The sequence below is a fragment of the Desmodus rotundus genome, chromosome 1 (genome assembly GCF_022682495.2).
Source record: "Desmodus rotundus isolate HL8 chromosome 1, HLdesRot8A.1, whole genome shotgun sequence".
NCBI classification, from domain to species: Eukaryota; Metazoa; Chordata; class Mammalia; order Chiroptera; family Phyllostomidae; genus Desmodus; species Desmodus rotundus.
This window is the reverse complement of record NC_071387.1, coordinates 195,012,066-195,156,244: the sequence shown is the minus strand read 5'-3', so window position 1 is coordinate 195,156,244 and position 144,179 is coordinate 195,012,066.

The window sequence follows — 144,179 nt, the reverse complement described above, 5'->3', positions numbered from 1 at the left end:
GGACAATGTGATGTCTTTCCATCTCCTCACTCTCTCCACAACCAGTTTACCCTGCAGTCATATAATACTTTGTTTCAGTCACAAAAAGTGTTCTTCCTTCACTTTCCACATTCCCTCTTTGCTTGGACATTTAAAGCTATCCACTTAGATCATAACTTCTTCTGGAAAGCTGTCTCTGCTCCGTATCTTGTACTTATTATAAGATAGTGTTAATCATACTTCATTACAATTGCCTGCAGACTCCTCCAATTTATACTAAGCTCCATATATGTTGAGCAGTGTCCATGCCTAACTTTTTTAAAATTTAAATTATATTTTATTGTTTATGTTATTATAGTTGTCCCAAGTTTTCCCTTTTGCCTCCATCCACAGCACCACCACCAACACCCTCAGGCCATCCCTGCATGGTTGCCCATATGTATGGGCCATGCATGTATGTTCTTTGGCTACTCCATTCCTTATGCTGTACTTTGATTCCCTATAACTCTGTAAATACCAATTTGTATTTCTTCATCCCTACAACTTTATTACTCACTCCCTTGATACCTCCTCCATTTGGGAAACATCAAAACATTCTCTGTATCTGAAGTTCTGTTTCTGTGTGGCTTATTCATTTATTATTGTTTTTTTTAGATTCAGTTATTGGTAGGTATGTATTTATTACCATTTTACTGTTCATATTTTTGATCTTTTTCTTAAAGAAGACCCTTTATCATTTCATATAATAATGGTTTGGTGATGAGTGTCCTTCAATTCTAAATGATAGGTTTACTTAATAGAATCATCTTGGTTATAGGTCCTTGCTTTTCATCACTGAATATTTCTTTCCAATCCCATCTAGCCTGCCAAGTTTATTTTGAGAAATCAGCTGGAGGTCTAATGGGAAATAACTCTCTTATAGGTAAATAAGAGAGTTATTTCTTTTCTTTCAATGCTTTTAAAATTTTCTCTTTGTTTTTAACCTTTGACATTTTAACAATGATGTGCCTTGGCATAGGCCTCCTTGGATCCATCTTACTTTGGACACTCTGTGCTTCCAGGACTTGTGTATCCATTTCCTTTACCAATTTAGGAAAGCTTTTTGTCATTATTTTTTGAAATACTTTCCAATTTCTTGCTCTCTGTCTTTCCCTTCTGTTACTGCCATGATGTGAATGTTGGAAGTAGTCCCTTAAACTATCCTAATTTTTTGGATTATTTTTTCTTCATGTTGGTCTGATTGGGTGTTTTTTGCTTCCTTACATTCTAAATTTCTGATTTGATTCTTGGCTCCATCCTCTGTACTGTAAATTTGTTCTTCATTTCAGTTAGTGTATTCTTCATTTATGATTGGATCTATCTAATAGTTTCCACGACCTTTTTTATGCTTTTGAGGTCCTTACTAAGTTCATTGAGCAAGCTTATAAACAGTGTTTTGAATTCTGCATCTAGCAAACTGCTTGTCTCCATTTTGTTCAGTTATCCCTCTGGAGTTTTGTTTTCTTCTTTCATTTGGGCCATGTTTCTTTGTTTCCTCACTTTGGCAGGCTCCTTGTATTAGTTTTCACATATTAGGTTGAGCTGCTACAATGTTTTGGCTTGGTAAAGTGGTCTAATGTAGTAAGTGTCCCACAGGGTCCAGTGGCATAATCTCCCTTATCACCCAAGCTGGGCACTCAAGGTGCACTGATCATGTGGGCTGTGTACATCCCCCTCCTGTAGCCGAGCCTTGGATTGCTGTTGGCTGTTCAATGGGAGGGATTTCCACAGGCCGATCAGCTACAAGGACTGACTGTGACCACTGACTATCAACCTCTGACCATGGAAGTGAATCAGCTGTGGGGGGGCTCACTCTGTAGAGAAAAACTTACTTCAGTAAGGCTCTGGTGCCCACTGAGCCTGCCCCTTGAGTGAGTCCTTTGTGGAGGTCATTGGGTGTGCTGTTCCAATATGATCTGTAGTTGTCCACTGGGTGCACAGGCTTGGGTGCCTCCTGGGAGGTGCAGGCCATGGTCAGTCACCCCTTGTGTTCTGTCCAGGACAACCCAAATAAGCTACAAGGCAATCTGCAGGTGGCTGCTACTTATACCGGCTTGGAGGTACCCAAGGGAGTCCAAGCTATAAATCAAGGCCAGCTGCTGTTATTGCCAAGCCTAGGATCAGTTAACAATAGTCACAGGGCAAGCTGAGGCCAGATGTTGTTTGTTTGAGAGAATTTAGGAAGATTTGAAGCGCAAGCCAGGACAAGCCATTTGCACAGGAAAGTCACTGGAAACAACCTGGTTGGGCCCAAAGTTTGGGTGGGGCAGAGCCTCAGAGAATCACCAGGACTGGGCAAACTGTGAGTCAGATTGATGGACACTCAGATATGGTGCCCACCTGCCTGCTCTTTGATCTGTAGGGGGAGCACTCAGAAAAGGAACAATGGCTTCTGTCAGCACTTTTGTCTGGGAGAAAGCTGCCTCCCAGTTCTTGCCCTAATGACAGATAATTCAGTTCCTCCCAATATGTTTCTGATGCCTTTAAAACTGCTGCTCCTGTGCTGGAGCTCAGAAGGACTGAGTCCAAGTAAGTCTGTGCATGGACCCTCACAGATAAGATGAATTAACATCAACAAAATGTCCACACTACCTAGAGCAATCTAAAGCATACTACCTAAAGATTCAATGCAATTCCTATCAAGATTCCAATGGTGTATTTCACAGAACCAGAAAAAATATTTCAAAAATTTATATGGAACCACAAAAGGGCCTGCATAGCAACAGCAATCCTGAACAAGAAGAACAAAGTTGGAGGAATCACACTACCTAATATCAAACTGTACTACAAGGCCAGAGTAAATAAAACAGCCTGGTATTGACCAAAAAAACAAAATAAAATAAAATGAAAACAGACACATAGATCAATGGAATAGAATAGAGAGGCAAGAAATAAACCTATACCTTTATAGTCAATTAATATTCAAAAGAGGAAGCAAGCACATATCATGGGCTAAAGATAGTTTATTCAATAAATGGTGTTGGGAAAACTGGACAGTTATGTGCAGAAAAAATAAAACTAGACCACCTTTCTATACCACACAAAAAATAAAATTCAAAATGGATCAAAGACTTAAATGTTAGACCCCCAAACATAAAAATCCTAGAAGAGAACATAGTAGGCAAAATCTCAGACATTCCTTGTAGAAATTTTTATCGGATATATTTCCTCAGGCAAGGGAAACAAAAGAAAAAAAGAAATAAATGGGACTTCATCAAAGTAAAAATATTTGGCATAGCAAAGGAAATCACCAAAAATAAAAAGACACCCCACAGAATGGGAGAGCATATTCACCAATGCATCTGATAAAGGGTTAATATCCAAAATTTATAAAGTACTAACAAAACTCACACCATAAAATCAAACAACCGAATAAAAAAATCAGCAAAGGGCCCGAATAGACACTTCTCCAACGAGAAATCCAATAGGTATATGATAAGATGCTCAATATTACCATAATAAAAACCATACTGAGATACCATCTCACACCAGTCAGAGTGGCTATCATCAATAGATCAACAAACAAGGGCTATCGAGGATGTGGAGAAAGGGGAACTCCTTTGGTGAGAACACAGACTGGTGCAGCCACTGTGGAAAGCAGTATGGAGATACCTCAGAAATTTAAAATGGATCTGCCTTTTGACTCAGAGATCCCACTTCTGGGGATATATCCAAAGGAACACAAAACACTAATTCAAAAACATATAAACACCCCTATATTCGTTGTACCATTATTTACAATTGCCAGGATATGTAAGCAGCCCAAGTGTTCATCAATAGATGAGTGAATAAACAGCAATGGGCATTTGCACAGTGGAATTGTGCTTGGCCATGAAAAAAAAAAAGAAATTTTTATGGACCTGGAGAATATTATGTTAAGCGAAATAAGCCAGTCAGAGGATGACAAATACCATATGATCTCACTCATATGTGGAATCTAACCAACAAACTGAATTAACAAGCAAAATAGAGACAGACACATAGATGGGGAACAGATGACAGCTAGTGGGGGGAGTGGAAGTAAGAGGTGGAGGGATTGAGCAAAAAGAAAAAAACATGAGATCATGGACAACAGTGAGGGGATTGCTTGGGGGAGGCAGGTATAAGGGGACTAAATGGTAATGGAAACATAAAATAAAGATAATATTAATTTTTTTTTCCAATAGACAAATCTGCCCTCCCCCCAGAAAAAGGAATGGTCTGAGACTCTAGTAGTTTGTCTTCCACTGCCTCAACCCCCACTTTTTTTTATAAGACCAAAAGTTATCACTTATCTTCCTAGCACTGGAACCCTGAGCTTGCTCCCACAATATCCCTCCCAATTTTTATCCATCACACATGGATGTGGGTCTAGCCCATTCTACATCTCCACCCCTCCTACCAGTCTGCATGTAGTTTCTTCTTTACTTCCATAGTTAAAGGACTTCCATTCAGCTTGATTTCTGATGTTCTGAATGATGATCGTTCTGTAGTTTAATTGTAATTTTGATGTGGTTTTGTGGGAAGGTGAGCTGTGTTTACCTATGCCTCCATCTTGAACCTCTCACAACAGATATTTTAATTATGAAAGCTTACTTCAGTTTGACTCCAGAAGTCAGTAAAAATAATTTATACCAAAGGTTAATTACATGCAATTATTTGCCTTTAAAAATAAGTATTTTAAATGAATCAATCAAGTAATAAGTTCCCATAATGTATGAAAAACTGCACTATTTATAAGTAAATAAAAGATAAGTACTGAGCAGACTGTAGTAATTATCAACCTGGTGAAAATTATGTAATCACAAGAATACATATAAAGATGGAAGCTTCTTCTTCTTCTGCTTCTTCTTCTTCTTCCCCTTCTTCTTCTTCTCCTCCTCCTTCTTCTTTTTCTTCTTTCTAAAATTTTTACTTTCCTATCTTCCTGCTTTAACATTATTAGCATTATACAAGCATTAAAAACCAATTAATCTCTTTAATCCAGGCTCGTGATAGAAACCATTACAAAGTGGTGACAGATCTATGCTTACTTTTCAATTCTCTGGTCTCTGGCTGTCACTTCTCTGTTCTCAGCTATCCCATAAAAGGACATTTTGTAACCCCTGTAAAATAAGGATGGACTGAAAGTCCAACCTCTTTGTTCTGAGGTTTAAGAGAATATCCAGCACTAAGCCAGGCTTCAGGAGTATTCCGACTCCAACAGTTCCTCCCTGCCCAATGTTATGGCTCCTTCTCATCTGTCATGGGCAGAGGAGCCAGTAAACCTGTAAGCCAAGAATGTTGGTACCATATCCATGGGCTACAGGACGGCATAGATAGTAAAGTGCTCAGGCATTGTGAGCACTACTTCCAACTTCCAGCCTGAGGAAGGACTGACTGAGTGAGCAGTTCAGAAATCCCTGAGCTCACGATTCCCTATGGGTTTTCCCATCCACCTCCACTGTGACTAGGGCTCGAGGAAGGGCCACTCGATTTCCTCTGCCACACAGGAAGTAGTATGAGGGATGTAGCAGAGGCCAAAGACTGAGTGACAGCTGCAGGGAATCAATGTGGGGCATTAATAAACCATTCTTTTCTAAAAATATTTTATTTATTTTTCTAGAGAGAAGGAAAGAAAGGGAGAAAGAGAGGGACAGAAACATCAATGTGTGATTGTCTCTTATGTGTCCCCTACTAGGGACCTGGCCTGCAACCCAGGCATGTGCCCTGACTGGGAATCTAACCAGTGATCCTTTGCTTCACAGGCCCATGCTCACTCAATCCACTGAATTACTCCAGCTAGTAATAAACCATTCTTAAAGTTGGTGCCATTTGCTCTTGGGAAGAAGAGGTGGGACCTGGGCAAGGACAGCAGCTGGAAGATAACAAGGGCAGGACTGGCTCTCATTTCATAGTGGACAGAAAAGGCTTTGTATAAGTTTGTCTTGACCATGGCATCCAAGATGGGAACAGAAAAAGAACAGGAGGTGTGGGAGAGGTAAACTGTGACTTAGAGACAAAAAACATAATTAAAGTAGTGTGATGTCTGAAGTGTAGTTTAAAAGTAGTATTGGCTAGAGTTAAATAGATGCTTTGAGATGAATCAAATATTTTTCGAGGCACCAGACTGACATTAAATTCCATCAGCGACTTTTATATATATTTTTTCTACTGGAGGATGGTTAAATACCATTTACACTAGGAAAGAAACAATACATACCCATTCTGGGTCATAAAATAGAGAAATAATAACAATACATTTTATGATAGAAGTATACAAAACATTTAATCAAATTTAATGTATTTAAGTACATAAATTAAAACTATATTTTGCTCCTACATCAAGGCTTCAGAAATTTGGCATTTTTTTTTTTAGTTATCTTGGGAGGAGAAACAAATATACATTATAGGTTTAGAAGTGATAATCAGATGAACAAAAAAAGTAACATTTATTTATTTGTCTGTTTGTTTGTTTGTTTGTTTTTATTATTTTTCAAGTACAGTTGTCTCATTTTCCCACCGCCACTTTCCCCCTCCCCACCCACCACAACCTCCCACCCTCCATCCTACCCCACTTTGGCTTTGTCTATAGTTCCTTTATACATGTTAAATATATGATATTTTTATTATTTCTTGATCATCCTTTTATTTCCGTGCATGGTTATTGGTCTATTTTCTGTGTTACCATTGAGATACCTTATTTTTTCCAATGTTCATGTAATTTATATTTTAATTATATATGCTTATCAGGAAGTTAATATGGTGGTAGGTAGGATATGGCTATAAGGATGTGATATAAAAGAGAATAAGAACAAGTGGCGATCTTTCATGGTAATGGATGTTTGGCTGAGGACGTGTTTTTTGAGTGGACACTTCATGGATGAAAAGGGGCCAGCCACACAGAGATATGAGTAAACTTTAACAGTTAGTAGTCTGAAATAGTTCTCTAACTTGCACTTATAGTATGACTGATTAGCTTATATCAGAACAACCCTCCAAACTGATTATACAGTGTAAATAAAATGCATGGAACAGCTGTTTAAAATCAAAAAAGAGCAATCAAGGAAGCAGGTTTAGAATCTGATCTAAGGGAGACAGGGAGAAAGATTATACTTTTCCTTCTGTTGTCTTAGCTGATTCATAATGTGTGAGGCTCAGAAGCGGAGAAACGAGCAGCAGTTCAGATCCGTCTCCATCTCATGGGTAAAGGAAGAGAAAAGTTGGCCTTCAGTTCTCTGATGACAGCCAACAGAATAATCAAATCTGAAAGACGGCATATTGGCAGAAACATGAGCCAGACATCCCTTGCTGCTTTTGTACTCAAAGCATTCTTCAGGTCTTCTGCTGGGTAGGACAAAAGGCAAACAATCCAAGCAGAAAATAGAACACAGAGTCAAAAATGAACGCAGATCTTAAGCAGTCTCATTTGAGCAGGAGATAAAATTTGGAATTCAAGAATTACCAATGAAGAGGGGCCATGGTGTACACTCAGATTTGTGGTCTGCAAAGCAAAACAAAAACCAGTAAAATGAACTAGAAACAAACTCATAGGTACAGAGAACAAACTCATGGTTGTCAAATGGGAGGGTGGTGGGGGATTGAACAGAGAGCTGGGGCAGGGCATAGAAAGAAGTACACACTTTGAGTTATCAAGTAAGCAATGGGGATGAAATGTACAACATGGGGAACTGAGTGAGTAACATTATAACAACTATGCGTGGTGACAGATGGTGACTAGACATATTGTAGTGATCACTTTGTATGGTATAAAAATGTTAAATTACTATGTTGTATATTTGAAACTAATATATTGTTGGTCAACTATAATTAGAAATAAATTTAAAAAAAACTAAAATACAATTGTGTATTTTTACTTTAGTGTATTTCCAAAACCTGAAGAATTAGCATTCACTTCTTTAGAAGTTACATTTAAAAAAATAAATAAAAATAATCAGTTATTTTAAAGTAACTAATTTTCTCTTTATAATGTGTCCTAAATTAATACATTTTATTACAAAAAGTGATATATATTTCACTAAGCTATTGTGATATTGCCATTAAATTCTCATATTCATCATGTGTCTATGTATGTGCATGTTTGACCAATATGACACTTATGTATGGGAACTAATCTATGTGCATTACCAAATGTTTAGGTACCTAATCAAATTTATAGTTATGGAACAATGACATGAGTGAAATAAACTGTAGATGAGTATAAGTGCAATGAGCTTGGAAACACAAAGTGGTAGGAGACAATAGCATATTTTTGCATTAAAATATAGACTTTTCCTCCTTTGTCTTATTCCATTATAGCACTACATGTACAGTAGTACAACAGAGACATATCCCATCCATTATACCATGACAATAATGATAAAAACAAATATAGACAACTTAGCCCTGGGTGGTGTGACTCAGTGGATTGAATGCCAGCCTGTGAAGCAAAGATTCAGTTCAATTCCCAGTCAGGGTACATGCCTGGGTTGTGGGCCAGGTCCAAGGCAACGGGCATGTGAGAGGTAACCACACATTGATGTTTCTCTCCCTCTCTTTCTCCCTCCTTTCCCCTCTGTCTAAAAATAAATAAATAAACTATTTTTAAAAAGATAACTTAATAGAAACAGTGCTCCATAATTTTAAAAAAGGCTTCAACAAAATTTATCTCAAAAAATTTCATTTAATCAACTTATAGAATCTTTAAAAAGCATGTATTAGTGAATTTACAGAAAACAAAAATTCTATTCTCTATATTAATCATCAATATACCAGTTATTATTGTTTTTGTTGTTACCATTATATCTATTGAAATTAAATGATCTCAATTAAAGACACAGCTTCTTTATGTATGCAATTTTTAAAGCAAAACAAATTCATTAAACCAGAGCCTTAAAGTTCTGAAATAACGTTTTCCTATCTAATTATTACTTAGAAACATACCATTGTTTGAATTTTGTCTTCTCATGTATTTCTCAGACAAGCAATTGCATAAAAAAATTAATTTCAGTATTCCTGAAATTATTTTTAACCAAATGCAAAATTCCCTCATTTAGGGCCCATTACCATTTCATCTAAGCTCTGAACCGTCTCTCTTGTTAGACTTTACTTCAGCCTAATAAGTAAGTGGCTTACGGGAACCCCAGTGCATTTTCTACCACTTATTTTTTGCACAAGCCATTCCCTTTGCCTACTGAGCAATTAAATATCATTTACATGCATTCATAATATGAATTTACATAGGTCAAATTTCTTACTGGAACTGTAATTATGATTCTATTTCTTCTTAAATCTTTATGTATGATTGCAACAAAATCTACTAACATTTCTAATTCTGTCTCATATCTAGACAGAAATCCTACCCCTAATCCTGGGGATCCAATCCCTAATTTCAAAGTAGTCTTTCTGAAAACTGGATCAAGATTTCAGCATTATTTTATAGTGCTGAATATTTTGGATTGTAAACAACATATACATTTAATTTATTTGAAATTCTTTTTTGAAATATTTTATTTATTTACTTTTAGAGAGAAAGGAAGGAAGGGAGAATGATAGGGAGAGAAACTTCAATGTGTGGTTGCCTCTCTCAGGCCCTCTATCAGGGACCAGGCCTACAACCCAGACAGTTGCCCTGACTGGGAATCAAACCAGTGACCCGTTAGTTCTTGGGCTGGCACTCAATCCACTGACCCACACCAGCCAGGACTAAATTATTAATAAAATTTGTTCTAAAATGAATTACAGAAGAGTGTTTGCAGATATACCATTAATGTTTTGAATATTTAAAACAATTTTAGATATTTCTGCCTTATCTACAAAGCAGATACATCACATACATTCTTCTGCCCAAAAAAGATATATTAGGATTGAGAAAAGACTATGTGAAATTTTCTAAGATATACTTTTTATCTGACTACTTTATATAACTAAGGCAATATTATCTGTAGTTACAACTTTTCAAATATGGTCCACAGCACAATATTATTCTTGTGGAATCTTGTAGCACAAGGCTCAAGCTTAAAATGTGAATAAAAGAATTGGGCAAATTTATCTTTACTAGAGAGATTAAAGGAAATTTAATGAGTAGCTAGGGAGAGTCAGAACTGGTTCTATTTTTATTATATTATATACCAGATTTTTTTTTGCATTGAATATTATACACTGGTTTTATCCAGATTTTCTACCCTATGTTTATTTTAGCTCCCATCATATATTTATAATTAATAATAAGCCAAAGTTTCTTTTTTCTATTGTTGTTCAATTACAGTTGTCCCCATTTTCCCCCATTACTCTCTTCTTCCCCATCCTCCTCCACCTCCCACATTCAAATCTACTCCCCCCACGTTGTTGTCTTTGTCTCTGGATCCTTTCTTTATTCATGTTCCTTGAGGACACTTCCCCTTCTCTCCCCCATTATGCCCCACCTCCCTCCTCTCTGGTAACTGTCAGTTTGTTCTTTATTTGTATTTCTCTGGTTCTGTTTTCACTTGCTTGTTTGTTTTGTTGATTAGGTTCCACTTATAGGTGAGATCATATCGTATTTCTCTTTCACTGTCTGGCTTATTTCACTTAGCATAATGCTCTCCAGTTCTATCCATGCTGTCAGGAAGGGTAGGAGCTTATTCTTTCTCTCTGCTCCATAGTATCCCACCTGTAAATATACCAAAATTTTTTGATCCACTCATTTACTGATGGGCACTTAGGCTGTTTCCAGCACTTGGCTATTGTAAATTGCACTGCTATGAACATTGGGGTGCATAGGTAGTTTTGAATTGGTGTTCCAGGATTCTTAGGGTGTAATCCCTGTAGTAGAACTGCTGGGTCAAAAGTCAGCTGCCTTTTAAGTTTTTTGAGGAATCCCATACTCTTTTCCACAGTGGCTGCACCAGTCTGCATTCCCACCAGTGGTGCACTAGGGTTCCCATTTCTCCACAACCTCAACAGCACTTGTTCTTTGTTGATTCATTTATGATACCACACTTACCAGTGTGAAGTGGTATTTCACTGTGGTTTTAATTTGCATCTCTCTGATTGCTAGTGATGTTGAGCATCCTTTCATATGCCTCTGGGCCCTCTGTATGTCCTCTTTGGAGAAGTGTCTGTTCAGGTCCTCTGCCTAATAATAAGCAAATGTTTAAATGAAACAAAAAGAATAAGCAAACAATAATATCAAAAAAAATCTAAACTTCAGAAAAGCGCAAATGAACGGTACAGTTACTTCAGGGGCAAGATGGGAGGCAAGAAACTAGGTGAGTAGCATGTTTTATACCTATTGTCAAGGATGAAAGTTATCCCCTGATGCCCTCTTCCCTTCCTTCCCTGTGCAATTCCATCCTTCCCTCTCTCCGTCCTTCCCTTCTTCTTTCCATTCTTTCTTTCAGTCTTCCACAAGCAGATCAACTCCTGCTAAATGTAGACTTTGAAGAACAGCTGAATGATAAGATATGATAAGAACAAATAAGCAAGCAGAATTATGCAGCAAGATGGTCTCACTGGAGGGGTCAAACCACAGGTGCTACCAGTAGAGGCTGTTCAAGTCAATGGGAAATTCATGAGAAAAATACCTCCTAGCTGTTTGTTTGTGAGTAAGACACTTTTAGTTTCAAATGGAAATGTAAACAAAGAATCTAAGATGTGAAGACAGAATATATAATTAAAAAGGTTTTTTTTTTACTTCCTAAAGCACTGTTTAATTTCATGGATGATTGAAATTTTCCATTTCAAAATATATTCAATACTCTAAAAAATTTACTTGTCTATAAAATGTCTACTACTGTTAATGTGAACAATAGTCTCACAAAAATTGGTTATATATACAATAATTAAAACAAAAGTAATTTCAGTTTGCTTAAAGATGGATGATTTCATTTATGAGAATGTGAGTATACCTGCAGTTGAAAATAAAGCAATATGTATTTTTGGCAATTCAAAGGGCATTTTAATAAGAATTGTTTCACTTCATTAATTAGCTCTTTTATTTAAAGCTGAAATTGAATAAATGAGTTAATAGTTTTCTTTTTATATACACTCAATATACATGTCTAACTTTACTTAATTTATATTCTAACATTTCATTTTTATTATGTGATGAGTAAATCATAAATTAAGAATAATTAAAGTTGTTATTCTATAATTAAATTATAATTTTTGTGAAATTTCCCACTATTTTAGATCCTAAAGAGAAAATGCAAGTAGGACTCCAGGGATGTATAGCAAGAGTGTGACTTACAGGGAAACTTTTGTTTGAACTAATATATGCATTAGTAAGTGTATATATGTCATATATACAGACTGATGAATTTTCATAAAATGAAAATGCCTGTGTTACTATTACCTAGACAAAGTATTAGAATATTACCAGGACCAAAATATTAGGATATTATCACAGAAACACTTGAAGGTTTCTCTAACATCACTCAGAGTCCCAATAACAACGTTTTTAATTTCCATCAACACAGATTACTTTTGCCATGTGTACTTTACATATATTCCTACAGTGTATACTTTCATGTGTGTAGCTGATTTTATGCAATTTTATGTTACATTGTTTTTTATTAGCTCATTTTTGTTACTGGATATCAATTGTTTGGCTACACAACAATATATCTATAAACCTAAAAATAGGCATTTAGATGTTTCTAGGTTTTGTTTTTTTAAAATGAAGGTGCCAAGGTCACTAAAGTACATATACAAGTATATATATCTTACATTATTTGTTAGGTATATTTCTAAGAGTGAAACTGCTAGGTCTTAGAATGTATATGTGCTCAACTTTAATATTTATTTCCAAAGAGCTTTCTAAATTGTTTTTAACCAATATATAGGTTGTCATCTCCTGTTTATAATAACGCTTACTGTTATCTACTCCTTCAAAGATTGCGGCTTCCCATTTTTTTAGGTATTAGTCAATCTGATAGGAGCATTTCACTTTGGCTTTCATTTGCCCCACCCAGTATGTAAATTAAGATGAGTAGCATGCTATTTCCTTATCCATTACTTAAATACCATTTTCAAGTATTCATTAATTTTTTCCTTTTTCTCTCACACCTTATTATTGGCTTGTCTTTTTGTTGTGATTTGCAGTCTTGTCTATACTCAGGATATTACAACTTTATTGATTGCATGTATATCAAATATCTTCTCCAATAGCAATATGTACATTTTAGTCTCCTGATGATTCCTTTAGATTGAGAAATATTCTTAATTTAGTGTCATCCAATCTATCAGCCTTTTATATTATGACTAAAGACATTTTGTGTCCAGTTTTCCAGGTGTTGACTCATCGGAAAGTCTTAGCAATATTTTTCAACATTAATATCAGGAAGCTTTAGTGTTTCACTTTTCACGTTGAGAAATAATGTATATATAGAATTAACTTTTATTTAGGGGTTGAGGTAGGGGACAAGTTTCACTTTTTTCCATTTATGTATTCAGTTGTTCTCGCATCTTTTATTGCAAAAGCTGACCTTCCCTGATTATATTGTTTTGTTACTTGTTGTAAATGAAATGAGCATACATGAAGGAGATATTTCTGAACTGTCTGCTCTGTTTCATTAATTATATTTTTGTCTATATTATGCCAAATCTATATTAGTATCATAACAATTCTTGGTATCAGGCCATGTTATTCTTCTAATTTGTTCTTCCTCAAGTAGTTGTCTTATACTTTTTAGATAAGATACTTTAAAATCAGAGCACTGATACATAGGTATGCACACCCCTGCTGTGATGATGGTTACATCCTAGTGCTTCAGGTTTGCATGGTCCTGGGACTGATGACATTGAGCATCTTTCTGCGTGTGTGGTAACCATTTGCATTTCTTTTTCAGATATTTGTCTAATCCTTCACCAATTTTTATAATTTGATGCTTTGTCTTTTTGATATGTAAGAGTTTGCTGAGATTTTTGCATGTATAGATTTATATTGTAATCTGATTTATGTGTTTTTACTTTCTTGCATTATTCTGTTGAAGTTTATTATTTTATTAATATTTTCACAGACTAAATTTGGCTTTGTTGAGCCTTTATATGTTTTGCACATAATATGTCTTGTATTTTTTTACTATTACTTTGTTACTACATTTTAAAAATATTCTTGAGATTTTTTTTCTTTGACCCCATGGTAGTTTAAAAATGTAGTGATTGTTTGTACAGCATTGGTTTTAGAGCTTCATTCTATTTTAATTAAAGGAGATATTTTATAAGATTTTAAATATTTTAAATATTTTTAGTTTTATTTATATTAAAGCATATTTTCAGTTTTGATAAATCTTCAATGTGATCTTCAACACCACCTATTTTTACAGTTTCTGAATGCACTATAAATACATGTATTTAAGACATACTGTTTAAATATTGCTATAAAATGAATGTTTATATGTTCCCAAATCCATTACTTGAAACTCTGATCCCCGATGTTACTGTCTTCAGGGGTGGGCCTCTGGGAGGTAATTAGGTTTAGATGAAGTCCCGAGGGTGGTACCCTCATGATGGGATTAATGCTCTTACAAAGGGAAGCCAGAGAGTTCTCCCCTCACCCTTCTTTCCTCCAGGAAGAAGGGAGGCATCACAAATTGAAAGAGTTCTCACCAGAAACCAAATCAACTTTATTTAATGCTTCCTTTCAGTAGATGAGGTTTTCTTATTACTCATTTTTTTCCAGAGATTTTATTCTTTTTAACTTTAGAAGGAATATTTCTAGATACACCCAAATTAATATTTTGAATTGAACTGTTATGTTGGCTAAGATTTGCTCCCTCTCTCTTGTTGTATCATTATTGATTGATTCTTAGTCATAGTGTTCATACTGTAGGAAAAGATTGATCCAAGAATGGACACATTCTATGTGGTATAAGAAGGATAACCTCTAATCTCAGCTTTAAAGAAAGATATCCTAAGTGATCTGATACCATTATTTTAAATACATACAGTCTCCAAGTATTAAAGCTATAAAGAAAACATAAATATCTGATATTTCATTTGAAATATTTTAATGACTCAAGAAATACATTTAACAAGCACCTGTTATATGTTTTATCACATTCAGTAAGACAGCCAATAAATTGCTGTAAATCTGAAGTTCTTAGTAACTTTTTCAGACAACTACCAATGTTTAACTATTTCCATATAATGGTTCTCTATGGCAATTAGATGTACATATATTTCTTGATATAACATGTGCAATGTTTTATATTACATAAATAAAGTTGTATTATAAGATTTTTCAACACTAAATGGTGTGTGGATTTTTATTTTATTTTATTTATTTTAATTTTTATTGTTATTCAATTACAGTTGTATGCCTTTTCTCCCCATAATTATTTTATTTTATTAGTGGGTGGAGTAGCTTCATGATTACACTTGACTTAAAACATCTCTTGTTGAAAGAGTTGTGAGTATGCTATCTGTGAAAGAATTTTGAATCCTCAGTACCCCACTCTGCCGTACAATGAAGAGGATTAGAAGCGATGTTCAGGAGATCTCACCCTGTCTACACTCATTCAAGAACCGCCTGCACCACTGTTAGATGGCCCTTCACTCAGGTACGCATCCAAGATAGACTATTCATTTTCCACAAGAGAAGGTCAACTCTATTTCGCATTGACTGTGTTAGCCCATACAGGTCAATATTTATCTGGCAGCAAAGAATTGCTTTATTTCAATTACTTGCCAGGGAATACGATCTCAAATTCCCTCCTGCCCAATATCTATCTATCAAAAGCCCTTCTGAGAAAACTGTATTTGTAGAGTATTTCTTCAAGGCTATTCTGTTTGTCAGTTCTTCCACGTATTCTGAAATGTTTTCAATAGTTCAGACATTCACAAAAGTAATTGCATTTGCCATATTTATCTGATTTCTCCTCTAACAATCACAGTGATTGAATTATGCATTTGTGTAAATTGTTTGTCATTAAAAAAAGCACTCATATATTTAGAGCTAGGATGCAATAGGGGATATTTCCTTTGAATACCTTGTTGTTTTGGTTGTTGTTTTTATTTTTTAATTAAAATTGCTTTGATTTCTCCTGAGCAAGTAGGTTTGCTTTGATCTTATGGAATATGTATATTATTACACAGACCAGGTTTCTTACTCCTGTTTTGCTGCTAGAAAGCTAAGGACTGCATTGAAGCTTATCCTTGGCAACTGTATAACCCTTATGCATATGCATTTTGTAATGCTATTTTATTCTTCAAACCATTTAATATGCTGCCTTGTTTACTTTTTATTTATTCAAGTAATTCTAATTTATGTTTTGTATCACTAACATTATATTAAATTATTTCTTGAAGAAAAGTGGAACATAAACAACTATAAATAAGTAGAAAAAGTAAATATTATAACATTATATTTCATAGTTTTAGCTCAAAACTTGATTCAGATTTTATCTCCTCAATACAATCAATTGTGCAAGTAATATTTATATAAAATTTTGTAATTTTGAGTTTTGAGAGCCACAAGAGAAGAGTGATCCATAATACTGCAAAGTCCTTGTTCCAAAACACATTTAGATTTTCCTCTCGTGAATCAGTAATTTGAGATACATTATCTGAGAAAGATAGGCAACTTAACCAAATGTTTTTTCAGATTCCATTAAGGGCGACAACATGACTGGAAGAATTTTCTTTTGTAAATCCAACATGCGATTATATCTGAACACATCCTGAGTGGGGAACACTGATAATAATTGTATTTTGAAGTTGTTGTTGCATAATTCATTACATGTGGACCTTAAATGCCCTTATTATTTAAATTATTAAATAATAAATTTTATATAAACTATTGTGTCCTGAATGTGTCATTTTAGTATTTATAATCATTATTTTTTGTAAAAAATGGGTAATGATATTTACATAAAATTGTTTAAGCACCTATAAAATGAAGAATTTTATCTAAGAATTTTACCAACTTCTATAACTGCTTCATATATTATCTTCATCCTTGTTAATTATATTTGTATGTCACTTTAAATATATTTTATTTAAATACATGTTAAATATATATATATACATACACATACATATTCATAGCAACATGTATATAACTTTAATTAAGTCACAGATAATATATAGATAAACAAGTAAATGAATTAATTGAACATAATACAAATAAGCTTACAGAGCTCATGGTATGTACATTATAAATAGTTGCATTAGGGTTACTAAGACTTAAAAGTAAAGCTATATATATAAAATTGTCGTCTACATGTGCTCTTTTCGTATGGGTTGAATTTTGTTACAAATTACATTGTATTTTATACTCTACAAAATTCACTTTCAGTAAATTAGTTATTAATTGCTAATACACTTTTAAACATTGTCCTTTTTCCATATTGATGATATAACTAAATACAATATAATATAAAGTTAGGTGCAAAAAGACTAGGAATCATGAAAATGGAGTCAAATATTAAATAACAAATAGAATTGCCTTACCTTTACAGTTCTTTTCAATAGTGAGATTGACTTTACTATAATTTTATATATATGCATGTATGCTTATGATGTATGCATACATATTATATATAGTAGATTTATGTGTATATACATATATACAAATACATAATTCTAAAGCATTTTAAAGGAATGTGTACTCTATTAAATTTAACACACCATATTTCCTCTTTATTTGTATAACAAAGTCTTTTACTACATGACCTTTCATTTCAATTTTAATGTTTAAATCAATAAGATTTGTCTGCTAGGCATAACATAGTGTTTTAATCCTCTGTAGAAGAAAACTGACAACTAAATCATTTAATAATTTAGACATTTGGTAATGACTTTTCTAATTTCTTTTATATATTGTACTTGTAATATAATTTATACTTGATTATTTAAGTAATAGTTATACATTGAGTATTTTCAAACATGGTTTTAGAATTATGGGAAATATGACATAATCTGTCTAAATTTGTTGCATTTTTTTATTCACAAATAACTCTTGGAGGAAAAAAGAAACAACTAATATTCTTTTCCAAGAAAAACCATTAAGTCTTTCACTAATCTCAATTACTGGGGCTTTTTGATGGGCACAAGATTCCATTTACAGATGAAGTATTATTGAGCTATACGTTTGAAACCTTCATGGTCTTGCAAACCAATATCACCCCAATAAATTCAGTTAAAAATCTTGATCTCAACACCTGGCAAGGCTCTGTGGAATCAGGTAAAAATGCACAATTCTAAAATAGCTCATTAAAACAGAAGGGAAAGAAGTGAAACTCTCTCCAACACTGGGTCATTCAGGGGTCTAGGTTAGGGATGGTGTGGTGCTCAGCTCTGGAACGAGGCCATCAATTCCTAGTTGTTCTATGTTGGTCTTTTCAGATTATGGAGTTAAAAAATAAACAGGTGACTCAAACTGTCATTATGAAAATTATTGATAAAGCAATATTCTAAATTTATACAATCTCAGGATGATAAAAATGTATCTTGTCATTTATTAATTTATTGATGAATTTATAATGAGAAGATGATAAAGGTATAATTAGATAAACTGATAATATGATGACCCGTAACATAAATAGATTTATAACAATTCTTGTTTTTGAGTTTAAGAATCAAATAATTACTGAAAATTGCATGATTGAAAAGTGAAATTGATTTATGGAACATCACTTCAGTTAGCAATACATTTAAAGTCTTTCTTCTTAATGGAGACCAAGACATTCCTCAGAATAACTTTGTGATCCTGCTGACTTATAAATTTACTTATTCTATAGAGGAGTAGGGAAGTTTACAAAAATATGCACACAACAAGAAGAACACTTCTCCTTAACATTTGAGGAGACTAGTACAAAAGGAATAAATATTCACTAATATTTAAAAGTTGTGAACCAAACAAAGAACCCATTCAAATAGCACACTTAGTCTGCTCAACATTCCACTTCTAAATATTATGACATGCAGAGAACTACACAGCTGACCCTTGGCCAATATATTCCTCTTCTTTTTCTACTGCTGGCAGTATTCTGCACCAAAGGAGATCTCACACATATACTGGTGGACACCCTAAATCTCATGACCAGGCTCTGCCCAGCCCTCTGCAAGAATCTTCTCTTCTTCAGCTTCTTGGGTCTAATGATACACACATTTATTGCAGACTGTGCATTGCATGAGGTGGACTCAAGGAAAAGGTCTGCACAGGCCATAGAAATGGACTTGAGATCATTGGGAAGGAAATTCCCTAGTTCCAGGTAAGTGGGATGGGGATTAAAAGGAGAATGTGAAGCATGGCTATTCACATCTCCTCCATTCTATGATCCTTCCTCCTGAGCATGATTTAGTCAGGGGTGTTTAGGGGTGTCATTCTTAACAGAGCCCTGTAGAGTCAGGACCTAAGACACATGCCCCTCTTGTGTGGGTCTAAGGCAAAGAAAAAATGTGTCTGAGCAAATCAATGTAAATAGCATAAACAAAAATTAAGAGTCAAAAGTGGTGAAATCAGAGGTAATATTATTAAAAAACATAAGTATTTGGAGTTAGAGTTCTAGGCAGGAAAGAAAATACAAGATATTCATTATCCATTGTTCAATAGATATGATTTTTTAATAATGAGACAAGGAGATAATGGGACTACAGGATTTTCCCCCTTGATTCCTCACAAATGAGGTACAATGACATACAGTGAGCAATATCTGTACAGTATTCTTATAGTAAATACCATTATATTCATATTTTTTTCTAATTGATATCTATCAGGGTTATCTCATTGATCATAAAAGATCAAAACAATGCAATACAGATGCAAAGAGCTGTAGTTATATTATTTTCTCCAATTCTCCTTTAGCAAGTCGCCAACAGCAGCTGAATGCAGAGCAGCAGAACTTTACAGGAATTCAGTGAAACCAAAGGTCCCAGGGGACTTGTGATAGCGAAGCTCAGATTCAAGCCCAGAAGTGTCATTCATATTTGCCTTTTCCCTGACCACAACAGCTCCTCCACACATATGTCATAGACACTGCTTGCTACCGGCATCCATAAGAGTTTTGGGGAACTAAGGAAAATTCTTTAGACAGATTGCTAGATTGCTTATAGGAAAATAAATGGTATTTGAACATCTTAATTATACCTAATACCTTTTTTCTCCAGAAGGACAGAAAGAAATATTTTAAACGTACTTAATGCATTGTTTGTTCTCCTAGACCACACAACCCAGGTAAAACAGTAAGATTCATGCTGCTGAAGCACTGAGCACGAAGTGTCCCTGATACAGCACAGAGATTACTCTCAGATGGGGTCAGACCAAGAACTAAATCCTGGTGCACAGTGAGCAACTGTCTAATCTTGGACAAGTAATTGTCCCTCTCTGTTCTTTAACACCAATGTCTGTCACAAAGGCATTTAAAAATATTCAATAGGATCTACTTTATATGTTTATATCACTTAGCATAGTTACAGGCATGCATTAAGCACAATACAATAATAATTGCATATTATAGCATTGTTTAATGACAAAGCAGTGATGAACAATGGAAAAAACAACAGTATTAACAATATTATTAAATAAACCTTATTAAATTCTGGAGATGAATTCAGGATCATAAAGAACCAAAAAGAAAACTGCTTTGACAGAGCTGTAAAACTATGCAGGCATTTCCCTGAGTATAGGCATTTAGATATAAACATTCAGTCTTGTGAGCCCATCCTGACAATTTACTTGCTATTATAAAGTCTGATGTTTCCCTGTGTGCTGCTTTAGTGAATTGAATAGTGGCCCCAACATGATATTTCCCAGTTTTAATCTGTATATGTGACCTTATTTGTGAATAGAGTATCTGCAGGTGGAATTAAGTTAATTATCTCTAGATCCTAAATCCAATGATAGTGTCCTCAGAAAAGACAGAAAAAAAGACAGGGAGAAGCACAGAGAGAAAGGCCACGTGAAGACAGAGGCAGATGCTGTCACAGGAAACAAGGAGTGAGGCACGGAGCAGAGTCTCAGAGCCTCGGGAAAGAAGTGGTCCGACCCATGCCTTCAGACTTCTGGCCCCCAGGACTGTGAAAAAATACACTTCTGTTGTTTTTTAGCCCTGAGTTTGTGACAATGTGTTATGGTAGCACTAGGGAACTGACCGCTCTCTCCCTATATTTGATATTGCGATGCATCATTTTATGTTAAAATTTGAGTCCTGCATAGAATAAATAATATGTATTATATATGATGTTAATGCAGATGCTATTCCATGATATTATTTTATATAATTAACAGAAATCTTTGCACAACTTTTAAAGAGTGAGGACAGTGTATCTTCCACACTTGGATCACATTATAGTACACAAGATGGACGGAAACTTTGTACTCTACAAAACGACCACCTTTCCCCTGAATTGTTCCTTAAAAAGCATTTCTGAAGTGGTTTTTATCATTAATAATGACCCTTGCCAGTAACGAGTGAGATGCTCCCGGACCTTTATTTGTGGACTCGTGGAGGAAGTAGACATTAGTTCTTAGTCAGAGTCAGAATACCCTAAAGAGGAGTGATGCTGGCATTATCTTCTCATCTTCCTACAGGCTGTCTCTGACTCCAATTAGGTGAAAGCACGCACAATGACCCTCTTTAATTGGTTTCATGGGGAAAGAGAAATTACAAAACAAATTCAAATTCCACTAATTTTCATCAAGTCATTCTTCAGGATGAGTTCTAAAAGACCAGACATTGCAGTGATTTTTTTTTTTTTTTGCTCTTAGAATATAGCTGTTTCAGATTTATGTTGGAATTTTTTAAATATTTTATTTATTTTTAGAGAAGGGACAAGAGAGAGAAAGAGACGAAGAGAACCATTAATATGTGGTTGCCTTTCGTGCACCCCCTACTGAGGTCCTGGCCTGCAACCCAGGCATGTACCCTAGACTGGGAATCGAACATGCGACCCTTTGGTCCTCAGGCCAGCACTCAATCCACTGAGCCACACCAGCCAGGGCAGATTGCAATGATTTTTAAAAAGGAAAAATAAACTGCTTTTTAAAAAAAGTTTGCTTCAGTCTCATCTTTAACTATGACACTATTACAATAAATGGTATGCTATAGCTTTCCCAAAGGAACATGTAATAAATTAACTTTATGGTAACTATAGTATTATTTGATTGTGTTTTCTTTTTTGACAGGGAATTAGATATAAGAACATCACCAGAGTATCATTTTCCAAAAAAATAAATTACATGATTCAAACGCTAAAGCTATCACTAGAAACAACTTGATTATGAAGATTATCATAATCAAATATGTGTATTAATTTTTTCCTTTTTTGCCAAGTTTTCATAGGCCAAATTATGCCTATCTTTATTTCTCAGTGTTCCATTTGCCACTAAGAAACGTGCATTTATAAATGATAGCTGGATACAACCATTTGCCAGCATATTGGGATGCCACACATAAAATATGCATTACTGGAATTACCCTTCTGCGATTCAGTGTCAGTCTTTCCTTATAATGAGTGAAATAATGATAATGTAGACATAGAAATATGTACAATCTGGATACAGTATATGTACATTAGGACATATATTAATACTCTATTAGGTAAGTGAGGCTATCAAAGTTTAATAGTTTCTCAATGTACTAGCCTGCTTCCTCCTTTTCATTTTGCTGTTATTTACCTCTGTTGAGCATGAGTAGTGGAGAAGATATTTAGGAATTTCAAGTAAGTAGATCATGAAATGAAATTCTGTCAATAACCCCAAATATGTTATCTTCTATGCTAAAATTGATTCTGCATTCATATGGAAAACAATGTTTAAATATGACTCATATTGAAAATGCAACTCACCTTAAGCATTAACAGTGTGGTGTGGACAGAATAAAATATCTTTGGTTAATTTGCCCCTTTTGAAAGCTGGAAGAAATCTGACCCAAATTTAGGAGAGGCAAGTTTCTAGACATCAGTTCAGGTAGAAGTTTTCAGCTCATTGTAGTCCTGTATTCACACTTTTAAAAGGTTTCGAGGATAACAGCAAGCCACAGGACGCACGCTTCCACACGGCTGGCAAGGACAGGCCTGAAAGAACACACGCTGTCCCCACGTCGGCCCAGTAGATTGCTGCTGCCAGCTTGGTGTAAGCTTTCTGGTCATTCGGCATTGATTTCACTCCCAGTTCTGTCACAAAGGAGCCAATCAGGAATGATTGTGAAATTGTCTCACCTCTAAAACACACACTGAGCTTGAAATAAATTCAATGTCCACTAAGTCTTTTTATCTTGTAAAGGTGGAAAGATTGTAAGAAATAACAGTGTTTTGGGGTTTTTTTTTAGTCAATTAGAGCTAATAACCACAATTGAAATATCTGAAACCTTTGAGATTACTTTACCAAGAAAAAAAAAAGATCAGCTTAGCATATTTTTCATTAGATGGGTCTCAGCTTCACCATTATTATGTTTCATCTTTCTCATACTATGCAGTGGGTAAATCATAAATATGAAAATGTCATGTAATAATGTAAGGCTATGGCTGTCAAAAACTTGCATATGTGCTAATTATTGATCTTATATTCTGAGATAACAGTCAACTTTAACTTAATCAGTTCAGTGATATCATAGCAAGATATTTTCAGATTGTGCTAAAGGTTTATTTACTAAGCATTTTTATAAGATAGTTATTATGCTGATTTTTTAATAAGGCCAGACAAGTATGAACAGTTCTTGTTGATATTTCAGATTGAATCTGGACCCTAGAAATATAAATGAAAAACTGATTCCCTTCACACATGGAATTAGAAGTTATTTGGGAAGTCGTGGCTATTTCAATAAATTGTTTCAATTGTTTCTTAAGCAGCCTTTGTCAACATTGTGAAAGATGCCCGTATTCTCTACCTACGGACAACTTGCTCACATCTTTTACAGACAGAATATCCCCAGAAACCTAAGATACCTGTTCTATAGACTGAATGTTAATGTGCCACTCCCATTCACATACTCAGTGAGAACACCCCATGTGATGGTACTTAGAGGTGGGGCCCTTGAAAGTTGATTAGGTCACGAGGATGGAGGCCTCAGGAAAGAGATTAGCGCTCCTATAAAGAGATCCCAGAGAGTTCCCTTGCTTGAGGATACAGTGAAAAGCTCATCATCTATGAACCAGGAAGTAGACACTCCTTAGTTACCAACTTCTTGGGCTTCAGAACTTTGAGAGGTAAAGTTATATTGTTTAGAAGTGACTCTAGAATATCAGTCAATGGTGTTCTGTTTACTAGCCTGAATTGATTAAGGCAAATAGTTCACAATTCGTTTCTCTCAGTCTGGGGCTTTAAAAAAAAAATGTTTCTATTAGTGTCTTTTGAAAGAACCAAGTTTTTAATTTTGATCAAGTCCAGTTTATTATTTATTTTCCATTACAAATTGTACTTTTGGTGTTGTATCTAAAAACTTTTCTTAATTCAAAGTAAGGAATATCTGTCTTAATTTTCCTCTAAAAGTTTTATATTTTTATTTTTATGAACCATTTTTGAGTTAATACTTGTTATGATATGAGATGTGGATCTAAATTAATATTTTTAATACATGGATATCTAAATGTCTCAGTATCATTTGTTGAAGCTGCTTCCCATTCCTCATTGAATTGCTTCAGTCAACTGGTCATAGTTAATTCTCCATGAGGCTAGAGGTGTCCAATCGCATATATTCCACTTGCATTTGACGATGGTATGCTGCAGAAGGTACCCAGATTTATGGTTTGGTGGGTCAAATATCACACATTTTATGAGGCAAACTCTAGTCACATGGTAACTTCTTGGCACACATTCACACATTCAGAATCTACTACAGAAACTTGGGTCTCAAAATGTAATTACTTCAAAATCCTAAACGTTTTACAGTGATTCTTCAATAGGAGTCTGCCAAGGTATCCATAAAACACTCCTATTTTCCACAACACTTCAAGCACTAATCTGACCTGCTGAGACATACAGCCAAGTAGAATAGCTGGGACCTGTGGATACTTTGCTCTACAATGTATTAAGAAAGTACAGACATTTCAACTTCATTTAACTTAAGTTACCTTTTGGGTCCAAGTTTCAATCAACAGCAATAAAATTTCCAAAGCTGCTCCCAGCCATTCAAGCTAACTCAATGTACCATATTCTGATGAATCCATAGAAACAAAGTCGATCTGAAACAGTATCATATTACTTACATCATGATTCAACACCTTTAGACTCTATCCTACTATATGTTCTCCAAATTTTGGTCAATATAAATGGACAAATCTTGCAATTTGTTTTCTGTGTGTGTAGCAATTCTTCGTGTGGTATACTTTGTAATTTACCTTGCACGTCTTACTGAGGGTTACGTCCGATTATAGGTCCAGGAACTAAGAGAGGTGGTAGGATTAAGTACTTGGAAGTATCAGCACTCCTTTGCAAGTCAGCTATTTCAAAGGAGACTATTAGATGTTCTTCAGGAAAGATAAAATCAATGTTCTCAGATAGGAGGAAGGACTGCATGATTGACAAAGAAGTCCTTGAGGGAGCTAAGGTACAAAGGTTGAAGATTCATTAGAATCATTCCATGTATTTCTATCCATATGTGTATCAGAACAGGAAGAAATAAAGTGAAAGAGGATAAATTTCAGAAAGACATTGGCATCGCTAGGATAGTATGACAAATCAGGACAACAATGGGATTGAAGAAAGAGAGTGTTAGACACAAATCTGTGCTGCTTGTTAGAGGCAAGTGAATGAAGAGTTCCCTGCCCAGGTTCTTCTGTTCTCCGCTTCACAGCTCACCAGTGCTTTCACTTCCCAGACGACTCAAATCCCTCTCCTCCGAATGCCTCCAGTTTCCTGTGCCCCTCCCGAATCATGGAGCACAGAATGTACTGCAACTTTGTGTCATTGTATGTGGCACCCATTGTAGAAGGATGAAAGATCATTCGCAGTGTCATCAAGAGCAAGACACCTAAACTTACTGAGACGCAGTTCCCTCCTCTTTAAAAGGGAGTTAATGATTTAAAGCAGCAATGTTTTGAAAATGTTATTTTAAAACATATACTTAAAATGTAGTCTTTTGAAAATATAAACATTAAAATATGAACTGTTACTGTTATTGAAATGCATTTTAACTAATAAAAAATACATTTGTGTAGCCACAGCACACTGATGATTCATATTTAGCGTAGTTTACACTAAAACCTTTCAGTCTTTCTTAGCCTATTTCTAATCAGAGCTAATCTCCACTGTACTTACGATATTTTTTTAGAAAACTTAAAATACTACCATCTATTTAACATTCCTGGCAATAAGTTTGGTATCATAATCATGTTATACAGATTACCTGTGCAAAGGTATCATTTGTGTTATCAGAACCTTTGCAGAACATCCAATGCACCCCTAAACTGGGTGGGCCACATTTAATACAAAGACCAATTACAAACTTTAGAAACCCCTCCCCTCAACTAATATCAATAATTCGTAACTACTCAGTGTAAAATCCATCAGTTATGACTATATACTTGACTTTCCTCTCCTTGAAGTATTTTTTTTCCATTTATTTAAGTGAAAGAATTTTCAAAATGTACTTAGGGAAACACATTACATATGCAACTAATTTTGAACTACTCATTTTGGAATATTTTTTTCATATTGGAGAATAATAGTAAGGTTATAGTGTTTATTTGACTGTAAAATATATTTGGTAGTGAAATTAAGGATCCTTTGCAAAAAAGTCCTCTATGCTTTGATAATGGATTTCTTGTTGAAAGCAAAGTATAAGAAAAAGACAAGAAATTGCTCTAAGTACTCAGGTCACTTGTAAGTTATGTGACACGATGACAAAAGATAGAAGAAAGCAGCTGTAGTACGTGAATATGAGGTCTCTCCAGTGGGTATCCAGCCATGTATTATGAAAACTAGAGACATTTGTTGAAGACAAAACAAGATATAAGAAATATTGTACATAGGACCATGAGGCCTCAGTTCCTTCAAAGTAGGCAGCTTGGGACCTCACACAGTTCTCCCAGTCATCATCAGCTGCCCCATCATGTTTTTCTGAATCTCATTAATAGTCTGAAATCTCTTCCCTTTCAAAGGTGATTTAGTTTGGGGAAAAGCCAAAATTTGTAGGGTGCCAAATCTGGACTGTAGGGGGGGCCGAGTCACCTGGGTGATTTGATATTTCGCCAAAAACATCTGCACCAGATGTGATGCCTGAGTGGGTGCATTGTCATGGTGAAGCTGCCAGTCACTGGTTGCCCAGACCTGCAGCCTTCTGAATCATCTGTGCAGTTTCCACAGAGGAATGTTCAAGCTTAACAGAAAATGTGATACAGGTTTGTTGCTCTATTCGTTCGGTCATTTTGAATGTGATGGCCACACAGTACACATGCCACTCAAATGCATCTACTGTCCCCGCTGACTAGTACAGGGAAGTCATCACTCACACATGAGCATTCCAGTCCACTCTCCTGGCTTCCAGGTTACATCGAAGTCACATACACTATTCTTGTTATAGTAACAATGGTTGGACCTTTTTCCAGACAGATCTCTTATACTTTATAGGAAGCAATGCTTGCATCCTATTTATTTTCAAGTTATACCCATGTAGCAAACAGAGAATATTTTGAAAAAAATAATTGTATGTAGTTGTGTCTATTATGTATATATGTGTGTATTTGCTCTAATTTTTATAATAAAGCTGTTGCCTTAAATAATAAAGGTTTCTTTCTGCTGCTTGTAAATAATTCCTTTCCATGTAAGCTTTTGTTCTTTTAAATTTATCAACACATCAATCCTCGCTTTATCCCTTCCTTGTCAATCTTAATTTATCATAATTGATTGATACTGACTACCTGAGGAAGAAATTATTTAACTGTGATTGAATGGGGGCATTTAACTTTATTGAAAAGAAACAGCAGGGGGAAAATGAAGGAAATGTAAATGTGCTCGTTTGTAAGAAAAAAATTTTTCAGACACAATTTGGCTCCTTAAGCTGAATAAAGTCTTATTGAGATTAAGTTGCCATAATTAATTGAATAGAAATTTTACATCATTTCTAGTAAAGTGGAATTGGAGATGAAGATATTCTTTGAAATTTAATGTCGTGAATATGTTCAGAGGCTCCATAATGAAATACATACAAATGGAATAAAAATCAGCAAGATAATTTTATGTTAAAGTCATGTCAAAAATATTTATTTCTGAGACATGTTACCTTTGAAAGATTTAATCAATTAAGTAGATATTATATATTATGTATTTGATTATATATTTGATAATTATATGCATATAATCAAATACATAATATACATATTATGCAATATATATTATATAGCATATATAATATATAGAATATAGTCAGAGAATGTATATTGGATTGTATATTATATATTATATATTTATATATATATATATAGTGTCAGAGAATATCTTATAACCATGTACATTTTACTGATAAGAAACTTTAGGTTCAAAGAGATAAAACCACCACATTAACAAGTGGCTTGCTTGGAATCAATCTATACTTTTGTTTTCTTCAGAATAGAAGATGATTTACTAATGCTGCTGATAAAAATACCAATAAACTATTTATTGGAAATATAGGGAAGAAAAATGAATTTCCCCCTTAACCTTCCCGGTTCCTGACTGAGTCCCCACTGCCCCCCTGGCCACCACAGTAAGAAACAAATTAGCAGGAGAAAAATAAACAGAAAATATATGCATCCTGTACACACAGGAGACGCCCAGGAGAACTGGGAACACCTGAAATGTCCCAGGCCACCGTCTCATAAATTATCTCCAGGTCAAGACTCCCTTAGATGTTGGCAGGGGCAGGGAGGTTAGCAGGATGAACAATAGGGTAATGTTATGCCGATTTAAGTCCAAGCACTCTACATTGATAAGAATTTCTAGAGATTTACCTTCATCCTCCTAAGTACAGAAAAAGGAGACACCCTGACAAATGAAGAAGACTTATCTTAGGAATGTAAATGTCTCTTACAAAAGAGAAACTTATATTTGGTTTTCAAAGTTTCTCCTGTGTCTGCTATTTCTTAAAAAAATACTGACTTAAGATAATCTTTATGTGAAAGATATATTTTGGCATATCGAATTCTGCTCCTCTTCAAAAGTCATAGCCAATAGCTAAATACCTTCTGAAAAATATTTGCACAAAAATTAAAATAAAACTATCTTATCAAAATCTAGTTGGTAGATAAACAAAATTTGAGTACAAACCAAAGTAGGTTGAATGTATTTATATTTTATGTATGTTTGAATGTCTAATATAAACAAAGTTGGAGGTATTTCCACTCAAAATTTACCTTTTTATAGTAACTTCTATCTAACCTAATAAAATAATTTCTATTTAACTTCTTAAAATATCTGAGTCTTAGGTAAAATTAATGTATAAATGTGGTTATAGAGGAGTTTATTCATTTAATTATATATGTTTGTGAGATTTTTAAAATATAAGTTTACATTACTTCTGATCCAGATCATAAGTTACTACATCATGATTATAGTGAGAAGCATGTAGACAGAAACAAGAAAACCTACAATAGGCAGAGGAGAAAGGGTCAAAATGAAAATTGTCCTCACACATAATTTAATGACACCCCAATCTTCAAATGTTATATTTATACTCTCACCAAAAATATACCCTCTTTGTTTTTTCATGTTTTAAACTTTTAAATCTCTTCCTATAATTTGAAGAATGTAGAGTTTGTCACCCTGTGAATGGAGATTGACAAGATGGAGTCATTTATGTCAAGAGAACTAAAATGAAGCCAAGAGGCCATGAATAAATTTATCATACCCACGTAACACCCAACACATTTGTCTATGAACTTCTGAACACTGAAGCTGTGCCTGAACTCTATCTTCTTATTACCATGACAACCAGATTATTTGCACTTTTACTTTGAAAGGAGCCAACCGGTTTGCCAGCCAGCATACTCCCTTTGTATATCAGGCTTGACCGATCACTCTAATTTAGCCAGCATCTTTCCTTTTCATCAAGCCAACTGAACTAAGAACAGCATAAGCAAACCCAGACTTTGTAAATCCTGCCTTTTTTGTTACCTCTGGAGAATCATTAAGGTTGCTACTTGAAAATGTGCTCTGGGTTGCAACCCATTCTTTTGTTCAAATAAATGCATTTTATTCTTTAATGAGTCCTAATTTGGGGGGAGGATTAACAACCCTTATAGTTTTTCTTTAATTACTGTTTTTTCCAACCTGCTAAATTATTCCAGGATTTCTGTGAAGAATACCATGTTAATCTCCTATAAGTAGGAAAAATACCAACATGTGGAGAGTTGTAGGGATGCCAGTAAACCATTGAGTTCATAAGGCACTTAATGTGGTTACATAAAAGTTATGAACACAATCATGCACCACCATGGGAGAGTTATGTATTGGTGTACATAATAAAAAGAATTACAACACCACCAATGCTAGTGTTAAATAAGAAAATAAATTAAGAGTAGAAGGTATTAGGATTGCAAATACTGACAGTTTTGCATTCCTGAGCAATCTTAGTTTGCTTTTCCAGTATCATCACTCACCGAGTCTGCAAATGTGGCATTTTGATGAAGGTTGTGTTTATGTGATTGGTAGCATTCATTCTTTTAGATGTTAGAAACAGTCCAGGAAACAAAATAATATATCAAACAGTACAAGAGAAAATGAATTCAGGAACTTTATGCACGGTATTTTGAATGATGAAGGCAAACTTGCTAGCAAACAAAATTATGCTAGCTAATATATAGTCAGCTAATAAAAAATAATTCCCCAAATTAGTGATATTTATAAACATAAAATAATGTTAATATATGCATCTCTTTGGTCAATGAATATTATTTTTTTATTACCTTGTCTCCTAAAATGGAATTTCATTCACCAAGGTACTTATCTTTCTCTCTATGCCGTACATACTCAGCAAAATATTTTGTAAACACAAAACAATGTTAACTGATACTTTTGGAGCTTTTCTTATGTCTGCAATTTCTTTAAAATAATCAGTCTAAAATAATCCTTATGACACAAAAACAGATTATGGGGGGCAAATTCTGTTCCTGTTTAATGTTGTATACTTGAAACTATACGAGAGACTAGGCCTTAAGAATTCTCACAATAAATACATAAAGGGCAACTATGTGAAGAGATGAATGTGCTAATTGACTTGATTGTGGTTATGATTCTATAAGTCTGTATATTAACTCATTGCATCCTACACCCCTTGAAATCAATCATGTCGTGCAAACTAAATATCTCTCTCTATATTTATATATAATTGTGTGTGTGTGTATATATATAAGAATGATCATATATAATACATATATGATCATTCTTATATGGCAGTCATACTTCAGCACAGCTGGGGGGGGAGTAACAAGGGCATGTTATATATTTCGAATTGAAGTTACTTAAGACGCTGACAGTGCAATGACCTCTCTCTCCCTGTCCTCGTGAGAGCAAGGGATAAATCCCCCATTGGAAAGTTGCCTTCTATGTATCTGGAAACTAAGGAGAAAGGCATTCTTTTCCTCAGAGTTAAGGAATTCAACAAACTTGCTTGTAATTGAAACTGTGGGTCCTTATAACTTTGGTTAAGTTTAGTTTTGAATCTCCCTCTAGAAATCATACCTCTTTCTCTCTACTCCTCTCATAGACCTAGCCTGACCCCTGGATAATTAGCAACCCGCAAGGCAGCCAAAGACCATAGCTTGGACCTGACAGTCACACGGTCTGGACCCCTGGCAGGCTAAAGATCATATTTTGAACTAAGTTATGCTTCAGCTCCTGAACCCTAAATTGAAACAACACCATGGTTACGTTTCCTTGAGACCAGACAGAAGGACGCTAAAGCAGAGAACAAAACTGTCCTCAAGAACTGAAGAAATAATTGTTATTGTCTATGACCAATCAGCTTCTAGCACAACCCCAAATCCCTAAGGTGTTTTGTGATTTTTTTCCCCTATGTAATCTGTAACCTACGTGCCAGCTGGATATCCAGTTCTTACAGCATTAGCTCCCTGAACTCCGGGTTGTCCAATTCGATATTAAACTATTTTTCTTTCTACACTGCACCCCTGCACAATCATTTGTTCTGGCCAGTGCTCACAGGCAGATGGACTTCAATATCGGAGTCCTGGAAGAATAGTTTTTTTTTTTTTAAACCAATTTACAACACAAACCCAAAATTTTATTAGATTCCTCCCTGATAATCACACAAATAGAAGTTTCTTTGTCCTGTCAATTCTTCAAAAATGTGTTGTTTCTTTGTCATAAAAGTATCAAAAGCTACCTACTTTGATTGTTTCTTGAATCATTGTAATGATCTCCCATGTGAACATATTAAACTGGTTTTGATTTTTGTCTTATAAACCTGGTCTTGTGTCAATTTCATTGCTAGTCTAACCATAGAGATTTCAAGAGGAGTCTGGGGGTAAATTTCACCACACGCATCTCAACAAAGAAAACTTCTCTGAGAAAATCAGGGATAATAAAATATGTAAAGAGTTGCTGTAGCATGAAAACATCTGCTATGTTAGCCAAGAAAATCAGCATAATTTAACCATATCATTTGCAAACCTCACATATGGCCTTATTTCACTGAGCTCTCTTTAATACGAGGCGTAGTTATTGTGTATAATGAATCAAGAAGGTAAAGATGACAGTTGCACCAGCCCCAGTTCTTTTATCTCTGAACCCTAGAACCAATGCTGAACATTTTAAAGCTGTATGACTTTCCCCCAGGAAGTGCCTGGCCTACAGCAAAGAAATGTGTGTTACAACCTGGAGCACAACGTGCACCGGGGTGGTCCAACCCCCAAGTACAGCTTCTTGTGTGTTTGTTTGGTTTGGTTTTTAGTGCTTGGTCCCATTTAAAGGGAAATCTGCTCATTACTGGTTGACACTTTAAAAAAGAGTCCCTGTATTTTTATAAGACTTTCCCTAAGAACTTTAGAATATGGTTATTACTGGCACAAATAATTTTCTTCATTAAAAATAAAATGGTAGGGTTATACATCATAGCATTTCTTTTTTGCCATATGTTGGTATCTGGCAAAAAAAAGATCAAATAATAACAACAAACAGATATAAAACTTCTGTTTTTGTTATCATTTTAAATTGAAATAAATTCAATGTGAATTGAATTTTTCTTTTGTCAAAATGAAATATATAAATATGGACTGTAACATATTTTGCATAATTTGTATATGTATATTTATTTAAATATATTTATATTTTATATATAACCTCACACATACAAAAACAAACACATGTGTGCATTACTTGTAATTTACATTTTATCAAAATTCATTAGATTTTTTTTTTAAAGATTTTCCTAGTTTACTTAAGCATGGCTTGTAAATCATCTTTCCAGTCAATATGCTTACTTATATACTTATTGGTAAAAATTACACCAAGTAAAATCTAAATAAACTAAACTAAGCATTAGATAGAAAGAGAGTGAGAGGGGGTAGGGGTGAGAAAGAGACAAAGATGTATATTAGTGAATTATTTCCACAGTAAGAGCTGTGGCATATTCAGTGGCTTAAAGCAAGTGGGACAATATCAATCACTTTATGGTCTGCAGATTTGCTTCAAGTTAATTGTGTTAGGCTAGTAACACAGCCTCCAATCTCTGGCCTTCAGTTTCTAGGTTCCAGTCCGCAGAATGGGCTCCAGTCTACTTAGGCCAGTAGAGGTAGCAGGTGTCAGCATAATCATCTCCACATGCCTTATTCTGTGGCCCAGGCTGAGATATGTCCTCATGGCAGACAACTGGGAAATAACACGACAAGTTCCCACAGTGCATATGTATTTCGTATTTATAAGGATATATATGCCAATTAACTTTCTGGACATTTCCAATGTATTACTTTTTTTTGTTGTTTCTTATACATTCCTAATATTTTTGAAAATAACTTGTCAAGATTTAATATGAGGAGGGAAGATGCAACAATTTTTCCCCCTATAAATGCAGGATAATCTTTACGAGAGAAACTTTGCCTACACTATGCTCTTTTCATTGAATTTTTTGAAGCTGAACTAAAATATCAAGTAATCACATAAATGACAGTTTATTATTTACTCATAGATTTAAAACAAGCTTCACAACATCGGGAGAATTCTACTTAAAATGTAATTAATTTTATTTTCTAGAATTAGAGAAGTATTCAATTCTAAGTTTCTGTGAGTTGTGTAGAAACTTAGAATTTTTATGTTTCTATATATTTCTGCACAAACTTACATATTTCTTCCAGCCATATTTCCATTTTTACTGGAGGATACAATACATGCATTTAACAGTCTGTAACACTTACTTGAATCCTCGAGAATATTTTGTCCTTGTAATAGATTCTTTCCAGGAATGCTCCGTTCTCTCTTCTCTTACCTCCACATCGTGCTCTTGCTAACTGATCTTCATTACTGACACATCCCTTCAGATCAAATTGTAAGAGGACAGTTATACATCAACTACAATGTTTAGCAATTTTAATGCATTTTTACTACTGCCATAATAAGGATATTTGTGTAATAGCTGTAGTAAGTTCTCTTTGGTTTGAAATAAGAAAATATTTTACTCCTCAACAAGGACCAATTAGAGGTGGAAAAAGTAAAGTAACATAAGTCTCAGTGAAGTACATGTCTTGGGAAAGGTCTACAAGAATATATTATACTTGAATGGCTTATAAACTTGGTTGCAAATGAGAATCACCTGGGAGACTTGTTAATAATACTGATCCCCAAGACACACCCTAGAATTAATGAAGCAGATCTCCAGAGGAGGGGCATGAGAATTCCGTTTTTAATAAATGTCTCAAGTGATTTGTTCAATCTGATTATATTTGAAACTTAAGTTCAAGGCTAGATGTGCTGCATGACTGACAATTATAAGTTCTCACAATTATATAGTTTTCACAGTAGATGATGAATCATTGAAATGTTTAAATTATGAATAAGAGAGCAAATATGCATCATAGAAAGATAACTCTGAGAGTAATGTCATAAATGGTGGTTGAGGCTGGGAGCATGAAAGCCAACAAATGACAAGTGTGACCCAGATGTCCAGTGAAATAAAGGCAGAATACAATAGTGATCGTGGCAACTAGCAAAGAAAGGGTAGCTTTAAAAGAGGAGGAAGTTGTCTTAACCTGACTTGGTGATTAAATATAAGAGTAATCTATTGGACTAGCTTGCTTGGGCTGTCGTAACAAATATGCCCCAGCCTGCGTGAATTAAACAACACAAATTCATTTTCTCATAGCCTTGGAGATTAGAAGCCCAAGGCCAAGGTATTGGTAAGCTCGGACTCCTAAGGCCTCTCTCCTTGGCTTGCAGATGGCTGTCTGCTTGCAGTGTCCTTGCATGGTCTTTCCTCTGTGCACACACAGCCCTGGGGTCTCTGTGTGCCTACATCTCCTCATCTCATAAAGGTAGTAGTTGGATTGCACTAGGGCCTCCAGAAGGGCCTCACTTTAACATAATCACTTTTTCAAGGAAAGGCCTTATCTCCAAACACATTCACATTCCGGAATCCTGGGAGATAGGCCTTCAACACATAAGTTCTTGGGGGGACACAATCGAACTCATGTATAAAGCTCAGAAGACTCCAATTATGATGATTTTGTCACATGATTAAGTTTTGATACCTTTCTCCAAGATAAGAAATGCATACAAAGATAAGCAACACGGACAATAAATTCCTTTGGATCCTGACATGTTTGAATTGTTTATGGGAAGTTACAAAGCAGAGATGCGGCGGGTAGACAGCAGATATCTGTGTGCGTGTGGGAATGCACATGCATGAGTGTACATGTATGCACATTTCTTGGCTGTATATAATATCATTACTTAATTTGAAGCTATATTATAAATTAAAGGAAATGTTGGATAATGAGTATTTGTAGGTATCATAACCACACTTCAGAATGTCCAGAAATGCTACCACTGATTATCTTAAAACTACTTCTTCTTTTCCCTAACACACCCATATCAGTTGTGCAAGCAACAACTTTAACTTACCCTAGTGCGCTTACCTGCTTGGTTAATGTAAAGTTTAGTTATTGCTTAGTCTTTCCATTCCCTGCTTTGTGCTGTTCCTTATATGTAGCTTGAAAAGCAGAGTGATTAGTTAGGTATTTCTGAACCGAAACAATCTCTATTACTTGGATTGTCTTTTCTGGAGAGAAACTGGTATCTCAGCTATTTGAAATACTTTAAGGTTTCTACTTTTTTTTTGTAATTAATCTTCCTTTAAATGATTTAGTGAGAATTAGTTATTTCATTCAATGAGAACATAGGAGCTGATGTATTGCAAAGAGCTTTTTAATCCTTTTAATATGATTCAGCATTACTAATGCATGGTTATATGAGAGAAAATTTCAATAAAAATTAAATAATTCAAAAAAGTTTTTAGACTTCAGTCTATGGCAGAAAGTAAAATTAAACAGAAAATGTTCAGAAAAATCATTGAAGCTAAATCAAGTCCAGTGATATTTTTCCTCTGAGAAGTATGAGGCAGACATCATCAACTTACAAGGAATTTAGTAATGCAGATCTAGGCACTAAGGCAATACTATTTCAAGAGATATCTCTTATACGTAAGTACTAATTTATTTTTACAAGAAACCTATTACCTTTAACTTAACATATATTTTAGGTGAAAACTAACACCATAATATCTGTATTATGTAACTTTAGAAGAAAAATGTGGTAAAAGCTAGACCATGAAACACCTTACTTGTCTTGGGATTTTTACATTATTTCCAATTATTTTCTTTTTTCATAAAATTCTAATAATAGGATACACATCATTAACTTCACACCCCAAAGAGCTAATACTTCTTCTCAGTTAATGTAAAGTTAGATGGAAAATCATATATGTGTGTGTGTGTGTAATATGTATGTATTTACTATTATTTGTGTTTACTATTGAGTGAACCTGTATTATACTTTTTTGGAAAAATACTCTTTCTATAATAGATAAAATTTTATTTATTAAGAGTACTTTATTTTATTGATATCAAATTTCAAACAAGGCCAACTCAAATAAATATTAAAATATTATTAGGATTTATAATGCTTTGTTGATAATATCATTTGAATATTTGTATTTATTTCTTTTCCATGAGGGAGATGAACAGTAATCAAAGTGAGAAAAAATTTCTAAGATTTCAAGTGTATGCTACAAAGTTCTGTCATGACTCACCCTAGACCATCTGTATGACGGCAGTAAACCAGCACAAAATATGACCATGTGTTTTTTAATTCAAGTCACCTCCTCCTCCAAACTGTTTTCCACTTCCCACTGATGGTGATAGTATTTGCTTACACAAACATGATCAAAAACATCATTGAGTCTTTCAGCTGCAGTTACCTGAGTTGTATGTGTAAGATTTTTACAATATTTCACTTTATAAATCTAAAGTAATTGACCCAAAATACTGAATTTGTTAAACTTTTAGTTTCTATCTAACATCTATATACACTAATAATTCCCAAATAAATTCCTCCAACTCCGACATTGTCTGATTTCCTGACTCACATAATAAACTACCTAATTGATACTCCCACCCATACGCCTACAATACACTTTCATGTTCACATGTGTCAATCCTGCTTTTGCTGTGCTCTCCTCACCACCATACATGCTCTTCCCCCTCTCTTCCATAAGTCGGGAATGGGCAGCGTTACTCACTCACATGTTCCAGTCAAAACATGGCTTTCAACTTTATTTTTCTCACACATCTCAACTTCCACAACATGAATGAATCCTATTTTCTTTACATTAAAATAAATTAAAAAATAACCAATTGTGTTCTGTCCTAGACACAACAATATTTTATACTATGCTAATGAGACCTTTTTTCCCCCTTATATTTCTCTCCATGAACACAAGTCCCAGCTGGCCTACTGGAGTTCCAGAGGCTATCCACTGTAGCCAAGACTTACTCCAGCAGCACCAGCCAAGACGAGCCGCCCTATCCGCTAACTGCAGATGTCCGGCTGGGATAAGCAAGCCTATACTAATGAAGAAGAACCACTCAGACAACCCACAGACCTACAGGCAAAACGATTTTGTTGATTTTTGCCATTGACACATCATGTGGGTTTTTTATTTTTGTACAAAGATCTAAGGAACTTTAATAAAAACATAGATATTCTACAATTCTTATCGGGCACTTAAAATAGCACTTTATTACAGTAAAGCATAGTAATTGATTAATATATTATTTATACATTTTGGACATTTTAATTTTTTTACTTATTAACTTGAGAGAGAGAGAGAGAGAGAGAGAGAAAGAGAGAGATTGGTTAGATTGGTTTGTTCTTCCACTCTATTTATGCATCCATTGGTTGCTTCTTGTATGTGCCCTGACCAGGGATGGAACCCCCAACTTGGTATATTGGGAAAATGTTCTAACCAACTGAACTACCCAACCAGGGCCACATTTTTTATATTTTAAAACTAAGGTTAATTATAACATCTTTGTGTAGGATTGTAATTAGTTTCTCTTTTCTCCAATTTTCAAGAAGTTTTCATGAAACTTCAATAACCCACATTAGGATGTTTACATAATAACATGGTGTTAAAAACTACTGCTTTGAAAAAAAAAGCACTGTTAGTTTCAGAAGTAATGTTCCCAGAACTGAATTAATATACTTGTATAACCAGTTGATGGCTACTGAAGTAAAATGCATTTAATGTGTTTCAAATTTAAATCTTTCTTGGTAAGCAGATTATGCGTCTCATCACTTAGCGCCCGGCCATCTACTCTGCTTTCATCTTTGAACAGTAATGTCATCTATGACATATAAGCAAGCTTGCATTTGGTTAGTAAGTTAGATGAGAGTCATCTATATTCACTGTCAAGAGCAGCAGCGGAACTCCTGCATCTTTGGAAATAAATTCACTTTCAGTATGAAACTGTAACTCTCTTCGTAATGGGCTTTTACAGTAAGAATGAAAAAGCAGCCCAGTATCACATTGCTATATTAATTATGAAAGTAGTAAAAATCAGTCCAACTCCACATGGTAAGGGGCCATCTAGAAATAGTCCGTGTGAATTTTGATATAGATTTTAGGGGAACAAAATTTGTCACCACACAATGTGTCTGTCTGGTTTTAGACTGATTATTTTTAAGACACAGAAGATGCAAAATTGTTTTCTTTTCTCCTCCCCCTTATATGCCTCAAAATAATTTAGATAGGAGGCCTTTTCCACAAAGGGAACTATCGGCAGAGATAACTACCAAGAATATGAGCTAAGTATAGTGGACTGGAGAGAACTTAGCAAGGCCTGATGTTCAGAAGCTTCCGAGTTCCTTTATCTCTGCTATTTTCTCAATAATTAATAAATTAAATGTAAAGAAAATAGTGGAATCTAAAGAACTTGGATAATATTATGTAACACCTTTACCTTAAAGATGTAGAACATTCTATTCAAAACATTCTTTTCCAGTACACTTGAGCACACAGATGGGCCATGTTCAAAGCCATAATAAGAAGCATAAATTGCTGAGTAATAACGAGATACTCTTTGAATAATTGCCAATATAAGTAAATCAGACAAAACGTATATGTGCAAAGATTTATTCCCTTTATTTAATTAAAAAGGACGCTGGCTTTCCTAATATCACCAGTGACATTATGGTGAAGAGAACAAATTTAGACATATTTGCTATCATTTTTAATAATGACATGACATAACAACACATGAATTCTGATATCTAAAAACCGTCCTTTAAAAATATGATGTAGAGAGTATGCCATAAAACAGAAAATCCCCTGTACCCATCTGATTCAAAAATCATTCACAGCTTCCAGTTCAATTACTGTTCATAGATGGTTTGGTAAAACATTTTAATATATATGCCAAATTCCCTTTAAAAAGATTACAAAACAAAACACCCACATATCTGCACCACTATTTTTTTTTTCATAACACGTGTAAATGCCTGAGAATTGAGTCAACCCTGGAAGTCATTAGCTTGGAATATGATATTACGGAAAGTCTCATGGACAGACCGAGTGTTCAGGGCTGTGAAAAAGTCACACGTTCGATCTTACTTGCGTCACTACTGCTAAATATAATAATGATTTTTACAAGAGAAAAAAAGCTTGAAGATAAAGCAATAGAATGTATCAATTTATTCACTGTTGAGTCATTCATTCTGTTAATGCTAAATTCTATTTTTTTAGTCCATGTAAGTCTTTTCCACATTTTCAGTGGTAGAGTAAATGATGTCTAGATGGCCCAAGCATGTAAATAAACATTCATCCAATGATGTTGCTGTTGACATGCGGGACATAAATGATCACTACTCATGTATATGATTTAGTAAGAAACCTTGGCTTACCTATTGAAATGATTCTTTGGAGTAATAGAAAGTTAATTCATGCATAATACTGTAGTGTATAGGGTCTGGTGAAATATCACTTACCTTTTGTGAAACAGAGTAACTGAAAGGCTGAGTACTGTGCTGGTGCCCAAATAAGGCCCCTCTGCTCACCCTTCAGAACGCATCCTGAAGTCTTGATCTACACGGACTCTGCGACTGGCATCATTCCATAATGTCACGTAAATATCAGTGCGCTGAATCTAGTTTGCCTTTGAGCAGTGGAGGGTGGTAGAGAAATTATGTGCAACCTCTCATTTTTCAACAGTTGAAAATGCCGTTTAGATTTACTAAAAAATATGTTTTTAAAAACCTCTAAGTTACATAATGATTTTGAGAACAAAATGTTATTAGAAATATTAAAAGTATTGCTATGTCTTATTATTCAAAGAAAAAACAATTAAGTGAGAAAATGGAAACGACTCAACATACATTTTTCAAAGATGTTTTGAAAAGTTGATGTCTCTGGGCCTCTAGAATTTGTATGACTCTCTTCACCTGGTATGTTTCAGGATACAAATGATAACCACATGATGAAGGCATTTAGGGTAAATAGCAGGTGAAGGTATTTTAAAGTATTCTCTTGAGATCCTCAGCCAACTGTGGCACTTCTGCCCCTGATCACTCAAGGACTTGGCTGTAACCACCTGCCCAACAACATCCAGTCATTTCTAGGTTTTTAGGATCACAATTTGGGTGAAATCAATATAAATGTTTCTCAAAAATATTTCAAAAAATGAATAGAATAATATATTTGGTTATAAGAAATGTAATTCTTACTGCATGAGTTTCATTATAGCCACATGCTTAGTGAAAAGAAAAAAAGAATGACAATTTCAGTAAATCATCTGATACTTGTCCTGTATATATGAGAAAAACAATAAAAACCTATATTGCCCTGATTGTGATTCTGAAGACGATAGGGGATAAAAGTAACCTCTTTCAATTCTGGAAGCATTTGCAAGGAAAAATTAATGAAAACAGTTTGAAACATGTTAATCCCCAACAAAAGCTTTATATATTCAGAGCACAGCCTTACTTCAATGCAGAAATTGTTTAGTGTATTGCACTGAAGAGACACAATAATTTCACTTTTGTTTTTTATACAGTTCTTTCTTGCGGGCGTATACTGAAATCTATGATTACATCATCATCTTTCTTATGAACGTTCTTATTTGTTATCACAGTCTTACAAATGAGATTCAAAGTGATCGAGGGCCCCTGATTTTAGTACACTTTTTATGTGTGTGTGTTCTAGTGTTTTTATTTCACCAACTGTCTTTGAACACAATAACACGTATTCATGAGTCTGGCTCCTTTGTGTGATGGGAGAGTTTTCTAGTGTGGATTGGTACGGTGCTGTGCTGTTTATATCATCACTGAAGCAGGTGGACAATAGTTCACGTAGTACACAGGAGGGTGAGAGGACACCCAGAGCTAAATTGTTTGTTGGAAATCTGTTTCTGTTGTTTATAGCAGATGGAAGCAATGTCTGCTCTAAAATTCCCCCAATCAACTTGAACACACGGCATAAAATTCTAATATATGTGAGATTTACTAGATTTTAAACAGCAATTTGTTTTTATTCATTTTACTAGTCATGGCCAAAGAAACCTGAAGTTTAACGAATATAATATGTGAAATATACATTTTATTTTACATGAATGCTAAAATATTCACAACCTAAGTTTAGTTTTTCTTTTTTCATGTGTGTTTTTTTTTTTCCTGAAGCATATGTTCCAAAATTTGCAATGGGCCTACTTGGGTGAAATAAACTAGAAAGCACAATGAGATGCTTTTCTATCAGCAGCGTTTCGCCATCAGGTGCCATGCTAGCCTATAGAAATGTCTCCAGCTCAAACAAACTAAACAAAACAAAACGAAAGTCAAGTGGAACCCAAAGTCCAAAACCTGGGCAGATGCTCCTTCAAATCTCATATCCCATCCTGGTATGATTTACATTTGAATTAAATTTTCCATTTTACTGAGTGACATAAAATCTAATTAGATCCCTCCATACCAAGGACTTGTCAGTGCATTAATACTATGACTTTATCAAATTATAACATAAAAATTAAAAAAAGAGTACATAATTGTGATTAACATAAATGTTTCATTTAATAACAATTATTTTTTACTTTTGAAAATATGAATGAGAACATCTTAGAGTAATATTGATAAAAATATAGTATATTATTTTATCAAATTGCAAAAATGCTTTTAGTGATGAGCAAGAAAATGAGGCATGGTTATGAAAACAAAGTCAATCTGGTCTTTAAAGTCACAAGAATAATTGTCCATGACCTTTGATAAAGAGCAGTTACATAATATGACAGATTTAGAAACCATTTTAAATAAAATGTAGTTAACATTTATTTAAAACATAAGTATGTTTGAAGGAAAAATTAAAAGACTACAAGTGATTCTGGAAGGACAGTTACAGCAGGGCACAGATCTGCACACAAAAACAGACAAAAGGCCCCGCAACTACAAAACCTCTATTAAAAAATTTGTAGTTTTAGCAAAATAATTGATTTTATTTAAAATAAATCAGGATTTTCTTTATTTTCTATCTGTATTTCTCCATTCCTCATTTTCTTCATTTCTCCTTTCTTTTTTTTAATAAAGTTTTTCATTTAGAAAAAAATTTCAACTTATAGAAAATTTGTGAAGATGGTACTCGGAGTTAACACATCTCCATACTTGGTTTTTCCCTATTGACATATTAGTATGGTGCATTTGGGACAATCATAATGAAACAATTTCAATATGTTATTGACACAAAACCATAGTCTTTTCAGAGTTCCTTAGTTTTTAACCTAATTTATTTTTCTGTTTTGGGCCACTACATCACATTTATTCATGATATTTACTTAGAGTCCTCTTGGCTGTGAGTTTTTCAGACTTTTCTTGTTTTTGATGTCCTTGGCCCTTGTATTTTGTTGGATGTCCCTAGATTGGAATTTAAGTGTGCGTGTGTGTTTTCACAACTAGACTGTAAATACACATGCAATAACAATGCCGTGTGTGTGTGACATATATATGTATATGTGTGTGTGTGTATGACTACAGAGGTAAAATACCGTTATATCCCATCATGTCAGGGGTACAAGTGTCAATGTTACATCACTGTTGATGTTAATCTTAGTACCCTGGTCACCTGAGGTAGTGTTTGTCAGCTTACTCCCCTTTCCATGCTTCAGCCTTCGGAGGGAAGTTACTAAGCACAGCCAGAGTTTAAGGAGTGGGCAGCTATGTGCTACCCCATTACTGTTAAGGCATTTATTCAGTATAATCAGAATCCATATGTATGAAAGAGTTGTCCAGTTTATTTATTCTGTTGTTCAAATCCGTCCCACTGGGTGTTTTTTCCGTTGGCTCCAACATGTTCTAGTTTAATCTCGCACATTTCCTGCTGCAGTTGTAGAATCAGCCATTTCTCCAAAAACCCTGATCCCTTTTCCTGGAGAATAAAACTAGAAATTAAGCCCTGGGTGCTCGTTATGTTCCTTGTTATTGAGATGTCCTTGCTTCTAGGTCCTCTGAGCTGACAGAACAGAGAAATATATGTATTATTGAAAAATAAACTGAGGCCCATTAAACTTTTTACAAGTTTATTTGAGCAAAAATTGATTCCAGTCAGCCAGTGCCGAATCTGAGGGGTTAGGAGTGCTCCACAGGCAGGAGCTCCTGAGAGACACCTTACAGAGGTGGTGAGGAGCCAAGTAAGGAAACTACCGATTGACTACAGCTTGAAGCCTGGTTGGCCGTTTGTGATTATTTGTCCTTGGTGTTTCAACTTCTTAACCTTTAGGCATTTACAAGCTTACATTTTGCTTTGCTTACAGAGGCTACCATGGCCTTGGAGCCACCACTGTCTGATGGCCTCCTTGTGTAATTAATTTAATGGAGTGAATGCTACCTATGCTTACATATCTAACTATCTATCTATCTATGTATCTATCATCTATCTATATACATGTCTGCATGTAATCACCTGTGTCTATATTAAACTAAATGTGAGTTCGTATGAATGTCTCCAACTGTAATTCATTATCATCAGGATCATTCTTGCCTTCCCACCTTGTTTATCTATAAAACCCCCCTGAATAGTGAAAAGTTGGATGCCACCATCCTCCAGTCACTTACTTAATTGTTTAGTCTCACTGTGTGTGTACAGCCGTACCAGAATGGTTGGCCTGTGCCCCAGCGGAAACTGCTTTATCAACAAATGCATAGCTCATGCGCAGTTTGTTTTACCTTCAGTCTTACAGAACTCTCCCTGTTTTCCGAAGTTATTTAAGTCAGCATCTCCCTGCCCTTCCCCCTCACTTCTCAGCAATTGTCCTATAAATCATAATACAGTCAGATTGTTTTGTCACATTCTCCATTCATTCTGGGTTTCTCCAGCTTCCTAATTGATGTTTTACAAATTTTATATACCAAGGTTCATTCTTTCTGCTTTAAGTTTCTGTAGGTTTTTATACATAGTGCATTTCTATTTTTTTCTTTTTTTCTCCCTCTCTTCATTCTTCCCTGCCTTCCTTTCTTCTTTCCTTCCATTTCTCTCTCTCTTTTTTGTTGTAGTGATAATTTTCTAATTTATATGCTGATAGCTTGTCAATTTATTGAGTAAATGCTATTGTTATTAATATGAAAGTCACACGGTAAATATTTTGCATAAATTAGCTTGAGCCTCTTATTATTGTGAACAATTTCTTTGTTATCTTTAGCTTCCCCTTCCTTATTTTTTCAGATAAAATTGTTGCTACACAAATATATATATATAATACACACATATATACATATATTCATATAAGAACACACCATATTTTAAGTGTTTAGGTTAAAAATTTCATTTTAAAAATTATAGAGGAGGATTTGGTGGAAGTTTACATTTGAGCAGTTGTTTTGATTTTATGTGCTACCCATCTCCCCATCTTACCAAACAAAAATGGTATTGGGCCACTTGCCCGCTCCCCCCACCTAAACACAAGCATAAAACAAAGGTTGGCAGGGAAGGAATAAAGGTCTTCATTAAAACGTTGTATGATTTGGGATAGCAAAGGACTCCATGATTTCAGGCTCCTTTCCACAAAGCACAGAAAAAGTCCCTTTGTTCCCCAAAAGACTGAAACCCAAAACCAGGTCAGAGAGTCCTCTCCATTCTTTTCTGACCTACTGGAGCAGGTGGCTGCTAAGCAGACTGCTTTCTGGCTGCAGCCTCCCTCCCTGGAGTGCGCATGTGTGGGGCCGTTGCTGCCATCCCCATGCCTGCAACTTCCCACTCTGGGAGTCAGGGCCGCTGCGAACTGCTGCAGCCAGTAGTGCAGGGACTTCCTCTAAAGGGCAGGCGATGGAGGCTGCCGCAGACCCCGGCTTGGGAGCACTCAGCCTGTGTGTCTGTGCGTGGATACCAAAGGAAAAGAAGGGGCATGTTAGGGATCGTCGAAGCCATGATGTTCTGCAGGAACTGCCTGGGCACACATCCCAGCGTGCGGCCCAGCGAGTGAGGTGGGGCCCAGCAAGCCGGACTTGCCACAAGCTGGTTCAGATCAGGCTAGCGAAAGGAGAGAGATGGGGAAATCTCTGCCCTCCCTCTGTTTAAATCTCCAGGGCCCAAATTCCATGAGCTAAGGAAGCCTCCCACTTTCTTAGCCAATCCATCCCTTTGCCAGTCTAAACCGGCAGGTCTGCACCTCTCCCTGCTGCCAGGGCATTGCCAGAGCAACCCAAGCTGCCCTGCTGGCTCGTTTACCCTGTACTCCAGGGAAAGGAAATCAATCAAGGTCACCGCTAGCAGGCTTTGCTTCAGTCATGCCTCCAGTTTCCTGCCTCCAGTTTCCTGCAACCCCTCCCTCACTCTGAGGCCTGGGAAGGCACTGGTATCACCCAATCCCATATTAGATAAGATCCTTGAAGCTGTCAAACAAAGGGGATAATATGACATGGAAGCATTCATTTGTGATGAAAGTGACCTTCTGAAAATGCCAACATGCCCTGGAATTGTATATCTACCACAAAACAACTTGGTAAGGGAGGGGACAAGATTATGGAATCCAAAGAAAAATGTGGATTCCGGCATTGAAGGGGCTTTCTGCTCAGTTGCTTTGCGAGGCAGCCAATCTCTGGCATCTGAAGAACAGGAGACAGTGGCACTGGCTGAGTTGGAATAAGGTTTGGGTGCTACCTAGGATATAGTATCTGAGTTCCCTGATAGGGTTTGTGAAATAGTACCTTCACAGGTTACTATTACCAGACACATATGCCACCAAACCCTGCAGGGGGTACATATAACAGATTAGGTAGGGCAGGACCTGAAAGGCTGGGCACAGGGCAACCAAGTAGGACAGAACTCAGCGGCTGATGATGTTAAGAGAAAGAATCACATGTGTGAGGCCACACAGAATTGCAAACCTCAGTAAAATGAGCGTAGGACCAAATGTTCTGGGAGATCACACTGCTGGGAGATCACAACTCAAGCTGAGTTAATTAGGTGTTCAAGAACAATGATCACTGAGGAATAATAGGAGACACGGTGAAAGGGCAACTTGCTCAAATGCACTGTGTTTAATACTTTCCAATGGCTGAATTTGATAGAGGCTACATGTGAATGATTAAATTAAGATTTCTATTATCTCGTAGAAACGAGGGCTTGTGGTACAAATTAAGTCAATTATATAAAATAATGTTACATGCTTGCAGTCTGAATTTGAGGTTTGTGAAAGTCGTACTTCTGCCCTGCACTCTTCCTTTGACGAGGAAATTGTTGAATGTTTTCTTTAAATCAGGGTGAGCTGGCTTTTCTTCAGTATGATTTGCCAAATGCTGAATGGATATTTTTTCCATTTAACCTTAGAAAAGCTTATGTCTCCAACTTAAGTGTTCACTGTGTGTCTATGCGTTACGCAGTGATATCTCTCTGTCACACTGAGGCCAAGAGAAGGGCTAAATCACATTATCTCTGACAGCGAGAATCAGTTCCTTATTGAGGTTAGATCCGAAAATGGATCTCATATGGTGCAGCTAAGGTTCTTCCCCAAATTGTTCTTTAACCATTTTGTATCCATTCTTGTAGCCATCAGCACTGTGACTTAGCAGATAATTGAATAAGTTTCTATTGGTCTGAATGACTAACATGATTCATTTCCATCTTGCAAGTAGACTAGAAATTTATGTTTTAAGAGACAGGGTCCTTTCAAATAAGTTGTGGAATGTGTCATGTTTGCATAACATTTAGCCGAGTTGTGAAAACAAGAAATGATGGACAGGAGCGGGCAGGATCTGCGTATTTTAAACTTACACACATGACTTTAATTTGCTGAAATTAAACAAATGTTTATTGATGATTGAAACATTGAATTTATCAATGAAAATTATACAAGAAAATTTATACAGAGCATATCATTTTAATAAACCTAAAGGGTTAATATAGATTAAGCCCATTAAAATGCTAATGAGAAATATTAAATCCTAGAAAATAATTTAAAGGGATTTTGTCAGCCTGCCATATTATCTCACAATAATAATTATATTAACTCTAGAGTTCAGTGAAGCTTGTCCTATCATATCAAGAATTTTTAAATAATATTAAACAAAATATATATAGTATGTGATTGTAACTCACTTTAAAAGAATGAGTTTTGACTGGCTTTATTGCTATTTGGATCTACTCATCCTTATCTATTTCTTTAGAATTAATGAGAACATATCCTGTATGTTTCTTATAATATTTCAGAGCCTTTTATTCATGCCACTACCCTGCGGCTTCCTTTGTCACTAAAGTAACCCCTTTACATCATCTTTTGAGATGGCTGTGGAAAAGGGAAAACTGGTCTTAGCCAATGTGTCATAAAGCATGGGGTACATCTTTCCTATGCAACATAATGGAAGCCAGGCTTGTGTTTTCAATAAAGCCTCAGTAATGATAGAAATGAAGCAAAATAAAAAAAATAATAATTTTGATTACAGAAATTTATAGAATTCTAATATAGAATTCTTATATTCTAATATAAGAATTCCTTTTTAAAGGCATCTTATTTTTACAATCTCACTCTGCATTTCAAAGAGTGGAGGCAGCTTGGCTACCCTTCATGTTACCACAATTAGAAGTAATCTATGTAAACATATGCTTTCTTTCCCCCCAGGTTTATTAAGATAGAATTGACATGTAACACTGTGTAAATTTCAAGTGTACAATGTGAACATGTGATGCAGGTACATGTTGCAAAATAATTAGCACCTTAAGATTAGTTAATGCATTCATCGCTGCATGTAGTGGTATTTTTGTATGTGTGTCTGTGTGTGGTAAGAATAAACATAGGGTCCACCAGCAGCACGGCCTGCTCATGGTTGGTAGGGCAATATTATGGGTGTAATCATTTATAGTTTTAATTTCAACATGTCACCTAAAATGTCATGGGGTGTGCTTGAGTGTGATATTGTTATGTTACAGAATAACATGCTGGCGATTTTGTAGTAAAAAAGGTGTTATTTGTGCTGGGCCCTGTATATGCTTTGTACTAGTCCAAGATGATCTTCTTCTTATGGGTAAGAAACAGACCTTTGTCACCCTTCTCAGGAAGGTTCCCCAGGATTGTCCATGCCCCTACAGCTGACAATGGGGTTATCTGTACCTTCAAGGAGAAGCTTACACATGCCTAAATAAGCTGAATGTGCTCATATTGTACCAGCAAGATGGTTTTACTATTGCTTGAGATCTGAAATTTTCAAAACCCGGAATAACGAATCCTAAACAAGTCTGTAATCAGATATTCAGATTAATTGGTTTCACACAAAGCTCAGTCTAGCTTTTTTGGTTCCTTCTCAAAGAAGGCTCAAAAAATTTTGGTATCAAGCTTGCCCTACGGTCAATTTCTTATACTATGGGAATATAGCTGATGTTTATTTTGAGGCAAGATTAAAAAAGCAGAAGTTAATATGCAAAATTAAACTAATAAATATTACTGACAGATGAACTACACTCTTTTGATATACTCCATAACCCTGAAAAGTCCCCCAAATAGTGGGGTATATTTTTAACATCGTGACTACTAGCCTACATAGAGAACTTGACAGCTTGATAAAAGAATGCATTGGAAACCAAACTCTGTGTCAAACAATTTAATAATTTATAGTCTTGGTCTTTGGATATGGTAAATGATGGCCCAGTTGCATTCCCTGTGGGTGATTTTTAAGAGAAATGTGGATGGAAGGGATCATTGCTCTGCCTGTGATTTTACTGTAACTCTTTATTAATTTCCTCAGGCAAATGTAGCTTAGTTGGGGAATGTGGGTTTTATTTTATTTTATACTTTTACCTCTCCAGGATCACGCTTTGGAAGGATGTACTGAATTGCTCTGTGCCATGATAACATCCATGGATCCTTTGAAAAAGTACGGTAAACTTGCCCCGCAGAGTGTCATGCTGGTAATAAAAATGTTGCCCAATCACTTAATATTGGCACATGACTTATCAACCTGTCACTTTTTTTATGTCACCTTTTCCATTGTTTACAGTATTGGGTTTTCTCAAACTTTCTTTTCCAGCTTTGGAAAAGACCTTAATTTAACAGTATGTTTTTAAAAGTCAGGCCTGGTCTTGGCCAGGTGGTTCCCTTGGTTGGAACGCAGTCCCATACAGCAAAAGGTTGCAGGTTTTCTCCCGGGTTGGGGCGCATACGGAAAGCAACCAATCCATCTCTCTCTCTCCCCACTCCCTCCTTCTTTCTCTAAGAATCAATAAAAATGTATCCTCAAGTGAGGATTAAAACAAACAAACAAAAAAAGTCAGGCCTGAATTAAATTTCCTGGACTGACAAGTAGAATTAGAATAGAAATAATACTAATGTTTTTGGCTTTGTAGTTGTTTAAATATTATGTTATTTGTTTTTTAATTATATTTTATTGATTATACTACCAAACAGCCCTAATTTTCACTTGTATTTAAATATTAAAGCAACTTCTGGTACAAAATCTATTTTTTAAATATACGATATTTCGAGAGATAAGTTTTTCCATGTGTCATCTCACAAAATGTAATTTCCATTTTTATTGCTCTGACATAAAAATAAACTCTTACCTTCCTTCTTCAAAATGTAAGCAATTATACCTCTACTCAGCACACACTCACAAAACAAAGATCAGTGACACTCCCTTTTGCATAGTGGGCTTGATAAATTATTTTTTAAAAATTATTGAATTATATTTATACCTCAGGAAGCCTATTTTGCCAAATGATTTTAAATAGACTTTATTTTATTCTCAAATTAAAATTAGAAATATTTTGATTTCATCATCTGATTCTCAGCTCCTTTCTTAATTTTTTTCCAAAAATTTGACAAGTAAACTTATCCTTCTCATTCTCAATTTCTTAGGTAAGTTGAACAAAACAAGTTTGAAATCCCCTTGAGCAAAATGGCTTTAATTATCTTTTTAAAAAGTGTTTGATAAGAAGAGACATTCAGTTACAACTTTTCTTCTTGAATGAATGCTGAGATATAAGTGTCCTCTATTCTAATATTAGAAATATTATAATTTGTTACATTATAATATTTGACATGTCAAATTTCTAGTTTTTTCTTTAAAAACCTTAGCTTTCTTATTCACTTTTAGGAGTTATGTGAAATTTCTGTAATGGATGACATAGCCCAAACTATGTGGTATTTTGCTCTCCTACCATTGACATATATTCAGTCTGTTACTAAAAAATGCGGGTTATCACATGGCAATTGATCAGGAATCTAGAATGTTTCTAGAGGTTTTTGGAGCAGAGATATTGTAGTCAGAATTTTGCCTTCCATGATTTTCAAAGCATGTTATTATGCTTGTAAATATATCATCCAACTTGGCAAAAAATAATATTATTATAATTACAATTAAGGTTAGAACTCTATTTATAATAAAATAGAAAAATTATCCTGAGTTATGCAGGTTAACCCAATATAATTACTTGAGCTATTAGCTCAAGGGAACTTTTTCTGGCTGGTGATAAGAGAAGTCCAAGAAATTCCAAGTGAAAGAGGGACTAAATCTGACACTGCTGGAGGTCCTGCCAAGGAAAGCCCAAGGAAGCATAAGGTCAGCATCTCCCGCAAAGACGGACCCCCTAAATGACAGAAGGAAACAGGTACTTCCGTTTTGCATGCATAAGGCACTGAATTTTATCAACAACCCGAATGAGCTTGTAAAGAGATTTTTCCCACAATCTCCAGTAAGGAAGAAAAGCATGTTGGTACTTTCACTCTAGCTTTTGAGACCCTACAGATCACTCAAGGCCAACCAGGCTTCTTACCTATTGGAAGCTGCTATGGAATGACAAAATTTTGTTGTTTTATGCTGCTAAGTACATGGTAATGTGTCAAGGCAATAACAGAAAACTAATACAGGAAGTCCTCACTTAATGCCATCGATAGGATTTGGAAACTGCCACTTTAAGTGAAAAGGACAAACAATAAAGCCAAATTTCCCCTTAAGTTAATTGATATAAACAGCATATTTCTGGTCACAAAAACATCATCAAACTACTAACTAAAAACTCAAAACACTTCCAATATTATACATTAAAACAAATGTGAGTGATACATACATTAAAAAATGATTGATAACAACAACTAAGATAATGATTTTCCAACCCATTTTTTCCAGTTCAAGGCTGAGGGTGTCTGGACCCACCCTGGACAGAGTGCCCTTCCATCTCAGTGCCAACCACATCCACATTAACAGTCAGTCAGCCTGGGACAATTAGACACACCGATTAATTTTCCCTACACGTTTTTGTGGTGTGGGAGGAAACGACTCCCCAGGGAAAATCCACACAGTTATGAGGACACTCAAACTCTACACAGACAGTGATCCCAGCTGAATTTTTGTTAACGTTATAGTGAAACGACATGGGACAAAACGACATTCTTCAAAGACCTGTTGTACAATACACCCTCTAACTTCTTCCATTTTTCTTTATCACTATATCTGCCCACCAATACTCTTCATTTCTTTACAGTCTAACTCAACTGTCGTATAGTTGATCTTCCCATTCTGATGATCTGCTGATCCTATATGAATATTTATGTGTATTTGCATAACAAGTATGTGCATACTTATATTTTTTACTAAATTTTGAGTTTAGAGATTGTCCCATAATTATCCATTTATTTCATATATGTGTCCCCTTTGGTACCTAGTACAGTGTCTAATGCATCATAGACATTCCAAAAATATCAAATACTGAATTGAAATGAGTTTATATGCTTATTCATTCGATCTTTCCTTGTCTTCCAGATTTTCTAGATATGTTCTATTTTATTCACAGAAGAGAAAACTTCTTAGTAGTATGCAAGCCTTATGCCAACCTTTCTCAATACACTGTAAAGGGAGTAATTGTCTCTGCTTTATTTCTGTGTCAACAAAGTCTGACCGAGCTTGGGGCATGGATATATGCTATCTATATCTATTTTTATCTGTACATCCACATCTATAGTTATAACCATCGATGCATTTGAAACCTTTTCAGATTATTTTTGAACTACACATTTGAAATACTCTAATTAGACTCTAAGTCAAACCAGTATAAAAAAGCCAAAATAGCATATTACATCTGTTTGATTCATTCATGGACCCATCAATAAGTTTTGTGATATACACATAGAGCCCACATGATATATATTTTTACAAATTGGTTCTGTTGCTTTTATTTCTCAGTTATAAAAAATATCAGTAAATCCTAATCAATACATTATCTTAAAATCAAATTTTTCTTAAGAAACTGTGTCTTTATACATAATAAAAACACACTTGAGTGTTACATTAGGACAATTAAACTGATATATTCTAGGCATGTACTATAATGGGGAATGAATGTCCTATACTACCTATATTAGTCTGCCTATCCATCAAATAGAACTAAGATAAGAATATACTAACAGATTAAGCTTATAAAAGAATTTATATAAAACTACCTCTGTTAATCTTAGTAAATGTTAAACCCAGTTTGATACTCTAACCTGTTTGGATTTTTCTCTCCAAACTAGAGGTTGCTTGTTAAAAGTGTGTGTGTGTGTGTGTTTTATTTTTATTTTTAAAGTATACTTACAGTTTAAGAGCTTCCATTCCCCTGTGAGCCTAGGAAGCAGCCTGGCCTCAAGGTCCAGCTGATACCACTCCATCAACAGAAATTCAGCTATCAAAATGCCCAGACGGCTAAATGAAGAATGGTAAACATAAATATCCATATTAAGGTCTATGGGAAGATGTCCTGGAAAGCTTATATACAACCTTCATATTCTACACTAAATCTTATGCTAACCAGCACAATAACCTTCTTGATTAAATAACATACAGTCAATAACTCTTTTCCTGGGTCAAAAAACAGGATGTATGCCTTAAAACAAAGGCCAGGTTAGTCAAGCCTACCATAAATGGCTAACAGCTTTTTATTGAGCCTATTGCAGAAACCAGCTGTCCTGGGTCCTGCCTGGGCCTGGGGCAGCTTGAACACAAGACATGGGCTGACATTAAAGATCCATAGTGGGAGCAGCAAGAACACTGCCTGTGCATCTACAGCCCCCTCGCCCTGCCTCCTTTGTTCTGCCTTCTCTCTTGCTCCTGATAAAAACCCTTGCCTGCACTGATGAGAACATGGGCTTTGGGACAACAGTACCCCTTTCGTCTCAGGTGGCTGGCACTTGAATAAACCTCTTTCCTTCTCGACAGCTCCTTTCTCGCGAGGTTGGCTCTTGTCGCAGAAGACAGCTGGATCTGTGTTCAAGGAGGCTTCTATTTTATTCCATCTACAAATCACAGGAACTGTGTGTGGGGGGGGGCTTTAACGCAGCCCCCCCCCCCCCCAGTCCGCCATGGATGAAGAATAAGTCTACTAAGACATGATCTGCTTGGGGAGGTGGCCGATCTCTCAAAGGAGAAGGGCCTAGAGCCTTTCCCTCCTTGGGTTTTTATTAGGTTCATTCCCATAGGAATGCAGATAAAGCTCATCAATCATTGTCAGCCAGTAAGGGTTAAACAATACAGGATTTACAGAGAACCTTGAGGGCTTATTCTGAGTTACAGCCAATTAGTTAGAGGGCCATAAAACTTTAGGCTCCAGACTCATCTCAGGTCTGGACCCTTATCTCTTAAACTGAGGGTACAAATTAAGTAGGTTTCACAGGAATGTATGTATTTTTCTTAGGCCTGATTCCCCAGGGAATCCTCCCCTCCCAGCACAGGACTGCACTGCCCTCTGTTATTGCTTCAGGCTTAAGTCAGGCAAGGGAAGTAAGGCAGCCAAGAGATTAGGAGACTTCTTGCAGACAGAATGAGGACTCAGGCTATTTCAAAGCCGAGGGGCGAGGGTCCATCACCCCCTTTTTCCACAGCCCCCCGAGTCCTTCCCTGTCAGTTTATCCCTGGTGACTAGAGCATGTCTTAGGTCGATCCTCCCTTGAGGATTCTTACCCGTCATTGGCTGACTGGCCAAGCTCAGGGCCAAGCAGAGAGAAGTGGGCAGAGGTGGTACACCTGCCAGGGAGACAAGCTTTGTCTCCTTAGTGGCTTATGGTCCCAACTCTGACTCAGCCTTAACCATGGGGGGTTACAGCCTCTGAAACCAGGCAGGGCGGTTCCCAACAGAACTGAATAAATGTCTCTCTGATCTTCCCTCAACTCCACAAATGCACAGTTGTTTAACTGCATTGTAGCAATGTTGTATTTTAACCATATACATATATATATATATATGCATGATAACATGAAATTAATACATTCTTCAGAACCTTTTATTAAAAAGAGTTACTTACCTTGGAATATTTAAAAGGAAATTGAGAATCCCAGATTTCAATCATTTATCACCAGTGAGAATTTTAACCTTATCAAGTTGTCTGTACATTCACTCAAAGCTCTAATTCTATAATGCTTGACAAAACAGATAATTTGAGAAACTTTCTAGTAGCTAATGTTCGACTATTCAAAATTACAGTTGTTTCATCAAAAATATATTCATATTATGCTGCCTTAAAATTTACTTTTACTGTGAAATATAAGACCTTTGGCCTCAGTGGCATAAGTCTCCAGGGAACAGGAAGAAAATATTTCAAAAAGTTAAACTGAGGAGATAATTTCTTACTTATTTCCCCAATTTTGTGGCTGTCACATTTTCCTCTTAGAGATAGCCTATGTAACTTTTTACAAAATGACTTTTTCTGGATTCTTAACTCTCCTCCGTCATCACTTGCTCCTCTCATTTGAAATTCTTGGAATAGTTAAAAGGGTGAAAACACCCACAGTCCAATCTTACTGCAATTCTGCCACTGTGACAACTTTTGTCGAAGTTTCAAACTTCACCTCCTCAGTTTCCAGTGGGTTGATGTAGAACAGTGTATGCACCACATGCCAAAACCCAAGGCTTCACTTGGCATATGTGCTAACTGGAGACATATGGGTTTCACCCCTTCCTGGACTCACAGTTTCTATCTCATTACTCACGCTTTTTGCCTAAGAATTAAAAAATCTCTTCAAATCAATTATATTCCCAATGCTCAACAGCAGTCCACCCCTTTTGTCTTTTTTTCCTTTTCTTTTTTCTTTAATCACCTTTTTTTCTCTTTTTCTTTCTCTTAGTTTTTTGTTTTGTTGTGTTTTGTTTTTGTGTTTTTTTTTTTTTTTAGCTAAGTAGAAAGGCCCCACATTTTAACCTTAGTTTTTCTTGACAGTGTCTACTATTTACTTTCCAAATTCCTCTCAGAAAAGTTATTGCCATCATTTTATTCTTAGTTTGAGAAGAAAGGTTTGTAGAGTATTTTATTTTCAAAATTGCCTTAAAGCATTCACAAATGGATTCTGTCTGTTAATATGTGACTGTTAAACAACAGTTTTCAGCTCCCAGAAAGTATGCTAACTAGTTGTGCCCAGTGAAAAGCAAGAACCCTGGAACCAGACCTTAGGTTTGAAATTCCAGCTTCAGAACCTAAAGGTACAATAAACCAGTCAGGGGAAGACAAAAACTATCTGATTTCACTCATATGTAAAATCTAATGAACAAACTGAACTAACAAGCAAAATAGAGACGGACTCATAGAGAGCAGGCTGACAGCTCTGGGGGTATATTGGGGATGGGTGGATTGAGCAAAAAAAGAAAGAACTCATCACAGTGTGCTAATTGGGGGTGCAAAGTGGAGCATGGAGGTAGAAAAGGGTATAAGAAGGATAAATGGTCATGGAAAAATACAAAACTGGTAAACTTTTAAAAATAAAATAAAATAAAGGTGTATACTATTGCATAATTAAGTAAACTCCTTGTCTTAATTTGTGTTTCTGATAAATGGTGACAATTTTATATATATATATATATATATATATATATATATATATATATATGGTGATCTCTGTGTGTGTGTGTGTGAGCGCGTGTGTGTCACTGAACAGAGGAGTCAATGGAGGTTTCTTCACATATTCACTGACTGGAGGAGAGGAATCTTGTTCCTCCTTTTTTGAGGAACAAGGCCCCTCAGGAATTGTTTTGGTAATAGAGTGGACAAACGGGGTCTGTGGGGGCCAGGCTTTGTAATAACAAAAGTGTGAGGTGGGCTTGGTTCCTACTGGATTAATTTGTTTGACTAAATCTGTGGTCTGGCTGGGAAGGGAAACCTATTAGATTCAAGACGAAGATAAATGCAGTTTGTCCAACTGACAGGCAAACACCTGAGTGAGAAGTGTATGCCAAGGGTTTTGGTGTGCACTGCATTGCTAGAGATGCACATGTATGGACAAGGAGGGAATGAGTGAGATAAGGCAGCAAGAGAAGTCAAATCGTGCTGTGAGCCCAGCCAACCCTTGCCCTAGCCCACCCAGTCTTCTATAGCACACAATGTCCATCAGATGTGTTCCATGGAGGGCCAGCATTAACAGGTGATTTGCACTTCTACTGCAATCAGTTTTTGTACATCATTCCAGGAAGAAAGTGTCCTTGGCCAAGTTCACTCTCTTGTAGCTCAGGCAAATCCTTAAGTTGAGAGCAGCTGCTGACAGCTCTCACGGCACCTGGGCAATAGGTCTTTCCTTATAGGGTGACGTGGATCATGTAACTGTTCAATACAGTCCATTTCTTATACCACTTGGATCACTTCACACTTTTGGGATCTGCTCTTTGAAGATTCTGCTAGGTCTGCTTTCCTTGGGAAACGTAGGAAGCTAGAAGAAGTTAGCAGTAACTTCTACTGTAGCTGTTGGTCCTCACTTGATATTTACTACCTCCCTCTGCTGCTAGTTGCCCTCAGAGTCCCGGGAAACCTTCAGTTTCCACTTCTGATTGACTGGTGGATTACCTATGAGTGTGCCCTCATACCTAATTATTTTGTTGCTACCTTTAATAAAGCTAAAATGTATGTAAATGAGAAAGAACATGTTATTTTAAAAATTTGTCTACAAGCATCTACACATATATTCAAAATTTTACTTAGTCATTAAGAATGGAGAATATGGAAACATGTTTAAAGCAAGGAAGCAAAGGTAGAAGAAAAGAAGAAAATAAAATTAGATATCCTAGATCTTCAGAGTGTTACTGTACTGAAGCTTAAAATATTTAGGGTAATGGAGTTTTTTCCTACCTGAAATATATACTTAATGTACAGGCATGACGTCACCTACTCATCAAAAGTTTGGCATATATCAGTCCATAAAATACACTAAACATGAAAATGGAACTACAAAGTGACACAAACCTTTTGAACTGGGCATTAAGTTTTCAGGAAAACTGATTTAGTTTTCTTATCACAAGCCTGCTCATTACGTAAGACCAAGCCGAAGTGTCGGCGTATTTTTTTTACCCTCAGCACTATATTACAACATTGCGCAGCCAGTAAAGTACCTCCTGCTGTGACAGGTATTGATCTTATTTTTCCTTTGAGACTACTAACAAGCAGCTGCAGCTTCCTAAAAGATTCAGCGGGAGCAGTGGTTGGTCAGAACTACAAGTTAACAAGAAATTTACCTTTATTTTCCCATGAAAAAATAACACACGGTCAGTATTCTCCACATATTTACTGATTACGTAGTTGCTTCATTAGCTAAATGACTGAATGATCCAAGAATTTAGTCCAAGATTCTTCTTTATTTAACTTAAATGTATATGTATTTTTCTCTAGAGAGAATAACAATCAATATATTCTTATATGATAAAATCAAACAAGGATATAAGCAAAACAGAAAATTACATAATTTAAATCAATTACTAAATATTTTAAGCATTATTCTTATACCCAAATGTATACAGAATTAAATAGTCTGCCTAAATAATAAGAAAGCAAGAGAGGTTATTTAAACTCCTTTTTATTGCTTATTCATACCATGATTTTACGAAAATTATGAGTAAATACAATGTTGGAAAGCAGAGGATATATGGAGTATTATTAATAAGATTTAAGGCATTATGTAATAGAAGCATACATAGCATGATGGCAATCATTTTCTAAAGTTCAATTGTTAATGACATTTGGTCTAAGAAATCATTATAAAAATAAGGATGCAAATATCTGAAACTCTAAACAATTACCACATAATCTAACAAGTCAATAAATAGATGACCTGATCAAAGACTGTTTGCACACTTTGCCATGAAAATCTACTCTTGAATGACATATTTAAATTTTCCTTGAACTTTTATAACAATATGGTGCCTTTTCTTTAAAAATATATATATATTGATTTTAGAGAGAGGAAGGGGGGCAGAGAGAGAGAGAGAGAGATCAATTTGTTGTTCTACTTATTTATTTATTTATACATTCATTGGTTGATTCTTGTATGTGCCCTGAAAAGGGATTGAACCTTCAACCTTGGCATATCAGGACGATGTTCTAGCAAACTGAGCTACCCAGCCAGGGCAAGAATATGGTACATTTTCATATTTAAATGTGGAAACATACCACTATGAATTCTAATTTCTTTAAATGACACTATATATGTAAGAAAATTTGTTCGATTTGTATTTAGGAATAAGGTAATCGGTAGTTAAGGGAACCAAATATGTAAATGAAGCAATATCAAATGGATTATTTAAATTCTTTCACTCAGACTTTAAGCAGCAGCATTCTAAATCACACTAGTAATAGTCTACTTGAAAAACACCTCAAGAAAAATAAACGAATAAAAAAGGATCTTACGATTACACATAACCACAAGCAACATCTTAGATAATGTGCCTTTCAAAGTTTTTATTTATTTTAAAATTATTTTCTTCTGACCTTTGTGTGAAAATGTCATTTCCTACAATATATACACAGTATACAGGCTTTAAATCATCAATTTTTCTTTTATTGGAAATCATATAATGCACAATAAATGTTCATCCTTTGAAGAAAAACTTCCCATCACGTTATACTACTGGGGAGTCAGTCCCACCACACACATCTGTTTTCATCCAAGCAGGGAAGTCTCAGGACGGGTAAGAATATATTCATTTAGTGGAGCACTGATAATGCCCTAAATATGCATGCTTTAGCATAAACAAGTTTAAAAAAATATATGAGGATGTGTATTTCTATCTTTAACTTTGACAAACTAAACTAAAGTTGCATCTGATGCGGACACTGGCCCACAGTGTCCGCAACATTGTGGCTGAGACGGGACAAATTCACATGGACTACCAAGTCCCGCGGAGGAAAAGGGCTGGCATGGACACTCTCTCAAGAGAAGACCCTTGCCTTGACAGGCTTTTCTGGGAACATTACATTGAGGATGGTCCTCATTTACTATGCACAGGTTCACTCTAGGCAGTTACCTTTTACAGAAAACAAAGGAGAGGATGTTGCTAAATACATCAAAAAAGAAGGATATTTGCAAATGTAAAGGGAAAAGTGGTTGAACTGGTTATACTCATCCTTGGAAGATTTAGCATAGATTTTTAAGAAGTTACTTTAAAGATATGCAGTAAACGTTAGCTGCCTCAATTTAGGGTAAGGGAGTTTTAGCAAAAAGCAAATCTCAAAGTGGCCTAGGTACAATGCAGGCCTGATTCCCCATGGGAGAACCTATCCGTGAGTGTGGGTCCTGGGTGTCAGACCTCGCTTTCCACTGGCCTGTCTGAGTGGGAACTGGGCCCACGCCACACAGAACAGTCTCCTATATCCCGCCCCCCCCTTGTTTTTTAGTTAGGACTGCTATAGATGCCACAAAGCTTGCTACTTGCCGGTCTCTCACACGACCCTGGGAAAATAATTTGCAAATGTGTCAAAGTACACAGAGCATTATTATTACAATCAATAAGCAACCAGCAGCTCCAAAGACCCACATTTTCAGATTAAGCCCATCAATCATTGTCAAGCAGTAACGGATCAAACAATAGATAACATTCAAAGAACTATGAGGGCTTCGTTAGAGTCGGGGTCAGATGGCTAGAGGGCCATAAAACTTTGGGGAAACAAGCTCATTTCGGCTTTAGGCCCTTATTGTTTAAATTGAGGGTATTAGCAAAGCAGGTTTCACAGGATTTTATGCATTCTTTCTTAGGCCTGATCTCCCTGGGCAACCTGCCCTTTCCAGCACAGGGCTTTACCCACCTCTGGCATTGTTTCAGGCTGAAGTCTAGCAGGGGAAGTAAGGCAGCCAAGAGATTAGGAGAATTCTTGCAGACAGAATGAGGACTTTCACCCCCTTTTTCTATAGCTCCCCAAGTCCTTCCCTGAGGGTTCCCTCATGATCATTCCTTTCTTGGGTCGTCCCTCCCTTGAGGAATCTTACCCATCATTGGCTAACCAATCATGCAATGAGGGCCAGGCAGGGTGAAGAAGCACAGAGGTGGTGCTCCTCCCAGGGAGATAAGCTTCATCTCCTCAGTGGCTTAGGGTCCCAAGGTCTGTCACTCAGCCTTAGCCATGGGGGTTACAGTTTCTGAAACCAGGCAGGGTGGTTCCCACCATCTCCCCTTTTTTGTTTGTGAATGCGTTTCACAGTTGTAAGCCTGTGAAACCTACTATTTGCTGTTCCTGAATGCAATCTTGAACAAACAACCTCCCCATACATCGTAAAGAACAAATAAGGATTAAGACAAGAAGGCATCCAATGGCTGCCATGACCCAAACTCGTAAATTCAGTCCATTGAACCAGTTTTTAGGGTTCAGCCATTGTAGATTACCGTGGAAGGTCTGGAACACTTTTTGTTCCATAAGACCTTTGCTCAAGCATTAAGAGCCTTGATGTCCCCCCACGTGGTGGGGACATACCTAAAGGGAACATTATGGGACACTGAGGGATTGTTGCCTTCTGCAGAGGCACTTGAGCCTCGGCCCCTGTCATTGGGTCAAGCCCCATTCCCCTCCGTTGTTGGATCCAAGCCCATGAGTGACTGTGTGGGTGTCTATTTTCCTTCTGGTTGTTCAGGGTCAGCTGGGCCACCTGGTCTGTCAGTCAATCACTTCTCACCTCCAGGTAGTGGAGCTTGGTGTCTATTTCGCTCATGATAAGGTTTTATTCTTTTGGCTGGTAGCCGGACAGGACCTGTAGGAATGGAAACATATGCATACCCTCTTCCCCATGTTAAAATGTGTACAGGGCCCTGCCAAGAGCCATCTCCCAGAGGATCTCTATGTAAAACCTGAGGATAAGATGACTTTGGCTCTTTCTTCTGCAAATGCTTCTCAATTGGAGTACAGAGTGATTCATCACAATTTAGAAAACTATATGTAAACATGGCTAACATAATCAAATTTTGGGGGGAGGACTCATGACTCCCCCTTTGTAGTTTTTTAAGAAGATTTTTAAAAGTATGATGAGCCTGTTCTACAATTGCCTGACCGGTTGGATTGTAAGGCATTCCTGTTTTATGTTGGATATTCCAATGCTGAAGAAAAATCTGAATCGAATGGGCAAGGTATCCACGGCCATCATGAATTTTAATTTGCTGAGGCCATCCTAAATGACTAAGACCTCAAGCCAATGGGCTTGTATATTTTTAGCAGATTCTTCTGTTAAAGGAGATGCATGTAGGGCACCAGAGGAAGTATCAATACTTAAGGGTTAATTCTTGTTATGGAAAATCATTATATTATATAGTATAGGCACCAGATTTTTTTTTAAAGTTACTTTGGAGCAAAAAGTATAGGTAAGTACTATTTTTTTTTTGTAATTAAACAAAATTATACTTATTTTTATAAGATTGGCAAAAATGCATTTTTTTTGGTGTGCCACAGAATTTGAGTAGTTTATGTGTGCCATAAGATTAAAAAAAAAGAAAGAAAATTGCTGGCATAACATATAGTTCATGATTGATTGTGTTTTTAAATTCATTCCATTTTAATGTATAAAAATAAATTGATGTATTATTTTAATTTAAAAATAAGATATATTTCCTAATATTTTATTATTAATGGTTTGATTCAAAATATAAGCATTTGCTCTAAACTTCATTACAAATTACAGATTTTAAAAATATGTTAACATATCAAAGTCTTTTCTTAAAATCAAGAATAGAGTGGGCTCTGTCACACAATGGATAGCACATTGGACTTCTAGTGATGAAAAACAAGAATAACCATAGCACAGATATTAATTGCCCCATATTTTGAAGTTTTCCAAATCATGATATGCTAATTTAACCTCATTTTATTTTACAATATAAAAAAGATAAGATAATGGATAAAAAATCACAGTTTAATAAATTGCTAATAAAGTGGAATCATCACTCAATTACATTACTTTTATTATAAAAATATCAGTTACCCTTAATCATTGTTTCAGGTTGTATTTATAACTAGATTTTTTTTCATTAAATTAAGTTTCAGAAATATAAATTCTGATATGGAATGGAAAGTCCAAAGATGACATTATGCAGATATTTCTCTCCCTTGGCTTAAAGTAGCTAAATTAAACACCCTCTACTCACACTTTTTCCTAAAGCAGTCCCCAAAATTTCTATTAGTCTACTCTCCTTCAGGTTTCTTTCCTGACAAGGATTCCTTCCCTGGAGGTGTTTGCAGAAAAATCTCTAAGAAACTCTGAAATCTCTAAGAAATCTGAAAACATAATTGACAATCCCCATTTATAGTAACCTCAAAATGGTAGTCTATATTCATATATTTTTAAGGGACATCATATGAACTGTTTTATATGAAAGTTCATCAGAAACATTTAAAGTTTTGGTTTTACTCAAAAGAATAATGATTAGCATTATAAGGCTAACTGTGGTCAAAAAGCCCGGTATCAAGCCTTGTAATAGGATTGAATTATTTACCTATTTTAAATAGAAACTTAAGCTTTCATTTTACCTATGTTCTTATCTAAAAAATAAATCAAACAACATAGGCAAACTTATTAAATTGGTCATAACAGAAGTTTTATCAATTCCAAGTAAATATGATGAGATGAGATCTTATATTTATCAAAGCATGGTGTGGCTAATAATAATAATTGAAGTAGCTTTCCTGGAGATTACTATATCTAGACAATGGGTTAAGTATTTTACCTGGAGTATCTTATTTATTTCTTATCACAATCCAATGAAGAGTAAGATGTACGTCTTCTATAGCATTAAGTGTAATGTGATATTTTAATAGCGATGTTTGCAAAGTTCTTGGTAGTGATTATTTAATACCATATTATAAATGCCTTTTGTAAATGCATGCAAACTCTTCTGAGTAATCACTATTAATTATAGACATGTGTGTTTTGTGAAATATCCAAGATTACACATTTCGAAGGATAAGATTACATGAAACTTAAAAATAAGATATGGTCCAAGATAGCTAAATATTCCAGCTAGGTAGAATTTAAATATTCTCTTCATATACTCAGTTTTTTCCTTAATTTCTATCTCCAACTGCAGTTAAGGGAAATATTACAAAGCAAACCAGAGAGAGAGAAAGAAATGGACTGTTAATGAATGAGTAACCCCCCAAAAAAGAATAAAAATATGAAGCGTAATTCTACTTTTTTAAACTCTCTTTCACTTAATACAGAATAGTTAATGCAAACACTCCCTTTGTGGGTACCATTACCCAAGAGAAATCTAGAAGTTTCCGCTTACTGCATGATTACATGACTAATTTGTCAAATCCATTTAATGCCTTTCGCAAACCATATTGTACAGACTGCATGTCAATTTTATTTTACTTCATTTTTGTTAATGTCTCTATCAATCTTTAAAAACCTTTAAAATGCATTCATGTGTAAGTTGTGCAAAATAAACCACCACCGATTAGCTGAATTAATATTCATTTATTTGAAAGCTGTCACTCTAAAACATGCCAAATGACCAGCATAAATTTGTGTGTAGGCATTGCTCTCTAAATAGCTTACATTTATTTTTCTATATAAAAGCAAATGGAACTGACACACGATGGATTAAAATATATCTGATGAGTGACAACTATAGCTCAGGTTAAGCATCAAGTTCTGGAACAATCCCGGATTTGAATCTGGATCCCGCAGTTGGTAGCTCTTTTAACTAGGGTAGGTAGTAAGCTCTTTTATGTCTCATTTGTTCACCTGTGAAATGCAGAGATAAGTGTGTTTACCTAATAGGATTGTGCTAAGAACTGCATTTAATAATACTTGGAAGTGTTTAATTCCCAGCCTGGCCTGAGATAAGCATTGGCTATTACATAAATGATCATAGATAAAATAAAAATGTCCACTCAAATACTATATCTTATTTATAAACAATTTAATTTCAACCCAAAAATAATATGCAAAAGATATTTAGAATTCCAGGCAGCACTGATACTCTTAATTTAAACTACTACTACTAACATACACTTATCACCTATTTAGGGAAGAAGTTTTATCCTACTTTAAACCTAAAATATAAAATTAAATCTATATTATCCAATGTATTTACTTATTTTATTAGATGATGTTTTAATTATTCAACAAAATTATATTAAATATTATATTGTTGAAATGTATGTAGGTTTTATTTTTAAGCTTCAATAAATTTGTATCTCTGCACACTTGCACACATATAAATATATTTAAATGTAAAGATTCATATTCAAATGTTAGCATAGTATTGATGTAAGATGAAGCATCTTTCAGTCTTCTCATTGCTATTTTGTAGTCAGTACTGTTTAGAAAAAAAATCTCTAATATGATTGCCTACTGAGTATACCACCTTTTACTTTTCCTTATCTATGTGCTGTAGTATCAGATATGGCTCATTCTTTGTCTTTTCAAGTATTGTCACTCATATTCATTAACCCACTCATTTATAAAACATTTGATTCTATCTTTGACCTACTTTTGCCCAACCACCGTGTAGTTAAAATTTTCCTCTATAAAATTTTTCAAAACTCAATCCTAACAATCTTTCATTTTGTCACCTCCTTATCTGATACAGAAACAGAGGGCCCAATTACAGTTGCAACATGGTATCAAGGTCTACATGAAGTCTCACTTTTCTGTTTACATAAATAAATACCATGATCTGATTTCGACCCTATGATTACGAGTCCGTTAATGGAATCAGAACCTCAATCTAGGGTGATATATGAATTTACACTCACAGTTTAAAGTCCAATTCCTTAGTTGTTTATTTTGTTTTGTCAGAAAAGGCAGTTTTTCTCCTCTACCAATTACCAATCATACTCTAGTTTTGAAATGACTGAGATGACGTTTTCACACATTCTGTTCTCTACACCACCTTACACTACCCTCCTACTAAAACTTTCTTGACAAACTGGTAAGAGTTACAGAGACGTGAGTGTGTTATCACTGCCAGCCCACTCATCCTCAAAACTGTCAAGATCGTAAAAGAAAAGTCTGAGAAACTCTTAACAGCAAAAGGAGTCCACAGAGACATAGCGGCTAACTGTAATGTTATAGTCCTGTTAGGGTTGCAGAACAGAAAAAGGATATTAGGTTAAAACTAAGGAAATCTGAAAAATGGACTTAATTACATATCAGTATGAGTTCATTTCAAGGTGATTTAAAATATTGATTGAAGACCCTCTTCCCGTATGTAGGTAAAACCACACTGGTAACCACCTGATGCTCGTCGGTAATCCAGAACTGAGGTCTCTTGTTCTGGTAGTGCTCACTTGCTAAGGGAGGTAACGGCTGGTGAGGGAAGGGCACTGCTGGGCCGCAGAACACGGCGCTGTCCTCTTGCTGAGCTCACCTGGGGGTGGGAGAAGCCGTGCCTGACACTCACCTGGAGTCCTTGTAACACACTCTCCTACCTTCTCCTGAGTCCCTGACTCAAGTTTCCCAACAGACTTTCTACTCTTGGAACAAAAACAGAGGTCATTACCAGATATAAATTTTAAGATTATAATTTTTAAGATTATATATATATGTATATATATACACAGACACTCGTTTTATGAATATTATCAGAGAAAGAAATACATTAAATGATAGGATTACATGGGATTTATTTTCTTACTTTTTAGAAAAATAATCAACTTTCTTACAATGAATATACATATTTTATTATTTTTATCAAATCAGTTACTGAGATAAAAAGTACAATACTCTTTTAGACATGGCCAAGGCTTCCCACTCCTCCTGTACCTTAAATGTTACCTTATCTCCACTCTCCTGAAGATCGCAGCTCTTTTCTCATCCACATAGCAAACACCCCTAAGTCCCTCTTACCTCATCAAATAAGACCTTCCTTCTATTTCTAGCACATTTATCCTTTGGAATACTATATGAACAGAAATAATCAATGTGTAGTTTATTTAATGTCAGGGAATAACAGTCTTTATTTGGCAAAGAGCAAAACTTGGTGCAGAATGTGAACCCAGTTTTGTTTTTAAAAAATGTGTGCATCCACATGTATAATGCACAGAAAAAAGACTGAAAAGATATTTACCAAAATAATAAATGTTATCATCATGCCATTATCCATAATCATATTTTATTTGCTTTCCTTTCTGAGTCCAAATTTTTATGGTGAATGTGTTTTACTTTTATCAGAAAATAGCATAATAAATGTGATTTTTGGAATGCTAAAAAAATTGAACATCTCTTTTCCTACTTAGCTTCTGTGATATGATTTATTTTGTGTGATATAAACATCCCTGGCTATTCTTTTTATTGTATTTTATTTTATTTTATTTTATTTTATTATTTTATTTTATTTGGCTTTACCTCCCTTACTCATAAGGTTTGTTCTTGGGGATGAATTGTGAATTTTCTACTTTTCTGTCTCTACATTATCTTTTTAAAAGATACTGTAATTTAATTAATATATGCATACATTCTTATGACACAAAAATTATGTATCCAACTCAAAACACTTTTTTCTTTCAAAAAATCACACATATATAGTACGTATATGCATAACTCACAACATACAAGTATGTTAATGTATCTGAAATAGAACTTCCAATTTACTCTTCAAAATGTGCTTTTCACCTATTTTTCCCTTTTTACATTAGTGTGGTACATTTGACAATATTAATGAACAAACATTAAGACATTGTTATTAACTAATACCTGTATATTATTCAAATTTCCTTAATTTTTATCTAATGTCCTTTTTTTCTGTTTGAAGATCCCATGCAGTACACCGAGTTACATTTAGTCATCATGCCTCATGAGGTTCCTCTTGTCTTCCTCTCCTCTAATCTGTTCCTCTAGATTATTGGCCTTGTTTCTTGATGACATTGTTAGTTATTAAGTGTATTGGTCAGGAATTTTGTAGAAAGTCCCTCACTTGGGGTTATCTGGTCTCTCTCTCACATTTATACTGAGGTTACTGGTTTTGAGAAGGGAAGACAGAGGTAAAGTACAATTCTCATCACATCGTATCAAGGAGATGTCGTTTCAGTTTGATTTGAGATGCTGATATTGATATTGAGTACCGGAATGAAGCAGGGTCTGCCAGGTCTCTCCACTACAAGTTCCTCAGGTCCCCTGTTCCATCTGCATTTTTTGGCAGAAAGTCAGCATAGCCAGCACACTTAAGAAATGGGAAGTTATTGTTCACTTCATCGTGGGAAGAATATCCCCATAAATTATTTGGAATTTTCTGCAATGGATATTTGTCAATTATCCCTCCTTCATTTATTTGTTTAATTATATATCAGTAAGGCTATCTATCTACTGTTCTACTTAGTTTCAAAAATTATCTTAAAATACTTACAGAGTAGTAACTTGCCCCTTCGCAGCGTGAAACATTTTAATGACACCCCATTGAACCATTATTGATCATGCATTTATTTTGCTGTCAACTTAACCATCGATCACATTGTTCTTCATCTTCCAACTCACACGTCATTCTCTTTGCTCGAATGTGCTTGAGACCACACTTTGGATAGCCTCCACATACCATCTGCAACATTGTCTTTCCGGGAGTCATTCCTTGACCACAGGTCTGTCGTTTATGCTGCACATGCTAAGGTGTCTACGGCAGGCATGTATTATTTTCTCTTTCACACACTCACGTACTCTCTCTGTGGAAGGTCTACACACAAAGGAATTTTAAAAGCTAACTAATTAATTTAATTTTCAGTCTAGATCTTATTTTTCACTTTCAAACTAGTCTCACATAACATATACTATAGTACAAAATTATAGTTTCATACATATGTTACTTGCTAAATTTTGGAATTTTTAATTAAATGTATCTTTTCTTCGAATTATTGTCATATAGCATTATGCTTAGATATTGTAATTGATGAGCACTTCAAGGGTTCAATGGTTTTAATTTTCTCTCAATGAAAAATTTAAATTTGGTTACTCTTTACTTGGTCATTTTTGATGTTTATTTATTTTTAGCGAGAGTGGGAGGGAGGGAAGAAATAAAGGGAGAGAAACATCAACTGGGAATGACTTCTCAGTTTGCGGGATCACGCTTAACCCCCTAGACTGCATCAGTTAGGACCACTTGGTCTCACTAGATAGTGCTGATGAATGCAATAGTCTCAGAAATGGTATTTCACATTGAAGTTGTCAAAAGTTTTCAAGTAGCATTTCTCTTCAAAGTTTACAAAAGAGAAAGGACAATAATAAACTGAAAGGAAATCTCAATTTCCATACCTAATGTGTGCACATACATAAAATGTTTTATATATTTTACTGGGTGCAAGCAACATAATAGGTTTGTGTATGCCATGGGTATGACACAAGAAAAAATAAATCTGTTTTGCTCTTTTATGTTTTAAAGTTATCTAGATGGAAACAGAAATAAAGGAATGGATGTCCCTCTCCTTTTTTCTTCTCTTTCTTCCTCTCACTTCCTTATTTTGTTTTTTTCCTCCTTGGCTGCCTTTCTGCCTCTCTTTTTCTTCTTGGAAAGATTATTGTATACTGCAGATTTAAGATAATTTTTGAAGCTTAAATGTTGTCCCAACTTGAACCAAATTGTTCATAGTGTTTTGTTTGTTTGTTTGTTTGTTCATTTGTTTTAGAGAGGTGAAGGGAGAGAGTACAAGAGGGAGAGAAACATCAATGTGTGGTTGCTTCTTGAGCACCCCCTACTAGAGACCTGGCCCACAACCCAGGCATGTGCCCTGACTGGGAACTGAACCAGTGACCCTTTGGTTTGCAGGCTGACACTCAATCCACTGAGCCACACTAGCCAGGGAAGTAGTATTTTATTTTATACATGTATTTTTTTGTGAAATAATTTTATGAGTATATAAAGTTTTTAAACAATGAAAATATGGTGGTGGGGTTTCATCTAATACTCTGGCCTTATCCTGGGTACTGCTTAATAAAATTTAAAGTTATTTAAAATATTTCCTGTAACTTAGTACCAATGTAGAAATCCCTTGATTTATTGAAAAAAAAATATTTCTCTGTTAAAGAAAGAATCAGTACACTTTGGCTAATAAAGATAAATGTTTGAAGCCATAGGCTTCAGCATCTAAATTCTGGAGGCTTACATAGGTATGTAGATAGGAAACCTAAGCATGTTGAAACTTGAAGCACAGAAGAATCTATAGTTATGCCAAAGACAAAATGGAAAACAGCATGAAAAATTATTATAAAGCATCTACCAGAAATTTATACAAACTTTAACTTATAACTTCTCACAATCCCGGACTTAGGGTTATTTTCCTAATGTCCAGATGACTGGCTATTTAGAATAATACAATCCCAGCTCTCATTCTCTTTACCTTGTTTACAAAAAATTTGACAAAATTATACAAGTATAGGTTCAATTTCTTAGTAATTGAATCTCTCCTCTCACCCCCTTCTATTCCTCTCTCTTTCTCTACAGAGCTATTCATTGAACATTCTTTATATTTGTAATGTTTTCCCTTCTGCCCTATTACTTATTATCATTTTAATTGGAAAAGCTAACCTATAACTTGGCCAGGAAAACCAGAAGCAGAGGAATCAATGTCAGGAGAATAATGTGGGATATGACAAAGACATGATGTGTAACTGAATGAATCCAATAGAACTTCTGCAACAATAGAGACCTTAAGCACAGTAGTGTAGTTAATTGACATAGGCTTTCAGCTTCAGAGTACACCCTGATAATCCATACTGAGGTAGCCAAAGCAACGATGCATGAACAGCACCTACAACTCAGCTATGGGATGAAGAATAAACATAATAATTACTTTAGGTTGTGTAAAGGGGGATGGCTTATAATAATGCTGGAAGAATATCTACTTATATTTTTAAAGCCAAAGACATTCTTTGATTTTATTTATAATTTAAAACAGTATGCCACTTCCAACAATCTTTTGACATTAAAAGTGATAATATAAATTCATCAAGAGCTTTATTTAATATACAATTTTTAGTAATGAATCCTCATCTAGTCCTAAGGAGAACAGGTCAAACTGTACATCCTTGTAATATTAATTGAGCATATTTAATGATTTTTGTTCTGTAATGTTATTTTCTCACTTCATTTTTCACAATATCATAATGTAGTTATTTCATGAGCATTTTATAGATAAAAGTCTATAAATTTAAAGGGTTAAATGACCGCAAAATATCATTCAATTAGAAAACGGTTAAGCTTGCATACAAACTAAGTCTCATTAACAGGCAATTGTGGAATTGGTGATTATTACTTTAATATTCATTATAAAACATCTAAAGTTTAATTGGACATTTTATTAAAGTAATTTTAAGCAATATTGGCAGATAATGATGGCTAAAGAGTCCAAAATAATTCTGATTTTTAAAATGAAGACAAAGTGTGCTGTTCTCATAGTAAAAAAAATAGAAAATAAATTTAAAAACTAAAAATAATTTTTAGGCATGAATCCACCCTTGAGGATACATTTGTAATTTTCAAATTTCAGTTGATTTCAGTATTTTACCAAAGAAGCTCTACATTTTTTTCCTACTTATATTATTCAGAACAATTCAACTCTTCCTAACTTCAGTTCAAGGATTATCTATTTAACAGGAAATATCTTCTGAAGAAGACCACTCGGAAGGTAGATGCTTATGCATCCAGGTTGGCTGAGGATGGTCTTGCTGATTCCCAGGTAGAAGGGCATGTGAGAAAGAAAAGGGAGAAAGATAGAGGTGTCCTAGTGTCCCTCTTTTTTTTTCTTTATAAAACTTTATTTTTTTTATTTTTTTTAATTTTTATTGTTATTCAATTACAGTTGTATGCCTTTTCTCCCCATCCCTCCACCCCACCCCAGCTGAACCCACCTCCCTCCCCCACCTCCACCCTCCCCCTTGGTTTTGTCCATGTGTCCTTTATAGTAGTTCCTGTAATCCCCTCTTCCCACTGTCCCCGCACCCCCCCCAGTGTCCCTCTTATATCAAAGAGTCAAGAGTAGCTGTCTTTCAGACTCTATCACACCTGTGGCTGGCACATCTGGAAAAGAGCCACACTATGATATGCCTACTGAAATACACTTATTCCAGATAGAGTGCTGTTCAATTTACTTCTTATGCTTAGAATACTAGTATGACATCTTGAAAGTTTTAATAAGTGTCTCAGAGCCTCCCCAGGGATTAATGAACTCTTAGTATATGAATTATAATATCACATACACAAACAGATGAGGATGAAAGATAAAGTTACTTTTAAAGAGAGCGTCCTCAGTGAAGATGTACAGTGAACTATAAACAAATATGAGGATGCTAAGTGGGTAGGCAGTGTTTTTAGTAAGAAGGGAAAAATGGGAAAAATTAGTGGCGTTTTAGTTTAATATATATAATTTAGAAATATCTATGCAGCAAAGTATATTTTTCACATATTAAGACACTCAAGAAATAATTTTAAATTCAAGTATTTATATATATTTTTTATTGTTCAGTTACAGTTGTCCCCATTTTTCCTCCATTACTCTCCCTTGTCCTACCTAATGCCCACCTCCCACATTCAGTCCTCCCTCTCCCCTCCCCTCGTTGTCTTTGTCCATGGGTCCTTCACACATGTCCCTCAACTTGCCCCTTCCTCTTCTTTCCCCCATTATCCCATCTCACCCCCTTCTGGTCACTGTTGGTTTGCTCTTTATTTCAATGTCTCTGGCTCTATTTTGCTTGCTTGTTTGTTTTGTTGATTAAGTTCCAGTTATAAATGCAATCATGAGATATTTGTCTGCCATTGCCTGACTTATTTCACTTAGCATTATACTCTCCAGTTCCATCCATGCTGTCACAAAGGGTAGGAGTTCCTTCTTTCCTTCTGCTGTGTAGTATTCCGTTGTGTAAATGCACCACAGTTTTTGATCCATTCATTTACTGATGGGCACTTGAATGTGTGCAAAAGCAGGGAGCCACCTTAATCTCTGCTTTCATAGGTGACGGCATGTAAGGAGCTATCACATTGACTGTGAAGCCACCAAAGCCAAGAGGTCATTACCTTTTTCATAGTCTAAGTGCTCACAATATATTGTTCAGGATATTTTACAGTGCACACAAGTATATTTTGGTGTACCCTTAGATGCCTGTACTACCCATCATGAAGTTTCAGAACTGTGTGTAGATCAAGACTGTCTCTACATATGTTAACCTCAGATTGGAGTTACTGTGTGTGTGTATCCACTGCCTATACTTGTTTTTTTCTTCAAATTGTAATTAAGGCTAGAGAGATTAAGTATTTTGTGTTGGATTATTTTAAGGGGGTGTCCCACCTGAATCATTATCTGATACTCTGGTTTCGGAGATAAGTGCTTGTCTGTGGACTTTTCTGCTGGTACACCGATATTGTCAAATGTCTTAGGCATGCTGATTCTCAAATAGAAACAAGGATATGTCTGTGTCTACATTGTCTATGCCAGATCTTTATCAAGTCCAAATGATCTAGACAGATGTGAAACACCTGGGCTGCATAATGTGGGGAGAAATGTGTCACCTGTTTTATCTCTGGAAATTAGATTTTAGAGATAAGCTGTTCAACTGGAGTATTTAGCTGCCTGGTATCAGCCATGCATCTTCATGGTGTGAACAGCCCAAAGTTATGGTTGCTGGTGTATCAGTCATGGGGTGGTAAACTCTTCCAGGCTAAAGCCTCACAGCCTCAAAGCCAGCACACACGATACCAGTTCTCATCCCTAAAATACATATTTGATTTATAAAATGACTGTTGTCTTACATCTGCAAGTTGCTAGGTGAAATTTATTGAAGCTACTGCTGAGTATAGGGGCTTCAAGGTATGGATAGATTTTCATGAGTATTTACATAAAATCAGTAAGCTTTTGGCATCAAGGATGATGGCTATTTTTTCATACTTTCTTCTATACATAATTTTTATACTTCATGATTCAGAATAAAGTTGTTTTTTTTTTTTATTTCTTGAAGTGCTCCCTGAATAACTCCCATCAGAATTCATTAACCTCTCTTCTGCAATTTACTCTCTCTACACACATATCTATGTATTGGTACTGTAGCTCTTATCACATTCCCGCTGGTATAATTATTTGATATATTGGCCTCCTTTGACCTACTCTTAGGAATCTAGCAGGGATTTACTAGGCAACAGCAACCACAAACCATTACTTTCCAATTTAAAATAATATTGCAATCTCATTTTCAATTTCCCACTAGTAGTATCACTGCTCATAATTTAAAAGGGCAAATTTATTGTTTATATGTAATACACATCTGAAAATAAAATCTAACAGTTAAAACTTAATTTTAAAATATGAAAATATGATTTCTACAGAATAGTATGTTTAGCAGATAAACAAAAATGCCAGTGATCTTCTGGAATATGACACTATAAATTTCTCTGGCTTTTGGCGATCTTTGGCATTATATGCATAGAAATGTACTAACCCTAGCTGACAATCAGTATTTTTTAAAGGGTTTATTTATGTATTTTTAGAGAGAGGGTAAGGTTGGGAGAAAGAGAGTGAAACATCAATGTGTGGTTGCTTCTTGTGTGCCCCCTTCTGAGGACCTGGCCTGCAACCCAGGCATGTGTCCTGACTGGGAATCAAACCTGTGACCCTTTGGTTCACTGGCCCACACTCAAATCCACTGAGCCACACCAGCCAAGGCTCAATCAGTAATTTTTAAAGAACAAAATGGATTTTTGAAAGTAACATCATGTCCAGGAATCATATAAATATCTTCATAAATAATAAAAAGTATAGATGATAAAGAGAATATGACTATATTTAAGCTAAAGAGAAGATTCAGACTTCTAACGCTGTTTAAATGAAAAAAAAAAAAGGCAAAACAAAAGCAATACTCCCAACCCCCAAATTTTCAGTAACTGACATTGAGATAGCTTTCAGTAAAGGTGAATGGCATTTATCATTTATAAGGTGTGAATTAAGAAACATGCTTGTAAACCGCCCTTGAGCTATGTTGCCAATGAACATGCTGTGGGGGAGATCATATGCGTTCTGAGTAATGAGGCCTTATAATGACTCTGGCCGGTGGGGGGCGCTGTGACAAAACAGCACATTTAAAGTCTTTAATACATCATATTAAACCATCAGGTAAGCAAGCAGAACAGTTAAATCTAAAAGAATTTAAGATCGAAAGTTTAAAACAATGTAACAAAGTAGTTTTAGTCTGTAAAAATACAAAGTAATGCATCTGTGAAAAGTAGTCACGAAATCACTAAAATCTGGCACATGTTGATTCTGATGGTGATAATGAACAGCAAGTGCACAGAGAGTTTACAATGTCGTCTGCGATGTTACTTGGGGCTGCATATAATACCACCTTCTTTGCAAAGCTCCATGTGTGTTATTTCCATTATATCATTAAACTCTAAGTACCCTTGTGGAAGAAATATAAAATGTTAATATATTAGATTAAGAGAGGTTAGGTGATCTACCTATGCCCAGAGGATTTGAAACAACCAGATGTCTTCTGGCTTTCTCCCCTTTGATCTAAACTAATGCACCATAACAATTTCCATTCTGGAGTGTGAATATAAAGTGCTTGTTTATCACAGTGTACATAAAGTTTGGAATTTCGGAAGGAGAATTTTAATAGTGAATGTTAATGAAGACAACTAAGAAGTAGATATTATTAAAACATAATTTAGTTACATTTTTTTTGTTTCTTACTGCATTGCTTACCCTTAGTGGTTCCTGAGTGCATTTCATACTTCTTAACTTTATTTTTATTGTTTACACTATTACAGATGTCCCCATACCCCCTTTACCAACCCCACACAGCCATCACCCCCCTATCCTTTCAGTCCTTTTAGTTTTATATATAATACATGTAGTTAGACAAATGTAGCAACTGGGAATTGAACCAGCTACCCATGGATTCGCAGGCCAGCCCTCAATCCACTGGGCCACAGCAGCCACAGCAAGTTTGTTCAAAATAGAAATTATTTTGCCCTGGCTGGTGTGGCTCCATGGATTGAGCACTGGCCTGTGAATCAAAGTGTTGCTGGTCTGATTCCCAGTCAGGGCACATGTCTGGGTTGTGGGCCAGGTCATCGGTAGAGAGTGATCAGGAAGCAACCACACATTGATGTTTCTCTCCCTCTCTTCCTCCCTTCTTGTCTCTAAAAATAAATAAATAAAATCTTTTAAAAATAGAAAAAATAAAATAGTTATTTAAAATTTCAATTAAGCACTCATTTAATGTTTCTCAGTAACTCTGACCTCGACCAATTCCACAATATCATTGAAAGTATGAAAATATATCCTACCTCATGACTTCAAAATTTTGCATGTGCTTATCTGTTCTTGGTGTGCTTCTTGCAACTCTCAGGAAATTTGGAGACAAAATAATAGAAATTATGCAAACTAATAGGCAAAGAGAAAAAGAGATAAAGAAAACCTGATAGTTTCAATGACATGCAGGAGAGAATAAGAAGTATACATGCATATAGTTTGAATCACATACATATGGAATTAACTGGAAAATATATTTTAAGATATTAAGTTCAAAATTTCCCAATTTTGGTAAGAAAACTTTTAAAAGCCTAAGAATCTTAGGCATCTAAACCTATGCTCATACACATACACATAATCACACACACACACACACACACACACGAGCATTAAATAGCCAAAGAGTCATAAAAAATATAAAGAAGAAATACATTAAAGTAAATATTTAAATTAAGGAAGTGTAGTAAAAGTAACCAGCAAGAGTTGGGAGGGAGGGAAAACACATTCTATACCATGAACAACGATATGAATGAGAGCTACTTCTCATTAGAAACAAAGGAACACCATCTTTCCAATTCTGAATGAAAAACTTCTTGCAACTCATAATTCTATATTGTCTAATATTTTAAAAATTTATTTCTTTAAATTATGGGTCAATTAAGTAAAAAATAATTAAGACTACAGCAAACTGAAAAGCCTTTTCACAACAAAATAAAGTATCAAAAAATGAAAAGGCAATCCACTGCATGGGAGAACATACTTGTCAATTATCTGATAAGAGATGAATTTTCAAAATATATAAAGAATTTATACCACTCAACACCAAGAAGACGAACAACCTAATTAAAGAATAGGCAAAGGATCTGGATAGACAGTTCTCCAAAGATGACATCCAGATGGTCAATAGGCATGTGAAAAGAAGCTCAGTCTCACCAAGCATCAGAGAAATGAAGATTAAAACCAATATATCACCTAAGGCTTGCTGGTATGGCTGTCCTCAATAAACCAACAAAAAACAAGTGCTGGCAAAAATGTGGAGAAGAGGGGACCCTAGTGCACTGCTGATAGTTAGCCAGACTGGTTCACCCACTGAGGAAAAGAGTATGGAGCTTCCTTATGAAATTAAAACTGGAATTGTCTTTTCACCCTGTGATCCCACATCTGGGGGAATATATCTTCAGGATCCCAAAACACCAATTCAAAAGAATATTTGCACTCCTATGTTTATAGCAGTGTTATTTACAATCACTAAAATCTAGAAACGGTCCAATTGCCCATCAGTAGATGAGTGGATAAAAAAGCTATAGTATATGTACACAATGGAACACTACTTGGCTGTAAAAAAGAAACAAATCTTACCTTTTGTGACAGCATGAATGGACCTGGAAATTATTATGCTACGTGAAATAAGCCACTCAGAGGAAAACAAATACCATATGATATCTCTTATATGTGGAATCTAATCAAAATAATTTAAAAAAAGAAATAGAAACAGAAGTATGGATACCTAGAACAGACTGGCAGCTGTTGGAGGGGAAGGGAGTAGGGGGACTGAGGGAAAAAAAGATGAAGGGACTAAGCAATACATGTGTGACACACAGACACGGCCAACAATATGCATGCAGTGTGGTGATAGCCAGAGGGAAAGAGGGGTGTGGGGAGGTGGAAGTGCCCAAAGAGTAGGCAAATGGGGAAATGAAGAGACTTCACTTTGGGTGGTGCAGGCATGATGCAGTATGCAGATGTTTTACTGAGTTGTACCCTTGAATCCTATATAGTTGTATTAACTACTGTCAACCCAATCCATTCAGTAAAAGATGATATAAATACATAAAGTAGGTGTCAGCAAGCCATGGCCCTGTGAGCTAAGAACAGTACTTATTTATTTATTTATTTATTTATTTATTTATTTATTTAATTTATCTTCACCCATCTCACCTCCCCTCCCCTTTTGTAAGCATCAGTTTTTTCTTTGTATTTATGGGTCTGTTTCTGTTTTGTTTTGTTTTGTTTTGTTTAGATACCACATATAAGTGAAATCATATAGTATTTGGCTGAGAGCATTGCAATTTTTCTAATGGATTTTTAATTTATATTCATCTTTCAGTTCTTCATCTTCACAAGAAATAGCGCCTTCTTTCTGTTTGAAAGGAACACAACTTAAACTGATACAGTTCTAAGAACAAATGTGCAAGGGGATTCAATTCTACTTTAAATATGGGAGAAAGAAGGAGGAGGTTTTGTTTGTAAACATTAATTAAGATCTAATCACATTGTTTCACTGATAGTTACAACATTTCAAAAAATTTTTTTTAATGTAAAAAATAATTGTATGAGAAGAAAACACATACAAATTTGTTTTAGGTTAAATACTACTGTAAAAACAATATTTTATTTATTAGGAATTTATGAGTTTTTGCTATGTGAAAATATCAAATGTATTAGTTCCAGTTATATTTCATTTCTCCTGCTGTGGTAACAGCTGACCACAGAGAAAAATGTGACAACACATGTATTAGAAATGAGAGCTGCCTTAGAGAATGAGTGTAATCTATGCTCAAAGAAAATAATTATGTGAGGTTGTTATAACAATTTCTTAGGGAATGTTTCTGTTGTAAATATTATGAGAAGGCAAATTATATTAGTTTTTAAACTAAAATTTTCCACAGAATATTAAACATCCCTGTTTTTGATTCATTACGCTCTTTATGGCTTCAACTCCTTGTCAGGACAAGCTAAAAACAACAGTAATTATTATGACAACAACATGAACATGTAAATAGAGTTTTCTTATATCAACAAAATGGTTTTAATTTTGCTGTCTACAAACTAGAACTGGAAGTGAGCATGGAGGAGGAAAACTCATGTTTAGTGAGTTCTTTATTTATAAAATTTTGCTACTCAAAAATTCAAGAAATTTGGCAAGGCAGATGCAAATATCTTACTTATCTGACATGTAGTACAAGAGTAAAGCTTACTACAATCATGATTTATAGAAACTCAGTAAAAACTGATGAGGAAACTGGTTGAACAAATTAAAACTAACTTTTCTGGATCATAGGACTGAGAAATAGGAGTCCAGAGTCTTCAGCTCCAGTTCAGCTGGTTCCCAGAAACTGCCTTCTCTTTTGCCATGGTTACTACCCTAAAGCTCATATCTAATAACCTTATTTGCTTTTTTTGGAAATCATCCTCTTGAAAGGGTTTTGTAATAACTTGTTCCTATTTATCATATATAATTTGTTATTATTTATCATATATATTTGCATACCTTAGTTTCCTAAATTTTTATTCCCCCTAATTTTATATTTTTAGTTTTTAATTATTTCTGAATTTATTTTATTCCTTCTCAATATTGGTAAATGCAATCATTTTCAATTTTCTTTTAATGTTCACATGTTACCTGTTAGACAAGTATTCCAGGTTAGGCAGAATCTGTGTGAACAGATTCCACACATTAAGCCGGGGAGAATGATGGCTTTTCTATTCAGTTAGTTCAGCAGCAGCTGTTGATAAAGGTCTATATTTTGCCAGATGTTGAACCCTTCAAAAATCCTAAATCAAGGAACTCAGGGGAACAAGATCAAGATCTTTCTCAGATGATAACAGTAGTGCTTTTTTAATTACCCACCCCTACCTTTCTAAACCCACTGGTCCAGCTGAACCTTCTGTATGACAAAAAAATGCACGTGCACATAGTCATAAATTCAGGCTAACCTTCACAGTGCAATCCGTCATGTCTGGGTTAAAAGAGAAAAAGCATACATTCTCGTCAGATATGTAGCTATAAGTATTGGTACGGCTTTTTTCTGTGTTCACATACCGTGTTTTAATAGATAGCTAAATGGATTATCTATAAATATTTATGTCCTTGTCCTTACAAAAACAGTTTTAATCAATGTGATCACTCAGATAATGAATTTGATATGTCATTAGACGTCAGAAAATATGTATTTATGACTTACGACCCCGTCTCTAACTTTAAGGTGCTCATAGCCCTGTGGTTTGTACGGATATGTAACTAGTACACAGTGGTCTGTAATACAGAGATTTGAGTTCATAAAACTCCTTTTATCTTCACGAATCCAGCATGTGTCAAGTTTTCTGTTAGTAAAATCACACTGGTTTTAAAGTTTACACTGACTGTGGCTTGTTAAATCCAGGCCCTGTTACCCCGACCTTTCAAACACACCCTACACTGATAGAATTCATGCAAGCCTAAATTTATCTGGAAGAAGATTCACTAAAAAATTTACAAAAACCCCCCCGCCTTATATTGAGAAGATATAGAAATCAAAAATAATAAACTAAGTGAAAATAAACAGAAAAGTAAAAACAAAAAAAGTCCAGCTAATCTTTACTACCACTAACAACAAGAACAAATGCTACACAAATCTGTCTGTCTGAGATCTAAACACTGCTAATAATTGAACTTACAAGCGTCTAGTGTGCATAGCAACTTTAATTTTCTCCAATAGGTTATGCAAAATGCTGGTTTCTTCTGTGTGATGCTGTGAATTTCTACCTTTGTGCCTGTGTTAAAATATTTCATGTGTACTATGTCAGACACAAAAATATAATTATTCTGCCTCTTCTCAGTGACATGGGTTGTTCCAGAGCCCCAGTGAGAAATGTCACCCCTTGCTTGACATCCGAACTTGGAAGCAATTTCACTCTTGCTGAGCTCCATGTCCTCTTCTATCTAGAGGAATCAATACCCTTTGGTGGAAGCAGTGTATGTCAGCCACAAGGCATTCGGTACTCTGTATTCCCTCGCCCAAACACTTTCTTTGAGAAAGGCGGAGTTGTTCAGACCAGACAGATGAATTCCTCTTTTTGAGTATTGGCTGTGATCCATATTTCCACAGTCATTGCTCTAGTATTTTCCTCAGTGACTTATATTTCATTTACTGTGCAGATCTTCCAACTTAAATCAAGTAGATCTAAAATATACATGTTGTTTCTTCATTTTTAATACCTCCTTAATATTTAGGCTTTGGCCTTATTATTAAGGTATTATCTTCTATCATTGTTATTTCTATTTTTCTCCCACTACCTTGAATTCTGTGATGCCAATTATGCCCAAATGTTTTCTTAATAGTAGTAGATCTTTGAAGATTCTGGATTATATCATATAGGTTGCTTTGATATACACAGATCAAATTTTGCTTTTTATTTATATATCTTCTGAGTTTTACATGACTATATATTATCTGGTCTGTGTTTAGATAAGGATGAGAGAGCACAGAGGAACAGGTCAATCTGCAAAAAAACAGCAAATGAAAATTTAATCTTTCTGGTTTTAAACATCCACTATTTGGCTCTTTATTGTTGCCGCAGAATAGCGTAGCATATTTTTATTAATATGGTCTCTCAACAACTTAAATCTTTGCTAAATGTCATTTTCTTAGTGATGTTTATCCTGAGTCCCTATTAGAAATTGCACTCTATAAAAATATATCCTCTAGTATACCTCTGACATTTTATTACCCAGCTCAATCTTTTTAATAGCATGTATCATCTTTTGGCATGCTATATGAGCCATTTTTGCATTATGCTCTATATCTACATAGCATTTAATACTAAGATTACAAACTCATTATTATGGGCCATAGTGCAACACTACAACTTCCAATGAGAACTGACACAATGACCAATAACTGGAGCTACCATTTTAGGGGGCACTGGGTACAGCAAATAGGAAGAAACACAGAGCCTGTTCATTCAGCAGCTTCTTGATCAAGTACATACCTGGGTTCTAATGCTAGTTACAGTATTAGATAGTATTGATAGGTTTAGAATCTTGGGCTGCTAGATGTTCTAAAGCAGGCCATTTATTATTGGGTTTCAAAACAATTCTTAATAATGCCATTTCAACATTAAATGATGATTGAATGTTTGGCTTTTTTACAACTAAATACAGGTGAGGTTCCCTCATGTGGATGTTTCATATACTCTTTGGACTATAGGACTGAAAGCCATGTTTACCATCCATAACTTGCTTTCCAACTCACTAGAAGTTCGGAAGGCTAAGAGAGTAGAAACTTTATTAATAAACTCGCATGTAACTGACTTACTGGATTAAATTATTCAGACTAAAGTAAGTAATTAAGAAGAAATTAAGCCACTCACTCATTGTTTATCATCAAAAGCCAACAGTGTCAGGCATCCATGTGTTTTCTAGTTGTACTTTTTTAGATGAGATCGGGTACGTTCAGGGTGGTATGGCGGTAGACTCTTTTTAGTTTAACCTAATTTAATTAACAATACTAGCAAACATGTGAATTAATAAACTGTACTAAAATAAACTGATTTCTTTTTATCTAATTTTTAAAAATAAAGGGAAATGGCTTCACAATTGCATTTTACTTAGTTATTGGAGAGATGCATGATAAATATTGAAGAAAATATTAAAATCAAAAAGGGTTCTGCAGAGAATTGTTTTCATACTGTCTTTATATTTTTAAGACATACAACAAGTTTATGCTATATACTGGTATATTGTAATATGATTGCCAATATGGTAAAAGTTACCTCTAGCAACTGAGCCTTTAAGTTATTTTTCTACTGTAATCCCCAAAGACATTATTGTGGGTGTGGTTTATGAAAGAAGGAAAATAAATAAACCCACACTTAAATTTTCTTTGTGACAGGCAAGATTTTTTAATTAATGTACATGTATGGTTTAAAATAATATGTATAAGTTGTGAATGTGTCATTTCATGTGTCATTTTAACCAAACTGTAAGTTAATTTATTTACAATGTGTCCTAATGACATCAGATAAAATGGTTTCTAGTGTATAATTATTTTAAACTAGGCAATTTTAGAGGTCATTTATTTTTACTATTCTCACTCTGGAAACTTATTTTTTTATTTTAAAGAATATATTATCAAAACCATTAAATTGTTTGAAAAATTATATAACATGTCAGTGCAAAAAAATGAGGACAAAAATAGAAAATAATGTTTTAGATTTCTAGTCCAGATATTTTGTTACATAATGCAGCTTTCCATTTTTTTCTCAGTTTTAATTGCATTGAGAACCAAAACAAAATAACACAAAACCAAGTAACTTCTTCTTTGCTATACAAACCCTTATTTTGGGTTCTCTCAAAAGAAGAAGATCCATCAGAAGACACAGCTTTGTGTGAAATGTGTGGGAAGTTTGTTTAGAGACGATCTGAAGAAGAGCAAGAGAATGGTGGGGGTGGGGAGAAAGGGAGGGAGGTAAAGCAATAAAACAAGTGAACGAATGGATTGCTGATGTGAGTAAATATGGGATACACTTTGGGATATTCTCATTTGAAGATGAGGGCTTTGAGAGGTTTATCCACTGCCTCTTGTCTCCTGCTGGCTGAGAGTTGCCTCTAGAGCATCACTTCACCAAGACTTCCAAGCTGTACTTGCTCACTACCAGCTACTCTTTTGCCAGAAGAAAAATACAGAAGAAAAACAGAGAAGTACAGTAATGAACCTGGTTCTGTCTGCCTTCCAGAACATGCACAACACACCTACAAGGGCACTGAGAGGGGCAATGAAATAATACAGAGCATTGCATAATGATTATCTGCTACAATCACATTACACATATAGATAAGTGGGCCAGCAACCCCCTTGCTACAGGGTATCACCTAGGATTCTGCAGTACTCTGTTATTCATAACAATGAACTTAGAACTGTATTTGACCCATTTCCTCCAATATGATTATGTGGCACTCATATTAGTAAAATGGATGAAGCTATTACAACTTGAATATACTGTTTTGTTTAAAGTCATTATTCAATTAGTTATATGGCCCAAATAACTGACTTACTAAACTTTTAGACAATTTAAGCTCTCAATCAGTGTTTTTTACAAGTTAACTGTGTGTAATAGGTGCTAATACAGTTTTGTTGAAATAGTAAATACATAAGAATCACAAATTATAAAACACATGTTTTAAAACACATGTATTTTATGTATGATGTATGGTACATGAATGAACATGTACCATGATGTTCATGATACATCAGTAGTTTAAGTAATTTCTTTTTTTCTGCATGGTTCATATTTCAAATTATTTACCTTTTCTTGTTTTATTTTGGGGGATGCCATCACCATTGTGGCATAAAACTCTTAGGAACCATTTCTGACCTCTGTAACACTAGTACCAAATGAGTTGGCAGAGGAGATGGCAAGTGGCGGCCTTTCAAGAAGACGTACACCCAGTAATATTCAAAACAAAAACAGAAATAAAAATTAGAAAGTCAGATGCATTTATAATGCTTCTGAAATTGTTACCATATTCTCATTGTTACTGTTGTTTAATTTCTCCCTTCCCTCCCAGGCTTAATTTCATCAAAAGCTCTGTTATTACCAAAATAATTAATAAATAATAAACCTTTATTAAATATTCTCCAGTTCATTTAAAATAGTAGCAAATGCCTCAAGTTGGGGTCAGATCACAATAAGTGTTGATCTCAAATTCAAAAATAATCTAAGAGTTTTTGTATGACACAGTGATGAAAAATAGCAGTATGACTTGAGAGTTGACATCCAAAGTCACAACAGTTGACAGCTGAATGATTTCTAGCTTTACTTTTACCTTTGCATTTTTAGAAGTAGGAACTTTCAAGCATTATTGGATTTCTGTTGATTGATAGTTTATACTTTATAAATTTTACTAGGATTTTTTTCATTTTTATTACCATTGGGTATACATTAGTAGATATTTTTATGGAAACATAAAGGTTTCTCTTTTATTAGTTTCGATTCCAGCTATAATCCTAATTTGATTCAGAAAGCAGGAAGCCATCATGGCAATAAGCTTGGTATATAATGTTCTTTCATTTTAGACAATATCAAGCTTCAAATGCTGGGTTTCGTCTCCAGGCAACATCTTCTGCTCAGCACAGCAGTAGTTTTCAGATTATAAAACAAAATTCTGATTTTGCTAAACTTAGTTTACCCAGAGTTAAGTCTCTCTGTGCATATTACACTATCACTCATGTAAATAATTATAGGTAATACAAATAAATAGTCATCAAAAGGATAATTTGTTTTGCTTCTTTAGTTTTTATTAAGTGGCTTACTTCCTTTTATAATTTATATCTTTCAAAGTTGAATTGAAGCATTAACATGTTCAATTTCATCACAGCAAACATCTGAATGAATTATAAGTGAACATAAAACACAATACCAAGCAATTTGCTGAAAAGGCAGAAAGTACATGATTAGCCTGATGGTGATAAAGTTTTAAAGCTGGAAGGAACTCTCTGCTGAAGAAAGAAGAATTACAGATGAAGAAATTTAGGCCTAGGTTTATTAAATGACTTCTTGAAGGGCACACAAAGATTAAGTAAGCCTAGAATTCATATTTCAAAAAGAAATTAACTGTTCCTTTTAATGTTTCCAAGAATACAATAGGTTACTACCTGCCTATAGATATAGCTTAAATGGATATAAAATGTTTTGAATAAGCAAATAAAAGTTTAAATACATAAATCATCTTTCATTTCAAACTACTATGGCCAAATATAGAAACCATGGGCCAGAAGAAGTGAAGCTCTTCCTTGTAACAGCTTGGTGTTCCCTGGATCAATATATATATTTTTTAATCAAACTCAAAAAGTTCTGCATAGGTGTCATGAATTCCAATGTTTATACACTTAAGGAAGTTATGTATCTTCTATTATCATAAAGAATTACTGTATTACATCATTACAACACACATTACTTTAAATTTATGACTTCTTCAAATCCACATCATTTTGTATTTGGTCTATAATTACCCAGAAATGCTGCAGAATTTGAAAGGGATTTATTGTCATCTGCTCATTAAACCTGTGAGATAAGGGGCAGAATCTCAACAATGGACCTCCTCTAACTCATATATCTAAAAGAGTGTATTTTACACAATTTTATTTGTCTGTGTGCATGTGTGTTAGAGTGTATAAGAAAAGAATTTATTTGGAAAGAGAATGTAAATTACCACAAAACCACACATGGCTGTGTTTTTTTGTAGATTTTCTGATCCTTTTTTAATTGGAAAATTTGCATTAAAAACATTTTAACTGTAGGGTGGATTATCTCTTGCAAAAAAACATCGCTAATTTCATTAACACAGATTAATTCAGTGTTTAATACACACTTGTCTCTAATTTGAATTTCCGTTTCTCTATGATTCAATATAGGTCTTCTCTTCTAATATATTTTTGATTTGTCAATTATCTGTTCAGTGTGTTTAAACTAATATTTGAAGTTTTAATTTTATTAGTGACTTTTCTTTTATTTCTGAAATTCTCATTAAGTGGTTTATTTGTATTTCATAGTCCCCTGTTAAAATTTTCTGTATTTTAAAATTTTTCTTATATGTATTACTTATACATACTTATAATTCCAGTCTATTATTTAATTCACCAGGTTTTGGATCAAATCTTTTAAAAACAAATTATGATTTACTAAATTTTCATCATGTTAAGTGACTTTAGTGATAATTTTAAAGAATCTTTATCTTAATCTATTTAATGAAAGAATGCATTGTATTTGTGTCTAGCACTAAAGCTAGAAAGTAGCATACATTAATGCAAAGAGTACAAAATGAGTTGAGTCCCCATGCTGGTTCTATGTACATCTAAGAAACTGCCTTTCAAAGCCAATTGAAACTTTTTTTTATTTTACTTGGGTCCCTTCCTGTTTGCAAGCCCTGAACTTCCACTTTTGCCCTCCTAGTTCTCTGACACTTAATTTCCCAACTCTCTTCCTCCATTTTTACATTTGGTGATATTTTCAAGAAGTAAAAAGACACTAAATGTTGTGCTCACATCTCTAGTCTTTCCTTTTCTCTCAGATTGTAGGCATTAAGTTCTTGGCTGCCCTTTGAAACTTTGGATGTGTTTAGACTAATTAAAATACATACATTTTTCCCCATATTATCTAGTCTTTTCTGGAGGAAAGTTGGTCTGCACAAGGTGGTCCACAATTACACAGACCCTCTTGGATTTTTAATTGTTTGATGTCTTCTATATGAGTGTAAGTTATTTTCAAGACTAGGATTATCTTCCAAACTTCTTGTTAGGCCTAAACATTTAGCAGCTAATATTTGTTTAATTGAGTTATTTCTCATTCTCTATAGAGATGTTCAATTAGATGTATATTTCATAGCAGTTTATTGTAAATCAGATTTTATTAAGATGTAAACATTAAAAAGTAATTCTCAGTAAACCTGAGCATCACTATTTGTAAATATAGGCATGTGATGGTATTTTAAGTCATGAGCATCTACAATCAGACATGTAGAATTGAAATGGAGACAACGGTCCTGCAAAGAGAGCCATAGCACTTTTTGATATAAGACAATATTGAATTTATGTAATTAGTAATTTAAAATGTCAAAAATAGTAAAAGAAGTTTCACTCTTTGTTTATTATATTCTCCTTTCTAACAATGGAAATTAAGCATTCATTGGTATAAAAATTACATAATTTAAAAAAAAGAACACCCACACACAAATGCATGTATTTAATGTAGCCAGTGAACCAGCTCTATGTAGAATAAACACAATTGTTTCAGTGTTATATGAATGACACCAAGTGCATCCCTAAATAATACATCTCCTCACTGTATCATTGGAAGATCTGCAATTACCATTCTTCAGGATTCTCATATTTTAAGCCTGTTGTGGCATTTTCTCTTTGGAAGAGACAAACCTTTGCTGCGAGTTAATATTGCTGGAGGGATAGTTATATAATCAACAAAATAGTTATTCACTTTTATGTTATAATAACAATAATAATGCTTGGACCCTGTCACTTTAAAGTGTCTGACTTCCTCAGTGAAACACAAAAATAATGCATAGTATGTGATAACTATATAGCAATCAAAAACAATTGTCAAATGCTTGCCTTGTGCCAGAGATGATGTATGTTGAGTTAGGGACAATATATACATACCCACCATAAATAATCTTCTGTGTGTATGTGTGTTCCATTTTCTCTAGGATTATAGCTTTTTAGGTTTGCACTGTCTTTTTAGTCATATATGTTATATATATATCACAGTGCATTATGTATATATGATCTCTCTATGAGGAAATACAGATATGCCCACATTAAGCCAAGGAAGGACAAGAGGCTTAAAATAGTCAGTGAATTATATACTCTAACACAATTGAAAAATGGCAGGTTTCAAATCCACAGGGAAGTTTCCTAAATTTATGGGATGTATCAGTGTGTCTCAAACTAAGCCCACCAATCATTAGCTGACAAATTACAGAACTTTAGATTCAATTATCTGTAAATTGTGTGACTCTTTTCATCTTCTGTTTTTACTTTAATGCTGTCCAAAATCAAAATAAGTATTCTAGATCATCTATGTTTAATCCTTATATCAACTCCTGACATCATCTTGTAACCAGTCATGGAGGTATTGGGTTGGTCAAAAAGTTCATTTAGTTTTTCTCTGTACAATGGCTTAGTAGTGCTTAGTTGTTCTTAACTTCATTCAAAAAAAAATTTTTAGACTGTTTTATGACAGCTGTTATATCATCATGCACTTAAAAAAAATCAGAATTGGTGAATTTTTGTGCAGCCATCTTAATATTGAAGATGGAAGAAGTTATGTAACATTTTCAGTGTATCATGCTTTATTGTTTCAAGAAAGGTAAAAATGCAACTGATATTTGCGTAATATGTGCAGAAGGTGCTATGACTGATCAAACATGTCAAAAGTGGTTTGCAAAGTTTCTTGATAATATTGACATTTTTTGCCAAGTAGTTCTTTACTGTGGGGCTGTCTTATGCATTGGAAGGTGTTTAGCAGCACCCCTGGCCTCTGCCTGCTAGAAGCCAATAGTTGAAAATAGCTGACATGCTCAAAATACCCATATCAATATAGTTATTGGTGAAAATGAAAAATGGGTCTTTTATTTTACAGAAAAAAATAAACAGACTTTTGGCCAACCCATATTTGCCCTTATTTATATTTGAGTAGTGCTAAGTAATATGACATTGCTTAATGGGGAAAAAAAAAGCACCCAGAGTAGTCTTAATTAAGAAATTATGATAAATATGACTGAAAATTTTAGAAATATGTATTTGTCTGACAGTAGTCTGGCATAATTTATATAGATATGCCAACCTTAATACACTTTTCTGTACAAGTCAGTATTGTACATAATAATAGTAAGAGATACAATTAATTTTAGACATTTTCAGAATTTTTTCTGCACATAAAATTAATATTAATTGCAAATATGTTGGTTTGAAGTATCTTTTTAGTTAAAGGTCATTTTTTAGAAACTATTTGTATAAATAGTTTATACTTGGTTTTAAATTTACATATATTCAATATCACTGAAATGAAAATAATTTAAGCCAAAGGCTAAGCCAGTGAAAATTATTTTCCTTTAAAATGGATCAACATATTACTTTTGTTTCCGAAACAGTGGCACGGGAATAGTTATGTTTGATGAAGTAGAAATATTGCATGTAAGGCCCTCAGGCAGTTGGGAAATCAGTTAAGTGAGAAGGTATGAGATCTCCTGCGTTTACCATAAGAGGTCTTAAAGATAACTCAGGATCAACTAGGAAGGTTGGGAAACATAATACATTAACTTTACCACATTCTTCTTTCCTAAGGCCTGATGTGAGGAACAAACTTCTCCATAGTATGGTGATAAAGCAAAGTCAAAATTCCATTCATTTTTGTGTTGTTTTATACACTATTATTCCTTATGAAAACACATGCTGAAATTTTAAATGATTTTCTTATAAAAGCAGTGAAAGGTTAACCTACAAGTGTAAACTAATCTGAAAAAATATGCTTATAAAAACAGAAAACCAGATAGAACCAAATAAAGTAAATATACTTGCCCATATAATATACTCATCTTTTAGTTTATCTGGATATTTACTGATATCCTGTAATATCCTTTGTAATAAACTGGTAATCTGGTAAGAAAGTTGGCTTCCCAAGTTCTGTGAGCAGCTCTAGCAAATTAATCAAACCCAAGGAGGTGATCCTGGGAATTATCAATTTATAGCCAGTCAGTCAAGAGTGCAGTCAACAACCTGGACTAAAGATTGATATCTGAAGTGGGGACAGTCCTGTGCAACTGAGCTCTTAACCTGTGGGATCTGACACTATCTCAAGGTAATGTCAAACTTGAGTTATATTTGTAAGACAACTGGTCATTGTTCACTGACAATTGGACAATTGCTGGGTAGTATTGAAAATACATATCAGAGTGGCTAACATATACTATCAGTAGACTTAAATTATAGGAGATTAACCCGGACACGGTGGATCAACCTCATCAGACTATCCTAATTCAACACCCTGACTCACCTGCTTCCTTCTTTCTTGCACAACCATGCACTTAAGCATTAAGCCCTCAAGACAATGGGGTTCTAATCTGTATCCAATAACCTTAGGAACAAAGTCTCAGGTCTGTTGACTACAAAGACAGAGTTTTGGTCAAACCAGGAATAACATCTGGGCCTCATCTGTGTTTCAGCTCCATACCCAAGAAAGCAGCAAAACCAGCTGAAGCAATGCCATGGCTGGCATTAGGGCCAAATGCAATGACCAATGGCCTCCCACCCTAGTACCAACCAAACAGTACAGATGGTGACTCTGACTATATATGCTCATTTTGATGAATCAGCATATTAAAGACACATCTGAAAAGTTGATGAATATTCTATTGAGATCCTTCTCTAAGACCTCCCCTAAAATCCCTACATAATATTTAGTCATTCAAAACTTCCAACTTAAAAAACAAAACAAACAAACAAAAAAAAACTTTACTGCATTAGCCATAAGAATGAGATTACCTGCAGCTTGTTTTAGTACTAAAACCTTAGACAATGACACACGAATCTATATTATGGCTGCTAGTATCTCTGTTCCAAAGAAATGGCCATGTGCATTTACACACAGAATAACACAACTCCAAAAGAACCTAATTATCAGACATAAAATAAGCCAGTAATTAGAATGTGGGTTACTGTGCAGAAAATCCAAAATATGTCTATTCTAACCTGATCTTAACTGTGGCCAACTACCAGATTCATCCAATTAACTTTTTTTTTTATCTGTAATCTCACCAGTATCACCCATGTCCTACTTTTTATTTCCATTGTGAACTGCTTCACTAACAATAGATTATATTAAAACTCAGAAATGTTTCTCATCTATTAATTTTTTCATGCATAGCATATTATTCTATAAACACTTTAACTGAATTTGTTAGGTTGACAAAGTAACTACATTTTTTCTAATATGGCAGGAATGATGTCATGTTCATATCTAATTGCAATGCATAATATACTAAATAAACACTTTTAAGTGGCATATTTTTTCAAAGCTCAATTACTATCCTATATCAAATCTACGTATCTGTCATAGTTATAAACTGCTTCTTCTGTATAAATCCTCAATCTGCCAGGTTTTGCATGAATATTATCAGTACATAATAACATATGTTTAAATTAAATGTTACTTTTTCAGTCTTTGTAAGTGCATTTTTGACTTATATACAAGGTGAAAGCATTCCAGGGATTTTTATTCTTCTTTTCTCATGATTATTCTGTCGGTTTTCTCTCTGTGCTCCTGCACTTCACAAAAGAGCCTTGACTTTCTGAAACATGAGTGATTATATAGATGTATTCTTTAAGGTTCTTTGAAAATAATTAAGCGCACAACATTCTGACATGCAGCTGCTCTGTTTCCTTTGTCTACCTTGAATGACTTCTTCAATTTTTTTTCTGCTTTTGTCCTTCCTCAGTGTTCATTTGTACCTGAGAGATGCACTCTTTATATTTTTGAATCATATTAGAAGAGGAACAATTCAGACATATTATACTGAAAATCATCAATTCTTTTTTGCCTGTTCTTTTTATTGCTGATTTTCTGTCTTTCTAACTTCGTCCTGGCTGATCCTCTTCCAAGCTTTTGGTCAGTGTTTGAATCCCTCTTCTGTCTCCTGGAAGCACTCAGTCCTCTCCAGTGAGGCTCATTTGATTCTTTCAACAGTCCTCTGAGGTAGACTGGGTAGGCATTATTAATCTCAAGTGAGTTCTGAAGTACTTGTTGGAGCCATTGAGGTACTGAATGTTCATGTAAAAATAGGCTGAGGAAATGCTACAAGCTTGTTTTCAAGCCTTATTTTTAAAGGACATTGAATAAACAGTATGCTAGGAATAATGGTTGCTAAAACCTGGTAACCGACAACCAAATGGGTTTGCTTGAGAGAAAAGACTAAGCAGCCTGTTAGCACAAGCATTCAAGTCCAAGTCATTTCAAATCCCAAACACATGCTCTTTTTATGCCATGCCGTTATTTCTACAGTTAGCTGCTCTGGCAGTCACAGGAATAAATGTGTCTTGATGCACACTAATCATGATTTGATACAGGAGGGTTTGAAGCATCAGAGAATCATGGTTCATTAAAATCCTAAAATCATCCAGAGTATCTCACTAACACTGCCAGAACATTTTTGTTAATTCTACCATGCCTGGTGAAAATGAGAAATTGTTAGGCTCTATCTCATTCAACCCTTTATGTCAGTAGCCCCAAACTTTTTGGCACCAGAGATCGGTTTTGTGTTGGGGGTAGGGTGCTGAGGTGAGCTTCACTGGATTGCCCACCTGCTGTGGAGGGGGGAGAAGAGAGAGGAGGAGACAGGAGGTGGGGTAACTAACAGGCCACAGGCCAGGGGTGGGGGGTGGGGGGCGCAGTTGGGGTCTCCTGCTTTACACAATGGTCATTCTTACTTGATTTTTAAAATACTCAAGATCAAAACATCCTAAGTGTTATGTTTGTGTGTTTATGTATTTGACTATGACTAAAATGAGAAAGGATGCCTGTAATACCAACTTTCATGATTTGCTTATTTCATGTTAAAGCCTCTTTTTGATCATGACAGAGGCATTGCTTTGTGGATGAGTAACTGACTCTGGTAGCATGCAAGGTCCAAGGATGATATTTAATCAATGCCATTTCCTCCTTAATATTTCTGTACCTCTTACGTTTTATTTTGTGTGTAGTATATTTGATTTTTGTTATTTATTAACACTCTATATTATAGTTGGAAATTATATCTCAGATTAAATATGTACTTCAGTGGCAATTGTTAAGCAGGATGATACACTGTTGTCTAATTTCTTATGCATGTATCTAGAGATATACTTTCTTAAGGCTCTGAACAATAGGTATGCTCCACACTGCTTTTAAAAGCATCGATAATCAGTGTCTCTTCAGAAGTCTGAGTATGTGATATATAAAGAGACGTGGAAAAATCAGAGGGCACAAAACCATACAAACATAGAGACGGACACCAACAGAAAACAACTGTTGCTGTGAGCCAACAAGTCAGAAGGAAGTAGTAGTCATGTCACAGAGCAAATAAAGTTAGTTTGAAAAGACTGCACATGAGAATACATAAGCAGTGGAATCAAACACAGAGTAAGATGTCATGATGGTGGAGCAAGAGGAAGGAACAGAGTATATGGACTTTTGGGGAGACATTTGTGAAGTATTTCGGTAATATCTGAAAAAATTCCCCAGCCTTCTGAGGAGAGCATTCTGCTCCGCACTTGTCATATTTGCTCTATCGCCCCATTCAAACTGGGAAAAGCCAGAGTTCTTTATCACAGAACCTTTAGTACAATTGTTATACAAACAATGATCTTAGGCTTCTTAGTATTATCTACTCATTGTTTTCCATATTTGCTTCTACGTCTCACTGACATAATCTTATAGACATATTATGCATATTATTGCTGTTTTCATTACTAAGTGTAAGACCAGCACAGTCTTCACTGAACCTCCTATCTGTAAACCTGTGATTTCCCAAATCAAGAATGCATCCCAATCACTTCAAAAGCTTCTTTTAACAGATTACTGTTCTTGCCCCCAGAGTTTCAGATGCAGTAGGGGCCAAAGGATTTGCATTTTTATATGGTTCCCATATATGCTGATGCTGGTAGTTTCTGAAAATACTTATTAAAATATTCAAAGGAGTTAAACTGAAAGGTACCCAAAAGTTGAATACTTTGGCCCAGTTGGTGACATTGTTCTTAATCCACATAGCTGTTCTTGCATGCAGGCCATCAAATTTATTCTAAAATGACATAAATATGTTTAATAGTACCTTTTGAAAAACGTAAATAGAATGTTTTATAAAAACCTGTCATTAATTGTACACTTTTAAGTATTCCTGATTGATAAATGTAGAAATATCATCATTACTTATAATTTTACAGATGGATAAAACTAATATTTTGATTAATGTAATTCATATGTAAAATGAGTCTAAAGACACTTTTTTGTCATGGTCATTTTCACTAAGACATGTGCAAAAAAAGCAGACGTAAAATCACATTCAAATTACACTGTTGTTATAATTTTGATATGTGTTCAGTTATAAAAATCAGGAATAAAAATACACATCAAAGTAACATGGCCTAGCTTTTACTCTATATAACAGTTTCAATAAATGTGTTCCAAATCACTCTTTAATAGTGTCCTTTTATATGATTTTACATGTATGGTGATCACAAACAATAAATATAACTGATTTTTAAGTATTAGCAATACTTCACAACTTCTCCTAAGTATAAATCCTTCATTGACTTTAGTTTTACCAGATTGCATAGTTTGCTTTGTTTTAGGGGTTAAAATGTACATTGTTCTATGTGCAATTTACCGTTCTTTAACCAGTACAATATCATCTTAGGTGGAACTGGTTGTCATAAATCAATGAAACATCAGTTTAGAGGTTAAAGCTTTCTACTAGAGAAATGTCGCTTACATTTTCAAAGTGATAAAATTAAGTATCTTCTCCCTAATCTATTGTTTGACATGGTGTTTGCATAGGTGTATGTGTGTATGTACTTTTAGTAAAACATTTTATATGGTAAATTTAAATAAATTCAGATGCTCATTGCCTTATTCAATTAAAGCAGCTGTCAAGTGAATTTTCAAAAAGGTGGTTGCTATGCCAGTATCATCAGTTACATTTAAAACGCAATGCTAATTTTATCACGTAGCAATATCAATTTTAAAGAGACATTGTTTCACCATTTGCTCCTCCATTTATTAAATCTATATTCAATACTCACCCTGCAGCAGGGACTACATTAGGGATGCATGGATGAACAAGGAGTTCTTTCCAGCATAAGACATAGCTCTCTGGAAATATCCTTATATCTTCTTTTTTTGTTTGCTTTTACAATTGTATACAAGAAATTTCTGAGTCTTAGAACTTCAGAGGCCTTTTATTTGTCTGAAAAAATGCCATATCATTTTAAATAATTGTAGAAGATATTGTCTGGAAATGTCCTCAGAATTGTGACACTACATTCTGAATATTCAAAAATAAAAAAAAAATCTATCTTTTCTGATTTACCATAAATGTTCTCTTTTCGGAGGACACCCATTGCCTCATTGGCATAGTGGCGCCTCTCGTGGCACACCTGGATCTGTTGTGACTAGACTGGACCCTTTACCCAAGCAAATCAGTCAAGCTCCTTTCTCCCGAAATTCTGATTGAGGAAACTGCTGAGGAATAGATAACAATAATCACCTGAGTTATGTTTAAAAGTACATAAAACCGTGGATAGAATTAATCAGGGGAGTAATATGGAAAACAACTGGTCTTGTTTACCAACACAAGGGGGGCAGAGATGCTGCACCTGAGAAAGGATGTGTGTAGCTCCAGAGGAATGGTGGGAGCCCCAAGGGTCTATTAGTCTCATTCCAGACACCCCCTCTTTTTTGGAGCTGCTTATGTTTTTCTTGAAATTAGAAGCGTCTTGACTAAAATAAAAATGATTTTGCTCCTTGAAAACTGCTGCAAAGTATGTGAAACAAGGTGTATTGAACACAGATTTAGTAATCAAACTGTTTGTGGTCCAACTAATCTATCAGGTTATAATTTAAGGTGACTTTTATACCGCCAGGTAAAATATCTTGAATTTTGTTGTCATTCAGATGAATGAAAAAAAAGTTTAGATTATAAAGTATTTTAAGGATTCTTTTTCAATTTCTAAACAGGAGAATTTACAACCTATCTTGAGAAATGGATTTATTATTAGAGTAACTCCAGATTCCTATTGAAGTGACAATAACTCATTTTCGTATTTGGGGATGCTTTTTAAACCAGATAAAACTTATTGGTCTAATGATCTTTCCCTACATGCTGTCTCATAGTTTTGATTTTATCCATTTTCAGCTGTTAATTATGGGTAACCCTGACTTAAGAGCAAATATATTTTGCTCTGCAATGTAAAGGTGTAATTCTGTTTTGAATCAAAGGACATTCATCATGAAGTTTTTCATAGAAAGAAATGTTTACAATTTTTTCAAAAGAATATATTAAAAGTTGCTGAGTTTCCACCACCTGTTCCTGACAGTTATTTTAGTGTAAGTAATACATCACGAGGTGATGGCAATCTGATGATGTATTGGAACTATACATCACAGTGGTGACGGTGCTTTAATGACAGATGAGTAATACATCTTCAGGCAAAGCCTCAAATATAGGCCTGCCTGGAAAATAGAGTTTCGGGAAGAAGAAAACATCTTATCAACTCTATAAAAGGATGCATGTAATAAAACATAGTTTGCTAAATAAGAGGGATGTAAGTTTGGATGCAGAAATGAGATGTCTTTCAATGTCCTTCACTTTTGTCCTAATGTGTTTATTGCAGATCAAAAAAACATCTTTTCATTAAACAATTGTTCCCACTTATTTTTTGTCCTTGTAGACTTTATTTAGCCTTCTTTCAACATGTACCATTTTTTTCCCCTTGGAACTTGAAGAAATTTCCTTTTAGCTTAGACTGTTCATTGACAGTTTTCTAACTAATAAAACTTTCTTAACTCTGTGCAGATGAGGATGTTATCCGTCTATTTATTTCTACTTTTTCTGCATTCAATAAACCGGTCAAAAACATATCTACTTGTTTTTTCTAAGAACTTATTTTTTCTATCTATACATGGATATGAAGAGCAAAATTTCATCTATTATAATAATTAAAGGAGAGAAACTTTGGAAAAGACTTTAACAATATTCAGCATTTAAGGAAGATTATTATCTTCTCTCTACATTAAAAAGTAAAAGCATATTTACATAATGCAATCTTTAAAATGGTTACTGAATTATATATTTAATTTTGAAACAGGAAAAGAACAATCTTAAAGAATGCATATGAGTAAATTATGTATGCCAATTATAGCTATAAAACAGAAATACTTGACAATATTTACCAGGATGCGATAAAGGTAATAAAATGTATTTTAAAGAAAATATTATTATCGGACTGGCTATAGAAGTAAAACATCCTGACAGTTATGATGTTAGACACCTTAATCTGTGTGACACTTTAGAAAAATTCACTGTGTCTCATTGTGACTTTTTCCCCAGGTTTACTTCTGTGATTATTAACACGGGGTAATTACACAACATGAAAACTAAGAACAGATGATTCTGCTAACGCGTTATTGAAAAATCCATAACCTTTGTCTGGAATTAGACAACAAATATGTTTTTTTTCCCTAATTTCAGTCTAAAGATATATATAGTGTCTCTTTAGCAAATTGTGCCTGAAAAGGATAACACATATCTACAGAATACATGGAAACTGAAACCCAGTGCTAGCTAAGCTGTCTTAAAATTTAAAAAAGTAGAAGAAAGAAGTAGTAAATTGCCTGTGATGGGAAAATCAGAAATACGGTCTTTTGTGGCATCAGACCCAGGTTTCAAGTCCCACTCGGAGACATCTTTGCTGGGTGATTATGGCGTAACAGCGAACTACGTGAGTCTCAGGCTGATCTCCCATTGCATTTGAAGACATTATGAAACTGGAGGTCAACCTAGTCCAAGGCTGGTGCTCCCTGTCACCACTCAGCCAAGGAGCAGAGACAGGGATTTGATTATAATTGCACACTTATTAATATCAGGGGTTAGCAGTCTGAGAAGGTGGTAGGTTAAAACTCTAACATTCACCTTACCTTGAGCTTTCAGAAGCAAGTTTATTTAGGGTAAAAGTAGGAATTTGGAAGGGGGCAATTCCTCTTGGGAGGAAAAGCTAAAAGGGAAGCCTGCATCTTCCCAAGCGGCTCCTTCCTTCAGGTGCTATCTGTCCATGTGCATTAGAATTCCCCTCCTCTCTTCCACAGTGACCTGTGGTTTGCACCAGGCAGGTTATGTAATCTCTAGTTAGGGAAGATAAGGTGTTACAGGTCCTGGCTCAACTGTCTGTTTAATTTTCTTGTCTCTGTTTCTCCATTCCACTCTCCTGGGACTTTTCCTAGCTTCTTATGATCCTGTCTTATTCCCCCCTCAGAGACTTCATTCCCTAAAATCTTTCAGGGGTGATGAGGGAGTTAATTCTCTTATCAACAACCACCTCCTAATGACAAAAGCCATGTCCTTGCCTGCATAGGATATGGAAGTCTCTGGCTGCCTGATTTAAGGGAGACAGGGAGTGGGATTTGAGACAGTTAACAGAGAGGCTGTTAGCTGATTCTTTCCCTTACAGTGCATTTAATGGCAAAATATAGTTCATTTATCTTCTGTCAAAACGCCCTATTCACTATAGACTTGAAAAAATCCATGCACCACATACTAGGGGCACATTTTAAGGCTCAGCTGCCACTTCTCTCAACATTAACTCAAACTTTTTTTTAAGTTTATTCCATCATTTCTCATTTCTTTATCTTCATAGAAATCAGTGTCATTTAAAATTTACAAACTTAAAAATCCTTAAATTCTCTTTAAAATTACTTATGAAAAATCTAAAACAGCATAACCCTAGCAACAATTTTATTTCTTATATTTTCTATGCAAAGACACTTTTATCTACTTTCATATGCTACTGATTACTTTTAGATAATTATCCAAACATGAGAAAAAATTCTATCACCATTCAATGGTTTCCTGGTTTAGGAACAATTGTTTGGTGGTCAGATGAAAGCCAACCTGTAAATAAATTAAAACAGTTGTGTCTGTTTAGTAGTTTTTTTCTGTTTTTCTATGTTCAATGGCTAATATATTTGGTAACACTATTTTCAAATACCTTTGTAAATAAATGTTTGCTTAATATAATAGGGACCTCTTAACTAAGCTAATATTCATGGACACATCTATTCAATTTCATATGATCCAAGGCAGATCTATACCTGTGAGCCAGAATATATGGAGATGGATATATACACACAGACATATATACATACACACAATGATTATTGTTTCTTTTATAATATGAACTGAAAAGAAAATTGAAAAGAAATGTTGTCTATTTACCTTGATAGGAGGTTATGCATTTAATTCAAAAGATGTATTGTCAGATGATGTTTCCTTTAAGAAGTATTTATTTTAGATTCATTTGTTAAAAGAATGGCTTCTCTGTAACTACATATGTGTGGATAAGAAGTAAAGAGAAGTCAGTACCCTTGAGATAAACTGATGTAAAAAATATTTATTCAGAGTATGTTGTGATTCAAGTTGTCTGCTACAATTTTTAACACAGCCTTTGTGATTCTTCTTTTCTACGGGACCAATGGAATCATTATTTACCTTCAATGAATGAATTTTAATAGTTACCAGGCACTTATTCAAAGACTTCATATTAGATTTCTTCACGTATTTACATGCACCTTTCTTTATTCAAAGGGATTTCTTACGGAATTTATTTTTAGTGGAGAAAAAACATGTACTTTATTTAAAATTTTTTGTTAGCATTAATGTGTCTAGAGACTATGGTTACATGCACAAAGCAATTGAATTGTTTAGACTAACAAAACTAGCTTTCAGGCAAATTATCAAATCTATGATAGAGTTAAACATAATCCATGGGGATAGGCAAAAAAAGTTAAATTTACAACTACTATCTTAGTAGGACTTGTAAACTAGGAAGCGACTCCTCTAAAAAATACTTTCTGCTCTATACAAATGTTCTTTGTTTTAAAAATATTATATCAATCATTTAAATGTTTTGCAAAATATTGTCCTTAGAAAAATATAGCTAGAGATACATAAACCTTCTAATCCATTAGCAGATTTATTAGAAAAATGTCTTTAGGACAAAAATCTATTTGAGTTCTTTCTCCTCCAAGTTTTGGGCATTGTCTTAAGTGGCAAATCCATCACTTTTCCTTTGTTGCTATGTAGAAACTATGAGACAGAACACATTTTAGTTTACATACATACAGTAGAGTAATGCATCTTTATGTATGTTTAAAATACATTTATTTTATGTATATTTAAATTTACTAAACTTGAAATTGTTTATCTGTAGTGACATTATTTTAATCTAGATTATACTACCTGATACATTCCATTTTTGTAAACAGGAAATGACACTTTTAGTAAAATTTATATGTGTTTGGTCCAACACAGCCACAAGCTGAAGTGGCTGTTGAGCAATTGAAATGTGACTAGTATAACTGAGATGTACTGTACGTATAAAGTACACACTGTGCATGAAAGTATGAAGAAAAAGAATATCTCAGGAATGCCTTTTTATGTTAATGACATGTCGAAATGATAATGTTTGAGATATATTAGGTTAAATAAAACATTACTATGAATTTTACCTGTTTTTATTTATTTTTACTGTGAGTACCAGAAACTTAAAATTATATATTATCATACTCATTATATTTCTAGTTAATGGAACTAGTTTATATAATTAAGTCATTACAAAATATATGAAAATTAAATGTACTATTTAATTATTAATAAATCAGTAAAACAAAATTCAGTGAAGTTAATTGGCTTGGCTAGTTCACCTAACTCAAAAGTAAAGGTATATTCTGCCTCCAAGTATTTCCACCCCAAAATCATTTACAATGTTCTTAGCTTGAACATTACTTAGGCAGCAGGTGGAAAGAGTTAAAGGCCTGATAATAATTAAACACTTTAAAATTTTATTTAAAACCTTTTTATATTTTTGCAAATTAAAAAAATGTTCATTGTGATCTCGTTTATGAATAAATAAACTAAAGATAAGCTAAATTTAAATGAAATTGATCTATTAAAAACAACTGTTATTAATTGGCCTAACTATTGATAACATGGGCATTTTTACACTTTTCTGCAAAGTTCATCAATCTATTTATGTTTTATGTGTTGGTTCTCTTATTAATGCTACACATTAAGGGCATTTACTAAGATATCAATGGTCATTGTTTTAAAACCTAAAAAAATATGAAATTTATTGTGAAGATTTTCCTTTAATGAAGTTATTACAGGGTTGTTTTCTTATTGATACATTAAATGTTACACTTAAGTTAATTTGGGACATGTAAGTCAACCATAACTGAAATACACGAAGATCCTCAATTTTGATACCAAGTAACTATGGATGTTCTTTATGATATTCTGTGGGAAGATGTAAAAAAGAAGCACAAAATATCAATGTAAAATAACAGGTTACAAAAGTGTACAAAAGTTGATTTTGTAAAATTGGTAAAATGATATAAATAATAGTAAGAAGTGTTTTGAAATTATGCAACAATATCTTCTAATTTATTCTCTTTTAAGGCTTTTTTTAACTAAATGTGATCTTTATATGTTTATTCAGTCTAAGTACACAGTATACTTTGTATTAAATTTATAATATATGGTATATGAATTTTAAAATTGGTTAATTTTTTCAAGCAAATAACTCAAATTTTATTAAATCTTATTATTGTTGTATTTTTATCCTTAACTAGAGGTCATGCTTGGAGAGGGAAGGAAACACTGACATGAGAGAGAAACACGGTCGGTTGCCTCGGGCACGTGCCTCAACCCCAGGGATGGCGACCGCAGCCCAGGCGTGTGCCTGACCAGAATCGAAACCACAGCCTTTCAGCCCAAGGACAATGCTCCAAACAACTGTGCCACATCCGCCAGAGCAAGCACAGGATTCCAACTCTAATGTTAAGTAAAAGTTAATACATATGGTTCTATTTGTAGAAGTCTATACAATTATCTGCTATCTGTCATCATATTAAAAGTTTATTAAAAAATGAAATATTATGGATTTTCAAGCCAATCTTAAGATGATCTGATTCCATTCATACCTTTGTTCACTTATTGATTGATACATTTATAGAATGTTTTTTTGAAAGAACAGAAGAGTTTGTGTGATTGTTTCTGTGCCTGATATTTATAATAAATATTTCCACTTAGGGGGAAAATTTAGATGTAAGACTTCCATTCCTTGTATCTTGACATTTTTCTGAACAGGCAAATCAGTTCATATCATTCTGTAACATGTTGTGTATTGGGCTATAAGCTGGTCAAGTGACAGTGAACAAGTATATAGTACTTATCTTCAAGAAGTTTACCATTCAGTCTAAATTGCTGAATTAAAAAAAATATGTATTCTTTTATTCACAGATTTAGTAATCCTGCACCCACTATGTGGATTAAAGGATGCATAAAAGACAGAAATAAGGAAGGAAGGAAAGTAGGAAGGAAGGAAGGAAGGGAAGTAGGGAGGGAGGGAAGGAAGGGAGGAAGTTGACTTTTGGTATAATCCAAAGTCCTTGAAAGTATTCAGTTGTGATGATATATACATGGCACTGTCATTGGGGTTATCTATCATTTATATAAACAAAGATTCTCTGTCCATATTTAAATTTTACTCTGTGTACATCATCATTCTGGCTACTAGAGAAATTTATAGGATTTCTTTTATAGACAAGACAAATGTAGTATAAAATTGTCTCAAAAAAACAAAATGCAGTTAATTTCAACTTTTTTTCTAGGTGTTAAATACAAGTGCTTAAATATAAACTTAGATATTTCTGCTAACAGTTTTTCATTAAAATATTCATGCAAACGCTATCTTCTATATGGTATTAGATCCCTGAGTTCCTTTCCTTCATGTGATCAAGTATTTACTATATACCTTGTGTTATACACAAGTGGTAGAAATATCTCAATGAATAATCTAGAAGAAACCCATCTTTATTTTTTAATGAATTCATGCATTGTATTACTTCAGGAAATATACATCTGTAATGCTTTTTAGAATTAACTATTTATGATAAAATTCCACAAACAGTGTAGCCAGCATTTTAGATATTTAGTGTTAATATTAGTAACTTATTACATTAATTATCATAAACAATAAATAATGTATTTATTTCAGAAATATATAAATGGTGATCCTCTAAACTTGGCATTGTACTGATATTCAAATCTTTAATACTTATAAATGTATAAAAAATTAAATATGAATATGAGACTTTGGGGTTTTATTTGTTAGAAGCTGCCTTTTTTCCCCCCAAATCACAAAGAATAAGTGTATTAATTTCTATAGCATGCATAATTTCTGTGAAATGGTAAATGACATTAGAAATAATCACCTTTGAATTGCTAGAAGGTTAAAGTAACTCTCTAGCTAGAACCTTTTCTTTTAAAAGAGTACATATATTAAGAAGTGAGCATATAATGAGTAGCTCATAAAATGAAATTCACTTATTCACATTAGACAGAGAAAAGATCAGTCTGAATTACTGACATGCTTAAAATACAGGTATATATATGACTTTCAAATATCAGAGTAATTGATAGGCTGCAAAGGGAAAAGAAAGTACTTAAAGGGATACATTCATAAATAAATATTTTAATTAACATGTCTAAATAGAATACAAAAAGAGGACTTAAAGTGTTATGTGTCCTGGCAAAGAGTTTCGTGTCTTATATAATACCATCTCCTTTAACAATTTTGCTTGTGTTTATGTCTTTCTTAAACAACTTGGCTTTATTTGAAGGTGATGATAGTTTTCCTCTAGTTCTGCATTAGTTTACTTTCTATTACACACTTTTTTTGGTTAAATATTACTTAACACATCCTAATATATTTTCTCACTATAAAAATAAGATACATCCCAGAACAGGGTGAGGGAGAATGCGGTTGTCAGCTCAAACAGGAGTAAGGAATTAAGCCATTATCCCTGAGGGTTACTCTCTTTGCATAGAGAGGTTCAGAGTCAAACCGATACTCCTGGAAATATCCTCGTATTATCGGAGTCACATTATGTGCAGCAAGATTGACTTTTGATTGAACAAACAAGGCAAGTGGTATTTCTGGTAACATTTCTAGAATTGTTTACCATTGACTTTCAGAAAGACTTTAAATGATCTTAGATCCATCCCAAAGGTGAATTGCAGGAAGTAAAGTTCTGCAACATCACTTCCCCAGACTTTCGTTTTTATGCACTATTTTATTTATTGTCAGTTGGAGTTGTCTTGAAATAATTAATAAATTTATATGTAGAAAATTTATCAGAAATCTTATAAAAGTACAAATTTGTCACACTGAAGGAATTAACCCATTAATTATTATCAAAGTTGACAGATTAAATGAACTGACCCAAAATAATAATAGACAATAATATTAAATACCATTGGATTATTTTACTTCAAGTCTGTCCTTAACCATTAACTAGGAGGTAAACCTTAAAATTAAAAAAAAAACCCTGAATTTATCAAAGCTTTAGTCTCATCATCAATAACATGACAATAATAATAAAGTCTTTTTATACAACTGTTGTAACAATTAAATGAGATTATCCCTGTAAATACATATGATTCAAAATCAATAAATAACAACCAGAAAACCTGTTATTCAGACCATGTTTCTGCCATTGACACCTTGAAATAGATCAAAATGTTCAATGTACTACTACATATCTTGATTGTTTCTTAATTAAGTAGCCGTATCTTGGTCATTTGTTAAGCTAATTTATTTGAGAGAGCTAGCAAAATTTAGTAACTGAACAGTACTTGTTAATACAGGACTATTTCACTTAATTAAAAAACAACTCTATATATGACATTTTACTAGACTTTAATCATAAAATACCAAAACATAGTATAAATTAATTTGTTGTTATACATATTACTATGAATATCTAGAAGAAAGATCTTAGAACTCCCAGTAATCTTTAAAGATTTTATTTACTTTTAGAGGCGGGGATGGAAGGGAGAAAGAAAGGGAGAGAAACACCGATCATTTGCCTCTTGCAAGCTTCCCAACCAGGATCAAACCTGCAACCCAGGCATGTACCCTGACTGGGAATTGAACAAGCCATCTTTGCTTTGTGGGATGGAGCTCAAGCAACTGAGCCACACCAATAAGGTTTAGAACTCCCAATAATTTGTAAGGTATAATTCAAGGAAACTAAGAAGTTACACATCATAAGAAGGCGGGGTTCTTTGGAAAACACAATAATGCTGGGAAAATATTGAATAGAAGGAAGCAGGCAGGGAAGAAGAAGACCAAATATAACATAGATCCACTTTATAAAAGAAGCCATAAGCATGAGAACATAATGGGAAGAAGTTGTCTTGGAACAAAATAAGTTGTCTTTTATCATTGCCTTTGTTACTGAACTTCCCAGTAGAAATAAGTAGAGTTTAAAATTTTTAATTTAATTTAATTTAATTATATTTTATATTTTATTTTATTTTATTATTTTATCTTATTTTATTTTTGTTCCAGAGCTCTAGGTAATGATGAGTATTCATGAAGCTGTGATTTGGTGAACATGTACATATATTTTCAAATATTACAGAAAGAGAAATAGGTATTTATATAGTCAGTTCTAACATAAAATTCAATTACCTTTAATAAATATTGCCAAAATGCAATCATCTTTGTAGTTTTTTAAGGTGTATTTACATTTGTATATTTGCTTTTTTTGGGAGGATGATTGATTTTTGGTATCAATCTTTTGTCTTTTATATTTTTTCTATTAATGAAATATACTAATACCTTAATAAACATAGCATTGAAATTTTCACAAAATCCTACAACAAATTTTGCTTGGACTTTTAATTAGTACTCTGATAAATCTGCTTTGTCTCAATATATAATATAAAATTTTATAAAAATGTCCATAGATAAATGTGTTCTATTACTTAACTTTGATGTATCTGCTTTCCTTTTAAAGTTTTGTTATCAGAATTTTACTAATATAGTTGAATGAAGAAAATATTTCAGTTATTACATTAGTTTGAAATGTTTAAAAAATGTAATTTCTTCCTTAAATACATGGTGGAATTATTTGATCCTCTGATCAAATTATTGACAGATTATTTTCCTTAACTATCATTTAAATTTAATGTTTCTACTTGGCCTTAAATAAATTTGGGCATTTATATTTTTATAGAAATCCAATGATTATAGTTTTTGAATAAAATCCTATGAATATATATTAAAATCTCTCTCTCTTTTTTGTTTTGAATGTGAACATTCATAGACACTTTGTTTATAATAACCCAAACTGGGGACAACCCAAATGTCTATCTATCTCTGAATCAGCAGATCAATAAATTGTATATTTATACGATACATAAGTTAAAAACTCTTTTAAATGCTTAAAAGGAATTGATATATAGAACTAGGTCTATATATCAATCATATATTCTAATGATGTATAGTCATGTTTTCTACCTTTTGTATCCTTAATTAACTTGATAGCATTTCACTATTTTTATCAATTTCTTTGTAATTATTGGCTAAAACCAGTAACTGATTGTTTCTATAGTCTTAATATTATATTTTGTCTTAGTAATTTCATATGTTGGAGTTAGTTTGATATTCTCTTTATTACTTCTTGTATTAAAACAGTATAATAACTTTTCAAATTTTACTTAATTACTGTTATAGAATCTAAAATCTGCACCAAGCACCAGAAATTACAAAAGTGGCAGTTTGAAGGACCTATACATATATTCGAGAGGGAGACCAGGACTCATTCTGAGGGAAAACCTTAGGTTGAACTAGGTGAAAAATGGGGTTAGAAAAAGTCAGATATTTTCAGTAGTAGAATGAATGCAGAAGAGAGTAAATTAGATCCTGACATGTTCAGGTCCTGGAAGTCATTCAGAGTTGCCAGAATTTACAAGGAAGTTAGGAAAGATTGAGAAATTGGAGAGCATGGGAGATAATACATGGACAGATCTGAATAATAATTTAAGTCAGAACAATTTAACTGAACTTTACACTAAAGGCAATAGAAAAGGTTAAGCAGGAGAGAGGCAGAATTAGTAAGATAAAAAAAATAGAAATTTGTAATAACCCTCATAGTGAACAAAATACTAGTTTTAATCATTAAAATCCCAATTGACCATGTGTAAAGATTATTAAATTGGGGTATAATTTGGAAAATTGGATGTAGAAAAAAAGACAGCAATGTTATAAACAAGAAAGGGAATAGAAATGCAGATTTAGAATATACGTATATACACTGATTTAATATAAGATTGTTGGAAGCCATGTGCCTACGGCTTCACATACTCGAACACACTTGTACCTGTCTGAGTGTGTTCAACTGGACGGCTCTGAGCACTCATGCATTCAGTCCATTTATTTCTCCAAATGTTTGTGCAAGTAGCAATCTGGAAAGCTAAGAAAAAGTATAGCTCTGGACAAAATGCAGGATTATTTACCATAAAAAAGAAAAAGTCTTTAAGCTTGAGATTGCTCTGTGTGAAAGGGTCCCAGAGTGCGCAGCACACTGCCCAAGCAAGCGCCCTCTGACCCCCTGTGTAAACCCGTGGGGCTTAGGGGCAAAGGGAATTGCACACAGTCCTGCCATTCCTAGCACTGGCTATGCTGTGAATAGTAATTTTTTTGTCTCTGACCCAGGAGTTTCATGTCTTCTGTCAGCACCCGTGAAACTTTGACAGGCTGACACGTTAGCTTGCATGTGGAGCAAAATCCTTTTCCCACAACTGCATGGGAAGATACAATAAATTTTGAAAGCATACATAAAATGTTCAATAGCCTAGAAAATGCATAATCTACTCATAGGATTTAAAATATGAATCAATTATTGCATTTTAAATAAGTTATCAGATTATTCAAAAAATATTTTAGACACTTAACATCTTTAGAGAGTTCTTCCAAATCATTGAAGACACTTAATGACAAATTCTTTTCACAGGGAATACAAAAATTTTATAAAGCATGCTAATTTATTACAGTATAATACTGCAAGTTTGGGAAGAAATACAGAATAGTGAATTGTACAGATTAACTAAAACTATCAACATGGCTACAGAAATACAACTATTAGTTTAGTACATGAATCAAATACTGACATATAGAACATATGCTCTCAGCTACAGCTATAAAATTCCAACACTGTTGAAACAAGTCATTATTTTAGTATCTGATTTCATTAGACATGTAAAAGAGATAGTTTTGGATTGGGATCTGTGAATACCTATTATGATTCATTTTAATATAGATTTATTACTTTGAAAATTCATTTTCATACTCCACTAAAAATAAATTTTATGACTGGCTTTTTTTTTCTGTCTGTAAAGATTCCTATGTTTGTTTGTTTGTTTAATTTATTGTTGTTCAGTTACAGTTGTGCCACCTTTTTCCCCATTGCTCTCCCCTCCCCCATTTTTCCCACTCCCACAGTCAATCCTCCCCATTGTCCATGTCCATGAGTCCTCTATTTGTGTTCTTTTGCTTGCCTTTCCCCTTCTTTCCCCTGTTACTCCCTTCTCTTTTCCCTTCTGGTCACTGTCAATTTGTTCTTTATTTCCAAGTCTCTGGTTCTATTTTCCTCGTTTGTTTCTTTTGTTCATTAGGTTCCACTTATAGGTGAGATCATATGGTATTTGTCTTTCACCACCTGGTTTATTTCACTTAGCATAATGCTCTCCAGTTCCATCCATGCTGTCGTGAAGGGTAGGGGCTCCTTCTTTCTTTCTGCTGCAAAAGTATTCCATCATGTAAATGTACCACAGTGTTTTGATCCACTCATTTACTGATGGGCACTTAGACTGTCTCCAGCACTTGGCTATTGTAAATAATGCTGCTATGAACATTTAGATGCATAGGTTCTTTTGAACTAGTGTTTCAAGATTCTTAGGCTGTAACAGTCATGTACCTTATATTGACAGTTCCTAGCATAAGGTCAAGCATTTGGAAAACTATTAGTAAGCAATACATTAACAATCAGTAAGGGTTTTTTTTTAAATCTACTATGGGCTTTGTGAGTACATTAGACATAAGTATTTTTGTATTCATTGCAAGATACATGGAAAATTAGGTTATGTAAACTTGATTTCCTCACTTGCAAGAGGAAGAACGGCTTATATTGTTTGTTTGTTTTTTTGCAACAAAAAGTTTATAAAAATAGGCTTAATGAGTTCTACCAGTTTCTAATGGTGCTGTAAAAATCAGCACAAATTTAGTGACTTAAGAAAACCCAAATCTGCTATCTTACAATTCTGTGGGCCAGAATTCCAACATGGGCCTCACCTGGCTAAATCAATGTGTCAACTGGACTGTATTTCTCTCTGGACATCTGTCTTCTTGATCCTTCATGTTTTATTGAAAGAATTCAGTGTATTGCAATTGTAGAACTGATGTCCTCATTTCCTTGATGGCTGTCAGCTGACAGCCCCCTATTCTATATTCAAAACCACTACATGGTTTGAGTCCTTGTTATCCATTGAATCTCTCCAGCCTCATTTTCATCTTTTGTCTTTTTACTCTTCTTTTTATTTCTAATGTTAAGAGCTCAGATGATCATATTGCTTCACCAAATTTTATTCTTTATCTAAAAAATATGTATACTCACTTTTATCTACAAAGTTGTTTTCTGTTTGTTTTTATTTTTATGCTATATAACATTTCATATTTATAAATTATGGAGATTAGATTATGGATCACTATTTTAGCTATTACATGCATTAATGAAATCACCAAGTTAATTGAGTAGCTCAATAAATGTGTATATTTTTATTGACATCATTTACCTTATACACTAAATAATATCCAGATTTATTTTCCAGATAATATATTCTACTGAAAATGTACATGCTGTAATTTTAAATTTGTTATAATAAAGTTTAACCATATGGCATATTAAGAAAATTATGTTTAGGAACTCCTCCTAATAGTAAGGAATTTCTTAATAATAAAGAATTTTTTAATTTATACTTTAACAAAATGAGTTAGCCATTTTTATTTTAAATTTTATATAAAAATGCATTGAGAGTTTCAACTCAAGAAATATGAAGGCATTTAATGTTAATAAGTCTTGGAAATTATATCAATTAGCAAATTTCTAATAGTATTGTTACTTATGTTTCATACTTCAGATTAACACAATATATTATACCATTTACTTTTCTTTATATGCTCCCCTTTGGATGGTTTTGCAATTTTCTCCTTTTATTATAATCTTACTAAGATAACGTAAGTCATATTAAAGAGGCTATTTTTAAGTGTAATGCGATGTTTGGGTTTTATGTGGAAGTTGTTAAAATACATGTTTTGGAAAGATCACTCTATCATAAGGAAAATTGGTTCAAGAGGAACAGAAGCACTTGAGAGAACCCAATTTTTAAACTATAGCAATGGCATAGATGAATAATTACTGTGATTTCTTCAAATTAATTATTTAATCCAATGAAATAATTCTAGGGTTTTCTAACTTGCATGTGGCCACTGGAGCTTTCTGATGTGTGATACGGAATGAATGTTGAGTTTCTGTGTGCTGTCTCTTCAATTCATGTCTGCCCAAGATTTGTTACCAATCAATATATTTCATTTACTCTGATAGTATTCATTCAGAGAAAATGTTTTGACATAACCAGCAGAATACACTGAAGATGACAAATTAATCTGGTAAAATTTTGATATTAGTTGAATAACCAGTGTTCATAATTATGCTCATTCCTATTATTCATTCCTATTTTTCCTATTATTAACCAAAAGTTGAAATAATAAAGCTCATTGAATCTGCATATTCACTCATATAGATGACTGTTTTATGATATTTTAGGGGTATATATTAAGAAAGGATTAAATTTATAATATTCACACTTATATTATTAAACCTTTTGTGGTTGGATTAGAATACTAAAAATGATTAAAATTTCATCATTTTGGAAACTTCAATAATTCTTGCAGAGCATGGCTTCCAGGAAGTAGTCAGTATTTAAATAAGTAAATGTATAAGTACAATTAGAGATATAAGTTTGTGGATAGAAGGGCATACAATATAGTCTTATGGTCATATTAGACTTTTTTGCCAGAGCATTTAAATTAAAAAATTATAGATGGAAGAAGCAAAGTAGCAAGATAAGGAGACACTAGATATATGTGATAGTCTTAGCTCCTTAAATCTGCACTGTTTCACATAAAACTCGCAGGTGAATATTTACAGCTGTTTTAATTGTAATCATCACAAATCAAAAGCAAGCAAGAGGTTCAGTAACTGAATGGATAAACAAACAGCGGTACATCCATACAAGGGAATGTTACTCAGCAATAAAAAGAAGTGAGCTTTCAAGCTACGAAAAGACATGGAGGAAACTTAAGTGCATGTTGTTAGGTGAAAGAAGCCACATTAAAAAATCTGAATATTGCACAATTCCTACTATATACATAATGGAAAAAGGAAAACTATAGAGAGAGTAAAATGATTAATGTTTTCCAGGGGGGAAATGGGATGGGGAGGAAGATAAATTAATAAGTAAGGTGCAAGGGATTTGGGGGGAATAAAACTATTCTGCATGATATTCTAATTGTGGATACATATTATTACACACTTGTCAAAATCCATAAGTATGTATAACACAAAGAGTGAACCTTAATGTAGACTACGGCTTTAGTCAACAAACTGCACCAATATTGGTTTATTTATTATAAAAATATGTCATATTGATACAAGACTTTACTAATAGGGTTAGGGTAAGGGGTTTATGAGAGCTCTTTATCACCTATGCAATTTTCTGTAAATCTAAAACTGTTCTAAAAGTAAGATCTATTAATTAAAGTATAAATAAACCAAATTTTTAAAAATGATCTAAAGAAAGAATTATCACATAATATGATACGTATTTAAGCTGTGTAAAATTGTTACTGACAAGCTGTTGTAACAACTTTAAGCTGATAAAGTTGTTACAGCTTGTTACTGATAGCTTAGAAATTCAGATGCAGGTGTTTCAGTGGCCCATGTTTATTATTTCCTTCTTTGTGTGTTGAAACTAAAAGCAGTTGACTAATAAGTCCAGTGATTGTTCAAATACTCTTTTGTTATAAGGAAATACTGTAGTCCTGTGTGTGTGCACGTGTTTACACATAAAGGCACTTTCATGAGTGTATGTTTGCATAATGCAACAGAAATATAAGTGTACATTAAACCAAGTAAGACTACCACTGATTAAGTATTTACTACATCTTGGTTCTAGATGTATACATGTGATGATAAAGAAGCTAAATTACATCTAGTGGGTCAGGTTTCTATGTTCAACAAGAATGGCTGTATATCCCACTCAATGAGTATGAGAAAAGCTACTAAAATCTTTTTAAGGCTTCTGTAGCATTTAAGAAAAAGCATTTGCTGTGTGTGTCCTTCCTATTCTCTCACAAATTCAACTCTAAAGAATCAGTAAACAAGGCATCACATAAACACAGGCACATATACATGTACATACCCCATCTTTACAATCTGGCAAATATTTATATTCCCCCATCCCTTTCTAAGCTTGTTACAAAAATGGAAATGAGTTTCTTTGTGACAATTTATCAATATCTAATGGTCATAGACCTTATTTTTATATCAATTTTCTTTCCTGCCCCACAATCTTTACAAAAAAGAGAATATTTTACCCAAAGGATGAATAATTTTGTTGCTTAGGGTAGAGGCTATTTATTGCTCCTATGTGCTCAATTATAGGCGGTGGAGGACATAACCATTATGGTGGTTGTGAAGCCAAATCTTTGGAAGAGACATATAAAATATCTTCAGCTAGCTTCCTAATCCCTGTGGTGATGAGTAATAAGGGAACACATCACATTGCCACCAACCTCATTCACTTACACATGCCTGTGAGGCCGGCTCTAAGATAGATCTTCTCTCCTCGTGTGAAAAACAAACAAAACGGAAAACCTCAACTTGTTTTCTATCAAATTTATTTTTCTGTCCTAGAAAAAACATATAAAGGTGGGAAAAAGTGTTGTACACGGGACTAAAGCATATATTCCAAGCTCGACACAGTCAACTCTCATCATCATTGTGAAGAATGATTAAGTATAATATGTGCCCTTATTAGCAGAGTTTTGGAGTGAAAGAAGTCATTGGGCATAAGGCCAGGCTAATTTAGCCCTAATATTCTGATTCTTGAGAGTTAGAATGGATCCCTAGAAAACCACTCCAAACCCAGGCCCTCTCTAACATCGTTTACCTTAAATCCACTAAGATCAAACCCATTATGTCCTTCATCCTGGTTCATAGTAACCACAAAAAAACCAGAATCAGTCACTCCTTATATTCCCAAATTTCAATGTCCTTTAAAGTTCTATAATGTCTTTTTCTTTGCTTCCATTTACCCTAGTGAGCTCTTAACACCCTTATTATGTGCATGTTGAATTATTTTACATTCTAAGATAATTTTTCTAACTATTTACATCTAATTATTTTCTAATGGGAATACGGATCTCCACAGAAGACATGGTTTCCACTGGCCTCTTAGCTGATAGCTTGCTCCCACAGCTCTCATAGGAATGAGCTTGGTTAGTTTCATTACATTTTATTCTTGGTTTGAGGCCGTTCTACTCCCTAAACACTCTTGGCTTTGATTTTCATACATATTATCAGATTTTTTTACCCATTAACCCCTATTGTTGCTGACATCTACGATCTCCTGGCTCATTTCCCCTATTCCCCCTCATGGTGCAATGACTAGCATTGGTTCCTTTACAGCTCCTGCCTTAATAGAACACCACCTCTTTTCTCAAATCCACTCTACCACCTTAATCCAAACAAAATGTCAAATCCATTAAAACCTCTGTTTTGTTGACCTTATCAACTTTTCATTGTCCTCTTTTACTTGATGTCTTATATTTTTCATTCATCAACTTTAATTTCATGGCCATTAATTAACTCAAAAGAAATCCTGTAAGTAACTACCATGTTGTATTTTAAGTGCTTCAAATATATTAGTAAATAAGATGAAAGGCCTCTACTTTCATAAATCTCAAATTATAATCATTTCCTTGTATATATCATAATATATCAGTCACTTTGAGCTAAAGTATCATGTGGTAACAAATAACCCCCAAATATTAGTGATTTCCCAAAACAAGGTATATATCTTATCCATAATATATGTATATTAAGAGTTGGCTTAGGTTCTCCTCCATTAAGCCAGGACCAAGCTACATCTAAAGCTTGCTAATTACGGCAGAGAGAGAGGAAATATAGCACTTCAAGGTGATAGCCCTAAAAGTTCCTGCTTCTAAGTGAAACATGTCACTGCTGATAAAATGTTATTAGCCTAAATGAATAATGTGAGCAAAATTGGAAATATTAGATACCAAAATATAAGGACCACAAGAAGGAGCCTTATAGAATTTGTCTTTTCTTAATAATCGAACTTACTTGGCAAAATTGTAACCCTAACTAATTCCATCTCTCTGCTTACTGGCATCTGCATCCATACATTAACTCAGGAACTGGCCAAACCTGCCCCCCAAATTCATAATGTTAAAGTTATAATCTCTAGCCCTTCAAAATGTGAATTTACTTGGAGATAGGATCTTTAAAGAGGTAATTACATTAAAAAGAGTGTGCTATAGTGGGCTCTAATCCAATATGGCTGGTGTTATTAGAAAGAGGGTAACTATGGACACAGAGATCCACAGAAGGAAGATACCATATAGATACACAGGGAGAAAAGACCCATCTACAAGCTAAGTAGAGAGGCACAGGAGAGTTCTTCCCTCACAGCCTCAGAAGGGATCTATGCTGGATTTTGGATTTCGAGCACCCAGAACCATGAGATGATTTATTTCTGTTTTTTTAGTCACCCATCTTATTGTACCTTGTTACTAAGAGGTTCACTTGTTTACTTTCTCATCTCACACTACCCCCTCTCATCTCAAATCACCACTAACACGTGCTGCATATCCGGTCTGATGATGACTTCAGGGAGCTGATTACTTAACTTTCTATCCTCTGAGAATAGTAGAGTCATTTGAAAATATCACAAGGATCCTTCTGCAGGCTGTCTACAAAATGCCCTCACTTAACAAAGTCTACATAAACAACTCTGCATTATCGCCGAATACCATAGTTATTGTAGAACATCCTTGCTTCATCCGAAATCTATCCCTCCCTTCCTCCCATCTCTTCAAGGATGTCACTTTAGCAAGTCTCCATTTTCCCTTCTGTATCATTAATTCTTCCCTCTTATTTGCAACATTTTCATTACCACACAGTCTCTCATCAATAGAAGGTAATAGTACTTTTTATCTCACTTGTTTTATCAAATAAAACAAGCAAAACTCCTTGAAGTTTTTCACAATTCCCATTGTTTGCAGCCAACCTCAAAGTTTTTTCTTTTAAATTTGTCAAGAGGAGGGTCACTTGGAGAATCTAACTCAAGGGGTAGAGAGAAGTTTCATGACATAAAATTTTGGGGAAATTAAAAAATAGAAAAGAGTAAATAGCTATCATACAACAGTGAATGCCATAATATTTTAGTTTTTCTCATTAATGAGTTGCTTAGAAAGTTTTGAAATATGTTTCCTGAAATCTAGGATAATAACAATAGTAGTAATTAGCTTGTGCTTTCTCACTACATGTCATCAACTCTTCTAAGTAATTTATAAGCATCTAATGTGATCCTAAAAAAATATCTAAAATATAGATACTACTATCATTTTTATTAGCACTCAATAAAATCCAGACATCTTAATAAAATTACCAAAGGTACCTTGTTATAAATAATTAGAGATGAAGTTTATAGAGTCTAGCTGACTCCAAACTCATGTGTTATACATTAAACCTCACTTAATGTGTAGATTTTGATAATGAATGTTTCTTTGTTTATGGGAGAAGGTACCTGCCAGCAGTTAAAGCATGATTCTTAACCACGTAATCTAACTTCATTTAAACTCTCCTCTTTACCTTATTTCCCAAGAGGAGAATTGGGTAATGGTGTTATAATATCTACATTTGTATGCTTTCATGCCATATATAATGTTCACTATTAACAATTATTACTAAAACTAACATGTCAGAGTCACTTTCCCCCAAGCAGATGCATTTCACTTTTTCAACCTGTTTTCTTAAAAAAATAATAATAATTTTAATCTCATTAAAATTATGGACTTGTCTGATTTGTGAATTTTGAGGAAATTGCAACTGCATTAACACAAGCTGACATAATATACTCTAAGAAGACCGAGAGGCAAAGAAGATAAAAACAACTTGAATTTTTATTTCCAGTGCTCTACTGATTAGGTCACTAGAAACCAGTCATTTGAAGTTGATCAAACTGCATGACATATCTCAGTTCTCCACCCACTTGACACTATTACCTATGCCTTTTGACTTACAGTATTTCAAATTAAGTGATGAGATGACTTTCCTTTTCCCTTGACTTTGGGTTCAACCCCGTAACCTAATTTGATCATCAGAATAGGGCAGACATGAAGACAGGCTAGGCTGACTCTCGGCCTCCCTTGTTTCCATTTTCCCTCTTAATGCTGCTGTTTCTGTATAAAAACATGTCAAGGCTAGTTTACTTGACTCAAAAGGTAGATGAGAGACACAAACAAAATCACACCCAAAACCAGTAGAGTAAGAAAGTCTTGTCAAGCTCAGTAGACCTCCTAGATAAGCTCAAGCAATTTCTATCCACAGTCAACCAATGTATATGCCTATGACAATAAATTAAACTTTAAGCAGCTAGTTTTGGGGTTACTTTTGGTGTACCATTTTGTATGACAAATAGCAATAACTAATAGTCTACAAGATAGAGAGAAAGAGCTGGTTAGGTAGATATAAAGATCTACAGATATAGATATATTCTTATATACATAGTGCTATAGACTACATTGTTTATAGATCATATGTGGTAAGCAAGAGATTGAAAATATATCTTACACATTATATCAGCATTGCTAGTTACATAGTCACATAAGAAGAACGATGCACACCATGTTTTACAGCTTTAGCTTGCTCTCTAATTCAAGAACAATTTTACTAGGTTGGATTGGGAGTCTTTAGAATATAGCAGATATTATCCCCAAATAACTGATATTATAATCACTCCATTATTATAAAGCATGTCCTTCATATTCAACATCAATTAATAATATATTATTGAACCTTGTCCATTAAAGTAATGAACTTTGTTCAAACATTAAATCTTTGTTTTAGAAAATCACCACATATAAAATTTGGTTTAAATGTTTTAAATAGTATTTTTAGTAAATTCCATTGAGGCCTTATAAACCCTGTCCTCCTTTTCTTCCTTTTTGTGACTGAACTAATCAAACTTGAAAACTATATTCTAAAAGATTCATATGGGTTTGAGACCATCATCTTTGCCCCTTAAGAATGGTGTGCAAGGATGGGGTGATTTGACTAACTCATTACACTAACAAATCTGTAGTGATAGAATGAATTATAGATTGATGATCATGTCTTTAAGCAGAACACACTTTATTTAATGCTGTTTATCAGTTTGTACTGGCTAATTATGTGTGAGGAGTTATATTCTTTCATTTCAAAGGCTTGTCAGTGTGGGGGACGACAGCACCGAGGGCGAGCGCAGTTCTTTACCCGCTGTCGGCACCGCGTAGTCTTTGTGTGCAGCTGGGGTCTGAGATAACTTCATCCTCATTGCTTCTCTCTAAACATATTTAGACAATGAAACTAATATATATGAGTAAAAACACAAACATATCAGTGTTTTAAGATGATTCTCACTAGTATAGTAAGATTGACATACTAAAATAAAAGCATAGGCATTAATGAGTTGTTGCTTAAATTTTAGAGAACAGATTAGGATTTTTTTCTAAAATTATTGTTTGTTTTATATATATATAGGTATAGTACCTCAAATGCAAAAGATTGTCATGTAAAAAAGATCTGGATAATTTACACTAATGTGCAGGCTTACAAAAAATTAAGGTAAAATATGAATATTGATACCCATGGTGAATAGTTCATGATATGATTAATTTTAATATTCTCTAACTACATTTTCTGCTCATAAATCCTTATTGGGAAATAATTCCCTAGAAATTACACAACTACAATAATTTAATTATTGTAATTTAAAATATATATATAAAATAACTTGTACAGGTAACATTTATAAAGATAATATTTAATCATGTATTGAAATAATTTGTACAGTAAATATGCTTTGAAGTAATTGAATCTTAATTTAAAGCTAATAAAATTTCCAAAATACCATTTAATCCATGTTTTTTTAAAAAACTATCATGAAACTGTTCTTTTAAAATGATTTCTCTGGGATAGAAAATCTGTATATTTTTTAAAGTTTAAGATGTATCCAAATATCATATGTCACATTTGACTCCAAGATAAAGAGAGGATAAAAGATATTTGATTTTATTCTTGTACGTAATAGTTTTGGGTACAGTTATTTGGGTCATCTCTATTCTTCTGTCTTCCTGTCATCAGGTTATTTAAGTGTGTCGTGCCTTTTTGTATGTATTTTTCAGAGTAATTTCTCTCTGATACCTCTAACTCACTCAGCAAATAAACTGTAGCAGCCAACTCCTCCCTCATGCCAGATTCAGTCCTGGCACCATGAGTTCCAGAATTAACAGCCTTCAACTCTAGGCCTCTGGTTATTCATGATCCTTAATCCATATCAGTTGTTTGTATCCTTACAGATTAATAAACAATCCATTTAGTAGAAAATAGGTGGTTTGCAGGTTCATGTGTAGCATAACACACAAGTGATATGTATACAGATCTCTATTAGTATATACTGTATTTTTCTTTAAGATATTAAATCTCTGAAGCTTGTGTACCACATTATATCTTGTGATTTTTGTTTGAATTTGTGAATAATTTTCTTTTTTACTTACTTCCATGTTCTTTTTGTATTTTTTAATGATCATATATTCTTGTTTGAACATATGATCACTTATTTAATATCAATAAATATTATAAGAAATACTATACTCAGAAAGACACTTTGGAGCATAATTTTGAGTTTTGGGTTTTATACCAAAGCCCCAAATATTTTAAATTTATTAGTTTATCCCCTAAAATAATTGTTTTATACAAGCTATGCTTTTTTATGCCCATAAATTATATTTAGGATTGAGCCATACAATTTTTTTCTTTGCTTTCACTCAGGATGATGTTGCAAGTAAACAGAAAATTTGGCTCAAAGTGGTATAATCAGTATGGAAATTTAGTCACCTATTTAGTATTTTAGGGAGGAATTCAGAGTCATTTTGAGGTGTCCTTAACATTAAAGACCTATTATTTTTATTTCTTTTTGCCTTTCCTTCAGCCCATAACTGGATCTTTGTGGTTGCAAGATGACTGTGTGCATAAATAAATATGTATATGCATATATAAATATTCAAATATATAAGTATTTGAATAAGTTGACCAAGTCTAAAAGAAAAAAAAAAACTCCCATCTAGAATTTGAAAAAAAGCAGAAGTCATCACTTGTTTACTTGGCTCATTGACTCAACCTGGAACTTCTCCCTCTGCTGAAGCAGCTGGGATTATGCTGATGGGCTGTTGCAGGAATATTCTATGCTGAAGGTCTCGATGTGTCTCCTCACAAGTTCATCAAAGGCAGGAAGTTCTGACAGCAAAGTTATATAGTTAAAGTACTCTTATAGCTAGTAATACCTAATTGTAACTAGTGCTCTATTAGTGTTTATATATATGAACTTGCCCTGACTGGTGTGGCTCAGTTGGTTGAAGCTTTGTCCCATAACCAAAAGGTTGTTAGTTTGATTCCCGATCAGGGCACATATGGGAGACAACCAATTGATGTTTCTGTCCCGCATCAATGTTTCTCTCCCTTCCTCTCTCTCTGGGTGCAATGAAAAAATGTCTTTGGGTGAAGATAATAAATAAATATATGACCTTTATGCTTGAAAACTATCATCCCAATTTTATTCTGTAAATACAGACTATGATGTTGATAATACACAAATAGAATTGTCCTAGCACTTATTATTCACTTTGTTATTCAATATATCCTATATAGGAATCTGTAAGAATTTTTTTTCATATTTAGGAGTTGGGAAATGTTTATTTTTTTATTCTGAGGTATGAAACATTGTTTTTCCCAAAAAACAGTAAAAACATAATTTGTCTAAATTTTCTATTTCAAGAAGCTAACACCAAATTTGATGTTAAACATTAATAACCATGTGTGACCCTAGTGCCTATATGTTAATATTCTAATTTTTTTCTAGCTTCAGTCACCCATTAAAATGATATTTTTGTTACAGGACATTTCATCGTGGAGGACAATCACAAAAGCCTGGTTCAGAATCTTTATCTTATGGTTCTGAAACAATGATAAAATTGATGAGAGCAACAAATACCGTTAACATTTCTAGGAGACAGAATGCAGCAACCCAAGTTAATCCTTACATAGAAGAAGATAGAGAAATCCCAACTGTGAACAGCAGTCATGATGTTCTTGGCCTGCCAGTACAGAAGGCTTGGAAGGAGATGCTGCCCTGGTCAATGTTGCCCACTTGGCTGGGCATAGCCCCACAAGGCAAAAGATTGTCCTTGAATTCCTGGGCAGGGCACATTTCTGGGTCCCAGATTCGCTCCCCAGTCAGGATGCACTGGAGAGGCAACCAAACAATATTTCTCTCTCACATCAATGTTCTCTCCCTCTCTTTCTCTCTCCCTTCCCCTCTCTCTAAAAGTAAATACATAAAATCTTAAGAAAAAATAGAAAAAAGAAAGGGGATGCTGGGAAGACTCCATGAAAAGGAAAGATGGAGGCAGAATATTTGTGTGTAACACACGAAGTCATTCTCAGAAAGTGAAATAACAAGTGTAAACATACCGAACATACACTGGGAATTGGTAGTCCATAGTATTCAGAGACCTGATCATGAGTTAAAAGCCTGAAAATGTGGAGTCATAGTGGCAGTTTTGAAAAAGCTGTGATTCTGGAGCAGAATAAGAGAAGAGATGGCATATTTTGGAGATGATGCAGTGAAAGAAATAAAAGGAATAGAGGAGGAAATTAAGTAGCATACAATAAAATACACAGAAGAGGGAAGAACTGACAGAGAAAGAAACTCAAAAACTAGGAATCCTATCCTCCAAATAAAAATAGAAAAGGTTAGAAAACATAAACAAAACAGCTGCAAACAGTCAGATATTACAAAATTCAGATTTTCTGCTTGGAGAAAGTCTCAACAATGAATGGATCATGAGCTTGAAGAAAACTCACACAACATTGCTAATGGACCTAAATATCCCAAATAATTATATTAGAAATACTAAATATCAGGTTGAATAAGAAATATAGAATCTTAGAATTGATATATAAAACCATTGAAAATGAAAGTTGATTGAAATCAGAAGGGGAATATATGTAAAAGGGTGAGAAACTTTGTTTTACGATACCACTGAAATTGTGATGTATCTTTTTGTGGCAGCACAATTTAACCTATTCTTCTTGATATAGTTATTCCTATTAAAAATAAAAACAGGATATTATTTTTGTAAAATAATAGATGCAAACAATAAATTATAAAATTGATGTCAAACTGTAAAATTGATGAACTCTTTGGCCTATTACATCAACATATCTTTGGTCCAAATAAAGAAATTGTTATTTTTAAAAGATTCTCCAAGTTCATTGCTATGGCTGAAGACCTCCTGTAGTGAAATGAAGTCTGTACATAATTATGAGAATGATTCAGTGAAAATCCATTTCAAAACAAAATTTATCATTACAGAAATTGTTATTTTTCATCTTCAAAAGATAATTTATTATTTCAATGTGATTCCATATCATCAGGCATGATTTGCAGCTGTTGATGTTTTGCAAAATTCTTCATTTCTAAGATGATTGCTTTGTGTAGTGTGCACTTCCTCTATGAGAATTTGCATCATCCTCTGAAACACTACTTGTTTCTGAACTAGAGTTCTCGTTAAAGTGCTGCTGGCTGATTGCAGTTGATGTGCTCCGCGTAATCACAAAGCTTAGTCACATAGCTTGGAACAAGTATGGCATCTAGTCTTTCTTAGAAAGTCATTAAGTAAAATTTAATATCTTTAAAACTAAGATCATCTTTCCTTAAAAAAGTTATTTTTCATGTCTTCAATTTCATTTTCCTATCGCATTTTAGCTTTCTTATTCCCTTAATGATTCTTCTTTCAATGTTTTTCTATTTTTATTTATTTCAACTCAGCATCCTCATTAACTTTTGTATCTTTAAAAAATATTTTATTATTTTTTCCCTAGACCAGTACCTTTAATGACTTACGATCTAAAAATCTGTCCTTAATACTTATTTTTCTCTTTCATGAACATTCCCCTTCCTGTTATAATTGGCATTTATATATAACCTTCTCTTGTAGTGACTCTGAATAATATTATTTCCCATTCGTTATCCCACCCTACACAAGATCTGGTTGCTCCTTTAGGAAAGATTTCCCTTCAATTCATTTATAAACATGAAATGTAAATGGCCTACCATGAGACTCGTGTGTTGACAAGCAATCCAAAAATGTAGCTATGGTGCTCTGCAAAGGAAGTAATGCATTTGGGGAAGGCCATGGGGGCACAGGAAGATTGAGCACCTGGATGTGCTACTTTAAAATGTGGTTAAGAAGAGCATATTCCAAGAGTAATTCATGTCTTGTGCTTTCCAGCATGTGACTCCATATCATTACTAGTATTTCCTAAATGCATTATTATCTTCTGAATAATATATTAAATTAGAAATTCAACATGTTGAATTGTTAATCTTCTGAAGATGTCTCTGACAGTTAAAAGCTATAAATTTTCCAAGGTTTCATGAGTAAGCCCATTGTTATGGTTTTAATTGTATCTACCAAATAATATGATAAACACTTAAGCCCTTATACCACGGAATGTGATCTTGTTTCAAACTAAGGCCACTGCAGATATAATTAGTTACATTAAGATGTTGTTAGTCAATAATAGGTTCTGCTCTTATTACAAGGCAAGTAGTTAAATATTAACAGAAGAGAAGGAGGTTGCACATTCAATCAAGCCAGATTAAAGAGGGAGTTACTACATCATAGGCATTCCAGGGGAAAGCCTCACCTTCCCCCAAAGGGAAGTTAATCTCTCAGCAGGCAGGAATGAGGGCTTTTCAATTTCCCAGGGAATAACTGGCCCATTCACCCCTATTGGGAGTGGGGAATAAACAGTAAAGGGAAAATTTGTTTGCTGGGTCCATGCTCTGTAGAAGTCAAGATGGAGACCATAAAGGGTAGGAGCCTAGCTTGGGAAAATCTGGGGAAAGAATTGGATAGAAAAATGGCATGAACCCCCAGAAGATCCAGGAAAGAGATTGGATAGGGGGTGAGCCCATGACAAACCCAAAGAATGAGGAAGATTTGTTAGTTTGAAAGAAAGCTTACCCTTTCTTGAACCCAAGGAGATATAATCACATTTTTAAAAGGCTCCAGTTGCATTCTCTCTCTGCATCAGCTACATGGCCTGGGGGTGGCAATCACTGGACCCAAGTGCAATGGATTACAGCACAGACGCCAGTGGGTCTTGGCAGCAAAGGTACAGATGGGGAAATGAGACACTGTCCTGGGCTTGGTGGGGACAAGTGTGGGCCTGTGGCCAGAGAGGCTGAACTTCCACAGCAAGATGGAGCTGAGCCACTTGGTCATGGATGAGGCAGTGCAGAAGGCTCTTCAGTGGCATGTATGCCCCACATGCCCTTCCATTAAATCTTGCTACTATACCTTAAATCCTCTTATACTTGACTCCATGAAAATTCTTTTCTTGTGACTTTGCAAGAACCCATTTCCAGACCACCTAGCAGACCCCTGTTGGTCCCATTTCACATCTGACAACAGAAGACCGGTATCCTTATAGCTGGACGAGAGACACAGAAATAGATACAAAGGGAAAATGCCACATGATGACAAAGGTTGAGATTGGGATCACTCATCTGCACAACAAGGAACACCAATGATTGTCCCACATCAGACACCAAGAGCAAATTACAAGCTCTCCTCTAGTAACTTCAGAGAGAACACCATTTACTAATAATTTGATTTTGGACTTCTAATCTCTAGAACTGTGAGAGAATGTATTTCGGTTGTTTTAAGCCACACAGTCTGTGGTACCTTATTACAGTAGCCCTAGGAAACTGGTATACCAGTCGACAATAACATTCATTCCCTCTAGTTTGGGTCACATCTTGCTCAGAGTTTATGGACTACAGATCTCTCAACCACCAACAAGCCCACCATTTGTATTGCACTTTATTCTATATTGCTTTCCACCTTTTGGAAAGAGTATTATAAAATATGTCAGTAATATAATACATAGCTTTATACCCATAAGCATCAATATTGAAAAATCAAACTAAAATTTGAAAACTCAGCCAAATATAGCAGTATCATCGACTAGAAAATGCACATTATGTTTGATGAACATGTATTCTAATTAGTTACTTTATACCTGTCATTAAATATATCTACTAGCACTGACACATTATTAAAATTGTCATTATTGAAATTAAAGGACAATGCTAGATAGTTAATTGACTATAAATCATTCAAGAAAAGATGAACTTTTCAAAAAACAGAAATAAAACCAAAAGACAATAACTTAAAAACAACCTTCTATAATAGAATTCCAAGTAATATCTGGCTAATCTGGAGCATAACATTCAATGGAAAAAGGCTTGACATTGGAAATGCCACTTGTGTTTACAGTTCAAAATATATACATTTCAATTTTGCATAAAATTTCAATATCTGTGAAATATCATAAATACGCATCAGTAGAAAAACTCAAATCTTCTACAAAGCAGCTCGCAACACCCATGATTAGCAGAAATTGAAGAACGGATTTCAAGTCATGTCTTGACTGGAGTCGCAAATGAACCACAAAAGAAAAACCAACTAGTTCAAATATTTCCTTTATGTGAGACAAATAAAACCTTTCACACAGTTTGTTTTATTTTATTGAAACTGTCACCTTCAGTTGCTTTTAAATTCATTTAAAAATGTTTGAGGCTACTATTGATTTGAATTTCTTAGAAATGTATAGAATTATGAACTTACTCATATTTATATAAAGGAAGTCTGGATTCTTATTTTTAAATGTCCAGGAAATTCTGTTTCATCTTCTCACCCTGGCTATTTTCCTCCTGATTAAGGCAGTTAGCCGTGTGCTAGAGGGGAGGCCCTGCTGTGGTGTTAATCAGACGAGAAAAGTCCCTGCTGGGGGTTGTGGCAAATGCGCTGGGATAGCTCATCTCTTTCTGAACTCTCTCGAGGTCTTCATTCTTCCCAACAGCAACAGGGATACTACTTAAAAATAGATTCTAATTATAAAAGTTTAAAATATCCTTCCTTTACAAGTTAGTGTAATCTTTTCCACCAATGCAAAAGATTTTTTTTTTAAATATTCTTGTGGCTCTTTTGTCTAGCTCTTTGAAATATAAAGATATTTCAATATGACTATTTCTGCAAATGATAAATGTTCTTCTAGACGGGGTCATATTTTTTGTTCGTATTTAGGCATGTTTTGGTCCCTAAACCCTTCTCATTTTTTTTAATAAACAAAACTTCTATTTAACTTTACGTCTCATAAAATTGGTGGCATGCTTACAAAAAGAGCAGAATGTTTACTGAGACTTTAAAAACCAATCTTTATTTATAGAAGATTACTAAACATCCACTAGTTGATGTTTTTTCAAGAACGACAAATGCAAATAGAATTTGATGTCATTGTATGCATATATCCATTGTGGTATTTCATCTAACCCCCTTTTTTCATTAAATTCAATTCATAAAATGGTACTGCCGATGAATGTGAATCATATTTATTAATAAAATAGTGTCTCAAAAAATAAAAAAGATCAGCCTCAAAATCACAAATATATTAGTAACATATGTTGGTTATATATAATGGAGAAAATAGTAAAATTGTACTAAGTGGATATGAAGGAGAATATTGTTATAAGAAAATTGTGTGCATTTTATATGCTTGATTTAAATGTGAAGTAGTAATTAAAAAATTAGAACTATTAGTTGTGTTCCACTTTAAATTTACTTTTTTTACTTTGCATAAAATGTATTAAACTGTCTAGAAAACATTCTCTAACAGAATAAACACTTCTGACTCATAAGCACCCAATAAAGTTCTAGCAATTATTCCATGAAATCTGGGACAAAGAGGCTAATTGAGTGTATTATTATAAAACTCTAGAGGGAGAAACAACAAGTTCAGCAGAACTGTCAAAGTTTAGAATAGCTCTACTCTTTATATGATTTATCACTCTGGAAGCACAAGATCTGAAGTAGATAATAAAAGAAGAAATCACATTTTAAGTGCTAATGTGACTGAAGAGATTGCCATTTTGTGGATAATCATAACATCTCCAAATATTAGATAGGCAAAAAAAGTTAAGGTTTTCAATTTAATCCTGCATCAAGTTCTTCTAAAACACAGTTCTAAATCAAACAGGTTAAATATTAATATATTACTTAAAATAAATCTTATTTCAAAAATTGTATAAATCTGAGTTCTATAAGTAGATAATACCTAGTGTAGTATAATTTCTTAGAAATTTTTGATATCCAAATTTACTTAATTCTATGATCATATTCTGTGGACTTTTTAAGATTCTTTAGTTTTAAAATTCAGCACTCTTTAAACGGTTCCAATTCAGTACAATTTGAAAGGCCTCAATATATAGGCCTTGTAATGCAGAAGTAATGCAACAAATAGGAATGTAGAAGAACAAAGTAAACAGCTTGATTTTCAACTATTTAACCATATAACTTTTAGGAATTTAATATATTAGTGTATAATGTTTTTTAAACAGCTTATTTATTTATTTTTAGAGAAAGGGGAAGGGAGGGAAACATCCATGTGTGGTTGCCCCTCACGTGGCCCCCAATGGGGATTCCTCCTGCAACTCAGGCATGTGCCCTGACTGGGAATTGAACCTGCCACCATTTGGTTCGCAGGTTCAATGTGTGGATTTAGCCCATCATTGAGCTACACCAGCAAGGGCTTATTAGTGCATAATTTATATTTTTTTCATATAATTAGTGTTGAGAATTCAATAATATAATTGAATTTAAGAATGTAAATGCTTTTACATAATCTATAAAATATTTAGATATATTATAGATAGCTTACATCCATCTGACTTTGCCAAATATTTCAATATTTGACGTATTCATCAATTTTTTTTATCAACTCACCCAGCAGTGGATAAAAAAATTGCTACAGAAAGGTTCACATTGAAAGTGTATGATAAACAATCTCCATTATGATTTTTGGAACTTTTCTAGCAGTTCACAGGGTTGATCCTCAAAATTCATAAATTCTGTATTTGTGAATTTGCTAACTTACTGAAATTAGTGTGTAACCCCAAAACGAATACCTGTGGTACAATGATGATCATTTACATATACGCACAAAGAGTGAAAATCTAGAGTCATCCAACACTCATCTTGAAGTTGTTGAACATGTTGCCAGCTGAGGTTGAATATGTGATTCTCTTCCTTCTTTTGTTAGCTCTCATACTGTAAACAAGTGTCCTTTTTGTGATCTATTTAGTGACATACTTTTAGTGTTTTTTTTTCATTGGCCCCCAAATATAGTGAGTGCAATTTACCTTATGGAGAAAAACAGGTGTTTTAGATAGGCTTAATTTAAGCATGAGTTATAGTGCTGTTGAATGTGAGTTCCATGTTAACAAATCAACTACATGTGTTTATGTGTGTGTGTGTGTATCCTTTATATAAAATAAAATGTCCAAACACGGAAACACACATAACAGAAATTTATCTTTTGACTGAATGAGAAAAATGCAACCAGAAGACTCATTCCTTTATTTCCCCTAAAAGCAATGGTTCAGCCTTCACTAATTCTATGTTCTCCAAGACTTACAGAACACAATTGCTGTGAGTAATGGGAATCAACTGTATTTCCCTATCTTGATAATTTTTTATTCATAAAGTATATTAATTTATTACCTAGTATAAAAGGGAATTAGTTGCATCAATCACACTCCTTGGTATTTACTAAAATGAGTTGGAAATTTATGTTCACACGAAAGCCTGTACATGAATGTTTATAGCAGCTTTATGTATAATTGTGAAAGCTTGGAAACAACCAAGTTGTCCCTCAGTAGTAAATGGATAATCCAACTGTGTTACAGGCAGGCAATAAAATACACTTCAGTATATAAAGAAATGAGCTACCAAGCCATGAAAAGACATGGAGGGAACTTAATGTGAAATAAAATAAGTCAATCTGAAGAGGCATATACTGTAAGGTTTCAATCAGATGACATTCTGAGGAAGATGAACTATGGAGGCAGTAAAAGGATCAGTAGTTGGCAGGGCTTCAGGATAAGGGAAGCAGAAATGAATAGGGTGAACACGGGGGATGTTTAGGGCAGTGAAACTACTCAGCATGACACTGAAATATTGGACACATGTCATCATATTTTGCCAAAACTTACTGAATATTCTGCACCCAGAGTGAATCCTGATGTAAACTGTAAACTTTAGTTAATAATAAAGAATCTATACTGGCTCCTCAATTGTACCAAACTAGAAATATACCACACTAATTCAATATGTTAATAACCTCTGGTTGGATTCTTGGATGATGATGAGGAAGAGAATATGGAAACTTTACACAACTAAGCAAGAGCTAACCTAAAACTGAAATTAACTTTAAAAAGAAAAAAAATGATTAAGTAAGCCTCTTAGATTCCAGTAAACTAAGCATATTTTAGCTAATTTACCATAAATAAAATGAATATTTCAAAGAAATAATAGTTCAGGAGAAATAGGCTTGGAGTCAGCTTAAAGCAACACTGGAAATTATAAGCATCCAAAGGTAAGAAAATGTATTTTCCTCCTCATGACCAACATAGCTGTTATTAAACACCAAATGCTTTAACAAACATTGACCCTAATACCACCTCTGGAAACTTGAACTTGTGTCCACAGCCATGACCCACAAATACATGTTTCTGTCCGGACTGAAAGTTCATGATTTGTTTAGGCCAAAAACTGATGCTTGATCTAGATACTGCAGCCTAGTCAGTAAGAAGACTGTTTTTTCAACTAAGAGGTTTAAGATAAAAATTCTCCATACACAGCAAGAAGGCTCACAGTCTGAGCAGCCAAAACAAAAATATTAACTGTACACTGAGATAAAATCTGTTACTAGAAAAGGTAATATAAAGATATTATCAATAGAGCATTTTTATCTATTGTAAAATTTAGCACTCATTGAACTAGCAAGAAACAGTCATGCTTTTGAAAACTCAGGTGAGAAGTTATATCCTAATTAATGCTCATTAATGTTATGCTTTCATTCTTTATTTTTATAATATCAAGCTGGACAATTTCCTGTTTTACTCTATATTTTTACAAGCAAGTTTTTTATCTTTTTAAGGTTTTATTTATTTATTTTTAGAGAGCGGAGAAGGGGGGAAGAGAGGGGGAGAAGCATCAATGTGTGGTTGCCTCCTCCATAACCCCCACTGGAGACCTGGCCCAGGCATGTGCCCTGACTGGAATCGAACCAGCAACCCCTTGGTTCACAGGTTGGCACTCAATCCACTGAGCCACACCAGCCAGGGGACAAGTAAGTTATTTCAAAAAGCATTCTACCTATACTAGATTTTATTCATTGCATGCCATTTTCTGTTTCTATAACTTCACTGTAATTACTCTTATTAAATTGCCAATGCCCAATAAAAGTTTTCTATTTTAAATTTTATTCCAGGGACCATTATTTTTCCTCCCCAAAGCTATTACACTTTTACATGTTTCTAACCCTTTTGCTCTCTCCAATCACTTCCCTCACTAGTCTTTTTCATACAATTTATATAGAGAGATCTAACAAACACAAATGTCCTTCAAATTCTTCAATGGCATGGCACTCCCCATAAAATAAAGTTCATGCTTTCACTCGGCAGTCCCAATGTCTCACAATGTGGTGTCTACTACCTCTTTAAAACTCTGGGCTTTGTTTGTTTTGTAAGCAACCTGTAACTCAACTATTTGCATTTGGCTACATTTGTCATCATCTTTCACATCCCTTGGCAAGTTGAGCGATGGGGTGAAATATAGCAAAGATATATGGCTGGGATTTAGATAAATCTGAGTATGAAGCTTGGCTCCTCAGCCCATCTCTAATTTAAACATAGTCCTTTCCTTGCGCCTCAGTTTCCTGATTTGTAAAGTGGAGATACCTATCTGATAAAGTCGTGATGAGTTATAAACAACTTAGTATAGCTCAAGAATTTGGTACCTATTGTTCACTGAGTTCATTATTATCTGAACCCTGCAAAAATTCTTGTAATGCACTATTTTAATCATTATTCACTCAATTATCAATTTTCAGTATCTACTATATATCAGACAATGAACAAAGAATGGGAAGTGTGTATATTTCTATGAACAAAACAATCATATTTCCTTTGATTGTCCTTTTTTCTTTTTACTTTTGATAATTCTGGTCAAAATGTCTTTCTGATCTTTCCTGTCTGGAAAACTACATTTTCAGATTCACTGAGGGATACCACTCATGCATGTCCTCCCTCCCAAAGTTGTAAAATTTACTAAAATTAGCCTTAATGCAGCTTGTACACATTCATTATGACATTCAATACTTGATTTCAATTTATTTATTTGTTCTTGCTACTAGGGAATAAGGTTTTGGAGCTCAGAGCTCACATCTTATTTTGGTAGCTACCCATGAAGCACACAATAAATAAAAAAGAGAAATAATCCTATTCTCAGATGTCTTAAAGCAGGTACTTATATTTCTGCAAATTATTTTAAAGCTATATATAAGCACCATATTAAAAAGCTTAGAAACTAAAATGTGTAAAAATCATTGCTGAAAAATTAATTTGAGCAGAAAAATCACTTCTCTGAAATGAAAAAAAAAGGTTGAATTGAAACATAGTTTATTTGACTAATTAGTAGTTCAGGTAATAAATTCAGGGTACAGAAACATCACTGTGGATTACTCCAGTTAAGTGAAATTTCCATGGAGAGTTTAAATTTAATGAGAGGAGAGAAAATGCAAGGACATTCCAGGTGGAAGGAATGAACTAAGGAATGGAGCAGAGCCAGGGACTTGTGCGTATTTTATGAAGACAATATTAGATCAATCCTCTAATGTGAAGAATTCCCTTAGGGAAGTACCGAGTGACAAATCGGGAGACATGCAGACTGGTTTAGGAGAGATTTGAAAAGCCAGGGCCTTCGTGGAGCTACCCGATTGAGACATAGGAGAGTTAGGACAGTTATTCAGGAAATGTAGGTACGAAGCATTGTTTCAGAATATTTGATCAGGTTGTGACACACCGCACAATTTGCCTTCAGGGTGTCTCTAGATCTGCATAGATCGTTAAAAGCCAATGATAATAATCTTTATGTGAGTTAATGAGGATTAAGATGAGGTTCATGGTACATTCTCAGGTCTTCTACTAAATTTAATTTGTCCTTAATGTCAAAGTGATTGCCACATTTCTAAAGAAAATATGAGTTCTGAAATGCATATCCTCTTTCCATAATTGTTTTAATTTCATTTAGTTTTAAAAGATAAATGAAATAGATTATATTAAAATATAAAGATTTTAGAGACAGATATTTTTATAATAATTATTTGATATAAACAATATAGGTGCTTCCATCTCATTCATTAAACATTTGAGTTATTAAACTGTGGAAGAGAGAAAAATGAATGGAATAATTTTGGCTTTTATGATGTTTACAATTTGTTATGAAGACAGTTGAATTTATCAATAAGATATCAAAAATAATGAGGGTGAATATTATAAGGGTTTATAAAAATGAAGTCTATGGAAGCACAATTCTGGCAACAATAATAAGTAGATGCCAGGGAAAGGGTTGCAGAAAGACCGCGTTTTGAATTATGTGTGGAGTCTGAGCTGCAGAGGTGCAGGAGTACGGCACCATGTTGAAAGGGTCAAATGCGTGGAGACAGAAAAGTGTGTGTACGGGATGTTTAAACATTGGTAGGAAGTCGACAGTGGTTTGAACAGAGGATGATAGAAGGAGTATCCTGAGAAATAAAAAGTATAATTGACTATGGTCATGTCACTGGTGTGTGGGGGTGGGGTGGGTGTAAGCACCCAGAAATGTTTATGAATGCGTGTGTGTGCTGAGAAGCGGGGCTTTCAATATCTTTCTATCCTTTTTAAATGTTATTTTGGGTCAGGTAGGGAGCCACGGGGATGGAGTAGAAGGAGGACTGGACAAGAGACTGATGGTGATGTGCTGTGTCAGATCACAGTCATGGGATGGATTTTGGACTCTGAAGTAGCCATCCAGGATTATTGGAGATTTGTGAGCAGAAGAATGGCATGGTTTATCAGATGTCTGGATTATGGAAATAGCTCCATTTGTAAAACGTGAGAGAGTTTGGAAATGAGAGGCTGTGAAAAACAACACAGAGGTCATTTAAAAGATTTCTTCAAGAATTCACGTAAGATTTAAAGGTACCCTAAAACACTGCAATCCATCAAACACTAGATCAGAAAGTGTAGGAAAAAGTAAATTGGATTTAAATAAATAAAATCTGTTCATACAAAGACTTTTATGTAGATTTGGGTACAATTAAAATTTATAATAATAATTTTTCAGTCATAGGAAAATAACTAATTATACACACAACTACTATTTAAGAGGGACAGGTCTTTATTTTGCCCAAATCACAAAATCTTCTAGAAAATAGTATACCAAAATATTTTCATTTAAGAGTATATTCACTGCCCTGGCTGATGTGGCTGAGTGGATTGAGTGCCGGCCTGCAGACTACAGAGTCACTAGTTTGATTCCCAGTCAAGGCACATGCCTGGGTCATGGGCCAGCTCCCTAACTAGGGGCACATGAGAGGCAAGCACACATTGATGTTTCTTTCCCCCTCTTTCCCCCTCCATTCCCCTCTCTCTAAAAACAAATAGATAAAATCTTCTTTAAAAAGTATATTCATTAATAAGTGTTAAAATAAATAGATAAAATCTTTTTAAAACATATATTCATTAATAAGTGTAAAATTTTGATTGATAATTTATAAAATATAACCTTATAGTTATTGAGTATTTCAAAGCTCTTAGAAGATTAAATACTACTATAGTCAAAGATACATGAGGTCTAGCAGTTCCTTATCAAGATATATTCTCTTTTGTAAATACAATTTCTTATTGAAGATATTTTCAGCTCAAATGGAGAATATATTATAAGAAGTATATATTGCTTCATGATATATACATGCACTAATTTTGAATTCTGAGCAAATTTGACATGCTAAAATTATTAATATAGCAGAAGTTTGTATATGTTTAATTACAAAAACACAAATATTATAAAACTTGCAGTTTTATATTTTAAATATAGTTTGTAAAATGTTTTGGAAACATGTTCTAGTGTATTTTCTATATTTAGAATATTTAGTGGGTAACATTAAAATTATTTTCCCTTTCCAAGCAGTCTTCAATAATGTTTTACGCAGTTTTTAAGTGTGTGAAATGTATCCAGGGACATACAAGCCTACAGTTTTGTAGGAATACTCCAAGGACAACTGACCTTTTTTGTTTGAATTTAGCTCCTCAATTTCTTTTCAAAATGTCATTGTATGAATATATTGGGTTACTAAATGTCAACTGCATTTTCACAAAAAAAAATATTTGTACAATTTTGATTAATGAGATAATTGGCAGGTAGCTACTTTGACCTCCTCTCTGAGTTCCAAAATCTCTAAATAACTTAGGAGTTTAAGGTTTCTAAAGGAATAGGGTAGAGGTGAGAATATCAAAATTTGCATGAACGCTGCTACTATTCTTATGCTGAATAGCTGGTTGTATTCTGGTTTTCAATATGTTTTTAACTGATTTAGTATTCGCAGGTCATTGTTTGTGCTTTCTGCCTTGGAACTACAACACTGCTGATCTCGGAGCTGACTTGAGGTGGATTGGTCAAATCATTACATCCTCTTAGGAAGCCCATCTGTGGTTTTGTTTGTTTGTTTGTTTTTTAATAAATGGAGGTAAATGTCTTGATCATTGGGCTTATTCTACTTTTTCTGTTTCATTATAACATATTTTTTCCACTAGGAGATTCTTGTGTTTAAAAAAAAAAAAAGCTTTGGAATAATTGCTTTTGTTCCTCTGCCTGTCCTCCAGAAACCACAACTTTGTTTTTTAAGAGAGAAAAATTATTAGAATTCAAGGTTGTTTCCTATCTTGAAAGTTGTATCTACTCTTAGAAAGAAAGAACCACCAAAAAAACTATTTGACCTAAGTGAATTTGGCAAAACAGGAAGATATAAAGTCAATATTCAGAAATCAAAGGTATTTTTGTACACCAACAATGAAATTTCAGAAAGAGAAATTAGGAAAAAATCCTATTTGCTATATCAGCAAGAAAAATAAAGTACCCAGGGATAAACCTAATCAAGAAAGTAAAAAACCTATACTCAGAAAACTATATAACACTAAAGAAAAAAATTAAGGAAGGCACAAATAAATGGAAACATATACTGTACTCATGGATTGGAAGACATAACATCATCAAAATGCCCGTACTACCCAAAGCAATTTATAGATTCAATGCAATCCTTATTAAAATACCAATGACATATTTCACAGATATAGAACAAATGTTTCAAAAATGTAAATAAAACCATAAATGACCCCAAATAGCACCAGCAATTTTGAGAAAGAAGAACGAAGTAGGAGGGATCACAATACCTGATATCAAACTATATTACAAGGCCACTGTAATCAAAATAAACTGGTACTTGAATAAGAACAGACACATAGGTCAATGGAACAGAAAAGAGAACCAAGAAATAAACCCATATCTTTGTGGTCAATAAATATTTGACAAAGAAGGCAGGGGCATAAAATAGAGCAAAAATATCCTCTTTAACAAACAATGTTGGGAGATCTGGATAGCTACATGCAAAAAAATGAAAATCTACCATCAATTTACACCAAAAACAAAAATAAGCTCAAGATGGATAAAAGACTTAAATATAAGTCGTGATACCTAAAAGTCCTAGAGGAGAACATAGACAGGAAAATGTCAGATATTCCACACAGCAATATTTTCAGTGATATGTCCTCTAGAGCAAGGAATAAAGGAAATAATAAACAAGTGGAACTTCATTAAATTAAAAAGCTTCTGCATGGTTGAAGAAAACATTAGCAAAATGAAAAGGGAACCAACCATATGGGAAAACATATTTGCCAATGATACCTCAGACAAGAGTTTGATCTCCAAAATATATAAGGAACTCACATGACGCTACACCAGGAAGACAAATAATTCAATTAAAAAATGGGCAAAGGACCTGAACATACACTTCTCTAAGGAGTACATACAGAGGGCCCAGGGACATATATGAAAGGATGCTTGGCATCACTAGTCATCAGATAGATCCAAATTAAAACCCCAATGAGATACCACTTCACATGAGTGAGAATGGCCATCATAAAGAAATCAACAAACTACAAGTGCTGGTGAGGTTGTAGAGAAAAGGGAGTCCCAGTGCACTGTTGGTGGGAATGCAGACACTATGGAAAACAGTATGGAATTTCCTCAGAAAACTAAAAATGAAACTGTCCTCTGACCCAGCAATTCCACTGCTGGAATTATACCCTAAGACTCCTTGAAACACCAATTCAAAAGAACCTATGCACCCCAGTGTTCATAGCAGCACAATTTACAATAGCCAAGTGCTGGAAGCAACCTAAGTGCCCATCGGTAAACGAGTAAATGAGTGGACCAAAACACTGTGGTACATTTACACAATGGAACTCTATGCATCAGAAAGAAAGATGAAACTCCTACACTTCGTGATGCATGGATGGAACTGGAGAGCGTTATGCAAAATGAAATAAACCGGGAGGTGAGGGACAAATACCATATGATCTCACCTGTAAGTTGAACCTAATCAACAAAACAAAAAAGTGAGCAAAAGAGATCCAGAGACATAGAAATAAAGAACAAACTGACAGTCACCAGAAGGGAGGGGAGAAAATAATGGGGGCAAGAAGGGGAAGGGTCATCAAGAAACACATATAAAGGACTCATGGACAAAGACAACATGGAGAGAAAGATTGAATGTGAGAGGTGAGAGCGGGTGGGGTGGGGGAGAGTTACTGGGGGACATGGGGACAGCTGTTATGGCACAACAATAAAAATAATAATAAATGGCTAATGTAAAACAAACAAAAAAAATACCTGTAAGAGGGAAAAAGGTTTTGCAGCAGATGGAGCTCCTGAATCGTCAGGTTGACACAAAAGCCACATAGCACAGGGAGCAGGGATACAAACTATATAGATGTTCAAGGCAAGTTTTCATAATCCTCCTCCAGGTTCCTGGGATTCATCACCTGGGGTGCAGGACCCCTAAACAGTTCAGAGATGTATTTAGGGGATATATACTTTCAAGTTTTATAAATAAACTCACAAATTTGCAAAATAAAAAGAAAGAAAGAAAGAAATTAGTCAATGCTGATGAAGTGGCAATAAACTATGTCTTAGGAATCTCTAATTCATATTCGTTACTGTCAAAGAAAAAACTCTCATGGTAAAAGTAAAACAATGCAGTGGGGTAAACCATGCGCATTACTAGGGTGAGCTCCTAGGTGGAATAGGGGTACTTCCTAGAGAAAGAAATATATCAGGTCTACTCACTGACATTAAATATATATAAGTATTATATATATAGTTTATGTATTGTATTTAATTATATACACATATCTCATTAATATGTATACATATGTATGTATGTATGTACACCAATATATATATATATTTCATCCTCCCAATGAAGTCGGATAGGGATAAATCTAAGGTCTATGTATGTCCCTGCTTCTCATCCTGACAATTCAACTGAAATACCCTCTCCACTCCCTTCCTGGAAATCATTCCTTCCGACATTGTTGCCTGACTGAAAAGTTGTTGGTGAGATTACATACTCAAGGAGACAAATAACATATAGAATGTCATTATGCTTCTAAATCTCATGTGTCCCACATGTGTATTACTTACTTTTTCTTCTTTTTAATGACGAAAACAAAAGCTTATAAAGGTGAATTCTTTAACCAGTGGTAAACAGAATATAAGAATTAAAGAACAATGAGCCAATCTTAATCAGTGGGATTTAAAAAGACTGTTTGTGTCTTTCTACTGTTATCCTAACAGCAAAAATAAAAATCATCTGAATTTAATAATATATGGTTTAAAATGTTTAATCTGCTTCCTAGAGCAGAAGGCATATTAGTTTGTTAGGACTGTCATAACTAATATACCACAGAGTGTGAGGCTCCAGCAACAGAGATTTCTGTTCTCACAGTCCTGGAAGCTAAGAGTCTAACCCGAAGGCATCAGCAGTTCCCGTGTTAGTCCGCAGCCTCTCTCCCGCACTCGAGGACGGCCTGCTTTCCACGGTGTCCTCACGCAGTCTTTCCTCAATGCCCAGCACTGCTGCTGTCCTTGTGTGTACGAACTTACTCTTCCGTAAGGACATCAGTCAGCTTGGTTTAGGGTCCACCCTGACAGCCTCATTCTAGTTTAATTACTACTTTAAAGACCCAATCTACCAATATAGTCACATTTGAGGTTCTGGGATTTAGGGTTTCAACGTATGACTTTGGGGGGCAGAATTCAGGCCATAATTCAGCCCACGCAGAAGGCAATCATGGGGAAAGTCAAAGAGCTTTGACGTTGAAGTCAGGAAATCTGGATTAAAACGACTTCATGACATTTTAATAAGTAACTCAAAATCTCTGAATCCATTTGTCATTTGCATGTGGAAGCATAATACCTGTCTTAAGGTAATTGTTATATGATAATACATATAGAATTCTTGCCACATTGCATTATCCACATTAGTAATACATTTATTGAATTTGCATGTTATATCCAAGTCATCATGCACTTTTGTACATCCTAAGATTGAGGAAATGATATGATAGAAAATGCTAAATATTAAATAAAGTGTCTTCACTTTGCCTTTGTAAGCAACACATTTTATGTGAAGAACATATTAAAACTGCCCTAAAATTACAATAACATTTTTTAAAGCTTCAATGTATAAACACTTTCATTTAGTTCTATTTAGTTCTTCCCAAAAGCTCTTTTTCATGCATCATTGATTTATGGACAGTTGTCACAAATAGGAGACACCCATGTGTTAAAAGTACTTGCCAATTTTTCTTTGTGAATGCCCTCAATCAAATTCAACAGATTAATGTTTCAATAATCACCTATCCCGATTTTCAACTACAGAGTCTTAACTATCCTACTAGTTTAGGTTTGTCCCTTAATTTAAACCATTAATCTCTTGAGAACTTATTGTTGCCTCTTTTTAGGCATATTGATCTGCATTTAATGTGTTCCTCTTTTGTAATGCCACTTTTCTAGTATGGATTTTTTAAAGCAAAGTATTCTTGTTGACTGATGCATTGGTGTATTGTTACATTGCTTCATCTTCCCTTTTTTACCCCACCGAGTCTCCGTGAGTCCACTATCTTACATGCTTTAACCTTGTATGTGTCTTTGTAGTGACCTTCCATGTAAGACTAGGTACAGTGGGTGGACCGTATTTCCTAGTGCAAATTAAAAACCCATTTGTTCAGCTTGACTTATGCTTCGTGACAGCGCTGTGTATTTTTCGCTGTGATGTGAATACATGAAGGGCACAGCATTATACCCCATCTGCATTGTGAGGTAAATGTGATCAGAGTAATTACTACTGTCTAAGTTTTTATTCCTTTTTTCATTAAAGCTGTTATCATGCCAGGGACAAGGATAAATAATACCCCAAACCTGGCTTTTATTAGTTTCTGTCTTTGTTAAATATGAATGGCACGGATGGCAATAAGTAAAGCTATAAAAATCATAAATAAAACATTAGCACATTTTTTTAAACAGTACAGGTGTAAATGTCACTAATGAAGTAAGAATAAATATGTGATGTTAATTACACTGGTTTTCCTAAGTGTAAAATCTGAAAGGAAATGGAGTGCTTGAGACAAATGAAAACAGGAAAAACAAATATATTGTTTCCTTCCCCTAGGAAATACCATTTTTTTAATACTCACCATACAAAAGTAGGTTATATTACAGGTTTGAACATGTGCTAGACCTGTTTTACAGGGTGAGTATAATAAGTCATGGGTGGCTCTTATATATTTATAAGCTGGCCCCAGACTGATTTCTTTGTCTCTCTAGATATTAAGTCCTAGAGTGTGTTTTTCTGTCTGTTTCTTCAGGGTCAAACAGCACACACTACTCCCTTTATCAGTGGTTTGTATCTTTTTCTGCAAATCCTTTTTTCTATAGAACAATCACTTTTCTTAATATGCAAAGGAATAGGAAAACCAAGTGTGTGGGAATTATATTTAACCAAGAATAAATAGACCACAAAGTAACATTTAAAAAGCCAATTGATAAAGTTTATGAACTATAAACAATGATTTTTAAGAATTTATTTGCTTTGTTTTGTTTGTTTCTTTGCTTGATCTAGAAAGAAAAGGAAATATGTTAAGTTTATGGCTCACTTTGGATGTCTCATTGTTTCTGTTAATATGTTTGGGGACATAGACAATTGCCTCACCCTTAGTCAGAGTAAACAGCCACACAAAGATCAGATTCTAAAGATTTCTTCAAGAAATTAACTCCAAAAATTATTCACCGTTCTCTGCTCACTGAATGTCATTGTATACAGAGGGGGAAAAGATCATTCTGTTTGCTTTATAAATGTATGCTCTCTCTTACATGCCACAATGATAATAATTAAGCAGATTTAGTTCGTATATAATTACAAGTTCCTATTTTAGTGAGAGAGAATAATGACTCTTTCAAATTCACACAGCCACCCAAGTCTCAAAATCAGAATTCACATTGAAAGGCAGCACATTGTGCATGGAAGTTTCAGTGCTCACGGGCCCCAAAGGATCACCTGGAGCTCAGACCTACGTCCTGAGGATTGCGGACCACATACTCAGGCATGGCCTCTCAACACATCCATTTGGTGGTTGCAAACATGTTTCTCCAAAATTACTGAAAGTCAGTCTTCTTCAATTTTTACTTATTTCGGTGAATGACACCACCATGCCACCAGCTCTTTCTCCCCTGCTCACTACGTCCACTCTGTCTCTTTGTCCTATCACATTCGTTCATCACCATCGACAGTGTCACTGATCACTGCAGAACCTTTTCCTCTGCTCTCTCACAGCTGCCCAAGACCCCAGAGTGGCCTCCAAAGAGCTCTCCGCGGACAACATCTTCGCTCCCATCAGTGATTCCTTTACACTGCAGTCCAGTGATTTATATCCTGGCATGGCACTTTACTTCCATCCTATAACATTTTTCCTTACTTTTTGCTCTTATTAGTTTACTAATACTGTAAAACTCTCAATTTTTTTAAGCCAATAAGTAAAGAAGCAGCTTACTGCCATTTCCTGCTACCCAATTCCGGAAATCACCCATTTGTTCTCTGTATCTATGAACTTTTGGTTTATTATTTTTAATTTATTACTTTATTTTATGTTTCATGTAAAAGAGAGATTATGTGGTTTTTGCCGTTTGCTGTCTGACTTATTTCACTTTTCATAATGCTTTTGGGGCCATAACCCTTTCCTCCTACCCTATGATGATTCAACCACTTAGATTTGTTTTAGTTTCTCAAATGAACCACACTAACACCTGCTGCAGGGACTTCGCATGTGCTGTTCTTCTACCTGGAAAGCTACTCACCACCAAAAAGTTACATAGCTCTTGTCTACATCCCTTCATACTTTGTTATTTAAGTTCAATGATATTTCCCTAAAATAGCAGTAATGGAGCTACAAACTAATACAACCTCCACTTTCCATTGTCTCGCGACAGTAAACTGCTTTACAGCGTTTTCATTTATAATTTAATATTTACATGTGTGGTTATTTAATATCTTTTCTACTTTGTGTGCTAATACATTTTATGAGACTAATAACATGTCTGATTTTTCTCATTATTATATCCAATAGGTCTAGTATAGTGCCCGGGACCAAATACGTAATAATTTAATGTATGTTCAAGAACTGAAGTCATATTTTATGCTTAAGGTAATGTTTTCACATTATACGACAATGTTAGCTAGTGATATTCAAATGTCAGGCTACAAATATTTATTTTCCCAACTGATTGATGTGACAATTTTCACTTCAAGGAAATGTTGAAGGAATAAAATGATCACCAGCATAATCTTCACTAAAATTCATTATTTTATTAATATTTTTATATACTTGCTTCTTCTAGCTTTCATTTCTCTCTCTTTTTCTCTCTCTCTTAAATGTTCTGAATCACTGGAAAGTAAGTTGCACATAGTATGGCATGATACTTTATCCTCAATTACTTTAACATATTTTATCAAAAGCAAAAACATTCTTATTCATACACTAAGTCCCACTATCACACCCAAGACATTTAAAATGGAAGTTTATCATGTTTGAAGGTCATAATAAAATAATTCACATGTCCTTCTAAACTGAATTGTAAATTTGTTATACGATAGTTATAATACTAGGTATTATATATTTTATAACAATATGCTAGAAAGTGGGTTTGAGAGTTTACCTTTCTACAAAGATTCTAAGTCAGGGGTTTCAAACTCATTTTCATTGGGGGCCACATCAGCCTCGAGGTTGTCTTCAAAGGGCCGGATGTAATTTAGGACTTTATAAATGTAACTGCTCCTTAACTAGGGGCAAGGAGCTCGGTGCTGCCACCTGGTAGAAACAAGGTGCCAGGCCGGATGAAACAAGGTGGAGACCGGATTCAGCTCAGGGGCCTTGTGGTTGCCACCTGCGCTCTAAGCGTTAAAAGGGAGATTCTAATTGAGTTCTACTAAACTCCAAGGTGTATTATTATTCTATCACACCATAAAATCGTGATCAATTATAAAGTTTTACACTTGAAATTTATTTAATATTATTAACCAATGTTACCAAATAAATGTAAACTTTAAAAATATTTTAAAATCACGATCATATTGGTAACATTGTCTAGGACTAACGGGACATTAGACAGTGCTGTTGAGGGTTTAAATAGAACAAGGAATGGGGAGGCTTACCGTGTACATGTGAATGCCAAGCAGATAGTGGGAAATGTCCCCGGTGTACTAAGATGTTTTCCTTTCTGGAACTGCTCTGTAACCGTATGTGGATGTGCAATATTTATCCGAACCCTTTATGGTATAGCAGTCACTGGTGAAGTCACAGATAGAAATGAAGTATTAAAACGTATGAGAGTATGACTTTATTACAGATATATTGTTATAAGATACTGCTGAGTTTTTTAAAACATCGTATTAAAGAAAATTCAGAGACCACTCCTGGGAAAGTATTGTGCAGAGTTAACCAGAGGACACATTCTGGTCAAAAAAGGAGTAGTTCATTTCAAGTCATATCCCCCGAGAGAACTGCAGGTCCTGCCACGAGACATCGCCATTCCCCTAGCACCTGGGAAAAGTGCACGGACCGCTGCCCGGAAAACATCATTCGGGGTCTGTGTGTTACTTGTTTACAACAGATTCTTGCCTGAGGAAGAAGTTAAGGGTATTTCACCAAATCCTTAGCAAGCAGAGAATGATCTCTAGTCAGAAAAAAACAAACAAACAAAAAAACACTAGGTAAGCTGAAAAAGCAGAAAGAAAGAAAAAGGTTACTATGAAGGAGCATCTAATGAGAAAAAGAAGAAAACTTCATATAATCAGATGAAAAATTCTAAGGATATGTGAGTAGAGAACTGAGCCAAGCATACGATTTCTAAAGGACTCCAGAATTTTTGTTGTTCTAATTTTGCATTATTTTTTAAATAAGGCCATAAATTGTTCAGACTTAACCAAATGTACATATTTATTGGATTTTAAAAAATTTAATAGAGGAATTGAAAAAAGAGATATCATTACTGAACATTAAATTATAAGGTATCTCTCTCTCACACATACACAAACACAAATTTCTTTTTAAATAATGGAAGCCACAAGTAAAAAGCAAAGAAAAAATATAGCAAACATACTCAAGATAACTAATATAAAATGTAAAACTTCATGAAATTTCAGATAAAAAAGAAAGGATTAAAAGAGGTAGCACATTTACAATATAAGAATGATCTTAACTTGGAGAAAAAATTTCCCCTATAGACAAAAAGTAGATAATGAATGCCATCAATATTTAATTCATTAATCGAACAAAATCTTACCAAGTGGCTTCAGTCTGTCAGGCAGAATATTAAGCACTGGGGATTCAGCAGAAGACAAGAGAAACCAGGCTTCTCCCCTTACTGGGTTTAATGAATTCAAGGGTGGTTTACAATAAATGAATACATATTTCATTGTACAATATCATTTCAGGTCAGTATGTATCCAAAAATATAAGAAATTGGGAGGGAACAGTAACAAATGGTAGAGAATACAATAAATTATAATGCTGAAATTTATGATCACTCAATATACAGAAAATATCTGACCATTTTCCAGTAAAAATATATATTTTTTAGAATCTCAAGACAGCAACTGTGCATTAAACTAAGAGCAGCGTTCTTCTAAGGCAGCGTCTTAGGCCCTTGCACCTGGCCTTGCCACTGCCTTTTAATGGAAACTAGTTGGACAGAAAACACGGTTTTCAAGAGTCAGCCTGACAGTGAAACAGAGAAGGGAGGGGATGCTGGTGAGTAAAACTTTAAAGAAATAGGGAAATGGCCAGCACAACTTAGGAGTGAAACTTGTACCGTTGGCATGGGTGAAAACAGAATTCAAGTTAAAAATATTAAATGAAAAACAAAAGAATGCTAAACACACAAGCTTACTGTAAATCTACC